Source organism: Ammodytes marinus (genome assembly GCF_949987685.1).
Source record: "Ammodytes marinus genome assembly, chromosome: 3".
Taxonomy (NCBI): domain Eukaryota; kingdom Metazoa; phylum Chordata; class Actinopteri; order Uranoscopiformes; family Ammodytidae; genus Ammodytes; species Ammodytes marinus.
The window spans coordinates 24,811,466-24,955,644 of NC_137232.1; the positions used below are offsets into that span (position 1 = coordinate 24,811,466).

The 144,179-nt window shown below is 41.6% G+C and overlaps 7 protein-coding genes across 10 annotated transcripts in view; 2 read left to right on the forward strand and 5 right to left on the reverse strand.

The window, feature by feature from the left end:
- Nucleotides 1-1,930: 1,930 nt before the first annotated feature.
- LOC307248771 (lissencephaly-1 homolog) lies at nucleotides 1,931-41,223 on the reverse strand. The gene is made up of 11 exons (XM_080025270.1): nucleotides 41,092-41,223; nucleotides 28,613-28,930; nucleotides 19,135-19,219; nucleotides 15,018-15,092; nucleotides 13,078-13,284; nucleotides 9,214-9,382; nucleotides 7,144-7,246; nucleotides 6,779-7,007; nucleotides 3,998-4,099; nucleotides 3,725-3,881; nucleotides 1,931-2,120 (listed from the first exon to the last, which is right to left on the reverse strand). The coding sequence occupies exons 2-11, from the start codon at nucleotides 28,642-28,644 to the stop codon at nucleotides 2,047-2,049; spliced, it is 1,233 nt and encodes a 410-aa protein (XP_079881396.1). The 5' UTR covers nucleotides 28,645-28,930; nucleotides 41,092-41,223; the 3' UTR covers nucleotides 1,931-2,046.
- A 1,778-nt stretch (nucleotides 41,224-43,001) lies between these two features.
- cluha (clustered mitochondria (cluA/CLU1) homolog a) lies at nucleotides 43,002-75,934 on the reverse strand. Its single transcript, XM_080025266.1, has 27 exons — nucleotides 75,317-75,934; nucleotides 69,759-69,952; nucleotides 69,491-69,662; nucleotides 68,839-68,982; nucleotides 68,612-68,739; nucleotides 68,306-68,460; nucleotides 67,704-67,829; nucleotides 67,307-67,454; nucleotides 67,128-67,220; nucleotides 66,274-66,708; nucleotides 65,507-65,766; nucleotides 50,431-50,837; nucleotides 49,465-49,566; nucleotides 48,583-48,683; nucleotides 48,279-48,431; nucleotides 48,128-48,190; nucleotides 47,787-48,031; nucleotides 47,609-47,693; nucleotides 47,370-47,523; nucleotides 47,125-47,264; nucleotides 46,954-47,034; nucleotides 46,746-46,871; nucleotides 46,430-46,551; nucleotides 46,241-46,334; nucleotides 46,012-46,146; nucleotides 45,847-45,920; nucleotides 43,002-44,903 (listed from the first exon to the last, which is right to left on the reverse strand). The coding sequence occupies exons 1-27, from the start codon at nucleotides 75,441-75,443 to the stop codon at nucleotides 44,777-44,779; spliced, it is 4,191 nt and encodes a 1,396-aa protein (XP_079881392.1). The 5' UTR covers nucleotides 75,444-75,934; the 3' UTR covers nucleotides 43,002-44,776.
- Nucleotides 75,935-80,161: 4,227 nt separating this feature from the next.
- On the reverse strand, nucleotides 80,162-88,010 carry ccdc92ba (coiled-coil domain containing 92Ba; the record flags this gene model as incomplete). The annotated part of the gene is made up of 3 exons (XM_080053986.1): nucleotides 80,162-80,877; nucleotides 83,133-83,180; nucleotides 87,878-88,010. 3 exons carry the CDS (start codon nucleotides 88,008-88,010, stop codon nucleotides 80,162-80,164), a joined length of 897 nt encoding a protein of 298 aa, XP_079910112.1.
- A 2,491-nt stretch (nucleotides 88,011-90,501) lies between these two features.
- Nucleotides 90,502-120,806, reverse strand: tlcd2 (TLC domain containing 2). The gene is made up of 4 exons (XM_080025307.1): nucleotides 120,283-120,806; nucleotides 119,808-119,890; nucleotides 116,929-117,011; nucleotides 90,502-93,653 (listed from the first exon to the last, which is right to left on the reverse strand). Exons 1-4 carry the CDS (start codon nucleotides 120,459-120,461, stop codon nucleotides 93,246-93,248), a joined length of 753 nt encoding a protein of 250 aa, XP_079881433.1. The 5' UTR covers nucleotides 120,462-120,806; the 3' UTR covers nucleotides 90,502-93,245.
- Nucleotides 120,807-130,822: 10,016 nt separating this feature from the next.
- aifm4 (apoptosis inducing factor mitochondria associated 4) lies at nucleotides 130,823-137,175 on the forward strand. Of its 2 annotated transcripts, none has more exons than XM_080053494.1 (19): nucleotides 130,823-130,957; nucleotides 131,677-131,770; nucleotides 131,891-132,000; nucleotides 132,107-132,216; nucleotides 132,854-132,898; nucleotides 132,996-133,077; nucleotides 133,362-133,474; nucleotides 133,626-133,712; nucleotides 133,801-133,892; nucleotides 134,010-134,140; nucleotides 134,333-134,448; nucleotides 134,562-134,633; nucleotides 134,726-134,789; nucleotides 134,949-135,025; nucleotides 135,300-135,417; nucleotides 135,498-135,596; nucleotides 135,687-135,762; nucleotides 135,858-135,962; nucleotides 137,034-137,175. In XM_080053494.1, the coding sequence occupies exons 2-19, from the start codon at nucleotides 131,679-131,681 to the stop codon at nucleotides 137,089-137,091; spliced, it is 1,647 nt and encodes a 548-aa protein (XP_079909620.1). In that variant the 5' UTR covers nucleotides 130,823-130,957; nucleotides 131,677-131,678; the 3' UTR covers nucleotides 137,092-137,175. The 2 variants fall into 2 exon arrangements, with proteins under 2 accessions (XP_079909620.1, XP_079909621.1); XM_080053495.1 differs by having other exon boundaries at nucleotides 130,892-130,957; nucleotides 131,677-131,738.
- LOC307270574 (arsenite methyltransferase) lies at nucleotides 137,121-141,567 on the reverse strand. Its single transcript, XM_080053496.1, has 10 exons — nucleotides 141,435-141,567; nucleotides 140,881-141,014; nucleotides 140,366-140,516; nucleotides 140,149-140,285; nucleotides 139,987-140,056; nucleotides 139,800-139,881; nucleotides 139,549-139,680; nucleotides 139,328-139,470; nucleotides 139,024-139,146; nucleotides 137,121-138,689 (listed from the first exon to the last, which is right to left on the reverse strand). Exons 1-10 carry the CDS (start codon nucleotides 141,480-141,482, stop codon nucleotides 138,600-138,602), a joined length of 1,110 nt encoding a protein of 369 aa, XP_079909622.1. The 5' UTR covers nucleotides 141,483-141,567; the 3' UTR covers nucleotides 137,121-138,599.
- A 1,102-nt stretch (nucleotides 141,568-142,669) lies between these two features.
- Nucleotides 142,670-144,179, forward strand: part of prpf8 (pre-mRNA processing factor 8) — a 20,442-nt gene continuing 18,932 nt past the window's right edge. Inside the window, exons 1-3 of one of the 3 annotated variants that reach the window (XM_080024925.1) lie at nucleotides 142,670-142,844; nucleotides 143,465-143,585; nucleotides 143,692-143,860. In XM_080024925.1, coding sequence (XP_079881051.1) covers nucleotides 143,477-143,585; nucleotides 143,692-143,860 — 278 coding nt within the window. In that variant the 5' untranslated portion in view covers nucleotides 142,670-142,844; nucleotides 143,465-143,476. The remainder of the gene's footprint in view (nucleotides 142,845-143,464; nucleotides 143,586-143,691; nucleotides 143,861-144,179) is intronic. The other 2 variants (XM_080024926.1, XM_080024927.1) reach the window with 2 other exon arrangements.

Here is a 144,179-nt window from a genome sequence, read left to right on the forward strand (position 1 = left end):
TCCAGTACACACAGGAACAGGAAAGATGTGGCAAAAGAAGTGAAGATTAGCAGACCGGTTAAGCATTGGAAATTCTTTATTAGCCAAGAACTGCATTGGAATGAAAAGGCTAACCAGAAATTATATGTTTATGCATTTATCAACAGCATTTAATTTTAATGTCCTCTTTGGTCATCATTAAAATGACCAAATATTTAGTGAAAACAGGGATGTGCAAGATTAATGAATCACCTTGTCAACTACAGTTAGAAGCAAGATGTTTCATTTATTTTTTTTGTCCTCCAAGGGGAGTGGAATGGTTGTTTCTACAGCATGGACTGGTTAACACTTATTTTCCAGTCTTTCCTGCTTTACAGTCACAGCTCCACAAAGCTGTATAATAGAGGAAAGCCACTCAACAAGACTTTTGCATACGTGTGAGGTCTGTCTGTAGAGATCCTCACCGCATCTGACCCAGGAGCTGCCACCACGTTTTTTTGTCTTATTCCAACAACCACAGCCATCCAAGCATCAGAACCTCTACAGACGAATCAGATCACTTAACATGTCTGCTGCTAGCATTTCCTCACTAATCCTAAATTCCCATCTGGTTCATTTTTCAGTGCGAGAATACAAAATTGCCAAATCTCTTAATAACAAGTTAAATTTACATTTTCATATTTTCACAGAAAACTGATTTTATTTATTTTTATTCAAAACCATTTTCATTAAGCAGAACAAATAGTTCCCCCCTCAGAAATCTTTGCACATCCCAGATATCAAACCCAGGGGGCTCACTTTAGACTACTCATGCCTTTTTGTTATTCACTTTTGCACGTTTAATTCACACAAGGCTCATCTCGTGTTTGTGGACTACAGAGGTGCCGTGGGACAACTGAGCATCTTCTGCCTTTTACATAATTCCTATGGTACACCAAACCCTGCCAAGAATGGTCAGGGGGCTAGAAGTGGACAGAGGCTTCAGTTCAACAAAAGTCTTGACATGCAAGGTCACAGGAGACCCACACAGCCAAAGTCTTTATCAAATGCTTAACAGGTGTCATCCGTCAGCTCTGCGACCCACAGCGCTCACCGACGGCGAAAGACAAAAAAATATTAAAATTAAAAACTTGCACTTTACCATTCTGGGCTTCATGTGAAAAAAACATCACTGTTATTCACAAAGCCACTTTTAAACATTTCCACCTTCAATTCTTCTCTGCAGATTAATTCAATTGGATAATTTCTCTAAAGCCTAGCAGTGGTTCATGTGTCACCATGACCAGAGTACAAAGCTGTTTTTAAGTCCCCGAAGTCCAAAGACAACAGTTTGAAACATTCGTATATACAGCCATTAAAATATTACCTAGATCCACATAAAGAGAAATGGTATGCACACTTGAGAAGTGATGTTATAAAGCTACAGATTATTTCAATGACAAAGCCCCACAGACAATCGTATCTTATCGCATCATATATGCCTTTTCCTGCCTTATCTCTCGAAAGTTTCACCAAGCTAGGCACCAACAGACTACAACAGTGAAGGAGAGAAATAACAGAAAAAAAGGTCCTAAATAAAAAAATAGACAAAAATAAATCTTACACAAAGACACTGTAATTTCTTAAATTATCGGTTTTTAGTGCCCTACATTTCACACCCAGTCAAAAACATCTGCCTTCGGTTGGTCGGTAAGGCTGCGTGACAGACGGCCAGCCCTGTGGTAAACCTATGGTACTTCTAGACGTTATGTAAATTTACAGTATACAATTTTGGATTACCATGCAAGAATACTTTTTTTGTGTAACATTTAATAGCTCGATCTACATCCAGGAATAATTTACATAGAAGGACGATAGTTATTGGACCAGAGAGAGCGACGGGTAAATAACCATGGTGGTAAGTGCAGCCGGAGGAGGAGATGACGATGACGATGTGCGGTTGAGGTTTAGGTTAGGTGAGGGAGTGGGGATAGGAGGGGAGGTGGGGTGGGGTGGCAGGGAGGGAGGTTGGGGTGAAGGGGAGCGCCTGGTAAATCGGGGTGGTGGTCCAATCCTCCAAGGTCCAAATCAGCGACACTCCCACACTTTTACTGTTTGATCTACACTCCCAGTGACCACGTAGGGAGCCGCCTTGTGGAAATCTGTGGAGGAAACAAGAAGATCATCAGAACAAAGCAAAGGAGAAGCCCTGCTTACCATGAGAGGTACTGAAGAATTACATTGTTTCCAAGTAATCTGAAAAATATCCTGGCTCTAGACGTCTGACTCACTGCTCATTTCTCAAAAAAAATTATGTAATTGACAGCGCTAATTGGAAATAGTTGATCAATCAGAGCTTTGTAGGTGAGAAAAAGAGTAAGAATGTGGACATCATCTCTATGTGCCGGAAAAATAGTGTAGTTTAATGAAAATTACAGAAAATAGAAACAAGTGTGGATTAAATCGCTGCAACTATTAAAAGTTGGTTGGCCAACACACTGCCAATGTAATTGCAGCATTCTTGGCCCCTGAACATGACGTGAAAATAATGACAAAATAATCCCCCACCCGAAAAAAGATGGCAGGCCACAGATTACTGATAATGAAGATGAAATGGAAATAGAGTCTAATTATCTATTTGAGAAGCAGAATGCAAACACATTGGTGGGAAAGCACTAAGTATTTTGTGTCAAAAGGACACATTTTTTGAATGGAAATCCAGACCTGCCGCTGGCAAATTAAATTTGCTGCGCCTGTTGGACACTCTCCATTCAAGCTCATTAAATATGTCAAGAAATCCTGAGCTACCAATCAAATCGTTATTTCTGATATGGGCAGGCCAGAGCCCTATGTATGGTGCTCTGGAGCGGACGTAACCAGATGACGACAGTGCTGTGCATGCGCCGTCAAAGCCGTGATAGTGAACGACCAACAGAGATGGATGCGGATATGTTGTTTGAGTTTGAGACGGCTTCGGCCTCGACACTTGACGATTTGGAAGACAGCACTCAAATCTTTCATTAGCAAGAAAGAGGAATGTTCTGTTTTGCCGACCGACCACGGCAAAAGTTTAATTTAACAGTTAACCCACTGTTCGCTAAACGAATGGGGCTTAAACGTAACCTTGTTCATTGCTCTGATTGGTTGTAGTGCTATCCAATTGCGTGCAGTGGTATTTGAAATGCACGCATAGGTGCCACCCCTTGAGTTGGGAAGGTCTATTGTTCTAGATATGGGTCTGGATTTCCAGACTACAATATTTTTAGAAAAGAAGGAAAATATATTTTTTCCCTCTGCCATTGATGACAAACAAAGGTGCTATGTCTTTTCCACACCGCGCAATAATTCATCACATCAATAGCTCACAGCGATATTCTCTTTGGTTGAAGCAGGATTTGAGAGGACTGGGTTTCAAACAGCTTGCCAAGGAAAAGTTGGCTGAAGAGCTCCTCAAGAGAGTTGTTCCCGAGCCTTGATCTGCTGAAAAGCTGCAGATACAAGGAGGGGGGAGGCGGGAAAATCCTCAAGCGCTCGTTTACCTCTTAAACCCCCAGCTGCCAGCAGCCCTCAGGATGCTCGGCACACTGCCGGTGGAGAAACCAGGCTTCTTTACAATTATTCAACCTTTAGCTAAAGCAGATTTTTGTGAAACCAGCTCCAAAGTCCAGTGAGACGGGAATAAAGAGGTTCCTGCAGCACCTCGGGAGACCAACTGGTCAAACAACAAGAAGAATTAGGGCAGGGGGGGATGAGGAGGGCTGCTTACCCAGAGAGGTAACAAAGTGTTCGTGGGCAAACAGGGTTTTCATGCAGCGCTTGTTCTTGTAGTCCCAGATCCTTAAAGTCTTGTCATCCGCACAGCTCACAATAAACTTGCCCCCAGGGTGGAAGAGGATGCCACGCACCCAGTTGTCATGGCCAACCTGTTTGACAAACAGACACCAGTTGCAAACCAATTAATCTTACTCATGAAGCCAAATGTGTTCATCCAAATATACATTTAATTACTTTAAGTGTTTCAGCCTATGTTGGTCCTTACCAATGTCATAAGGCACATCCCAATGCTTACATCCCACATCTTGATGGTTTTGTCTCTGGAGCCAGACAGCAGGAAGGGCCCTGGTTTACCACTCTTCTTGCTCTGCTTAGGCACAACAAAGGAACATTTAACAGAATTAAAAACTAATACAACGTTTGCAATTAATCATTTGTTTTGAAACTTAGGCCTCAAAATAGCCACCCTAAAGCATTGAAGTTGAATTAAATAAAAAAATAAAATTACAGAAACAAACCAAAAACATTCAATCAATTTTTTTAAGGAACTATTCAGTGGCCTTGCATTAACTCTGGACTCACAAGAAAATTACATTAAAATAAAGCATATACAGTAGGAAATCCACTCTTCATTATTCCCTATGAGGAGAAAGAGATAATCTGAGATTAATTCATAAACAGCTACATTTACCACAATAACATGATGGTAATGATGTTACCAAAGTTTAAAAAGCTGTGTCAGGCAGGCACGCTGCAATAACGGTCATTACCGGCACCAATAATTTTACCTACATCAGTGGAGACTGTGTTCAAAAAGGCTAGCAGGTGTATCAAAGCAATTTTTTTAGAGAAACAGTGAAGCGGCATGTCACTGCTCTGGGGCCTGTTTCAGGTAGCTGGTTTTGAGGCAACCCAGAGTTTGTTCGCTCTGAGTTAGTGGAAACTCTGGGTTTTCCGTTTCAGGTAGCAGGTTCAGCGCAACCGAGAGTCAGTTACTGCGGCAACATACGCCATGGGTCTAACCTGCTCGGGAGGTGGTTAGACCTACCCTGAGTTTGTTTTCACTTTACTCTGCAGCTCCGACTGAAGAAAGAGTGTCACTATCACACGCGTCCCTGTACAGTTTGAAGCAAAATCACTCCATAGAAATCTCCATCGGGATGTTTTTATAATTTCCTGATGATTTTACGTTTGACCGATCATTTATCTGATCAGTAGCCTTGTTCTCAGCCCTCGGTCCGTTCATATAGGCGGCCACCTTACACATCGTGACATGCTCTACATTCAGATTAATAAACCTATTTGTATTGTATGTTTTTTAACGTCTGTGCCACTGAACAGATTTATGTCAGGTGGATTCATGTAACGCTGCGGCTGCACGCGATCGTTACTTGTGCGATCCTAAAGTCACAGACCAGCCTCGTTAAATAGCCTAATATGAATATAACAATGATATAATCATTTAAACTGTGATCACTTGAGGAAAATGGATCTGGTAATAAATCAATCAGGCTCTTCAATGGAAACTGTCACCTAATGTGTCTGATGTTAATGTCTTTCACTCCCCATTTAAAAGAAGCGACAGTCTGTTCTGTTTACTGCACAGTAGGCTATTAGGCTATAGCTTGCCAACATATTATACAGTGAATATAAAACACTGTCAGAAATGCTGTGCCGCGCCAGCTTTATTACTTTACAGCTGATATGAGTAACTTTTTAAAATAGACAATGGCTTCTCATACGGAAGCGAAATGATTATCTTGACAAAAAATGTTTGCTCTGTTTTTTTTTCTGAATTGCCGAGGAGATTAGATCAGAGTTATGAGACAATATCCCGTTAATTCTTCTCCATAGGCTACCATAAGCTCATTCGTTAATATTTCTAACTCAGTGGGAGGAGCGGAGATTTCTTTTTTTCTTTTTTGAGAAGTGGAGAAGTGGGAGGATCAAGCATTTGTTTCTTCTGTTTCCATGGTGAATCATGTTATCAGCGATCCATTGACGATGGCTTTTACGCACATGCTCCACCCAGAGTGAACACGCTCAGAGTTGATAAACCCAACGCTGATCCACTGTTCTGAAACCGAAAACCCAGAGTTACTCATCAATCCTGCGCTCTGAGTTTACCAACTCAGAGCGCAGGATTAAACTCAGAGTATGTAAAACCAGGTACCTGAAACAGGCCCCTGGTCTGTTAAGATGTTTTGGTGTTAAAGATCCAAGCAAAACAAATAATTCAACGAAACTGTTGTCTTTAAGGAAAACGTCACATTCAGGATTCTGCTTGAAGAGTCCTAAAAAAAAGAGTTTGATTTATTCATTTGTATGATAATAATTTTGCGAATTAAAATAATTCATATTTCAATTCATGTATTCATATTTTACTTTTTATATTTAAATTTGTTTTAATGATTTTTACGTTTTTTTTTTTTTTTACTATTTTGAGAGCTCCCAGTTAAGAAACATAACAAGATTCAGCTTCTGTGAAAGTGGAACACGTTTTTATCCCCACTCACCGGTTAGACTGGGACAAGCGCTGCGAGGGCAAATATTGTTTTAATCTGACAAGGCTAAGATTGGACACACTAGAGATCACAAGGCACAAGGAGGGAGTCTGGGCTGACTGTAGGCTAAACTGATATTTCTTCTGTGTATGCACAGACACGCAGTTCATTTCAGGCTTGTCTGTTCACGTGGCTGTGAGCCTGAGCTGTGACGTACGAGACCCATTGACATTGGCAACCCAAGTATAGAACGACAAGAGTCATCTGATAGTGTCAGAAATAAATCATCAAGTCAAATGAATATTAAATTAGGTAGGCCAGTCTTTGATTGTCTTATTCGGGCCAGAAAATGTTTCTACTTTTTCAGTTAACCTACCACTCTTATCGCTGCTCGACTTTCATGAATAATCACAATGGGCACCACCTGAGCACCAGAATTTCTCACATTGAACTTTGTGGTCTAAATCTCCAGTATGTCGATCCATCCTTGCTTATAGTTCAGCCTATATTATTGAGTGTAAAGTTGGTGGTCGGTCCTTTACCTCAGAGCCTGTGGCTTCGAGCATGGTGGGGTGGGCGCTCTCTGGAGCCCAGGAGATGCATTCCACCACATGCTCATGCTCTCGCAGCTCAGCCTTGCACTCTTTGGAGGCCACGACCCACACACGCACCGTTTGGTCGTTGGAGCAGCTGGCAATCAGTGTGCCGTCCTGGTTGGGCCTAACCATACGGACCCATTCCCTGTGGCCTGTGAAGGTCTTTACACAGTAGCTAATGCACAGAAAAACAGTCAAGGAATTATCATCATTGTCAGTGTGGATGTGATCAAACGGTTTATCATGCAAAAAATTTAAATAAATCTTGACATTGTTTTATTGTTTTATTGTCGTTTATGCAGGTTGCGTACCCAGTTGCCACCTCCCACATTTTCATTGTTTTGTCCCTTGAAGCAGAAATGATGTGGTCTCCATTAGGCATAATGGCTACAGATGAAACATTATGGTCATGTCCTGAAAAAGACAAACAAGATCACAGCAAGAGTCAAAAATCAATATAAAGCCATCTGATCAAAATAACACAACATTAGAAGCTAGTGTAAAATGTGATATAGCCATTTCAGATAACAATACATGCTCCCTTAATCTTTCTATCTTTATACAGAGGAATCATATGGATCAAAATTCAGCAAGTTATTTCTTTAACACACATCTTCAACCACCAAGGATGCCCAAAAACTATAGGTTTGGACGTAATTAGCCAATTAAATGACAAGCGAGGCAGTGAATTTGCTGGGGCTTACTTACTCCACGGAGAATAAGAGATGCCTAATTACAAAGATACTGGGCCATATTTAAGCTGCCAAACAGATGTAGACAACTGTTTAGTATACTCTAAATGGCCAGCTTAACAGTGGGTGGTACACATACACATTCCATCTGGCTATAAAAATGGACTGCAGCCACACAGAAAAGTGCTATATGTTGCTAAAGAAGGTAATTAAACTGCTGTCCAAATTGAAACTTTTTTTTTTTGGTCAATAGGAGAAAAGGTTGAGAAGCTGAATTGAAAGTGGCAAAGGTAACGAAAGATGGCGACAAAATGGTGGAGAAAAGAACTAGAAAAAGTTGTTTATCGTCGCATGTGTAATACGGAACAGTTAGTTGCGAGCGGAGCGAATAATGTGGACTACTGTAGGGCTAGACTACTGATGCAAATCTGACAACCCATTAATTGTGTTTAGGAATGATATTATTCATTTATAATTAGCTGCTACGCCTTAAGTCAGCCCAGCCAGGTCAGGATAGTTAAAGTTTCACTTTCATCTCCTTGTCAAACCTGTCTGCTGAGTCAAACAGCTGCTCCACTCAGCTGATCGGCTCCAGCCTCACGGAACTGACAGTGGAGTCAGTCTAAAATCTGTGATTAACCTCATTTTGCACTTTATTTTGTTTCAAAATATTTTAAGTTTTTATTTAAAATAGCCTTTGTGGACACAGGCAATGTTTTTAATTCACTGTGGATTTTTAAAATATAACAACAAAGGTAATAGAAAGCAAACATATAGGCCTATTTGTCTTCGCCTTTTCTTTTGTTGTTGATCCGAAAAGATCTGATCCTTGACTCAAAAACCGTGACACGATCCAAACCGTGAGTTTTGTGATCCATTGTGCCCCTAGTTTGAACACAGCTTGTCTTTTGGAGGAAGTGTGCCAGGAGCTCACTGCCTCATTTTACAACAAAATAGAGTATGAAATTGGTTGGTCACTTGCACAAAATGAAGGATTTAACACTCAAGGATGAATCTGAAATTTTCATTCATTACTGCTTCACAGTCAGACATTAATGGGCACTTGCAGCAGACTTATGAAGAGGGGAACACATAGACAAATGCTGAGGCATCATGTTGTTTGTGCCGATGCTCGCGGGCCTCATCACAATTCAAAGAAGAGGGAAAAATTATTCCTTAAAATCAGGAGCACCTGAGGGAACAAACTGCCATCATTTACTTGGCAATTAAGGTGTAAAAGAAGAGGCTGTATGCCTAACAACTGCTTCTGTGAAGACATGACCAACAGCGTAGAAGATTCTTAGATAAGTATAAAAGGATGTACATTATATGCTCATTACAAAAATTCAAATGACACTTTATATGAAGATCTAAATCCAAGGGATCCTGTAGAGCTAGAGGGTGGATACACTGAAAGACAAGATGGCTAAAGTCCATTTGTCAGTACTAGTTGTGGATATAAGTGTAGGTTGCTGTGAATTGGAGCAAACTGAGGCGCATCAGCAGCATCGAATGTGATAACGAACAGCATCTGCACCACCTGAGCCCTGCATGCAGTCACAAACTACATTTATGATGCAATGACATGGAAACCAAAACAAAGCATGTTCACATGTAACAATACAGGATGTAGCAGATGTGATGCAATGCTTATCTTTCAGTTTAAAGTGACCGTCAGATTCTTTTTACCATGCATGGTCCTGATGCACTCAAAGCCTTGGAAATCCCACAGCTTGATAGTCATGTCTGCAGAGCAAGATGCTAGCAGTTTGCCGGTCTGGTCAAAAGAGATGTCCTGCACCGAATCTGTGTGGCCCTTCAGTGTGCGTTCAAAGTCTCCTGTCTCGTAGTCCCACACCTGCAGAAGAGAACATACTCATAAATTCGTTTTTTTAGAAACATACATTAAAGAAAACATACATATCACTCTGAGAAAGACACATATGATGTTCATCTCAAGACCCCAGCAAAGAGCCCAAATGGCTGAGAAGAGGAAACCAATCAGTCCAGAGATAACACATTACAGTCCTATCAATATGATGATCTGATAGTAGAATAATAAAAAACCACCATACTGCAATGATATTTTTCATAAGAGCTCACATAAGAATGAGTTTGCAGACACAACTCACACTTTGTAGATTTAATTACAGAATCTGTGATGCATTGCCGTTGCTAATGGCATGTGTCACGATACCGATTATAGTTAAATTAAAGCGTGATGAAAAGTGACAGTTTATTGTGTATAAGTATGTTACTGCCAGTTGGAGTGCAGACAGAATATGGAGTGAGCAAGGGTAAGCCTGATTTTCTAGCCTGAGAAAGCTGTTACGTCCCTGGCTTTCAAGCAGACAGACGGTTTGTCACGGAGGGATAAACCCTCCTTGCTCGACTCTTTGGGTGGGGGATTTGGGACAGACGGTGACAGGAGACCCTCCTCCCCCTCCCCCTAGTCCTTCTGCCTCCGCCCACCCAAAGGGAGATACAGACAGTACAGATGGCTGTAAGGTACAAGGTGCAGAGGGGGGTTTATCCTACCCTGTTAATGTGTTTGACTTTAACCTGTAACTCAATGTGTGTCACCAGTGATTCCTACTTGGGCATTAGCAAAGGAACTGCAAAGAAAAAAACTTGTTTGTCCTGTTCCATAACGATAAATAGTTCATTCTTTCAGGGAAAATGCCTTGGATCTTCATCATTCAAAAACAAACAATAATAAAAAGACTTCCTTTGACATTTATTAAAAGGAGAAGTAAGTGATATAGTCGTTTTAGCTAACTTCCTGCCAGGGACTGCAGTTAGCAGTACGCCCAGGACCTGCTGATTTACATGCTGTAAAAGGTTTGAGCTGAACTCAAGCTAATATCTTGGCATGCAAAGGGTTAGGGTTAGAGGAGAAGAGAGAGGACGAGTACAAAAAGAAAGAGTGAAAAAGGGAAATAGTTTGAATATAGAAAACAAAACCATGTGACATTAAACACTCTACATGACTGATAATAGAAATATGACAAACTAACCTTAATTAGGCTAACATGAACACAATGTGAGGCTGAATTACTGAAATTAAATGGCTGTTTAGTCTGATTGTGCTAGACAGCCTTTCTTGCATCTAGTGGAAATGGGAGGAGGCTCAAAGTCACTGACAGCGTAAAGAGCAAAACAAGATCTCCTCAGTTAAAAATTTAACAGAGCTGTGTAGAAGGAGGGAAGTAGGACACGGGGGGGGGGGGGGGGGGGAAGGCAACATAGAGAAGAGGCAGCCAGGAAAAGAGGTGCAAAAAGTAGGGCTGATCTTTAGATTTGGGGCCCAAGGGCTGCTTCCTCCTGAGGGACGGATGACTCTAATGGTGGCTAGTCTCATGCTGGGGCAGCTGATGCTTTAAGTGGAAGATAAACGAGGCAAGATGCTGGAAGGCGGGGTTGCAATGGGAGGGGTGGGGTTGGGTTGAAGAAAGGGAAGAAGATGCCAAAACGGAGAGAGGAATTCCTGCTGTGTGGGTGTAGCTGGGGAGATGTACATGTGTCTCTCATTGTCTCATGAATAAAATATGCAGAACAAACAGATCAAATGAGTATTGGCATTGTGCAGTGAGGCAAGGGAGAGCTGTTGCTGCAAAAAATGCTTAAGAGTAGATGGAGGTATAGTAGATGGAAAGGAGGAGAAAGGGAGCAGCATTCAACAGAGTGAGCTAAAGCCGTGTGTGGTAGAGCTGCCACCAAGCTGGCAATAAATTAAAAAAGACCACACCGGCGATTTAGAAGCTAAATCCTATTATTGTTAAGTGGGGAGGATGTGTGAAAACAAACAAAGAAAATGGACGCTGCAGTCTATGAAGCCAGTTGATGTTTTCTTATCACCTTGAATTCACCCTTTGTGTATTCATTTGCCAATGTCCCGAGATGAACAGAGGAAGCTCGAAAGTCAGACAACAGAGAATTCTTAATGACGTCTTTTGAGTTTAAAACCATACTGTTCATGGAATACCAGAGCAAAAATGCTTCATTCCAAACATCGTCAATGAAAACATTATCGTACTCAAATATTACCCATACAGAGCCACAGCTATGTTAGCTATGTAAGCAGTGTAGCAGTAAGGTGTCACACACTAAATAATAGTTTGTGGAATTTATTCTTGTGCTAACAGTCAGTTCAGGTTTGCCTTTTCGCAGCCAATATTAACAGTAAAGATACACTGTATAACACCATGTCTTGTTTGACCACTGTTCATGCACAGTTCAATAAATAGTCAGGTATAAATGATTAAGTTTTAAGCAAACATGTGGGCTGACAAGACTGTATTTATAGTTCAGTTGCTACTATAGATATAGCAACTGGATATTCAGCACAGCTGAGTTTTGTTTACATACTTTGAAAGAAACAGCAGAGCTAAAACTAAATATTTCTATATTCTGCTGAGATGAATGAATGAGAGGGCGGTGGTGGTCTGTTCCAAGGGAAATATTCACTTGTCAGTTTTAGCAGGTAGACGCAGACAAACTGAAATATAAGCATTGCAATCACTGTTTTGAAAACTCATCGAAGCATCAACCAACAGGTACTCAGACCAATCTATGAGATGTTTGAGAGACTTACCATCAATAGATCTATATTCTAACGTACATAAAGTACATACATGGTTATGTTGAAAACATCAATAGATGCACATAACAGAGCAGGGTTATCTGATCTTGTTCACAAACCTGCAGGTCTATAGAGACTTTTGCAATGATTCCCCGTTTTGTACACATTCAGCCTAGCCTGGCACCGCCCGCCTACATACTTCCGCTCAATTTTCATTTCCCTTCAGTAGTCAGTCTGGGCCTGCAGTATATTCTTAGGTTTTCTCCGGCCAGATTTTTGACGGTCCAATCAGCGAACAGAGGGAGTGGCTGAGAAGCCGGCGCATGACATACGTCGGGTGTCTGTTGAAGTTTAAAACTATTGGATCTGCCCAGTGCCACTCTGGATCAGCCAACCAATCGCATAATGTTTGGTCGTTACGTACGTCATGAGCCGGCTTCTGGCGGTGTGTTCCAGTTGTACTGGGAACTCGGAAATTTCCGACTTCACTACATATTGTAGTCTATGGATCTACCGGTACCTGGCAACGGTAACTTGCTAGAGCCTAATGTTTAGTTAATTGGATGAGAACGGTTGTAGGCATCCATACTTTCGCGAGCAGATGCACTGGAGCACAGACAGGTCGGAACTCGGAACTACCAAGTCGGAAATCGCCGAGTTCCGAGTATAAAGGAACGCAGCATTCAACTGAAACTGGAGCGCGACTTCGACGTCATCGTTCTCAGCCACTCGCTCTGTTCGCTGATTGGACGGCCGTCAATTTTCCTCAGCTAGATCCCACTAATACACCCGAGCCCCAGACTGACTACTGAAGGGAAAATGAAATTGAAATGTTTGAAAAACCTTTGAAAGACAGTTGAAAACACCTTTTTAAAATGATTAAAAAAAGATAAGTTCCTCAACCATTTAAGGACAAGCTTTGCACCAAATCCATCGTCAGAGCATCATTCCCACCATCCTGCAGCACTGACCTTTATTGTTGCATCCTCAGAAGCCGACACCATGACGCTGAAGACTGGGTGGAAAATGACGCGGGTGACTGGACTGCGGTGGCCACTCAGTGCGTACCTTTCTGGTGGGCGCGGGATCCACTCTTTGGGGTCACGCTTCTGACTTACGGGCCCACCAAGTGTGATCTCCTCCTTGGCTTCATTCAGTTTGGATTCAAGTTCCATCACCTGCACAGAGAGTTCAGGTGAAAGTTAAAAGTGTAAAAGGCATAAAGTCAAGTATATACAGTATCTCACAAAAGTGAGTACACCCCTCACATTTCTTCAAATATTTCATTATATCTTTTCATGGGACAACACTGAAGAAATTACACTTTGATACAATGTATAGTAGTCAGTGTACAGCTTGTATAACAGTGTAAATTTACTTTCACCTTAAAAAAAACTCGACACAGCCATTAATGTCTAAAATGCTGGCAACAAAAGTGAGTACACCCCAAAGTGAAAATGTCCAAATTGGGCCCAAAGTTTTAATATTTGGTGTGGCCACCAGTATTTTTCAGCACTGCCTTTACCCTCTTGGGCATGGAGTTCACAAGAGCTTTACAGGTTTCCACTGGAATCCTCTTCCACTCATTCATGACAAACAATGTTTGGAGGTGTGTTAGGGGTCCTCATGTTGGAATACTGCCCCGCGGCCCAGTTTACAAATGGAGGAGATCATGCTCCGCTTCAGTATGGCACAGTATATGTTGGCATTCAGTGAACTGTAGCTCCCCAGTGCTGGCAGCACTCATTAAGCCCCAGACCATGACACTTCCACCACCATGCTTGACTATAGGCAAGACACACTATGTACTCCTCACCTGGTTGTCGCCCCATACACTTGACACCATCTGAACCAAATAGGTTTATCTTGGTCTCATCAGACCACAGGACATGGTTGCAGTATTCCATGTCCGTAGTCTGCTTGTCTTCAGCAAACGGTTTGTGGGCTTTCTTTTGCATAATTTTTAGAAGAGGCTTCCATCTCGGACGACAGCCATGCAGACCAATTTGATGCAGTGTGCGGCGTATGGTCTGAGCACTGACAGGCTGACCCCCCCACCCCTTCAAGCCCTGCAGCAATGCTGGCAGTATTTATAGGTCTATTTTCCAAAGCCAACCTCTGGGTATGACGCTGAGCACATGTACTCAACCTTTGTAACCTGGGCCGCATGGCAGTATAGCAACATGAAAACGACCCAAAAACACACCTCCAAACAACCACTGCGTTGCCAAAGAAGCTGAGGGTAAAGGTGATGGACTGGCCAAGCATGTCTCCAGACTTAAACCCTATTGAGCATCTTTGGGGCATTCTCAAACGGAAGGTGGAGGAGCACAAGATCTCTAATATCCACCAGCTCCGTGAAGTTGTCATGAATGAGTGGAAGAGGATTCCAGTGGAAACCTGTGAAGGTCTGGTGAACTCCATGCCCAAGAGGGTTATGGCAATGCTGGAAAATAATGGTGGCCACATAAAATATTGACACTTTGGGCCCAATTTGGCCATTTTCACTTTGGGGTGTACTCACTTTTGTTGCCAGCAGTTTAGACATTAATGTGTCGAGTTATTTTGAGGGGACAGTAAATTTACACTGTTATACAAGCTGTCCACTGACTACTTTACATTGTATCAAAGTGTCATTTCTTCAGTGTTGTCCCATGAAAAGATATGACATTTTTGAAGAAATGTGAGGGGTGTACTCACTTTTGTGAGATACTGTACAAATATGCACATGTATAATTAAACCAGGAGGGAAAATGCTGATTAATAAAACTTATCTTTTAACTTTGTGGAGGTATTTTGTATTAGCAGTTTGATTTAGGTTTTCTATCCCTTCCTATGTACTTTCAGTGTTAACAGTTTATTCAGCAGTTATGTCACAAACCATTCACAAGACCAGAAAAAAAACACAAACCTTCTTTTGTAATCTGATGACTGAGGTCCATTTCTTTTCCAAAAGGCCAGCGTACTTCTTATCCAATTCTTCATTCTTTGGAGAAAGAGGGGGGCAGAAAAAAAATATCAAGCAAAATAGCAAAAGAAGCTAATCAAAGTCGTGGGCTCAGCATAATCGGTGAGTCTTGGGGGAGTGTGGGGGACCAGCTGGGGCAGCATGCTGGCCTTTGGTTATAGCAAGAATGAACAGAATTATTTACACCCCCCCATACTGTCCGACACTGACTGCCAGACACCACCACCAACATACCACACACACACACCTTCTCACACCAGCTAATCTCCTGCAGACAAGAAAGGCTTAGGCGTCTTACAGCCACACACCCAGTACTAGAGGCAGCGCTGGAAGTTAACTTGTGGCAGTCCTGGCAGACAGAAGGCCGATCCCACCTGCAAGCTAATACCACGAGCTGGCCACTACCGTTTACATAACAGACATGGCACAAACAGTCTCTTTCTAGCTGCCAAATAAGGAGCAAAACAATGCAGTGGCATTTTTTTCTCTATCACTACACAAAAACACACTAATGGAAATATCAGAAAGGGATGATGAATGCCATCAACACATCCAACCAATATTCTGAAATCTACTGATAGTGAATTTAATGTCAAATAAGCAAATTTGAAAAGCTGAAAGTCTCTTTTTTGGGGATTTTAAAATACAACAAGATATTAAAATGAGCTACTATTCATGAATGTTTCAACTCTGGGTTGTTATTGTTCAAAAATACTATAATGACTTGATAATAACATTATAAAATTGATGACACTGTGTGTATATAACAATGCCTTGAGGCAGTTACTAACGGGCATCAAAAACACACACTGACAGAAACTAGTGAGTGTCAGGGGCACTTTACACTGTGAAAACGTGACAGTTTTCCAGTTTTTGGTTTAAAAAAAAACCCCATTCAGACACAATTTATCTGACATCTTCACCCGTACACAAGTTTTCAGAGGAAACGGGCCGAAATCGCTGTAGCAGCAGTGCCAAGCCAATAGTCAGCGGTGACACAGCCTAGTAGATAGCTCTTCCGGTACAATTTGATGCATAAAACCTTACTGTAACCGAAAATTAATGCCACTAACGTTCATAAAGCGGTTGGTGTAAGCTTGGGGTTACAAATATTGTAAAAGACAAGCTTTCTGTCCTCTTATTTCACCGCATTGAACTCGTAAAAACAGAAGACTTGCTGATAGTGAAGGGGCTTCGTGAGCACCTGTTAGGCGTACTTCAAAATAAAAGTCAACTCACGTGTGTCCAGTGAAATGCTATTAATGTTTAGCCAGTGAAATGCTTTTACTTTGAAGCCGTAGCCTTAATGCTCCTTTTGTTGAACAGTAGCCGCTAGCTTAACCGCTGCACGCTGATAGTGTTTTTAATGTAGAGAGAGAGCCGTGTCCCTGGCATATAGAAGTGACACACGTTTATCTAGCTAGAAAAACAGGCAGAGCACAAATCTTTCCCCAGCCAAAGTGGCGGGTGGTCTCAATAACTTACTGCGGTAATCGCTTGGACTAAATTGGCGAGTGTTAGCCTATATTTTAGCGCTGCACGACACTCTCCGCTGATCACAGTGATGGTGCCGTGGAGACACCGTTCATGTTGTCTTCTAACTTTATAACTTGCTTGTGGGTATTTTGACAGCAAATGTTACAGACTACGCATGTGTGAGGGTGGAGCGGTGACGTCAGCGTTATCAGGGGAAATGTTTTCGGTGTTTACAGGAAACCAAAACCGTTAAGTTTTCCAAAAAATCCTCCCTGGGAGGTGATCTCAAAAACCTGCGGTTTCATGCCTGCGTTTGCTGTTTTCCTGTAAATGATATAGTGCAACCGCGGGAATTTTTCCGCGTTTGAACTGTTTCGTGTTGTCGTGTAAAGTGCCCCTCAGTGAAGGGGAAAATGAGTGCTGTGCTCCAATTTCACAGCTTGCTCCTCGGCCGGAAACAAAAGCAGAAATCCTAGAGGTGTTGCAGGCACCACCAACACTTGAGGTGATTAGACAGACATGAGTTGTATGAAAACACAAAGAAATGAACGGAGGCACTGCAGAGAAACAGAGGAGAAAGAAAACGGGAGAGCAGGGAACCCAGTATGGACAAGTCTGCCATCATCTAATCTGCCATCTGCCTGGAGACTGCCCATTACACTAACACACACACACACAAATACACACACGCATACACAAGAAGTGCCAGACTTCACTGCAGCTTGCAAGCATTATAACAGTGGGAAGTATCTATGCATCTTTGTTTGTGCATGCAGGTATATATTATTGTTTAAGGCAAAGGAAATAAAAACTGAACATGAACCATTTTAATTATCCTTACTATGAAAACATAGCAGTGCACCTCACATAGCTTTAGACTTAAACTGCTACTCAAGGGGCCACAAAGGGTTATGTAAACAACATTAAATTAACTCTAAAATCTAACCACATTTAAGAGACATGATCCACTAAAACATAGGTAATGAATATCCAACAATGTGGCCTCGGGGGAAGGGTGCTAAAGTCAAGGAGTGTGTGGTAGAGCGCTAATACCAAACTGGGTGCACCTATCCCTGCGTGCCATTCATCTATTATTCAGCCTGCTTCCACAGAGAAAATGTCTGGAGGAAGAGCGAATAAAGACACAGGGAGAGGAGAAGGGGGCGGGGTTTCACATGAGCACAAGGTGAAAGAGAGATGACTCCCATCTTAAAAGGGAGATTGAGGGTTTTCACATCCATACTGGGTGAACAGTGTCCAGGGTTCCTACCTACACATTTTCCATTTCAAAATTCCATACTTTTCCAGAGTCAAATGTCCAGGATTCTCGGTAGATTTTTCAGTCTATATTTGACATCCGAATACAAATAGTTTGATGCTTATTATATAGCCCTTAGAGAACCTACATCAAAATGTTCTACAATTTCTGACACTGTGTAAGAATTTTTTTCCGTATTTTCCCCCAATTTAAGTCTTTAAAAAAAAGAAAAAAAAATCGAAATCGAAAGAGCTAAATGCAAAGGGAGAAAAAATTACTGCACAGCATTAATGGCAAATATTACATGTGACTTTCATGTTTGTCCCCTAAGAGTGGGAAGGTATGAATGGAATCCTTAAACTTTCCATCTGAATTGGACGTAAGCACTTTAAAATGAAAGTTAATGTTTCATTGAAAATACAAATCAGCAGAAGACCAAAACAAAACAATTTTTTTTTATTACTTGTTTGTTAGTTATACAATTTTAATTTGTTTGGTTTCTTTAATGGATTGGGCACTTGTAAAATGGTTGCACTGGAAAATGGGGAAGGGAAAGGTACAAAGGACAAACAAGAACGTTGCCCGGAGGCAGTGCGAAGTGGGTCTGAGGCAAAAAAACAAACACTTAATGGCTTCTTTATTTGGTACAACTGTTCAGTCTTTTGCAACTCAATACAAGTTGAGAGTTAAATGAATAGAAACTCTGAATATAATGCAGTCTAGAACTACCCTGGAAATACAGACTCGCCGCTAGCAAATTTAAAATTGCTCCTCAGCTTACTTTAGGCTTGACCCATTGTAGCTCATTCTATGTCGGAAAATGCAGACTGACCAATCAAATCTTATATGGTCGGGCGTAACCGGATGACAGCAGTGCTGCGCCTGCACCGGCGAATTTGTGATTGCCATTAGCAAGAAAGATGATGTTCTTAGAACATCAACCCCATTAAATATCAATACTATACAACATAAATAAAAATAACATTATAGGCATCGGCAAAAGTAGACTTTATGGCAGACCAGTTGTATTGGAAAGTGTCATCTGAATTTATTTTAACCCAACATATTCTCATTTCATAAGAGAGCAAAAACATTTAACATCATATTCAAAATAAAAAAAAAAGCTTTTTTTTTTAGATTAGTTAGAAGCAGCATGTAGCAAAGACCCCCTAATCAGTCAGAGACCATCATAATTGGGTGCAGGTGCTCACGGTCACACTCAAGAACATGCAAAATGACAAATAAAGTGGAAATCAAGATATATTATTTGTATAAATTGGTCTGACTAGCTGTGCGGATGTATGTGCCCACCGTTAATTTACTCACATTATCTAATTCCGCCTCCTTCTTGAACGTGGAATAAGCCTCTTCATATCCATTGGAACGTAGATAATCGGCTATCGCTCGATTTCTGAAAGAAAGAGGACCCATAATTAACTCTCCTGATTATCAGACACGATAGCTGTTAGTGCCACAGGAAAGCAACGTGCGTAATAGAGTTGTATTCAACAATGTAATAAAAAAAAGGACAAAAAAAAATCAGCATGTTCAGGAAATGTGTCAGACAAAGAAGTACATTTGACTTCTTTACAAACACTTTACATTTGACTTCTTTAGAATGTGTTAATACACATTTAGCTAGATCATAAAAATGCTTGGCAAACACAAATGGAGTCCAACACATACCTACAACAATACAAACAGACTCCTTCTCTCACACACACACACACACACACACACACACACACACACACACACACACACACACACACACACACACACACACACACACACACACACACACACACACACACACACACACACACACACACACACACACACACACACACACACACACACACACACACACACACACACACACACACACACACACACACACACCTGTCTGGCTTCTATAATGAGCTCTTGTTGCTCTGGGCAAATAATAGGATGGGATGAATCCCCCATGGTGTATATATGGGGAAAATGAGTCAGTGTACATCCCTCCATCACCTTCATCTACACAGAGAACCGACAGGCAAATCATGGTGGAGCAGGATAAGTATACTTGAACACACCAGACCTTTCAGAAAGCCGACATAAAGATGGTGGTAATGGTAGTAGCGGTGTGTAACTGCCCCACTATTTAAAATATGTGAAGAGAGATGTCCAGATAGGACAGACAATAGACGAGACAGGCAGAGCTAGGAGAAAAGTCTTCACACTTCCCGTTTTTGTCTCCTGGGCTGCCATAAGGGAAACGCACACAAAGCTAACATACACATTCACATTCACACATACAGGTCTGGTTTACGACCGCAGTCTCAGCAGCAGCTTAATTTACCAAGAGATAATAAAGTTCAACTCAGTTAATCTCTCAACAGTTAAAGTTGGGGTGGAGGATTTGGTCAAAGTGTACAGCTCATGTTAACTTAAACCAATCAGAAATCACATACCCCAGTTTTAAAGGCATTTAATACTTCATCTACATTTCTAATTAAATTCTCATGAATGTGCAGAAAAGTAAATCAAGCGAAATACTTTTTTAATCCAAAATGTTTCACTTAGTGTTATACAGGTCATGCAACCTTGTGATTATATTTAAAGTGGAATAGACAATACTTCGATTTGAGTTATAATATCATAATCACTTTTATCATACTTCAACTTTGCTTAATTGCCTTGTCAATCATATTTGGTGGTCCAATTCAACGATTACAAACAAAATGTAAACAAAAACACAATGAGTTACTAAATGAGATGCATGTACTGTATGTCCCCGTAACACCATGTTATCTCTTTAAAAATATCACAGACGGGGGCGCCCGTGGCGCAGTGGGTAGGACGTTTTTAAAAACAGTTCTACAAAGTATTTTTGCCCAACAGTCCCTGAGCTTTATCAACATGCAATCATAAATAACTGAAATACCCTTTCACAAAAAGTAAATCTGTCTGTTATAATGATAAAACAAGTCAGTGACGCTGGTCATTTCTTAGATTTGTTTTTCTTTTTACTTATAGTTTTTTTTTTATTATTACATGCCAGATTGGCTTTAAGAGATTTGAAAAAGACAGGAAAATAACACAAAGAAAAAAAAACAAAAGGGACCTGAATCCATGAATTTCTGATAACAATGCTTTGGTCTCCTGGTAATACAATATTCCTTGAGTTTCATTCTGCCCATGTTTGTATACAGCTGAGCAAACCCCACCACTTATGCCAGGAGAAGCCAGACCAGCTGTCAGGCAGCCACGGCTTTGAGGTGCCAATATGAAAGGGGTGGGGGCACAATCTGTCATACCAGCCTGTGCCACCGAGCCCTCTCGGTCTGTGTTGAGCACCGAAACCCTGTCTCCCTCTGCCCACCTGAATCCCCAAGACAACAGCAGCAGGACTTATTACAGCTCAAGGTTAGCAGGAGGTTATCTATTCCTCTGACAACCTGCTTGCCGCAATTCTAGAAAACTACAGGGGAGGGCATGTGTGCTAGCACGTCTGAGAAAATGTCTAGGCAGATGAGGGAGGCTGAGGCACAGAGGAAGCTTTGATGTGGTGTGGGTGAGTGTCACTATAGTGTGTATGAGCAGGTGTGCTTCCACAGAACCCACCAACAAGATGTCACACCAGTGATATACAGTTCTAATGAGGACGTAGTATCAGGAATACCAACTGGCTGCCAATACCAACAATCTACCAAACTCTGAATTGCCACCATTAAAAATATTGCCTGAAAATTATTAGTCAAAACTTTCTATGCAGACCATGAAAAGAGCAGGACATAAAAAGGTATTTCAGACATTTGACAAGTTACATGTAGCTCTACAGAGAAGACAAGCTAATGTGAATCATGTAACTGTATTTTAGTCTTTCGGTCTTCGGTCAGTCCTTTCAATAATATAACATGTAGCCTTGTGGAGGTCAGCCTACAACAGTAAGTGTCATATATTGCAGTATGCTGGAGAACAGCCTGTAACCATAAAGGCAAGCATGAGACGAAACAAGAAAGCAAAGCAGAGAAAAACCCTGTGGTAGAGCAGCTTATTTATGTAGCTCAAGGGGATGAGGTGGTAATCGTGAATCATATTCAATATATCTTGGGTGCAAGAACAATAGAGCACATAATATATCATTTGCACAAAACAAACACGGCCCTACAGCAAAGCAAGGGAACAAAATGGGGGCTAATATTTGCATACACTACACCTACTGCTTCTGTTTAAATGGATATCATTTCAAATACAGGCATTCAAATGTGTACACAGTAGTGGACAATATTGTAAAACTCGATGACTGTGGAATTTAAAAACAACATAAAACACCACCCCAAACTCCACTTCAACCTTAATGTGGCACAAAAAAAAACACACACACACACACCAACATGCAGTTCTGAACATGTCCAGTCCCCAAAGACTGTGAGGAAAGGAAGCAAACGGGGGAAAAGATCTGTACTAATGTCGACAGAGCAAACTGGCTGGTTTCCATGGTTACTAGCAGCCCACAGCTCGATGACGTGATGGAGAGATAGTAAAAAATAAGGCAGGGCAAGAAAATGGACAGAGAAAAGAGGGGGATAAGAAAATCCTGAAAAGCCCCTTTTGTTACAATGAGATATAAACTATTTCTCTCTCCACACACAGATGCAATGTCTTTTTAAAAGTGCAAGTTATCTTGTGTTGTTGAGTGAATGTGGGTCCCATGGGTCACATCGACATTTCTGGTACAGACCTGCTCTCATGTACTATAAGCCCTTGATGGAATGAATGGGAAACAATCAGGAAGCGGACGAGATCCATGACCTCATCCTTCTGAGAAGACGGGTGAGTCAGCCAACCAGCATGTCTGCCAGTGACATCACTTCTACCCAATTTCTGCTCCATGACTGCTCACTTTCACACATCGTTTAAGAGATGAGCCAAACTGACTCACGGAGCATCCACCCTTTCTTATATTTTACTAAGTGTAAGTGATAAAAATGTGACCAGTTTTAACCTAAACAGAAAACACAACATAACGGACACTTTCTATTGATGCAGAATTTTTTTTGTAGTATCAATGCGTTTGTCTATAGTGACAATAAAGGTGCTTTCAGACAGCGAGCGAAATGCCAATGTAGTAGAAACATTTTAACTCTCTTGTCCTCACTCTCTTTGTTGATGCCACTGACCTCAGCAGCATCAGGCCATTGCCCTGTGCCATATCTGTCTATGGCCACAAACCTAACACGTTTCTAGACCATACAATCTACTATTAACCTGTTCAATCTTTTAAAACTGCTGATAAATGTTTAATAGGAAGAAGTTGAAGTCTATGCTCTTGAAAGGTCCTCAGTTAAATCTAAAATTCACCCTCCTATGGATTATTTAACGGCTATACATTTTAGTCAAGGTTTTAGTTCTCTGTGAGCACAAAACCTGTAGACATGCACTGTTGAAATTCCACTTAAAAAAAAACACCTCATGATAAGGCTGAATGGTTTAAGATGGCCCTGACTGTGCTTCACAGAGTTGACAGAGGCTTTACCAGTGGTTGTTCTACGAGATCATAACTGTGCAAACAGCAGAGGACGACAGCCCATTGCTGTGTGGTGATGTAAGCACTGCCTCTGCTAAATACACATATTCAAGCAGCAAGTCCAGAAGTAAGCACAGCTAATGCATGGCAGCATTGCTGAAGAAAAATTAATCCTTAGAGCCTTTGTCCACCAGACGTGCTTTTTTCAAGTCAGTGCGCTCCTTTCGCTGCCCTCTGTGTGCACACCAACGGCTGGTCGTTCGGGAAAAAAGAGCCGTTGACAAGCTCTTTTCTACAAAAGTTCAACAGTTTTTAACTTAAACTCTGTCAAAAAACGTGAGGCGTGGGAAGCGTTTAAACACCAGTGGTAGCACTTTTATTTAGGCGCGTCCTTTCATAGAGAATGCAGACGGGTGCTTGCAGCACAAAAAGCACATTTTGTGGACAAGACCCCTTACCAGTTAATTTCTACTTTCTTTAATCCCCATCCTCTATTCATCTGCAAAGCATGAAGCTTTACCCAGATCTTTTTTTCAGATTGTATTTACCTTAAGTTCATGTATGAACAGGGGAAACACTCCTATGTCCTCCTCTCAATTCTCCCTTTTAAAACCAAACAATCAGGGAATATTTTGTAAAGGTATGAACCAAAGTACTGTAATTTACCAAAGGGATTAGCTTGGAGTTGATGGAAAGTCTAAAAACCAGTAACTTTGTGTTTTATCACCTTCAGATACATTTTTCAAGGATAAGGCTGGATATATGTAGGGAATACAACCCCAGCTATAGAACCTAACATTTTAAGGGGGCGGGACGCAGTGGGGGTGGGTGTAATTTATTTTATTCACAACAGTTAATCTTTGCAACCGGTTTTTATTTATTTAGTATTTATTTATTAACAGATGTTTGTTTTAGAACTATGTTACAACAATCTGTCTCTTCAAAGTTATTTTTTGGGGTTTTTTACAACATTTTACAATTGATTTTTATTTTTGCCTGCCCCCCGCAATGATGGGGGAAACACTGCGTTCACGCCAGTGGTTTGAACAGATTTTGTTTTGCCAGTATGTTCCTCTTACTCCTACTCAAGCTGTGACTGAGTGTCTTGTATACTGCAGTGCTTCATTGAACCTTATTAAGTCACCTTCATGTCTTCTGAAAGGAAAAAGCCTTAGCATATCTGTTATGTCACCACTTTCACAGCTAGAGGAGGAAGGAAAAAGGGAAAAAAAAGGGGGGGGGGGAATCACATGAACCATCTTGTAGCCTAAGACATGGAGAAGGCTGAGAGGATTTTCTTTGTAAAGCCAGGAGAGAGTTCAAAAGCAGAAGGCCATCTGCACATGAGTGCCTCCAGGTCTTTAAGGGGAGCAGATAGTTTGTGTTCTGTATCTATTTTTACAATATGCCGGTGGGGATGAGTCCCCTGACCGTTCAGAGAAACACAAATGTGATTTTCATTGGCTACACTAATAAGAATAGTGCTGTTGTTGTGAAGATGCTTTGCAATACAGCATCTGACTGTGGTGCTGACAGTTTAAAAGGACAAATATTTATATATTTTTAAAATACGCTTTTCCACGACGGTGTAATAAAACTTCATGACTCACTCCACTGGTGGGAGGTAGTGTTCTCAAAAGAAAAAAACAAGGAAGGAGGCTACTTTCTCTTGTTTTCTGTTGAACCATTTTCATTCTTTATGGTTTCCCGTTAAAAAGAGCATGCAAAGTTGGGCCAGATTTTCTGAATTTCAGCTCTAAAAAAACATGTATGCTTGAATGGGAACATACATCTATTTGTTTGCTGCTTGATAATAAACAATGCTGTGCCAAAGAAAGAATCCCAATGAAAAATGGGCGTGAATAGCAGACAGTCAAGCAGTCACTGTTCCCATTATCGCCTGTGCTATTGCCTGATTTAAAATGGGCAGCTGGGTGTCCAAGCAGGCTTTAAAAGATAAGATTGCAGGTTAGGAATAAGATCTGAGGGGTACTTTGTAAACGACAAACTCAATAAGAGCCCCAACTGAGCAGAGCGAGAAGAATGCAACAGATGCTTGAATGTGACATGAAGTAGTCTGATGGTCCCACACCCGTTTCCTGTAAGCTATGGGGGCCAGACACTTGTGCAACAGAGGAGAAAATAGGGGTGAAGGGGGGTGTACCTGGCAGTTTCCTCTGAATAGCAAATAGCATAAAAGACTAGCATTCCAATAGATCTCTCCATACCAACAGACTCCTCCCACAGTGCTGACGTTAAAACACAGAAACGTAGTCAGGAATGCTAAGAGCCTTGTCATGTGAACACTGAAGCATTTCTTAAAGACAGTGCACAGCAGGCACGAAAACAAGTTAAAAGCAAAAATGTCCCATCATATCGTTTTTGAAATACTTATTTTTAAAATGTTCTTAAGTGGAGGGGTAAATTCATATGGACAACAGCTTAGCAAAATTGTCTCATCTCCTTCTCATGACCTTGTATCTCACATGGAGCTGCCTTAACTTTTTATCCCCCGCCTTAGGGGTTAATTACTGAGCCCACAGACTCAGCAGGGCCAAATTACAGTTCCAGTTATCGCAGTCTTTCTCACTTACTGGATATATACACGACACTGCACATGTGCAGATATTTCTTTGTCTGCATCTACTCGTGTACTTGTGCCAGGCAATTTGTAGGCATATTTAAAGACATCTTCCCCACCATGTAAACATCTGGTCAATGATTGAATTCCTGCGTGATTTTTCTCTACTTGTGACATCTATTGCAGGGTGTCCGTCCTGTCAACTCTCCCTGAGATTTCTCAATCTTTTTAATCCCAATAAAGGGTTTTTTACTGGGAGTTTTTTCTCAGCCGAGCTAAGGGTGTAAGGGCAGGGTGTCATACTGTATGGAATGGAATGTAAAGCCCACTGAGGCAAATGTCTATTTGTGATATTGGGCTATACAAATAAAACTGATTTGATTTGGGTGCATGGTTTCCTTGTGGAATCATTTCCGAATACTGACAGTGTGCACAGAGCAAGTGTATGAAGCTTTTTCCCCCCCTATTGCAATTATTTTAGGGTGGTACTCTAGCTTCTGATAAGGTCACATAGGTCCAAAAGTGAATACCAAACATTTTCAGGGGGAAGGAACTGAAGGCGGAGAACAATACATTTGTGCTGCAAGATCTCAGGGAGCCCAGGAACATTTAAACAACCATGTCATTGATTCTTCATTTAAATTTATTCTAAATGACTGCAGATATATAATCATGTCTGGTTTAAGATGAAAAAAACAATAGCTACATTGTTCTTAGTCTGATGTAAAATGGAAATAGCTTTAGATGTTGGAGGTTGGTAAGACAAAATAGCCTAGAATCGTGTTTGACATTTTTCACAGTATAAAATACTTTGTCAGTAGATTAATTGATAAAAGAAATCCTTAGTTGCAGCTCCGAAACAAATATTGCTCTTTTCTCAAAACATTCTTAAGAGTCTCTTTGAGAAGAGCACCTAACCGTGTTCAGGGTTCGACATAACGTATAGCCCGATGGCCCGGGGCCAGTAAAATCATATGCAGGGCAAGTTGATTGGCCAGTCACTGTCCCGCCCGGGCCAGTGACTGGCCAATCACAGTTCAGTATCTTTTAGTAGACTATCATGGTTCATTGAAATGCGCGTTGAGAGTCGTAATGAAAGCAGTGTTTATTTAAGACTCAATATAATAAACCTAATATAAAATATATTTTTTAATGAAAGGCCAGTGGACAACCGATGCGTGGGCGTTTTGACAGGCGGAGCAAGAAGCGGGTGCACTCTCGCTCCGTTGGCAGAGCTGCCTACCGTCTGCGAGTCGACAAATCAATCGACTTGCTCTGTCCCCTTTCTTTCTTCCCACAGCAGAGGTTGAGGTGCAGAAAGTGATAACTGCGCTTTTCCTTTATCTGCCACCGTAATGTTACAGTATTTGCATACAAGCCCCAATGGTAATACAAATGAGAGGCTTTATTTAAACGCTGTGAATGCGTCTCCGGTGATTGTGTCGGTTGTAGACAGAAACGAACGGAGGGACTCCGCTCACTGTAGCCTACAGTTCCTAGTCGCGCAGTTTGGCACTGTGTTTTCAGGCTCGAGACATTCAATCAAATCGCGGAAGTCTTTCCCATTGAAATCGCTAACGGGGAGAATATCCCCGGTTATTATTTTAGCCACAAACCACAGTTCATCTGCGCGGCGGCTCACTCGCTGGCGAGATCAGACGGTGAAACGCTGCTGTGATCGGACGAAGGCATTGTGTGTTTCTAAGGTGATTTAACGTCATAGTCAGACGAGCGTTTAACTTGTGCTGCATATTTTGCACTGCATTGTTTTTTATCAATAGTTTGAAAAAATGGTCCCACACCGGACTCTTATGTGAAGCTGACACTTCATGGAGAAGTGACACTCCTGCAGCGCGCTCACGACCAGACGTGAACTCACATACACGGTGAAATATCCCATTAAAAAAACGGCATAACCCCCTGATTTTCGTATTTCTATTCTATTTTTAAAGTCAACTTGAGCGCAAGTGGAAAACCGGTCATTCGGTCGACACATTCACATCCCTAATGCATAGGCTATAGAGAAAGTAAAAAACAGCCTACCACACCACAAAGAATGATCAGACCTTCATCTCTTATTTTTTTTTTATGTTTGAACATGACTTCTGCAGGTGAACTATTCATTTAACTGCCCAAATTCAAGAATAAAAACAATCAGAAATCATAAAATCAAACTACTGGACTTTAAAATACTGGCCGACTCTTTCAACATACTTTCAGTTGTAGGCTTCTAATTCAATATGTTTGCCTGGTTTTATATTATGTGTATGAGCAATATCAACATTTCATATAATTAACTAAAATAAAAATAACCAAATCTAAAGGGAATATCTATACTGTTACAGTATAGATATTCCCTTTAGATCTGGTTATCTTTCTTTATTTTTCTAATACAGGTATTATAATTATTGACACTAAATTATGAAGAAAAAAAAAGTGTGTGCAGGGCCAGTGAAAATATACAAGGGGCCAGTAAAACTCAGATCCACTGGCCCGGCGGGCCAGTAGGAAAAAAAGGTTATGTTGAACCCTGGTGTTTATTTCTTCAAAACTGTACAGCAACATCAGAAGAGTGGGGTTGCACAAATCAATCAGGTCTTATCATATAATGTAGTGTAACAGATCTTTAATACTGCAACCACTGACTAAAAATCCATACATTTCAAAATCATATCTCAGCCACGTGTTATATATTGTTGCCAACTTACAGTTCATCTCGTTGCCGTTGTGACAGCACCATGGTGACAGGGCAGTGTGGGCGGGGTCAGGAGGGATCAGTTGGTAGAATGTGATTCTTGTGCAGCTGCTGCGCTCTCCTCAGTCAGGAGATGAGCTGTGCTGATCCAAGCAACACGGGCAAGAGCGAGCCGTGTACTCCAATGGTGGGCAAGTTGGTTTTAGTCCAGACAAGAACACTCAAGACTGAGAGAAGGGGAACGCAGGAATCTGCCCCCCAACTGCCTGACTCCGGGGACAAGAGAAGTGGAGAGCCTGCAGACCGGTCACCAGCCAAGTCTACACTGCATCTGGAGAGGAGAGAAGAGGGAGAACGGGACCATTAGTTATGCATGACAGATAACATGAAGAGGGGGGAGAGGAGAACTGCATCAATGTCTGCACGCATCAGTTTATAGACAGATACAAATGGCTGAAGAAACCGGTCAACAATGATAAAAACAAAACCCAAATGTCAGTAAGAGTGTGATTCATCGTGATTGAAAGCATTCACTGCATAAAACCCATCCACCAGGCATTTCGTTGAAGACCTCCTGTCCATATTACCACTCTTCATTTGCATTTCAGCCCAGCTCATATACTCACCTTCATAATCTGTCCGTCATGTCACCAGTCTGGTCTGCTCCTGCAGCAAATTCCTTTCTCCCCGAGTATACAAGAGCTGACCCACATTCTGCGAGCAATGTGCTTCTCCTCCCAGGTTGCCAACAGAAAAGAAAGATGGGACACAGCCGAGCAGGGGTGAGTAACTGCTGTGCTATTGTCAAATTACCCCGGACCCCATTCTCTCATTATGATACCCCCTTCAAGAGCTGGATGACCCGACTGATGGCAGGAGGAAATCACTCATCACTGAAAACCTTTTATTAGTGTTATGAAAATGCATTTATTGTCAGGATTGCAGTATAGATGAGAACAAAAAACAAAGCAAAAGCCCAGTCGGGAACCAGTTCTTTGGTTTACCACTGCCAGGCTCCAGTTTTGTGCTGAGCTGGAACTGTGAACCGCTTAGGTCAGGGGCAGGGGGTTGGATTATCCTGATCAACCAGACCAACTAAAACTCCATACCCGCCATATTTAGAAAACACAACTTCTACCAGACATAAACAAAACATAATTACCGAAGTGATCAAATCGACCACAAAATACGCTGGATAGCTCATGTTTGTTTTACAAAGGAAAGAGAAAGGCAACACGTTGACGGCTCTGTAGGCTGAGAAAAGACGAACTGGTTCTTAATAGGTTCCAAAGTTGAACTAGCTGTGGACCAGTTCTAGCGCTGGCACAGAACGAGAACCTGGTTCCTGTTGGTGGAAAAGGGGTTAGAGTCAACTGGGACCAGTATGACTAAATCTCTGCCAGACCAGTACAAAGAGGGTGAGAACAAAGGCAATTCACCTATCTCCTGGAAATGTACTACAAACTGACTAAACTATAAACAGGCAGACGTCCAGACACATGTTTAGAAAATGACGTGGGTAAGGCATGAGATTCATGGGAAAGTAGTATTGATGGTCTGGGAGGTAAACATGAAGATTGGAAACAACCCAGTAAGCTACAATGTTCCTCATTTCAGCTGATGTTGCACGAGTGACATTACGACAAGGTAAAATTCCTCCCTTCCACTCCTGTTTTTTTTTTGCAGAAGACGAGTGCAGCAGCTATAACGTATATTCAAAACATGAAGCCTGCAGATTTAAGATTGGCCTACCAGGCACAATGAGTCCACTCTACTGCATGTATTAGAAAAAAAAACACAAAAAGACAGCTGATGTTTGCTTATTTGCTTGCATATTTTGAAAATGAAAAAACTGTTGAACAGAAAGCTACCTTATATAGCCAACAGCCAACCTCTGGACCCTGATGTCACCACCTGACAGCGGTCTATGTCTGTTAACCCAAGACTGCGTGTGGATTATGGCACACAAGGGGTTTCTGGCCGCTGTCCACCAACTGGGCGGTTCAGGGTCACAGCAGTACAAAAAACACAATAAGGTGATGGCACTGCAGCTAAAAACGGCTTTACTGAAGCTCCACACATAAAACATCTATTATAAAAAGGCACGTGTCTTCCACATCAACCTCTTCAATTGCTATCATGTGTGAAATGAGGCCATCGACTTTATCTATGTAGATATCATTACATTTCATTTAGCTGACGCATTAACCAAAGCGACTTCCAATAAATGCATTCAACCATGAGGGTACAAACTAGGGTTGCTGGACGGGTCCCGGGATTTCAGGATTCCCGCGAAATGAGTCAGTCCGGGAGTACCGGGAATTGGCCGCGGGACCCGTCCTCCCGTTTTTTAATTTTTTTATTCTTTTAATTCATTAATAGTGGCCTTTACTAATAAAATATACTCTCGCCATCATGGCCTTTTCAGAAGGGAGGCTTTTGACGTGTCTGGTAATACATTTACAATGACATGCGAGTGGAGAGAGACGCACTACCGTTCTACAGACGTGGCGACAAGCGGCCGAACTAAACTGTTGTTACGTCTGTAACGCAGCTATTGACATGCGAGTAGAGAGAGAGTCCGCAGTTCTACAGACGGAGCGACAAGCGGCCGCACTACAGCTAAACTGTCACGTCTGTGCTCCCCTCACTCTCACACACACACACACACACACACACACACACACACACTGCGCGCGCAGCCTGGCACAGCTGAACAGTGTTTTACTTTTCTCTCCTCAATGAGATGGTGATATTCACCATTCTTCTGTATTCAAGTCAAGATTGTATGATGAACATAAAGCAGCCTGTTTCTTTTGCTGCTTTCTCTTGTAGCGACAAATCTAATGAGATGAAACAGCTGGAGCATCGCTGTTCGCCCCGTTCCTTCCACCAAACACTAAAGTGAAACCTAGACCTAATCCACAAAGTAGACATTTAAACCAAACCAAACTGAATAACTAATCCACTTATTAACTAAACAAATGTTAACAATATAGAGTAGATATTTAACAGCAGGGTTGTAAACAAAAGTTGTTTCCATGGTTACCGCACGGCGTTTCCTCGCGGAGCCTCCTATCTCCGCCGATCCGTGTCGAGTGCACAGACAGAACGCCTCCTCCTGTCTGAAAACGCCTTTAGATGACTTAACTTGTTATGCCCTTAGTTCATTCTAGAGCTAGCATCCAGTCTGCCCTGCGCATATGAGGCTATAACGTGCCCAATAAACCACTCGGCCGAGTACGTGGGTACAAAATAAAGTATTAAAAAGGCCCTTCCGGTTTAACGGGAATTCCCGGGAGGAGGCTCTTTTTTCCCAGGATTTGAAAAGGGTCAATTCCGGGAATTTTCAGCAACCCTAGTACAAACCTAGAACAGCAACAATTATGTAAGTAGTACATTAGCTTAATAAGCTAAGCTACAAAGTGCTACATATAAGAGCAACATGTAAGTGCAGTCAGATATAGATATAATTTAGATATTAGCCCCTTTTACACAGCCAGTGAAAGCCGGGAATATGCCGGCCTTTCGGCCCTCCGCCCTGCTGTATAAATGCGACAGTTGCGGAACGAGGGAAGAAAGGTGCGAGAGATTGTTCCGGGAATTTTACTACCTCGGGGGGTAGTAAGATTCCCGACACAATCAGTTCCGCCTCTCTGTTTAAATGCTCCAGCTTGCTGTTGCGGAACAGGGGGGCGTTTGACGTTCCATAGTCTATGTTCTAAACATGCGACCATGTTAGCAGTTGAAGGACGTGCAGTGTTTCCCCCCAGGAAATGTCTTAGTCAAGGTGGTCACTGTCAAGCCGCACAGGAGGCGCGGCGCAAAGCGCCGCGGCGAAAATTTTGGGGGTATTTTGCTCAAAGATGCCAATGCGCCCTAAAGAAATGGTTCTGTTTATTTGAATGACACTGACCTTACAGTTGTGCAATTTTGTTTGCTATGTGCACATTTTGTGCAAACATGCAGACTAGGGGTGTGAACGGTTACAAAAAATTGTAAACGGTTACACGACCCCTTTTTTTTCGTGTACACGGTTAACCGTGACGTCATTGTCCTCGTGCCCCCGCCGTCTTGTAGGCGCGCGCGCGCACACACACACACACACACGCGTTCGTTCGCCTGTAAACACACAATTGACATGAACTACGCTCGTTTACACACCTCTTATAATAGGTCCATGGTACACACACACACACACACGTTCGCCGTCATAATCGCGCTTCATTCATTTCCTGATTAATATAGCTTATCGCTTTCTACATGTCCACGTTAAATGCATGTTGAACAGGTGTTATAAAGTTCGGGCTACTTACGAGCGTAGTTCACGTCAACCGGGTAACTTTAATCTTTAGGTTATCTTTCATCACTCTTCCATGGCTGTGAGTCGAGTCCCAGCACGGCGACTCCCCGTGTGTGTGTGTGTGTGTGTGTGTGTGTGCGCCGATTCACACACTCACTCACACACACTCGCCGAGGGACAGACAGATTCTCGGCAGACTAGCTTTTATCCTCCCCAATTAGTTTATTAGTGATGTAAAATCAATAAACGCGTGTCTCCAGAACATATTTAAAAACTTTAAAATTTGAAAAAAAAAAAAAAAAACGGTTTTCGTTTATTGATTTTTCCTAAACGGTTATGATTTACTAAACGGTTACACGTGTACACGTGTACACGTGCACACCCCTAATGCAGACGGTACAAAATACAATTAAAGAAAAGTTCTACTGTTTTGGTGCAATACCATGCAGACACACTAAATACAAATAATGGACCATACACTTAACATGTGTATCAAAGTGCTTTTTAAAGTTCCTTTTTGGATGGGGGGCTGTTGTGAGATTATTGTGGACAATAGGCATACTGTGATGCGATTAATTCATATATGGTTATTATTAGCCTACTTGCTTGATTTCTTTTTAAATACAGAGGTTATTGGTTGTTTTGGAACATGTATTTCCACATTTAAAACATAAAAATAAAGCAGCATTTAAAATTCAGAAAAATAAATCTTGTATGGCTACACAAGCATGCTGTTTGAAAAATAATTCAATTATTGAAATAATACAAAGTGTTTTCCCCTTAAAATGACTAAAGGCATTTCAAAGACAGTTACAGTGTGCACTTCTGTAAACTTACTGAAAGGTGCCTGGGCCATCACTCTCATGCATGTATCAGACTTTTCTCTGCGCTGTATGAGCCGATAAGTTGTGTTGCCACGGTGATGTGGAGTTTTAAACTAGTCTAGCTTTGCAGAGCACTTCTTTCTGTTCAGCTAAATATCCCCATAGAACCGCACTGCGTTTATTATCGCCACAGGTTAAATGTCGGTTTGCTGCTGCTCGTTTCCCGCGTACATGCCGTAGTCGCGCGCAGCGCGGGACGGTCGCGCGCGCAGAGCCCCCGACACAGAGCAGCTGATAGTCTGAGCAGAGAGAAACGCTTGGAGACATATGTGCACATTTATTTACCGCAAATCACGGCCTTTCGCGCATTTCTGACCATGAAAAATCACACATCGCGCTTGCTAGTACATTAATTGTGCAGCACTAAAAATAAAAAAAATAAAGATTTAATTTTTTTTTTTTTTTTTGGTCGGTCAGTAGTCAAGGCGGGGGGCCGGTTTTGCTAAGGCGGCCGCCTTAACTATAAAGCGCTGGGGGAAACACTGACGTGTGTTTAACATTAACCACGGCGGCCTGATGTCCCGTAAAAATCACCAAATAAAAGGAACGGTGTATAATCTAGCTGATCATAAGGTCCGTTGCTCAATCCAAACCCCCGCGCTTCATTTTGCAGAGTGTATGAGTCTATTTCTGCCCAGGAGAAGTTGTACAATGGGAAAGCTAGGCTAGGCTAAGTAAGGGATAAAGTATAGCGAACGGGTCACTTGCTAGAAATAAAGACCGACAAGCTGAAGTATCTTGTTCAGCTTGAAGGTCGACCTAGTAACGGGGAATAGTCTGCTCGCCCCACTAGACTGTCTGCTTCAGCTGACTGAAGGCTCCGGCTCAGCTGTTAGCCACAGAGCTACTGTTTTGCTAACACATTCCGCCGCCGCTATTATTATCCGAAGTCTGAGCGTATATCCACACTTTATTTCTGTCTACAGTAACGTGACTTCACACACTGTGTGTATGTGTATGTTTATGTCTGATTGGCAGATCTCTGCCCTCACAAAGAGACTCGCTCACAACCAACCTGTCACACACACACACACACACACACACACACACACACACACACACACACACACACACACACACACACACACACACACACACACACACACACACACACACACACACACACACACACACACACACACACACACACACACACACACACACACACACACACACACACACGTGAAGCGGTCGGATTGATTTAGTCAGTTTGGTTAACTGTCCCAGTGATGTTGGACTCAGCGCGTAGCGAGATCAACTGGCACATCGTGGGGACAGTAAAATACGGCCCTCTTACTGCAAGCTCCAGCACTTCTGCTCTCAATTCACCGGCCACTGTTGTTGTAAAGCAGCTGACCGGCGTGGCGCTAAATGTTTACGTCACACCTGGCGCTGTTTACAAGCACCTCTTTCATTCCGGAGCGCTGTGTAAAAGGGGCTACTGATGCGCCAGCAGGCCGGCGTTGCTTGGTTCTGTGTAAATAACACAGAAGCAAGCAAAGCCGGCATTTTGGAGTGATGTTGTTCCGTCAATATGCCGAAATCTCTGTGTAAAAGGGGCTATTGATACTTCCCCCTTTGCTGCTGGCAGCTGTCATCTCTGTGTGTATCCATTATTGTTTGGGCTCCCCACTCTGCAAATCTCATTTGTAGCTTCTATTGAGCAAAATGTTTGCACAATCACATAATCAGGCTAATTGGCGCGACACAAAATATGGTCGTGTCTTGTTGGAATGTGCTACAGTGGGGGTGCACCACTGACGGTTAATAATGGTTATTCATCACCCTCCCATTGATTAATTTGTCTTTATGTATCAGCAGGAACTACACAATATAAGAGTCCCTTAAATTAATGGTGCAGACTGTTTTGAGAGTCCTTATGCAAACCTGTTATCTACTGTTATAATGCATTTTTAATAAATAATGTAAAAACACATTCTCTACTTGACTGCATAAGAACGTGCATGGACCATTTAACATAAGAGTAAAGTCAAACCCAAGCAACCAAATCAAACCAAATAACTAAACAAGAAAACCATGTTAAAAAAAAGTGTCAGCAAATCTTCCAAAGAGGATGTTACAGAAAAAAGATGGTAACTACTTAAGCAGTTTTAGTTAAACTCTCCAAAACTAAATAAAGTATCAAAAAACAAAGAATTATCCAAAAAATAAGACATTTGTTGAAAATGTAACAAAACATATCAGAGAGCAGTACCATATTACACGATGGGTTACTCCACCTGCTACGTATGACAGACGAGGTATGTGTTCTTAATAAGTCCATGTCTGAACAAAGGAACACGCCCTGATGGTATGCAGTGCAAGACGAGGAAAATAAAAACAGCACAGTCTAAAGTTAAGTCCATAACTTCTGGTGTTCAAAATTGTGACCCAGCAGCTCAACCCCAAACCATCACAACAATGCTGAAAATGTTGACAGTTGTCACCTCCCTGTAACCTCTGATCCAAAGTGTTCTGCTGCTGTCATAATGTCATCATCCTCTTTTAAAAGAAAGCATCACAAACAGCTGGAATTTGGAGCCCCTTCATTTTCTGTTGATGACTTCACCTACATGTCAACTGTGTCCTGGTAAAACTACATTTTCATGTGTTTAAAAAAATAGACTGCATCTTCTTCTTGACATTAAAACGGATGTAAAACTATTCCACTGAAGTTAGTACTTTTCAGGGCTTTAAGCTGTGAGAACATTTAGTCAGATTCAAAGAACTTGTTTAATAATCATCACAGGGGAGCTCTCAGGCCCTAAACTCGGCCAGTAGCATAACATTTTCAATTTCTTTGGTAGTTGTATTATTTGGCAGCACTGACAACACATCATAAACTCGGTAACTGAAACAAAAACTAAGCTGTTTTATGAGCTGGACACTGCACAGCTGACTCATTCAGCTATTAAAGTAGATGAGTGAAAATCACTTATTGCACTGAAATTTGAATTGAAATTTTTCTCCAATTGTAATTTAACTTTGCAGTTGTGACACCAACACTAATCCATTTTGAGTAAGATGTTGTTGTGGCATAATGTTCCTCTATCAGGAGAGAGTCAACTACACAAATAATACCAGATGGATAAACATGGTTAATTTATTATGCCACGCAATGAAGTAGGCTATTAGTCTGTGACAAAGTCTGTTTTTCATCAAATGTCCAGATTCTAAAAAAAACTTAATTTATCGGAATTCTAATTATTCTGTAAGTAATCACCACTTTCTGGTTGTTTTGGGTAAAGCATTGAGAAACCATCTAAGGAGCTTGATCACTAACTCAAGAGGAAACTGAGGTTGCATTCCGAATAGCATACTTTCTACTATATAGTATGTAGAAAAAAGATTTAGGATGTCCCGATTCTTGTGGCCAGATTTAGGATGGTTAGAAGTACCCGGATGTCCTACTTCATGCGGCCAAGATTGTTAGTGTTGAAAACTCTATTCTATTCTGACCCACAATGCATTGCGCACGAGAAGTGACGAAGCCTCCATATGAAAACAAACGGGGATGCAACGGATATAAAAGCAAGAGGCAAGATCAAGGCGCAATGTTACGATGAAATAAGAGAGTAAAGTATGTCCCAATAGTATGCCTACTGCATCCTAACTAGATTCTTTTTATCGTCGGATGTAGTATGTAGAATAGAAAAAAGAAAGAGTATGCGATTCGGAACGCAACCTGAGTGAACATCTGGCTCATCTTCCAATGTTCAGCCGTCACGGCCCAGAAGGTACCTGTGTCCGTGTGTTGGTCAAAATCAGCTAACCTTTTTTAAATTACACAGGCAGTGAAATCCTCCTTCAGTGGCTAATAAAAGGAGGGTCCATTAACACAACCCCAGATGTAAAATTCATTATGCATAACACCAAAATTCAGTGTGTGACCAACACTAAGTTTTTCCTGCATACATTTAAAACACTACAGTAACCAGATGGGAAAAACTACCCAACTCCCAGACTGAAGTGTGTGTTGCCTGTCAAAGTTTATGACAATCATTCAAACAGTTACGGCCTCCACACACATCCTACCTCTACTGCGCGTCTACCTCGCGTCTGTGTCTGACTTTTTGTCAATGACCATGTAATCAACCTAGAGCGAGCACACATCCAACCTCAGACGCACTGCTGATGCACGTCTGAGGCACGTCTGCAGTGACGCTCCCCTTTACCTCAGGAGGCTCGCCTATTTTTTTCTGAGAGCCGCGCGTCTCTCTCGGGTCTCTCTGCTTTAACTGATAGAGAAATACTCTGCTGAGAGTTGAGCAGACTTGACTTCATACCGGCAGCTTTCGCTGTAGTTTCACCATTTCCTGGTGTGTCCCTTTCAAAATAAGACTTCCAACAAGCGAAAATTTAAAAAAAAGAAAAAAGAAAGAAAAAGGCAATGGGGCGCACGGATTACTGTCCAGACTCAATATTAGACTCAATATAAATCATATGCATCATAAATGACACGAAAGAACTTCATTTTTAATGGGAATTATCAATGAAAACTCTATGTAGAAAGATAGGGCTTTTAGAAGCAGCGCTGCAGCAGCAGCTGCTGCTGAGACGTTCCATGTGTGTCCGAGAAAAGTCCGAGAGACGCAGCAGTAAGGTAAGGCGACGCGCTCCAGAGGTAGACGCAGGATGTGTGTGGAGGCCGTTACAAGCAAAGTTCCACTTGCCAACCATAGGATACTCGATCATCTCAGACAGAGCAATCTAAATCTCCCCAAGGAATTCAGTTCATGTCAACAAGTCACTGTTGTACAAAACTATTATCGCTCTAATTTTAGAGTGGAGGTGTGTGCTGAATCTGTCAGTGGCTGTTGCCAAATTTGCCAATACGGAACCTGTTCGAATTAAACCTTTCAGTTCTCTCAGATACTTTTGCAACCCCCATAACTGGTTGCTTAAATTACATTCCGCCTCTACAGCTTATTAGAGTTCAAAAAGTTATTTTCCAAACAGTGCGTCAAAAGGTGATTTGTACATTTACAGGCATAAATGACCTGCGGCCAGCTAAAACTGACAGCCCTCTAGCTGGTGGGCAGCCTTGTCTGGAAGGTCAACTTCTGTTTCATTTCAGTTTAGAGAAGGAGTGTAACATGGCATCTATCCGCCCTCCAGACACCATCAAAAAGAAAAACTGATTTTCACTGACACTGCTGTCTGTTGACACCAAATAAAGAGGAAAACCCCTCAGCCAAACTGTACATTTTGCTCTTTTAGGGCAATACTTCCATCTTTACTTTTGCAAAGCTACCCCAGCAACATTAGAGAAGGACTACAGTACATACATGATCTGTGATTGTAGAATCAAGGAAATTCTTTGATTTCCTGTTTTTCAACTGGCTACAAGCAAAGCAGCACTTGCAATGACCGAAGCTCATACAATTTGCGTAGCTGAGTTTCTATTGCTTATGGCACTGAATAGAGACGTGCTGCTGGGCTGCACTCATTCAAATCAACTTTTGATGAAACCCCAGACTGACCGAGAACGCTGCAAAGCAAAACCAGCAGACCACAACCACTGTAACTTTACTATTTAAGAATAAAAGCATGTCTGTATTTTACAAGAAAGGGAGCTGCTGTTCTGATATTAGCTCCTTTAAATACAAGTAGCCCAACACAGGAAATGAGTCTAGCAAGACACTATTTCAGTCTGGTTCGTTTCAATCTTGGACTGTGCATTGCAGTTTTAACTTTGAGACATTTCAACAGAATGGTCAGTCAGTAAATGGTGTGAGAAAGGGGTTTAGTTGACCAAATATGCTTAATAATTGGGTTGACAAATACATGAACTAACATTGGAACAACCCAGGCATTCTCATTGGTGGTTGTAAAAAAATAAAGTCTGCTGCATCAGTGCTGCCCAAGAAGAATTAATTGAGTAACAATAGTCTCAAAATATTGTAATATTATGGCTGTCAAATTACTAACAAGCAAAAATAAGGACCCCATTCTTCTACAAAAGGGTTGCATTTGAGTCGGATCAAGTCAACTACAATTTCCCTGAGCAGAAAGCACAAAGCCAATGTTTATTTTTGAATGAGTCTTCAAAAATAAACAATTAATCAATATTCAATTGCAAGGCAGGCGTGGCTGGGAAAAGTAAGCCGATGATCCTGGCTTCATATCCAATATCACACAAATGTACTAGGAAGAATATCTTGGCGGATGCAGTGCATAACCTTGTGAGCAACCGCCGCAAATCATTTGCACTCGTCCACAAATTCCCCGCATGCAATGCCTCGATTAATCATCCACACAACGGGAGAGAAGACATGCAAACGGGTGGTAAAAATTCGGTAGCGTCACATACATACATAGAAGCAAGCTCATCGCCTCCGATGTGCTCCACCCTGATTTTGTAACCGTGTGCCAACAAACCGCATGAAGCAGATCGAGCCGTGGAGCAGTTGAGAGCTACAGCTGAGCAGCAGCCATCAGCATGCAGCAGCATAGACCGGGATGACAGCAGAGGAAAAACACTAGCATGCCAAGTTAGGAAACTGCAACACGGCTGCATGTTGTTCAATTTGCAATGATATCTGCTGCACAATTAATATGCGACACAAAACACAGGAACAGCAATCCACGTACGCCCTCTCCCAATGCTTACTACCATGATAGGACGCAGCAGGGACGTGAAGATGCAGAGATTAAGTACAAAATATCAACGACTAGATGATAGCAAGAAACGGGTGATCAGGGGCAGATAACGTTAGATGCCAGCTGTATCATCGCATGACCCAAACTTGATTTTGTTATCGAGGTTTTCTTTTTACAGCAGCCACAACACTTGCACCAACCCTACTCCTAGGCTAATTGCTGGTTATTACCAACTTGACATGGATGCCAAATGTGACTGTTATTGTTTTTAGCCTTGTCACACCACACACACACGCCTATGGCCCCCGTCGATGTTTGTTCGACCTGACGGCAGCGCCAGCCGGTATCTGAACGCTATATGTGCCAGTCGTTAGCTGAAGTTACCGTTAGCAGAGTTAGCTTCCCGGCGATGCAGTCACAAACTTAGACCAATGAGAGACTACAGGCTCATAATACACACTCAAGCTAAAATGGCTACAGTCAACATATACAGCGAGCTTGAATTGTTGTAGTGTGTTTATCCGGACACAGGGATGAACTCCGCTGTGAAGGTACCTGCTGCTCCGGTCTAAGCGGCCTGTCCGCCATTTTGAGACATAAAAAGGAGGTGTAGAAATTACAGCCACATCGTCATTTTCTCCACCTAACGCCACATTTCTTCGACCCTCGCCGGCTTTGCGGCTGAAAAGTAGCTGAACTCACCCTTTTGTTTAAGGCAGTGAGTGTCCTCAGCCGTTTCCAACGGTAACACGACCCGACAGGGCGTGAAATTTCCGCTCCAGTGTGATCTTGTGATGTGGAGGTGAACTGTGCCCGTCTTGTCGCTCCGCCGCGCGCTGCTTGTTTTTTTTCGGAGGCTACCGCATTCGCCTTCAGACGGGCGCGCGCACGGATGTCGCGTTCACGGTCTGAAGGGAGCGCGCACGTCTTTGATGACAGAAAAAAACATATATCTTGGTTCTATCACTCCTTTCAGCTTTCAAGAAACCCAAGGACTATTAGTTTAATAACGACTACAAAGGCTTTTCTTTTCACATTCTAAACTTTAGACATTACTTTCAATATACCAATTGAAATGCTTAATTATTATTTATATTATAAATTATATGACTTTCCTTTAGGCCCATTCTTTCTACTGATTAAAGGTTTGGATTTTACACTGAGAATATAGCTTACACAGGCTGAAAGCAATTTGCAGTAGTGTAAGTAGCTTGTAATGTTTTTTTTGAGTATCTCCATTTATAGTTTTACTTGTAGATTAAACTATCCATTAGTTTATAGGCTATGTATATATCTAAAAAATAGCTCCATCTCAGCCTTAAAACACCAGTCTGTATTTATTCATATAATACAACACTCTGACAAGACCAACTCTTTACTCCTCATGAGTACTTTGAGGTTTAAAACTGCAAGTAATATTTTTCTGTTCTTCTACTCGAGTATTTCTGACCAGTGCTAGCCTATTACTTATTTTACCTAAGTCAGCAATTCTGGAGAATGCTTGTTGTCAAAACTGCTCACTCCACCACAGGCTAAGAGTTATCAAAACCCCAAACAAAACATTTACTAGTTTCATTTTATTCATTTGAATATAAAAAGCATACTCAGACCAAAATATAATTAGATTGTTATTTTGTAAAGCATTACACACAAATAACCACACATCATCAGGGGAAGCGGATTCAGACACTTGCCCTAAGGGGCATTTGTGTAGAAGACATTTCATAAGCTGAAAAACACAAAACCCTCAGAAGATCATCATTTTGGGCATCAAACGCACAATGAATGCAATATCAGTAGTGGGAAACAAAGTGCATCATATTCTGTTGTAGATATTACACTCTTTTCCCCCACATACCTCCAAAAGCTATTTTGCACAGGCTCCATAGCTGAACATTAAATAAATATTTAATATCTATTGGGTGTAATTATATGTAATTTCAGTTAATTTATACCTCTTGCTTTTTCTTTTCAGGCATTTAGATTGTAATAGTAACTGCAAATTACATTAGTGAAATAATACACTTTGCTCTTAGTCTAGTCTAATATTGTTACACCGTGTCTCATCATTTTCATCCACCTCTGATGCCGACAATAACTTGAAATAACATCAAGTATTATTACAGTTAGAGATCTCAAAACAGAAATGTTATCACTGCATTGTAGTGGGTTTATCCTTTATCGTAAACCATTAAAACACCGAAAGACATAAGACATAATGCTGCTGAGCTTTTAACAGGTTCAAAACATGTTTAACAGGTAGCAGTCTTATCATTTTGGACTTTTTTTCTGCTATAAGAAATGCTTCAAATTAAATTTCCCTCATTCAATGTATGTCCTTCAGAATGAGACGGATGTTGGTGTGCCACCCTATGGACACTGTTGGTATTACTGTTGAGCAAGAGAGTAAGGGAATTAAATAGGAAAAAAAATTGTACATGAAACAAAAAAATGAAGGTGTATGTTTCGCCTTCATAAATTGTAATGTTATCACCTGTGTGTGTGTGTGTGTATATATGGCTCCCTTATTTTCAAATTATTCAGCCAGTACAGTCAATAATCCATTTACCAAGTAAAAACTTCATTTTTGAAAAACAATCAGTTCCAGCACCATCTCTCTATTGCTTTAATCACATACATCTAGACACGGCAACAATTGAGTAACAAATTGCCATGGGAGGGATACATTGCATGTATACAAGCGCAAACAAACCTTTATCAGTCTTGTTTTTTGGTAGATCACCTTGAGGCAGCCCTTCTTTTTCCGTCCACTAAGGGTTGTGCTGTGAACATGATCAAACATCCAAAGCACACAAGAAAGTGCACTAAACACTGCTCAATGAACAGACACTACTGGCTGGTTCTCTCTCTCTCTCGGTTACATATGAAAAACGACCCAAAGAAATGGAAAAAAGAAAAAACACCCAGCAACAATAAATCAGTCACTATTGCCGATGTTGAACATCTGTCGAATGGTTTGGAAGAGGTCCATTTCAGTACCACTTCCCACATAAGAGAGATATAAAGCATCGGTGGCCATGATTGTTTTCAGAAAAGAGGCATCAGCCGTCCAACAGGTTGACCATAAGTAGAAAAATAAAACATTTGGAAAACCAATTTTTGCCTAGCCTCTATTCAAACTATGCAGCAGCAAAAGCAGCAACAGCCCTGGCCAAAAGATTTTCTGCTGAAATACACAAAGACACACACACACACACACACTGTCACACATACAAACATACATGCACATATTCTTTCAATGTGTAAAAATAGAAGATTGAACACAGCTAGTATATTGATAGATAAATCTACTGCTTAAGGTGGACGTTTCAAATATGCAATTTTCCATTAACATCAATCAAGTACCTGTCTAAATCTGATAGAGATTTATACATCTTTTTCCACTTCTATACATTTTTCTATAAAACAGACATGGCTTAAATTAATTGATGATCAACAGGCCTAAAATACTGCCTTCATTCTCCTGTGCATGTTTACAAAATCCATTTTAGTAACTAAAAAAAAAGAACATTATCAGCAAATAAAAATAAACGGGTTCACTAATGTGTCGCTGTCTGGTTTGCTTGCTTGGAGAAACAAGAACCATAGGACACAGCGGGCACCCACCTGGGATGTCAGAAGTACAAATGATAGTGTGATTACATTTATTAACCATCAGGGGTGACAGTGGCGAGCTGCAAAGTGGCTCAAAGAAGCCGCCAGAAGGGAAACTTTACATTCTGAAGCCCCGCTTGGAAAAATCTCAATTTTGTTGTGACTGTATTCTGGTCTTAGTGCACAGTAGAAAGTACCCCTGAGTTCTAGGACAGGGTCGGTGCATCATCATTCACAGCACCGTTGGGTGGGGGTTGCAGGCTACAGCTTTTAGAGGCTCTTTAGGGAATGGCAGGGCAAAGATATGGTCCTAGGCTAACAGTTCTGTGGGAAGATTGAGCTGAGAAGAAGCATTATCTGGGGGAATACGGTACAGTGGATAAGGCTCTGGTATACAATGTCATGGTCATCCTTGGTCTCCAAACCCCCGGCTGAAAACTCTTTTCACGTGATATCATACCAACACTTTGGGCCGGGGGTAGTGATGGTAGTGTTGTTTTTTTCAGATTGCACGTTATATGGATTTTATGTTGTTTGTACTTTCTCCTCCCTACCCTTTTCCCACAATGTGGGAAAACTCAATTCTTTCGTCCCACTGTTCATACAGTCTATTCTCTGGACTGCCCCCGGCCCACCCCTACCCCCGTTTATTTCAAATGCTGAACGAGACTGCTCGGTTCTCAGGTCCACAGGCTCAAGTGACATGGCTGCTGCGTCACAGCCCCTCCCACCTACCCCCGCAGAAGGTATCTGTGTTGAGGGCTTTCAGACATTAATCAATGGGAATTTTGTCCTCCAGTTCCAGTGGGATGTCCTCAGTGGGCTCCTCAATTTTCCCCAGCTCCTGCAGCTGCTGTCGCCTCTGCACCTCTGCCTTCAGGTTCTCCAGATCCTTTTGGCTGAAAGGGAAAAACCAAAATAACAAAATTCAAGACTTCCAGTAGATATAATTTCTGGTAGAGCTCTACCACACGAAGGTCTTTGGTCATTTTCACTCATGTCTTAATAAGAAGCTTATTTGACGTGCAAATAAAATGTGTAGATTGTGCCCCCCTTCTGCTTCCAATCCTTCCATGCTCTGTCTACACCTAATATACCTTAAATAACATTACATATCATTTAGCACACACTTTTATAAAAAGCGACTTACAACCGATATTGATAACGTGTTCAAAAATGTAGGGCGCTTTCACATCTGCCTTGTTTTGTTCGATCTCGGGTTCATTTTCACTAGGGATGCGTGTGACTACGGTAGTCGTTTAAACGTCCGCTGTCTCACTAGTCGGCAACAGAAATACTAGTCAGTTAGTAATTAAATGCCCAGCACGTGGACTTGAACATTGTGTGAGAATTTGAGTATGTGTAAGTGTAGGTTGAAAGAGGGAGAGCGAGAGCGAGAGCGCAAAGCAAGGGTTATCTTGACCACAGCGGAAAGGGCACAGCAACTGTATTTCATCACTTAGGCCTGGGACACGCATCCTCTGGAGCGCGTCTGCGTTTGTTACTGCTGCGTCTCTCTTGCCGTTTTCGGCCACACATGAAACGTCTCAACTGGTGCAGCGCTGCTTCTAAAAGGCCTGTTTTTTCTTGAAAGGGACCAGGAAATGGTGGAACTACAGCGAAAGCTGCTAGTATGAAGTCAATTTGACTGTCAACGGAGTATTTCTCTATCAGTTAAAGCAGAGAGACGCCAGTCTATGAAGCAGCAGCAGTTTACATTTCTGCAGTTTAACATTTTGGTGATATTATATTTTACAGTTCAATTGGAAAATGTCCCTGCAGGTGTTCAGGGCTTTATGTATCGCATATACACATAATATAAAAGCTAATTTCTCACTTTACCTGAGTGGTATAAAGATGATGCCGTTGATAATATTGAGCTGTTCCAGGACACTAGCCATGCTGGGAGCAGTGAACTGTAAAACACAAGGAAATGAAAACATAGCATCAATGCGAGGTGTTTGAGACGAACCGATGGAAGCTCAACAACATGCTTGACTCAGTCACCTTGAGGGGCATGATGCTGGCGCTGGAGCCGTTCTTGTAGATCTCATTCATGGTTCTCTGCAGAGCCACGGCCTGCTGGGTGAGATACTTCAGGTACTCTGAGCTCTCCTTGGTTTTCTCATGCGCCTCTCCCATCTGAGAGGAGAAAAGATATTACATATTAAGACAATCACATCATCACAATCAGTGTGTCAGCTCCTGGCAAAGCGGATTCTATCAGGACCCTCACCTGGTTCTTGTAAATGGTGTAGCCCTCCTTTTCGTGCTGTAGTGCAGAACGGAACTCTGCCTTGCTCTCATAAACCCTTGCGACCAAATGATGGCTTAAAATGAAGAAAACACGAGGCACATAAAGTAAATCATCACGCAGACAGTATAATTCCTACTATATGCATACATATGATAAATCTCTCCCCACCTGAGGGCCACTTTGAGGGACCGAGGTCCATGGTACTTTGTGTTGGTAGTCAAGGCGTTCTCCAGGAATCTCAGTGATAAATCGTACTCCATCACTCCATGAAGCACCAGCCCGATGTTACTCTGTGGAGAGAGAGCCACGAACAAGCACAGCAGCCATTGAGCAACAAATTTCAACAAGCACAGCAGCCATTGAGCAACAAATTTCAACAAGCACAGCAGCCATTGCAAAACAAATTTCTTCTTTTTGCAGTAGGTTGGATTATTTACCAAGGACTTAAATCAATTATGGATGATCAAGTAAAGACCACACTCACATCTAGCAGTGCCATCTCCGGGTGATCCTCCCCACTAACCGCCAACATGAGGTAACGGGCACGGTAAAGCAGCTTCAGGGCGGTCGACAGCTGCCCGTTTGCAAAGCAGTAAAGGGCCAAGTGCATCTGATGAAATAAAAATATAGATTTATAGGGATATTAAACATCTCAAGTGTGAAGATTAAATACATTTGGTGCAATAACTCACATATTCTTGAATGGTGTTGGGGTGCTCGATGCCGAGGACTCTCTCACTCATCAGAACAGCCTTCTGCTGGTTGCTGAGAGCCTGCAGGGAAAACACACAAATGTTACTCAGTGACGTGAGATCGAGGGGACATTTGTCTGTCAAAGTCAGAGTTGCCATATATCTGCCCACCTCTGGATGGTCTCCCATGATGTAATTAAGGCGCGCCAGCAGGCGCAGGCAGGCACAGATCTCTACATGCATGGCTCCGTACACGTTGTTGAAAAGGTTGAGAGCCTCATTGATAAGCTCACAGCCCTCCTTCAGAAAACCTGGAAATGAATTTGGGAAGGTAGTTGAACTGGTTTGCTTGCTTCAACAAAACAAGAGCTCTCAAAGTTACTTATGATTCAATCTTTTGAGCAAATATGTCTCACCTTGTTGTACTTTGGCCTGTCCGCTCTGGAAGAAGTGGAAGGCATCTGAGGCTTTGGGGTTTACGTGCTTCACAACAGGGAAAATATTCAGGATGTCCTCCTCTGTGAAGGCCGGCTTATGACGGCTGTCAAAGTTATACTCCTTTATCAGAATCTAGAGGGCAGAGAAAAGTAGAGGAAACGTTATACAGGCGAGTTGGTAAAGAGGCGTAGGGGGCTATAGGCTAAATGAGTGTTACCTGGATGCCAGTTTTGATGGAAATTTCTCTGAGCAGAGTGATTTTCTGGAGGCCGTATTTCTCCACCACCTGGTCCACACTTTCACTGCGCAAGAAAACATGTTATTTGTCACAGACAGACACATAAAATGGAGATGCTGAAGCGTAAAAGAGCATTTTCAACAGATGGGGCGCTCACCACTGGATGGTATAGTGATAGTAACTCTGGGCCTCAGAGGCAATGTTCTTCCACAGCTCGCTGGGCGTAAGGCTCGCCCACGCCGTGTTGTCGCCACCGCCAGGCACCCTGTTGCGGCGCTTGCGGTTTTTGCGTCGCGACACCAACTCATCAGGAGGCAGGTGGGCAACAGCGTCGGGGAAGGAGCTCAGGAAGCAGTTCAGGAAATGGCTTACAGCGGCAGACAGGGCAGACAACTCCACGCCCTACATGACGAGGAAATAGAAAATATGGTGATCTAAATAACTGTAGCATTGTCTTTTTCAAAAGTTTCTAGAAGATTCATATTGAATGTTACCAACCTGGAGGTAAGTCTTGAAGATGTGTTTTGCACATCTAGTGATCAGCTCACTGATTCCTATTCTCTGAAGGAATGGGAAAAGGAAATATGAGAATGACCATACAGAAGGACAGAAAGTGTGCGACAGCTGTGGTTCAGGGGATCACACTCACATAGAAATGCTCCAGCTGGATTTTGGCAGGGGTCTTGTCCACGAACTCCAGGACGTTGCCCAAATAGCGTACATTAATGCCTCTCTGGCGCAAGGCCTCGGTCAGTGTGGCTCCATCCATGGGCAGAGCGCTGTGGTCCAAACAGTCTTTAACCTGCTCATCAAACACACATAGACACAAACAGTCTTTAACCTGCTCATCAAACACACAGACACAAACATTGGCTTAAAACTCAGATATACAATCCAGAAAAGTCTGCAACTATAAGAAGCCTGGATCGGTGCAAATGTTTTGTGTCACTGACCAGTGATGGGATCTGACAGGACACCAGGAAGGCAGCGGCATCTTTGAGAAGCTGCTTCTGCTTCTTGATGTCATCTGCGCTGTCGTCTGGGAAACGCACCCCTGGTTCAACAAAACACACACACACACACACACACACACACACACACACACACACACACACACACACACACACACACACACACACACACACACACACACACACACACACACACACACACACACACACACACACACACACACACACACACACACACACACACACACACACACACACACACACACTTACTGGCATGTCGGTGCTCATAATGCCCTAAATAATGAGTACAGGCAAGAAGGAAACTAGACAGTGACAGATCTGACAGTTACATATCTTGGCTGCTGTTCATCTAAAAAGGATTAGTTTTATTATTTTCTAAGCTTTACGCTGCAGTTTGATAACGTATTGCAGACACACGGTAGACAAGGGATAGTTGCTGCCAGCATTTACTCAAGTACTGGTCAGTATTGCTTTGTCGTTTCTCGTGATATCGGCTTACATCAGTTTTGATCATGTCAAAAAGCTATGAGCTGAGCATGGAATCTCCCGTTTGTGTCTGTGAATGTCTAGTCGTAATACAATCTTTATTTGACTTTATCTAAAGTTACCGTAAAATCCTCTCTATGTATCATCAATTATGAGCCTGAATAATCCAACAAAAACAGGAGTGTTCAAGTATTTCCCTATCACTGGGGGTATGACGTCAGTGTAAAGAACTCCTGATTCACAACTGCCTCCTTTTTATGGCTACATACGCATTTTAATATCAGTAAAATAATGTGTTATTACAAGGAACACAATGCTGCTGTAACATAAATTAAATCGTCATTGCCGTAGCTTTACCTGGGGAGAAGATGTCGGGGTTGAAGCGAATGTCAAAGGACGTGTTACTGATGGAGCCGACAGCCTTGCAGGCATTGAGTACAACCTCACGGCTTTTAGGATCTGTTTGTGTTTGGGATCACAAGAAAAAAGATGCAGAAATGTTATAAAAAGAAAAGTAGACACTTCACACCAACATTTAAAACATGTAATTATGATGCATAACATTAAGCAGGAGTTGGTTTGTTTTTTTAAATCCAAAAACTGAGTTGCTCTTAGGCAGTTGGTGCTGTGGCTCAAAAATGAAAAGAGGTCAGTGCTTCCCTTTTTACTTATCTTATTTATATTTAACTGTTGGATCAATAGAGACTGAGCACTCTGGTGTGTTAACAGCAAAGTATATTAGAGTTAATGAGCCAATAGAGCTGATCCCACATTTGCGTAACACCATTAGTTTTGCAATTCTATTTATTTTGTGAGATGATAAACTAATGAATGGATGAGCTAGCTGTAGACATGGCCTTAGTCAACCTCCCGCCAACATTTTAAATTAAAGGGTGAAGAATTGGTTCAATCTGTTTCACAAGCAAGTTAATGTAATTCAGGATCAATTGAGCAGCACACAAAATCATTTAAAATGAGATTTCTGCATTCCAGATACAAATTTGGATTAATGAACATGGCAAGTGATTAGTGAGTTTGTACATTTGAACCCCACAGCAAAAACAAAAAAGGGATGGGTTGATTTGGATGCCAAAACTTGTCCCCACTGCAGGCTGTGGGACTGAGCAGGGACAGCTAGCCTGGTGGAAAGAAGCCACTACAACACAGTGCATGATATTTAATGCTCTAACGCCATTGACACACACTTGCCCTTTCTATAATATGCTGGTTAAATACTCCTTTTCTATGCAATCATCCACCAGAGTAGCCCTCCCTGCATCATCATGGCCTTGTGTTTTTGGGGATTCTTTTTATGGGACATACCAATACAAGATCCATCTTCGGCAACTAAGGTCTCCGCCAGCTCTTTGGCCTGAGCTAATCCTGGAATACTTTCCTCAAGCTCCTTACCATCCAGCGGGCCCTTGCATTCTCCGTTCTGAGTGGCTACGAGGTCTAGAGGCCCGTTTGTGGCGGGCTTCGAGGAGGAGTTTTCTACCCCGTCAGTCACTGCCTCTGAAGCAACAGTGGAGTTGTTTTCTGTCTGGCTTGTGGTGTGCGTTGAGACATCTGTAACACTGGGAGAATCTGAAGCAGCGCTCTCTGTCTGGGTCGTCTCTGCGTTGCTTTCTGATGTTGCCTCTGTGATGGCTGGCGCAGCAGTCTTAGTGTCCTTGTTTGCTTTCTGCTGCATGAGCTGCAATGCTGCCATCTTCATGAAGAGAAGATATCTGTGGGAGAGAATCAACAGTACTTGTTGAAACCAGGGGACTCCAAGTTAAATTAAAGACTTTTTAATGCCACTTAAAAGGAAATTGAATGCCAACGTCAGGCCATTCTGGCAAAGTAGGAGGATATTATGGAAATTCTGACGCATTTAAAAAAAAAATACTTTTAAAGCTACCCTTACCTTTGTTGCATTTTTACACTTTTTTTGGATTAGGTTAAAATGGTATGCAAGACAGACCCACCAGGAGTAAAAAACAAACAATTATTTCAATCTCATAATATTTTGTGAAAACTTCAAACAATGATATTATTCGGACCGAACGATTTGATTGGCCGACAGACCTGTCTGTTTGCCGTCTGCTTCTGTATTGCGCATTCTCAACTAGAGGGTTTGTTTTGATTCCACGGCAGACAGTAGCGAGTAGCGACCATTGTAGAAAAGGCCCCAACGTTCATAAGTTACAGTGTTGTTATTTCTTACAGTGTGTTAAGATGTGTTTTGTTCAGTGTGGATAGCTGTCAGTTAGGGCCATGACGTCAGTCGGACAGAGAGCCTGTTTAGTAAGTTTCCTTTCTCTTCTCCCTCGGTCAGATGTGTGAGCATGCAAGTTGCTGCAGTAAGCGATCATTCCACATGGAAACGTGTTTATCTGAGTTTAAATGTGAATCACCCGTGTGTGAGTATGTACATGCAGTCCCGATCGCTGTTATAATATACCGTACTTTTCGGCCTACAAGCCGCGACTTTTTCCCCGTTTTTCGACCCTGTTATTACACAGCACAGTATATATTCTGTAGCTACTGGGGATGGGCGTTAGTAATCGAGTACTCGAGTACTCCTCGTTTCAAATGATCTCGATTGGTGGATGAGGAAAATAGTTTTTTGTTTTTTTTAGTGTTTGTAGCCTTTAGGCCGGCCGGCGGGCCGCCCCTATTTTAAAATGTTATATACGTGTACAAAACGGATATAAAGTTTAACAAAATTAAATATTTTGATCCAAGTTAAATAAACTAAGCGTTGTGTCAAACAGAAACCGCAAATAACTGCCACCTCCGTGCAGCGCAGCCAGTGTGTGGTCTCCACAGCACCGCGGAGCTGAATGCGGTGCTGGAAAACTTGGAAAATTACGTAAAGAAGCCAGGCTGACTTCGGGCACATTCGAGCAAACGACATTTAAGAAGCCTTTATTATGGAATATAGGATTGAGATTCAAAAGCCGACGGTGTAACGTTCCGTTAACGAGGAATTAGTCGCGGTAATTAGTCACGGACAGGAGTGATCATTACGCGGTTGGATATACAAGCCTACTACTTCTACTGCTTTGGTGAGTTATTTAGCCTATCTATGTGTTTAAATTGTAGGACAATAATTTTATTGTATTTGCTGCCCTTCTTATTTTAAATGTCTATTTTGAATGTTAGCCAACTACAGCCCATGCTTTTTTTCTCTCTCTTTTTTCTCTCTCCACCGCAGACCTACTCGATCGGTTTAAATTGTGGCCCGCTTATTTAATTACTTTCAGTTAGGAAAATGTGTTTTAAACTTGTGGAAAATAAATCCTTAATATCATATGGCAACTGTGACTGTTTGACATAAGCATTGAGCGCTTTATTGCGGTCAACCGTTGTTCTGTAGACAGATGCGTTGCGTCCTAAAAATAGAAAAAAGTTTAACGAGGAATCGATTGATCCTCGAGGAATGCAAGCGATCACACGAGTAGCGAAAAAACTCGTGCCCATCCCTAATAGCTACTATTGCACAAAATGGTAACACTTAAGTACGTTATGCAAATATGCAACTTGTTTGTTGAAATGTGGGAGCTTCCTCAAGCAGCCATCTCTTTCCCGACAATCCCCTCTGTGCACGAACTCTTACATATGGTAATTAGGGCCCGAGCACAGACATGTGCGAAAGCCCTATTGTAATCGGTGTGATTATTAGGGCCCGAGCACAGACATGTGCGAAAGCCCTATTGTAATCGGTACGATTTTTATTCTTTTTAGGGCCCGAGCACAGACATGTGCGAAAGCCCTATTGTAATCGGTACGATTTTTATTCTTTTTATTATTATTATTCTTTTTCCGACTCTTTTTTGGCACTTTTCACCCCCTTCCCGTCATGCATTAGTTGAAAAAGTTTGCGGACCCATCAGACCTGCAAAAAATTTTAATGTATCAGTGGTTCAGGATTTGATCTCTAAAATTGCGCCCCCTATGGCCAAAAACAGTTTTTCAGCAAATGCATGCTCAAAAATTGGGCTAGATGCCTGAAATTACAGGACAACATGTAATGGCCCAAGGCGCACATAAATGCAATTTATATGTCATTAGCCAAAATCAACAGGAAGTCGGCCATGTTGGATTTAGTGCCTAAAACCGCCACTTTACATCTTTTCGCATTTCGACGAACTAGTCCTAGAGTTTTGACGCCAGCGACGTCAAACCACTTCTCAAAAACAAAAGACCCTTGCCCGATAAGGAATTGCGAAAAGATCAGGAAGTTAGCCCGGAACCAGGGATCTTTTTGGGGTCAAAGTGTCGCGTAAATACGCACCTCATGAAACTTCAATTCATCATAGCTCAGGCTGTGTTATACCTAGCTGCACCAAATTAATAACCCAAATGTATCTTTGCAGGCCCCACAAAAAAGCCTCTTGAAGCCCCGCCCCAAAATCAACAGGAAGTCTTTAAATGTGAAATATGTGAATAGGGGCGGGGCTTAATAACACGTTGGCCATAACTCCTTAACCATAGGTCCTATCATCATCAAACTTGCTGGGTATGCGCAGAAGTCATGTGGTAGCATGTCCCTCTAAGCTTATCGCGATGAACCCATAGGGGGCGCCACAGGGGCGGGGCTTAATAACACGTTGGCCATAACTCCTTAACCATAGGTCCAATCATCATCAAACTTGCTGGGTATGTGCAGAAGTCATGTGGTAGCATGTATCTCGAAGCTTATCGCGATTAACCCATAGGGGGCGCCACAGGGGCGGGGCTATCCACAAATTGGCCATAACTCCTTAACCGTAGGTCCTATCATCATCAAACTTGCTGGGTATGTGCAGAAGTCATGTGGTAGCATGTCCCTCGAAGCTTATCGTGACGAACCCATAGGGGGCGCCGCCTATCCACAAATTGGCCATAACTCCTTAACCGTAGGTCCTATCATCATCAAACTTGCTGGGTATGTGCAGAAGTCATGTGGTAGCATGTCCCTCGAAGCTTATCGCGACCAACCCATAGGGGGCGCCGCCTATCCACAAATTGGCCATAACTCCTTAACCGTAGGTCCTATCATCATCAAACTTGCTGGGTATGTGCAGAAGTCATGTGGTAGCATGTATCTCGAAGCTTATCGCGATTAACCCATAGGGGGCGCCACAGGGGCGGGGCTATCCACAAATTGGCCATAACTCCTTAACCGTAGGTCCTATCATCATCAAACTTGCTGGGTATGTGCAGAAGTCATGTGGTAGCATGTCCCTCGAAGCTTATCGTGACGAACCCATAGGGGGCGCCGCCTATCCACAAATTGGCCATAACTCCTTAACCGTAGGTCCTATCATCATCAAACTTGCTGGGTATGTGCAGAAGTCATGTGGTAGCATGTCCCTCGAAGCTTATCGCGACCAACCCATAGGGGGCGCTGCCTATCCACAAATTGGCCATAACTCCTTAACCGTAGGTCCTATCATCATCAAACTTGCTGGGTATGTGCAGAAGGCGAGCGCGTCGCCGACAATTCCGCGCTTCCGGCTTGCAGCATGTGTGGGCGAGGGCCCGGTCATCACTGCTTGCAGTTTTAATTATTATTATTATTCTTTTTCCGACTCTTTTTTGGCACTTTTCACCCCCTTCCCGTCATGCATTAGTTGAAAAAGTTTGCGGACCCATCAGACCTGCAAAAAATTTTAATGTATCAGTGGTTCAGGATTTGATCTCTAAAATTGCGCCCCCTATGGCCAAAAACAGTTTTTCAGCAAATGCATGCTCAAAAATTGGGCTAGAAGCCTGAAATTACAGGACAACATGTAATGGCCCAAGGCGCACATAAATGCAATTTATATGTCATTAGCCAAAATCAACAGGAAGTCGGCCATGTTGGATTTAGTGCCTAAAACCGCCACTTTACATCTTTTCGCATTTCGACGAACTAGTCCTAGAGTTTTGACGCCAGGGACGTCAAACCACTTCTCAAATACAAAAGACCCTTGCCCGATGTTAAATTGCGAAAAGATTTCAAATTTCTCCCAGTACCAGGGATCTATTGGGGGTCAAAGTGTCGCGTAAATACGCACCTCATGAAACTTCAATTCATCATAGCTCAGGCTGTGTTATACCTAGCTGCACCAAATTACAACCCCAAATGTATCTTTGCAGGCCCCACAAAAAAGCCTCTTGAAGCCCCGCCCCAAAATCAACAGGAAGTCTTTAAATGTGAAATATGTGAATAGGGGCGGGGCTTAATAACACGTTGGCCATAACTCCTTAACCATAGGTCCTATCATCATCAAACTTGCTGGGTATGCGCAGAAGTCATGTGGTAGCATGTCCTTCTAAGCTTATCGCGATGAACCCATAGGGGGCGCCACAGGGGCGGGGCTTAATAACACGTTGGCCATAACTCCTTAACCATAGGTCCAATCATCATCAAACTTGCTGGGTATGTGCAGAAGTCATGTGGTAGCATGTATCTCAAAGCTTATCGCGATTAACCCATAGGGGGCGCCACAGGGGCGGGGCTATCCACAAATTGGCCATAACTCCTTAACCGTAGGTCCTATCATCATCAAACTTGCTGGGTATGTGCAGAAATCATGTGGTAGCATGTCCCTCGAAGCTTATCGCGACGAACCCATAGGGGGCGCCGCCTATCCACAAATTGGCCATAACTCCTTAACCGTAGGTCCTATCATCATCAAACTTGCTGGGTATGTGCAGAAGTCATGTGGTAGCATGTCCCTCGAAGCTTATCGCGACCAACCCATAGGGGGCGCCGCCTATCCACAAATTGGCCATAGCTCCTTAACCGTAGGTCCTATCATCATCAAACTTGCTGGGTATGTGCAGAAGTCATGTGGTAGCATGTCCCTCTAAGCTTATCGCGATGAACCCATAAGGGGCGCCACAGGGGCGGGGCTTAATAACACGTTGGCCATAACTCCTTAACCATAGGTCCAATCATCATCAAACTTGCTGGGTATGTGCAGATGTCATGTGGTAGCATGTATCTCGAAGCTTATCGCGATTAACCCATAGGGGGCGCCACAGGGGCGGGGCTATCCACAAATTGGCCATAACTCCTTAACCGTAGGTCCTATCATCATCAAACTTGCTGGGTATGTGCAGAAGTCATGTGGTAGCATGTCCCTCGAAGCTTATCGCGACGAACCCATAGGGGGCGCCGCCTATCCACAAATTGGCCATAACTCCTTAACCGTAGGTCCTATCATCATCAAACTTGCTGGGTATGTGCAGAAGTCATGTGGTAGCATGTCCCTCGAAGCTTATCGCGACCAACCCATAGGGGGCGCCGCCTATCCACAAATTGGCCATAACTCCTTAACCGTAGGTCCTATCATCATCAAACTTGCTGGGTATGTGCAGAAGTCATGTGGTAGCATGTATGTCGAAGCTTATCGCGATTAACCCATAGGGGGCGCCACAGGGGCGGGGCTATCCACAAATTGGCCATAACTCCTTAACCGTAGGTCCTATCATCATCAAACTTGCTGGGTATGTGCAGAAGTCATGTGGTAGCATGTCCCTCGAAGCTTATCGTGACGAACCCATAGGGGGCGCCGCCTATCCACAAATTGGCCATAACTCCTTAACCGTAGGTCCTATCATCATCAAACTTGCTGGGTATGTGCAGAAGTCATGTGGTAGCATGTCCCTCGAAGCTTATCGCGACCAACCCATAGGGGGCGCTGCCTATCCACAAATTGGCCATAACTCCTTAACCGTAGGTCCTATCATCATCAAACTTGCTGGGTATGTGCAGAAGGCGAGCGCGTCGCCGACAATTCCGCGCTTCCGGCGTGCAGCATGTGTGGGCGAGGGCCCGGTCATCACTGCTTGCAGTTTTAATTATTATTATTATTATTCTTTGGAATCTAAAATCGGACTTTTCCCCTACTTGCCCTGGTACAATAGTTGTAAAACTCTGCGGGCAGGTCAGACCTGCAAAAAATTGCAATGTATCAGTGGTTCAGGATTTGTGCATAAAAATTGCGCCCCCTATGGCCAAAAACAGTTTTTCAGCAAATGCATGCTCAAAAATTGGGCTAGATGCCTGAAATTACAGGACAACATGTAATGGCCCAAGGCGCACATAAATGCAATTTATATGTCATTAGCCAAAATCAACAGGAAGTCGGCCATGTTGGATTTAGTGCCTAAAACCGCCACTTTACATCTTTTCGCATTTCGACGAACTAGTCCTAGAGTTTTTATGCCAGCGACGTCAAACCACTTCTCAAATACAAAAGACCCTTGCCCGATAAGGAATTGCGAAAAGATCAGGAAGTTAGCCCGGAACCAGGGATCTTTTTGGGGTCAAAGTGTCGCGTAAATACGCACCTCATGAAACTTCAATTCATCATAGCTCAGGCTGTGTTATACCTAGCTGCACCAAATTAATAACCCAAATGTATCTTTGCAGGCCCCACAAAAAAGCCTCTTGAAGCCCCGCCCCAAAATCAACAGGAAGTCTTTAAATGTGAAATATGTGAATAGGGGCGGGGCTTAATAACACGTTGGCCATAACTCCTTAACCATAGGTCCTATCATCATCAAACTTGCTGGGTATATGCAGAAGTCATGTGGTAGCATGTCCCTCTAAGCTTATCGCGATGAACCCATAGGGGGCGCCACAGGGGCGGGGCTTAATAACACGTTGGCCATAACTCCTTAACCATAGGTCCAATCATCATCAAACTTGCTGGGTATGTGCAGAAGTCATGTGGTAGCATGTATCTCGAAGCTTATCGCGATTAACCCATAGGGGGCGCCACAGGGGCGGGGCTATCCACAAATTGGCCATAACTCCTTAACCGTAGGTCCTATCATCATCAAACTTGCTGGGTATGTGCAGAAGTCATGTGGTAGCATGTCCCTCGAAGCTTATCGTGACGAACCCATAGGGGGCGCCGCCTATCCACAAATTGGCCATAACTCCTTAACCGTAGGTCCTATCATCATCAAACTTGCTGGGTATGTGCAGAAGTCATGTGGTAGCATGTCCCTCGAAGCTTATCGCGACCAACCCATAGGGGGCGCCGCCTATCCACAAATTGGCCATAACTCCTTAACCGTAGGTCCTATCATCATCAAACTTGCTGGGTATGTGCAGAAGTCATGTGGTAGCATGTCCCTCGAAGCTTATCGCGACCAACCCATAGGGGGCGCCGCCTATCCACAAATTGGCCATAACTCCTTAACCGTAGGTCCTATCATCATCAAACTTGCTGGGTATGTGCAGAAGTCATGTGGTAGCATGTATCTCGAAGCTTATCGCGATGAACCCATAGGGGGCGCCACAGGGGCGGGGCTTAATAACACGTTGGCCATAACTCCTTAACCATAGGTCCAATCATCATCAAACTTGCTGGGTATGTGCAGATGTCATGTGGTAGCATGTATCTCGAAGCTTATCGCGATTAACCCATAGGGGGCGCCACAGGGGTGGGGCTATCCACAAATTGGCCATAACTCCTTAACCGTAGGTCCTATCATCATCAAACTTGCTGGGTATGTGCAGAAGGCGAGCGCGTCGCCGACAATTCCGCGCTTCCGGCTTGCAGCATGTGTGGGCGAGGGCCCGGTCATCACTGCTTGCAGTTTTAATTATTATTATTCTTTGGAATCTAAAATGGGACTTTTGACCCCTTTCCCGTCATGCATTAGTTGAAAATATGTGGCGTACCCATCAGACCTGCAAAAAATTGCAATGTATCAGTGGTTCAGGATTTGATCTCAAAAATAGCGCCCCCTATGGCCAAAAACTGTTTTTCAGGAAATGCATGCTCAAAAATTGGGCTAGAAGCCTGAAATTACAGGACAACATGTAATGGCCCAAGGCGCACCTAAATGCAATTGTATGTCAATAGCCAAAATCAACCGGAAGTCGGCCATGTTGGATGTAGTGCCTAAAACCGCCATAACCATCTTTTCGCATTTCGACGAAAGGCTCCTAGAGTTTTGATGCCAGGGACGTCAAACCACTTCTCAAATACAAAAGACCCTTGCCCGATAAGGAATTGCGAAAAGGTCAGGAAGTTGTCCGAGAACCAGGGATCTATTGGGGGTCAAAGTGTCGCGTAAATACGCACCTCATGAAACTTCAATTCATCATAGCTCAGGCTGTGTTATACCTAGCTGCACCAAATTACAACCCCAAATGTATCTTTGCAGGCCCCACAAAAAAGCCTCTTGAAGCCCCGCCCCAAAATCAACAGGAAGTCTTTAAATGTGAAATATGTGAATAGGGGCGGGGCTTAATAACACGTTGGCCATAACTCCTTAACCATAGGTCCTAACATCATCAAACTTGCTGGGTATGCGCAGAAGTCATGTGGTAGCATGTCCCTCTAAGCTTATCGCGATGAACCCATAGGGGGCGCCACAGGGGCGGGGCTTAATAACACGTTGGCCATAACTCCTTAACCATAGGTCCAATCATCATCAAACTTGCTGGGTATGTGCAGAAGTCATGTGGTAGCATGTATCTCGAAGCTTATCGCGATTAACCCATAGGGGGCGCCACAGGGGCGGGGCTATCCACAAATTGGCCATAACTCCTTAACCGTAGGTCCTATCATCATCAAACTTGCTGGGTATGTGCAGAAGTCATGTGGTAGCATGTCCCTCGAAGCTTATCGCGACGAACCCATAGGGGGCGCCGCCTATCCACAAATTGGCCATAACTCCTTAACCGTAGGTCCTATCATCATCAAACTTGCTGGGTATGTGCAGAAGTCATGTGGTAGCATGTCCCTCGAAGCTTATCGCGACCAACCCATAGGGGGCGCCGCCTATCCACAAATTGGCCATAACTCCTTAACCGTAGGTCCTATCATCATCAAACTTGCTGGGTATGTGCAGAAGTCATGTGGTAGCATGTATCTCGAAGCTTATCGCGATGAACCCATAGGGGGCGCCACAGGGGCGGGGCTTAATAACACGTTGGCCATAACTCCTTAACCATAGGTCCAATCATCATCAAACTTGCTGGGTATGTGCAGAAGTCATGTGGTAGCATGTATCTCGAAGCTTATCGCGATTAACCCATAGGGGGCGCCACAGGGGCGGGGCTTAATAACACGTTGGCCATAACTCCTTAACCATAGGTCCAATCATCATCAAACTTGCTGGGTATGTGCAGAAGTCATGTGGTAGCATGTATCTCGAAGCTTATCGCGATTAACCCATAGGGGGCGCCACAGGGGCGGGGCTATCCACAAATTGGCCATAACTCCTTAACCGTAGGTCCTATCATCATCAAACTTGCTGGGTGTGTGCAGAAGTCATGTGGTAGCATGTCCCTCGAAGCTTATCGTGACGAACCCATAGGGGGCGCCGCCTATCCACAAATTGGCCATAACTCCTTAACCGTAGGTCCTATCATCATCAAACTTGCTGGGTATGTGCAGAAGTCATGTGGTAGCATGTCCCTCGAAGCTTATCGCGACCAACCCATAGGGGGCGCCGCCTATCCACAAATTGGCCATAACTCCTTAACCGTAGGTCCTATCATCATCAAACTTGCTGGGTATGTGCAGAAGTCATGTGGTAGCATGTATCTCGAAGCTTATCGCGATTAACCCATAGGGGGCGCCACAGGGGCGGGGCTATCCACAAATTGGCCATAACTCCTTAACCGTAGGTCCTATCATCATCAAACTTGCTGGGTATGTGCAGAAGTCATGTGGTAGCATGTCCCTCGAAGCTTATCGTGACGAACCCATAGGGGGCGCCGCCTATCCACAAATTGGCCATAACTCCTTAACCGTAGGTCCTATCATCATCAGACTTGCTGGGTATGTGCAGAAGTCATGTGGTAGCATGTCCCTCGAAGCTTATCGCGACCAACCCATAGGGGGCGCTGCCTATCCACAAATTGGCCATAACTCCTTAACCGTAGGTCCTATCATCATCAAACTTGCTGGGTATGTGCAGAAGGCGAGCGCGTCGCCGACAATTCCGCGCTTCCGGCTTGCAGCATGTGTGGGCGAGGGCCCGGTCATCACTGCTTGCAGTTTTAATTAGGGCCCGAGCACAGACATGTGCGAAAGCCCTATTGTAATCGGTACGATTTTTATTCTTATTATTATTATTCTTTTTCCGACTCTTTCTTGGCACTTTTCACCCCCTTCCCGTCATGCATAAGTTGAAAAACTTTGCGTACCCATCAGACCTGCAAAAAATTTTAATGTATCAGTGGTTCAGGATTTGATCTCTAAAATTGCGCCCCCTATGGCCAAAAACAGTTTTTCAGCAAATGCATGCTCAAAAATTGGGCTAGATGCCTGAAATTACAGGACAACATGTAATGGCCCAAGGCGCACATAAATGCAATTTATATGTCATTAGCCAAAATCAACAGGAAGTCGGCCATGTTGGATTTAGTGCCTAAAACCGCCACTTTACATCTTTTCGCATTTCGACGAACTAGTCCTAGAGTTTTTATGCCAGCGACGTCAATCCACTTCTCAAATACAAAAGACCCTTGCCCGATAAGGAATTGCGAAAAGATCAGGAAGTTAGCCCGGAACCAGGGATCTTTTTGGGGTCAAAGTGTCGCGTAAATACGCACCTCATGAAACTTCAATTCATCATAGCTCAGGCTGTGTTATACCTAGCTGCACCAAATTAATAACCCAAATGTATCTTTGCAGGCCCCACAAAAAAGCCTCTTGAAGCCCCGCCCCAAAATCAACAGGAAGTCTTTAAATGTGAAATATGTGAATAGGGGCGGGGCTTAATAACACGTTGGCCATAACTCCTTAACCATAGGTCCTATCATCATCAAACTTGCTGGGTATGCGCAGAAGTCATGTGGTAGCATGTCCTTCTAAGCTTATCGCGATGAACCCATAGGGGGCGCCACAGGGGCGGGGCTTAATAACACGTTGGCCATAACTCCTTAACCATAGGTCCAATCATCATCAAACTTGCTGGGTATGTGCAGAAGTCATGTGGTAGCATTTATCTCGAAGCTTATCGCGATTAACCCATAGGGGGCGCCACAGGGGCGGGGCTATCCACAAATTGGCCATAACTCCTTAACCGTAGGTCCTATCATCATCAAACTTGCTGGGTATGTGCAGAAGTCATGTGGTAGCATGTCCCTTGAAGCTTATCGCGACAAACCCATAGGGGGCGCCGCCTATCCACAAATTGGCCATAACTCCTTAACCGTAGGTCCTATCATCATCAAACTTGCTGGGTATGTGCAGAAGTCATGTGGTAGCATGTCCCTCGAAGCTTATCGCGACCAACCCATAGGGGGCGCCGCCTATCCACAAATTGGCCATAACTCCTTAACCGTAGGTCCTATCATCATCAAACTTGCTGGGTATGTGCAGAAGTCATGTGGTAGCATGTCCCTCTAAGCTTATCGCGATGAACCCATAGGGGGCGCCACAGGGGCGGGGCTTAATAACACGTTGGCCATAACTCCTTAACCATAGGTCCAATCATCATCAAACTTGCTGGGTATGTGCAGATGTCATGTGGTAGCATGTATCTCGAAGCTTATCGCGATTAACCCATAGGGGGCGCCACAGGGGCGGGGCTATCCACAAATTGGCCATAACTCCTTAACCGTAGGTCCTATCATCATCAAACTTGCTGGGTATGTGCAGAAGTCATGTGATAGCATGTCCCTCGAAGCTTATCGCGACAAACCCATAGGGGGCGCCGCCTATCCACAAATTGGCCATAACTCCTTAACCGTAGGTCCTATCATCATCAAACTTGCTGGGTATGTGCAGAAGTCATGTGGTAGCATGTCCCTCGAAGCTTATCGCGACCAACCCATAGGGGGCGCCGCCTATCCACAAATTGGCCATAACTCCTTAACCGTAGGTCCTATCATCATCAAACTTGCTGGGTATGTGCAGAAGTCATGTGGTAGCATGTATCTCGAAGCTTATCGCGATGAACCCATAGGGGGCGCCACAGGGGCGGGGTTTAATAACACGTTGGCCATAACTCCTTAACCATAGGTCCAATCATCATCAAACTTGCTGGGTATGTGCAGATGTCATGTGGTAGCATGTATCTCGAAGCTTATCGCGATTAACCCATAGGGGGCGCCACAGGGGCGGGGCTATCCACAAATTGGCCATAACTCCTTAACCGTAGGTCCTATCATCATCAAACTTGCTGGGTATGTGCAGAAGTCATGTGATAGCATGTCCCTCGAAGCTTATCGCGACGAACCCATAGGGGGCGCCGCCTATCCACAAATTGGCCATAACTCCTTAACCGTAGGTCCTATCATCATCAAACTTGCTGGGTATGTGCAGAAGTCATGTGGTAGCATGTCCCTCGAAGCTTATCGCGACCAACCCATAGGGGGCGCCGCCTATCCACAAATTGGCCATAACTCCTTAACCGTAGGTCCTATCATCATCAAACTTGCTGGGTATGTGCAGAAGTCATGTGGTAGCATGTATCTCGAAGCTTATCGCGATTAACCCATAGGGGGCGCCACAGGGGCGGGGCTATCCACAAATTGGCCATAACTCCTTAACCGTAGGTCCTATCATCATCAAACTTGCTGGGTATGTGCAGAAGTCATGTGGTAGCATGTCCCTCGAAGCTTATCGTGACGAACCCATAGGGGGCGCCGCCTATCCACAAATTGGCCATAACTCCTTAACCGTAGGTCCTATCATCATCAAACTTGCTGGGTATGTGCAGAAGTCATGTGGTAGCATGTCCCTCGAAGCTTATCGCGACCAACCCATAGGGGGCGCCGTCTATCCACAAATTGGCCATAACTCCTTAACCGAAGGTCCTATCATCATCAAACTTGCTGGGTATGTGCAGAAGTCATGTGGTAGCATGTATCTCGAAGCTTATCGCGATTAACCCATAGGGGGCGCCACAGGGGCGGGGCTATCCACAAATTGGCCATAACTCCTTAACCGTAGGTCCTATCATCATCAAACTTGCTGGGTATGTGCAGAAGTCATGTGGTAGCATGTCCCTCGAAGCTTATCGCGACCAACCCATAGGGGGCGCCGCCTATCCACAAATTGGCCATAACTCCTTAACCGTAGGTCCTATCATCATCAAGCTTGCTGGGTATGTGCAGAAGTCATGTGGTAGCATGTATCTCGAAGCTTATCGCGATTAACCCATAGGGGGCGCCACAGGGGCGGGGCTATCCACAAATTGGCCATAACTCCTTAACCGTAGGTCCTATCATCATCAAACTTGCTGGGTATGTGCAGAAGTCATGTGGTAGCATGTCCCTCGAAGCTTATCGTGACGAACCCATAGGGGGCGCCGCCTATCCACAAATTGGCCATAACTCCTTAACCGTAGGTCCTATCATCATCAAACTTGCTGGGTATGTGCAGAAGTCATGTGGTAGCATGTCCCTCGAAGCTTATCGCGACCAACCCATAGGGGGCGCTGCCTATCCACAAATTGGCCATAACTCCTTAACCGTAGGTCCTATCATCATCAAACTTGCTGGGTATGTGCAGAAGGCGAGCGCGTCGCCGACAATTCCGCGCTTCCGGCTTGCAGCATGTGTGGGCGAGGGCCCGGTCATCACTGCTTGCAGTTTTAATTAAACATTATAACACCTGCGGCTTATTGTCCAGTGCGGCATATAGTATGGAAAGTACGGTAGTTTGCATGTTATTAACGGCTGCGATTTGCGGGTAGCAACAGCTGTTCTAACGATCTCCTCACGAGCGGAGTTTAAGCCTTTGTTCTTTTCCCGCGATCTATATGCAGCTGTGCCTGTGAAAGAAGGAAAATAAAGAGCGGATAAAACCCTACTCCTCCTCTCCTAGTCTCATGCTTACAATCTGATGCCTTTGGCCATAAGTGGTGTTCTGGCCGACACCTCTGAAGTGAAACCAGTGATACAATCAGATCAGCGCCGCACCGGTACAACCACCAGTTTCCTCCGCTACAATATAACTCACGTGCGCGCGCGGAGGCAGTAGATTGTAAGTCTGCTTGTGTAAATAAAGTTTCTTCAACAAAAAAAATAAAACACCGGGGATGGGAATGAGGGGGTGGGGCATTGGAGGGAGGCAGGATGGTATGATAGTGCTGTAATTCTCAATTGCAGGAGAGTCCCTTTAATAAAAAGAATATTTATTATAATTTTAACTCTTTAATATACTGTAAAAATAGCTTTGTGAAGTACCGGTATGTGCATACAAATAATAATTAATAACAAAATCAGAAAGTGCTTATTTGTCAGATAAAGACCCCTCTCCAAGTTTTTAAAATGGGCAATCAAAATGTAAGACCTTGTCAAAGGAAGTTCAAAACTGTTAAGGCCTTATTTGGAGTATATTAAATGAAATGTTAAAAATAATAAAAAAAAATTGCTTTTAAGACCCGCGGGTAACCTGTGAAACTCTCCTGCTGATTGAAAAGTGATGACCTAGAACACCTAGAAGAAGCCTACCTGTGCTCCACAAAGGCCTCGATGAGCTCTTGGCGTAGACAGGCCAGGCGGTGGCGGTGCTGGCGGGGGAAGCCCTGGCGCTGGCTCTCTGGAGGCAGCTCCTCTCCGTCCACAGGCAGGAAGTTGAGGTCAGGAGGGAAGGTGCGAAGAAGGTCCAGAATGTAGTGACGGCCATCGTTTCCGATGATGCCCTTACACTCGACGGAGGAGCAGAGCATCACAGAATCGTCTTTCTCATTCAGCACGCTGTGTCTCTGGACCTACATTTTACAAGCAGAAAATACAGTCACTTGTAGGATCGAAAAACACATCATCTCTGTAGGGGAGCATCTCAAGGGTCGACAAAGGAAAGATGACAAATTATTTGTCGTTGGTGCGTTATTCCCACTTAAGCCACAAGCATATTTATTCTTACACATTCTTTCAAAAGCAATCACGAATGATTCATGATTCATTTGTCAGATACTACTTTTAGTTGTAGATTAATACACATTTGGTGCTCTTGTGAGTATGAAATACTCAGCAGGTAGGTAAATGCAGGAGTGATTAATTAACATGGGCACTGTAGCATATTCTGTCATCACCAGTGGGATGTGTTTGGGATATTAATGAAGGTCACATTAGGGGTAATATATAGGCTTTGGCTACACAGGAAATATATTTCCAGTTCGATCAATTCATAGTTGCTTTAGGTATTTATGATACACAAATAGCATGTTCTTTTTAATCTAGTGATTATTTAATTGCTTGCGTCGTGCGTTACTGACCTTGAGTGGCCTGCTGGTCTTCTCCAGCAGCTCCAGGTATTTGTCGTGAGACACCACCGTCTTTCCAAAGTCGATGGAGCCGTAGATGACGCTCTGCTCCTGCTCGCGCTCAAGGATACCAGGGATGATGGACTGGGCTGTGACACGGTAGCCCCTGTAGTCCACCACTACTGTCCCCAGAGTGTACAGACCCTCCACGTCTACCGCACCGTACGCCCGCACTCCGTTCAAGTCGTTGGTGGGCGCGGCGTGGGCGGCGGCGTCTCCGCCCAGCTCACGATAGTGGTCCCGCACGTCGAAGCCCAGGCTGAAGAAGATGTTGTTCCAGATGAACATCTGCATGCGCGTCTCCTCGCCGGGGTTGATGGCCATCACGTTGCCGTCGATAACCGCCATGGCGCCTCGAGTGGCAGCTGCTGCAAAGTCACTGTGCACCTGAAGGAGGCGTAAGCGATTTAGAAAATTAAGTAGCCGTTACATTTAACACAGCTACAGGATGCAAATTGTATTTTTTAAAGTTACTTGCTTTTATTTTCTTTCAACCAGTTTGTGTCCGCTGTGTCAGATTTGTTTAATGTTTAACTATATCATTTTGTATCTTTGCCTCTTGTCTCTGTTTTCTTATAGCCTTATGTTGAAGGCTTTGTGATGTTTTGTCTTTAGAAAAACTACTGATTACAAATAAAGAAAGCTACAGAATTACACAGGACTTTGGCATCCCATTTAGCATTAGCAGAGTGAGTCAGCACTTTGATTGTGTAAAACACAGATTTTGGGCTTGAAAGCTGTTGAACATTACCTGCATTACCTGAAATACATTCACACAGTTGGACACCAAGACCAGAAGGCAGTACCTTGAATATTGCTCTTTCCCTCAGCAGACGTTCAGGCAGGTTCTTCCGGGGCAGCTCTCGGGTCGTCTGCAGCTCCTCGTTCCAATCTCTGGTCTGAAGACGCATCACAAAGAAAATGTTAGTTACTAGAAAAAAAACTTTTGATTATTTGTCTGCCTGCTGTGCTCAGCTGTGCCTACCTGTCCAGGTATGTGCTCCTCATAACCCAGGCGGGAGGTGTAGGCATCCTCAGCTCGAACACAGTCCATGGCGTGGTCTACCTGCGGCGCCGTCCAGCTGTACACCTGGAAGGGCGTGGCTATCCTCTCAAACGGGTGCCTCTGGACTCTGCAGCAAAAAGACAAAAGTGAGTTTGGTTCCTCATTGTGCTTTATGTATTTGACTTCTGGACTGTTAAGCCTATGTGTTCTCGCCTAGCTAAAAACAATAAATGAATTAACTGAAACCCAATTGCAGAAAATTGTAGTATGGAGACAGCAGGTTGTGGGTCAGTGAGGAGACACTAAAGCTGAGCATTGACGGTGTTGCTCTAAACTTCTCAAACACAACCACTGAAACTATGTTAACAGCCTTTACCTTTTCTTTTGCATGGCAGTGAAGTTCTTCTTGAAGGCAGGGCTAATCTGGCTCAGCAGCTCCACCAAAGAGTGGCTCAAGAAACTGGGATTGGCGGGCTTGGGGTTGAAGGTGTAGGTAGTTGATCTGAAATACAAATTATTCTGGCATTTTTGTAACAAATATGTATTCAAGTCTGGATAGAATACATTTCCCTTAGGGAGGTAGCAGCAGATTTTTAGAAACAAGATTAAAAGTACATAACATTTGTTGCCAGAACAAGTTCTCAAAGTGGCTCTAAAACACCACAGCATCCATCTCAATTCTGCTTTCCAGTGTAATCCACTTAGCCCTCATTAATTGGCAGGTTAAATCCTTGCTGGCATGCATAACTAATCCAAAATTAGGATCCTGAAACTGTTAATACACCACCTAGCACACTTTTTGTCTGTTTAAGTGTAACTGTACTGTTAGGCATGTCGGTTCACTGCAAGTCATGCTGCGTCATAGTGACCGCACAGTACTTTGTGTATAAACTATGTACGAAGAGATTAATGGTGGAGAGCACGCAGCAGAGAACACATGGAGCCGTGACCAGGTACGAGCTGGAGATGTCGACTCACTGATTGAGGTAGAAGCCGCGTGTAGAGGCAGTGACACTGACATGGCGCTCCTCCACAGTCACCATGTACAGGTACATGAGGTCGCCGTGCATCTTCCTGTTTCCAGGTGGAGGATTCCAGCCACTCATCGTCAAGACCTTCAGGCACTGCAGAGGCTGTACAAACCGTAAGCCAAGGGAAAATAATTTTAAAATGCACTCCTATTCCACTAAAAGACTTTCAATTCCTTTGCATTTATCATTTTCTATTTTTCAGAAGATGAATTATTGCCACATATAGGGACAGAGACAGTGCTGTTCCTCTCACCTTCAAGTCCTTGTTCTGTGGCTGGAGGGGCACCAGGGGGCGCTCTTTGCTGCCAGGCAGGATGTGCTCTGGGGGGGTGCAGTCAATCTGCTCCAGCTCTGTGCCCTTTTTCTTCCGCGTACCACAATCTGTAGCCAACATTGAAAGGAAAAGAAATAACAGGCAAGGTGAGAGGCTGCGGTCCACCACCACTGAACGAGGCTGTGCACAAGGCAGGATATTCATACCTCCGAGGTCTCCGTCAGTGAAGATGCTGAGGAAGGAGAGCGAGTTGCAGTCCACACCATTGTAGGCGTCTGAGGGGTCCAGACTTTTCAGCAGGTCTCGGATGTGACGCACGTGGATGCGGGCCTCTCGAACTGTGTACGACTCTGAAGGAAAGTTTATAGAAAGAAATTGCAGAAAGTGAGAAGTTTGTGAAAAGTTTAGCAATATGAACTAATCTATGCGAGCAGCTACATGCCAGTGGATGTATAAGGTTTGTCAGGTTGCGCCTGCTAATGCTGTTCGACTTAATGAATAAACAGCTTCATTAAAATGAAAAGGGTTTATTTTATAACATTTGCATACCAACAGGGAGGAAGTGAAATGCAACACTATATGCTATGACGTCTTTGATGAAGTCGTTACAGCATGCAGCTTACCTGTACAACCTTTAACAGATGTTTCATTGTAAACAGCTAGGTACAATAGTAATCGATCCAGCCTTCTTCTTTGACATCATTAGTGTTTCTTAAAAACAGGTCAAACGGTTCTCTCCATACCTGGCTTAAACCTCATAAGTAATGTGATAACAACTTGACAACATAATGGTTGTATTTGACCTCTTTGCAGCAAAAGAGTGAGACAAAAGCCGAGGGCTAATAGAAAGCCTCTGACCTTCCACTACTTTGAGCAGCGATCCCTCCTGCAGGCCCTCAATGGACTTGAGCTCAGCGAAGTTGTCCAGCACATTTCCGTCCAGCTGCAGGGAGAAACAGGTGCGGTGGCAGGTGTCCTCGCGGTCCATCAACACCTGATGGATTTCCTGCACCATTTCCTGGGGAGAAACCTGACGTCGCAGAGGGAGGGAGGGAGGGAGGTGAAATGATGTCGTACTAGTAATGAATTCAGCTTCAGAAACATTGACAGTCCAACCTCTTCTTACCTGCAGGTCAAATGGCTCTGTTCCAGGTGCCTGGATCTTGACGGTGAAGCCTGTGTCCTGGATCACTATCACTTCCTGTTCATTGGAGTCCTCTCCTTCGTCAACCTCACCATTCCCATCGTGCTTCGATTCTTTGTCTTCTATGTGCCCGTGAGTGCCGTCACCGTTCACCATGGCTGTATCTGCACTGTGCCCTGTATAATAATAAATTAATGAACAAATGTTTTAAAACGGGACGTCAGTGGAGAATTCAACAACACAGACCAAAGAAAGCAGCCAAACAACTTGTATGACTGGAACCGCTTATCAGCTGCCAAGTCTCAAAAATTGTACGAGCAGGGAACACCACCTTCGGATGGTTCGCCATGCACAGCAAAAACACCCCACGAAAACACAGAGACGCTGCCAGGCAGCCAGGTCACAAACAAAACCCACACGAAACTGAACAGTTACATCATGTAATATTAATGAATGGCTGAACAGACTGCTGACGAGGCTCAGCTCCAGTATACAAGTGAAGTGCCGTGGTGCTACGACATCAACTCAAATACAAATGAATCCAACACAAACTACAGAATATAGATTATGGGATTGAGCATTCATGATTGGCTTCATCAATCATCAACTACACAAGCTGTCAAAAGAAGAATGGCCGCTCTAAAAAGTTTAACTACAACACAGAGATCATTAATGATTTAATCAAAACGCATTTGACAATAAGTAACCAGGCATTCTGTTTCAGCTGATGTAGACACAAAGTCTCCAACACCAACCTGCTCAAACCAACGCTGTTGCAACACTGAAGGGAGTTTAGCCAGGGAGCATGAGGGGGGGATTTCAACATTCACAAAGGGAATTGTTGGTCACTTGCATGGCTTGATTGCAGCATATGCAAGTTAGCGATCAACATTCAGAAGCTTTTTACTTTTTATACGGACATTCAATCATTGGCTCACAATTTGTCACTGATTATCTTTATAGAATAAGAATGATGTGAGAAAAAAAAATCGGAGCTCCTGAATGAATGAAGACAAATGTTCTCAATAGACAAACTATTTATGCATTTGATTTCAATAAATAACAGTAAAGGGGAGAAGAAAATGTATATAGCAGGTGAATAAATTCCCAAAAAAGGGGCAGGGCCAAAGATGTCTGACACCTGTTTTCTCTCACTGTGACAACTGCTGCCAGCCAGCGTGTCCTTGCACACTGTCAAGGGTAAACAGCGTCAGGGTTACTAAAGCGAAGGGGGCCAAAGGGAGGGGCGAGGCCTCATCATAACTGGACCACACACCCCAGACTGGGAATAAAATGCACTGAAATAGTGGAGGAGGAGCGGGGGAAGGAGGCAACAGAAAGAGAGAGAGAGAGAGAGGGGGGGGGGGGGTTGACCGTGGGACGTTTTGAACAACAAACGCGGCGGCTACAGAGCACGCTGATTATGTTACACACTAAAATAGAAATTAGTGGCTTGGCGCTTCTGTTTCTGCTTTCATTATCAATACAGAGACCTTCCATGTTTCTTATCAGATATGAACTCGTTTTGACTGGGGGTATGAAGGCAACGGTAACGGAATACAGCGGAACACAAGTTGTAAACACACCTTCAACATATCATTTATTTTTAAGTTGATATGAAACTGTTAGGAAAGGTTCATATACAGCTAGAGCTGTCACAGAGCAGCATTGCCATTCATTTGGAGTTGAGTAATAAGTGACTTCCTAAAGAAAATCCAATATTCACTTTGTTTAGGTCTCCAGTCTCTCCACCACCTCTTTAGCTGCTAAATGCTACACTATGTTCACCAGTTAACACCAACTGACTGTCGGCTATTCCATATTCCATTCAAGTTAGTTGCCTTACAAAGACTGAAAGTTGTCCAAAACTGTTCATTTGTGTTCCAGATAGCTTAGCAATGAGCTGAAAATCATTATAAAAGCTTCATTAAAAAAGGCAAGCAGAGCTGCATATTTACATTGTCAATATAAAAATATAGATTGTACACGCTTTAATAGGCAAACACACAATTGCTTCAAGAACTTGTGTTTCAGTTATAAGAGATTTACTGTTTTTAATGAGGTACCATTTAAGCTGGTAGCATTCACAGCATGAGAGCGGCAAGAGTACAAAGGGCCGGGAGCACTGCGATTGATGAGGCAATCCAGCAGCCTGTGTGTTGCAAAACCGTCTCCAAACAAAGTACTGGAAGAAAGTTCGGTTCAAAAGGAGGGAAAGCCAAGGTGCAGCTACAGGACACATATCATGTCTAAACATTTTTTGGAAGGTAAGAAGGAATAAAGATGAAAAAATTGTTTTGCTTGACGCCTTCCTGTTGGTGGCAAGCCAAGATATGGTGTTGGTTATTGTGATTGTTACACAGCAGTTTAATGTGATCTGATGGTCCAGATGGTTGTAATCCAGTAAAGATAGATGAGACTTAATGAAAGCAAATATGAAGAGACAGACGACCAAAACCTTGATTTGTTTTTACTTTCTTTTGTATAATAATGAACGATGTAGGGTATGGCAATGAGCAATAGACCTTCCCAACTCAAGGGGCGGCACCAACACATGCATTTTTTATATACACACACTATGTATATAGTATATCTATCTATCTATCTATCTATCTATCTATCTATCTATCTATATATATATATTGTTCAATTGTGTATAAAATTCAGAATTTTGTAAAAGAAAGTATTTTTGTATCATCCATCCTCCTTTGCCATGGTGTTACAAACTAATAGCGGTACCTTCAAAAGGCATACTAAGCAATTGTAATCTAGAACACATCAGCTAATATCTACTCAATGTGCACACAGAAAAACAGTTGGGTGTTTACACACAGCAGCAGCTCGGTTAACGGCGATCTATTAAGCCTAGCTCAGAGCCAGTAGTTGTTTATGTTTACATTAACCGCGGCCAGAATGTTGTGGATTGACGTTTTGGGGAACAACATGGCCCGGCCGCTCTCTTGGAGTGTCAACTATTGCCGAAGTTAGTATAAACAAACGTTTGCTGGAGATCACTTAGTATGCCTTTAATAGAAATACTTTGTTTTCCTTTAAGGCCTTAAGGGAAACAAGGACACCAATCAGATAAAGAGATGCAGAAACCAGAGTAGACAGTGTAATAGCAACAAATCCAGCAGACGGATCTTCTATCTTGACTTGGCTGCTGCCATGGCGACATTAACCAGCAGCACAACCCTGAGAACAACAACAACGACACCAATTCCACCACCACCAAGGTCTCTGTCGGTCTACGTTGGCTGGCAACCTCCTGCTGACCCCGAGTCATTCCGCTGTGGGACTTCACAGCATCAAAGAGTTGAATACAAGCTCTGTTAGACTTTATAAATGACTCACTGAACACTCGCCAGCAGGGAATGATAATAACAACATTCTTAAAGTGGAAAATAAAATGTCCTGAGAGTTTCTGAGGACGGTTTTAATTGAGTTTTAATGAATCCTTCAGTTAATCAAGACAAAATGTAATAACGTCAATGTGTATTAATGAATTTGATGCAGCTTCTCAAATATGAAGACTTTGGAAAAACATGTCTTTGAGTTTTCGTTGCGACATTTACTGTGACACATTATTATTTTTGGCTTTTTAGTTGTGCGTTTTGAGAATGTCTTGAAATAAAATGACATTCCAATTTAATAACTCAACATTTGGAGATCTTCTTACTTTCTTCCTTGAGCAAATAAGTCATGTTTTATTCAAAAGTGTCCCTAACCCAAAATAACATGTCTTGCTTCTCTAGTATTTTGTTTTTTCATTCCGAGTATAATCAAAAAGTCGACAAACAAAAAAAGATTCTTAAATCCAACTTGCCTTAAGCTACTGAGATAAATTAATGTACAATTGTTTCTCTTCAGGCGTCTCATATTGTAAAAATTAATTATGCTACTGTAGCACGAAGATGATTTGTTATATTAAAGTGGGTCAGGAGCTAAAAAGGTTGAAAAAAAACTGCTGCTTTGAATGTGTCTGACTGTGGAGGTGATTGGTGCCATGGTGTCAGTGGTTACTGGGATTTTACCAGGTCGCCATAAAACAGTCCCCCCTCACCTTCATATGACTGCTCTCCCATGTGCTACTAGTTTGTCCTGTTACAAACAGACCAGGCCTACTAGTGACGGCCTTCAAACCAGCCACCAATCCTGTCACTGTTACCATTCCCAAAATGAAAAATGGAGCAGACCGCACAGCAAAGACATAAACGTCTCAATTCATCTCACAAAGCCAGAAGTAATTCACATGCAACCAGCACAGAAGCTTGTGAACAAAGCAGCACAAGCTCACACCTATGACAGGTAAAAGCAGACAAGACACTGTCTGTCCTATGTGTTTTTTTCTTTTGGAATGACACGAGAGACAACTCAAGGTCCCACATGTGACAGACATACAGGCTGCAGCACTGGAAGTTGTGTAACATCATACTTTCTAAGGCTGACACACCGATGCTGCTCCTGTGCGCCACCTCCGCTACTTTTATCTTTCATTGTACTCACCAGCTTACGCGTGTGCTCATGTATTATTAGCGTAACCTTCCTCTCTCACTGTGCATGCACAATCGTTACTTTTTTATCCCCTCTCACTCTACGACAGCTGGCTTCCGCTTCCCGGTCGAGCAGGGACACTCGATGTAATCTTCCGCGGCGGGGGGGAAGACGAGGAGGGAGGGGGCTGCTTAAAGGGTATCCACCGACCGCAGGGCACTTCCCCCAATTAAATAGCACTTTTAAAACCTATAAAAACAAAGTTAACGCATCCCCCACATAGCTCCTCTGAGACATTACCCTTAGATAAAAATCACACCGGCAGTGCGACCCTCCCTCTGTGTTCCCTTGAAATGCGCTGCTCCACTGAAGGTGACCTTCAGTTCACGCTGCTACGGAGCATGTGCGTCAGCGCGAACTAGAAACAACACGAGCTGCTGCACGAGATAAGTCAACTTTAAGCATGTACCGGGGGAAGGGATTGGTAGTTTTACCTGAGGTGACAACTTATTTTCCTTCCCTTGTGCCTGTGCCATTAAATGAGCAACCAGCTGCACATTCAAGGAGGAGGCTAATGTTAGCATTCCGGCTAAACTGTTTAGGTTAGCCTGCTGCTCTGCTGTCAGTGTCAATGCTGAGCTACATGCTAACAGCTATGACACCACACCGATCGGCTCCTGTTTTCTTGTTAGCAATTATGAGTGAATACGTAACCATTAAACCGAGCAGCCGACGAGCTGAGATGCTGTAAGGTGAACCCTGCAAACTCTAAGATTCGGGGACAGGAGGAGGAGGGGGCCGGACCCAGACCAAACAGACCACCTTGGGTCTGAGGACCTATACAGTCACGTTAAGCATTGAGTTGCATGGCAGCAGTTACAGTGTTAACACAACTTAAACCTCAATAAACCACACTGATGCAAGGGGATGCTGCCTGCACAAAGTTGTACTGTCACCGTTTGCACTATAAATGTCATCATTATAAGTGCCATGCAACGTGTTATAACAGCAGACATGACTCAGGTCAGTCCGCTGCACAGACTCACCACATCCGCACGAGTCCTTCAAAAGCGTCCTGCTGCTCTCCTCGCCTCCATCCACGGATACATCCGCAAGATCGACCGGATTACAGCTGGGCACTGACGCCGGGATGTCATCTGTCTTGCTCACCATGTTTGGCAGTCAGTGTGGCAACAGAAATCCCAGCAGCTTTGTTGCTTCTTAAATGTTGTGTGGAGTCTGCAAAAAGAAACAGAAAACAACTTCTGGTTCTCTGGCTAACGCAGGCTAGCAGCTGGCTACATGCGAAGGGTACAAGCTTACAAAAACAAGTCTACCGAGGAAGGACAGCGCTGTACATGGTGCTGATCACACGTGGTTTCTCTCCTCTCCTCCTCTTGACCTCTTTGCCTTTGCGTTGCACTTCCCCACCCACCAAACGTTGCGCTACGGAAAGCCAAATGCGACAAACTCCTCTGATGATAGTATTTAGTTTTTTAGATGTTCTTCTGGAGGGTACAACGGAGGAGTGGAAATACAATGTATCATAATACAGCTATTGTTACACAAAAACAAAAATGCTGATTTATTTGACCCCATCACGTCTTCAACTAAGCAGGGCCCCTCTTCAAGACAAGACCTGAAGGTAATAAATCATGAATAACTTAAAGTCTCATTTGTCTTTTAATTCTCCTTAAACTACAGCAAAGCTTGAGTTTCTTGGGACCAGTTCGTAATCCAGACTTGTGGATGTGAAATGGTTTTATTTTGATTAACAGCTGTTAGCGCTTTTAACACATATGAGGGGCAATCAGAGCCATGCAGCACCAAGACGTTTTAATCAAAACCTCACAAAAGTAAAAACCCAGGTGTTTGGTCGGATAGAAAGGGATACAAATAAACTCTGTTACTGTCAAACTGCATTAGGAGATGGCCTACATCAGTCAATTGAAGAAGTATTCGGTCTGTCAAAGATACAAAATGTCAATAAAAGTATTGATGTAGCCTAATAATAGTTCCTATACTTGCTTTTCAAAAACCAAAATCTATTTCATCCTGGTGCCGGCCACAACAAAGTAACTGTGGGTTCTGTCTTCCGAAGGATCAACATCGCCCCTTTAAATGTATTTTTGTAGGCTATTTAGAAAAGTACGAAGGAGAACACTCCTCTCTAAAATCAGATTCTTTATTCATCCCAGAGGGAAAATTGTATAATTACAGCAGAAAGAACAATAATAATGCAATTTAAAAAAAAGTTAGTTAAAAATATGCAATCCACATCCACTGACTTAAAGATTTCAAACACACAATGGAGTCATCGCACAGCGTTATTATTACCCACTTACCGGAAAAAAAGTATTTGGGTAATTATAAGCTCCTTCTATGACAAAATATTAAATTAGGCCTGAATGTTTTCCCAGAAAGTACTTTTCAGATAACAGGGAGATAAACGGTGGGCTACAAATATAAATGGCCTGAATAACATTTTATCATTCACACTTAAGTACAGATTAATATAAAACGATACGGACATATCTCAATGAAAACACATGCATGACTCACACTTTTTGTTCTATAATAAACTATTGTTGAAGATGTCCTGGTACAGTCTCCAACAACATTAACTAAGGGGTCCTCATCTATCAAAGGTAATTAAAAAATAACAATGACAAAAATTAGGAAATCCTTTAATCACCTGCAAATTTATTGTATAGTTTTTTCTTAAATGCAAAGATTTTCCTCAAGCAACAATAACAAACAGGCAGCATATACTAGACAATGCTTCATTTTATTCCAATTACATACAGTAGATCACTATAGGAAGCTAACACAGTATATGCGGTAATCAGTTAATAGCTTGAGGAGCAACCACAACCCAGAGCATTTCATGTCAGGTAACACAGCATTATTGCTAGAGACCACATATCAGACAGAAATTATGGGGCCACATAATGTCCAGTGAAATGCTTCTCTATGATGGCAAATAAACTTGTTTGACCTGGAAACAATGCTGCTGCTGGAATTTGTCATCGTAATTCTTATTATGAGGTTTTACATTCTAACATAGGCGAGTGGAATAAGATGGAAGACTTTCTCTGAGTAAATTATTAAATAACTTTTGATATTTTTTCTGTGATATTTACTGTGGTATGCTCCGCAAAGCAGGACATCAGGCATTGAAGTTTTGCTGTCTTTAGCTGAAATATTTATGAAAAGACATCTTCGTTAAGGCATCTCACCAATTCGTCTTCATGTTACCATTAGTGGAGGGCCTCTTTGGCTATTTAGTGTTTACCCCTCAAAGCAGGCAAACAAGTTTCCGCAGCTTCATACAGAAATGCATACATAAACAAATACTTTGATTTACCCGCGTAGTTACAGAACACCAAGGAATAGATCTTTTAAAAAGTGATAAGAGGCTTCAATGATATTTGTAGGACGTTAACTTGACTGTGAAAGGTGATATGCAGGGTGTAAACTACCTGCTGCTTCTTTTGGATTCTTTAATGTGGAGTGATGGGGTTTAACAGTCTAAATTCAGGATTCCTGTAGGGGATAAAGCAATTTTTTTTGAAAGCTTAGTTGTAAAATCCTACTTTCTCATGAAACTTTAGGAAAGATAGTGCACTCAATCATGCTAAATTAATGGATCACCTGCTGAGAATATCCTCATCACATTTGCATTTTTGCTTAAAAAAATAAAAAAGAAGAGGGGCTTGCTAGTTCGTTGTCATTCATGTGGAACAATGATGAGCCCATTTGCAATAACACTGCTTCACATACAGCATGTAATTGAGTCCTCATTTAATAAGCTTCCAATGAACCGTAACATTACAAATAATCATGGAAAGAATAATTGGACTAATCAGAAATATATTAAGCAAAACATACAGCGCTCAACTATTACAAAATACAAAGTTAACCAATCATAAAATCTATTTTGAACACCTCAGGTGCCCTTAAACCAGCTGATGTAACGTACTAATTATATATAAATATATTGATATATTGCTTTATTTAAGATATACTGCTGGAACATAATGCAGAAGGCGAGAAAAGCCTCACAGCCAATTGTCACGGTTGAATTCAGTCTTACAGGAAGGCTTGTTGTGAAACGACTGTTGTTACTAATGCTCAGTTATGTCATGGCTTAAGTAATAAAACCGACCGTGTAACAAATTTGATTCACAAAATAAATTAGGCGCAAACATTTGTATGCAAATCCCAAAGAGTCTTAGAAAACTGTATTTTTAAAGAAAAGGGACAAAATACTTAAGTAAAGAAATGCCTTCAGTCTCCTCAGCTTTCCTTAAACCAACAGCTGTTATAAGGCAGTAATTACAGTTGGGTAAATAAATAGACAGCAGAATCCTAATTGGCACGGTACTGATAGGGATAATCAATAACATACAAATCTTAAAATATAGTTGGTTAAAGTGTTTTTTTTTCAAGGTGCTATTTCCTCCTTGTTACACTAGGTGCCACCATTTGCTTGTGTTATAATAATAGAGGATGCACACACACACACACACACACACTGCTTTCTGCTGAGTCTGCTTTCTTTTCATTTACAGTACACAGTCACTGGTGTGGTGTGCATTTTGACAGATACTTTGGGAATTTGTGTAAAAAATTAGATAAGGAACAAATTGCAAATAGATCACACTTCAACACATTGAACTCACTTTTGTCTGTTTTGTCTGAAGGTGAAAAAAACAACAACAACCACGCAGCAGCTTCATCACACACACACAAAGTGGGTGAATTGCGAGTCGTGTGTGTGTGTTTAGTACATAAAGCCATGCCTGAGAGAAACACACACTCCAACGATTCACAACTCATTAAGTGTCCTGTTAACACAAAACTCAATGTGCATCTTTTAGGTAAAGATACAGGCTAATTATTGTGTTACTTTGTGAAATACTATGATCTGTCTTCCACTAAAAATACATACATCAGATGTGTCTTTGACACTAAAATGTGTTATGTAAGGAAAAAGGATACGTCGCTACTCACTACGTCTCTTTCACTAAAACATTTAAATAAAGTTTTGTGTACAGTATTGTGATATGTATTTGTATTGTTGATGTTCTGTTGCATGTGCAACCTATTTTTAACCCATGTTTACCCTCACTAAAGCATAATTATTGTTGCTACATTTACCTGCAGTTAATTAACAACCTACACAGTGACTTGAAACAGTTTCAACTGCTGTCAAATGGAGTTGTCAAATAGTTTTTCCCAAAGTAAATCAGTTGATGATATAAGGTGTAAAACAGATGTGAGAGTGTAATGAAGAGGTTAAAGATTCAAGTTCAGACAAAAATACAATTATACATGTTATTGTTAGTAATCTTTTGGGTTTTCTGAAGTACACACTAAACCTTCCAATCAATATTTTTCTCACCCACAAAGACTCGCAGAACACTTCAGATATCTTCAGCTGTCATTCATTACGTCAAACAAACGTGGTCATGTGGTTGATTTATGGTTGGCCTTGAAAAGTCACAGTTGGTTGGGCCACACATCTAAAAATGGCTGCTACCATGGTCTCCAGTCACCAACACCATGAATCTAAAAGGGCTTTTCTTTAAAATAAGGCCCCACAGTTTATTGAGCATGTGACATTAGTGTAAACAGAGAAATTATCTGACTTCATATAAGTCTCAAACTGACACTTTACTGAGTTTTGTTTTGCAAGTTATTTAAGGTTATACCAAAGTATATCATACAAAAGTGTCTACTATAAGTGGAACATAATTCAAGAGCTAAAACCAGTCTCAATATCAGTTCAGTCAAGGTGCAGAACAACAGCTAACAGCCTTAACAGTCTGATCAGGATCATCATGAAGTGGTTGAACTGCAGTTAAAAGCACAGGTCACAGTCGCCGCTAATCTGCCTTCGCCTCAGCAACAGGGGGAGCTATGGTTGAAGACAGCAGTTTGGCAGTTTCATCCCGGGGCTTCACCGACCCTTCCCCTCCTCCCTCCTCATCCTCCCTCTCCAGACCCAGTGAGGGCTGTCTTTGTGCCACGGTGTGCCTGGAGCGAGCCCTGTGCCTTCGAGGTTGGAGGAAAAGCGCCGGATCGGGCATCGCTGTGGGCTCTGCGGGGCCCGTCACTTTCTCAATGGGCACACACTCACGGGCGCGCTCCACCCTCGCAGACGCCCGAGCACCCCTACGCTTGGGTTTTACCACAGGAGAGGAAGGGGAGGCACCCGACGGCATCCGTGGGGAAACGGAGTTCTGCTCTGCACAATACTGGGCCCCCTGACCATTGGCCCTGGCGAGGAGTCCCTGCCTCTGCTGCATCCGCTGGTGGTGCAGTTTCTGCCTGGCAGCATGCAGCTGGAAGGAGAGGTATGCCGCTGCCTCTGTTTGTTTCTGCAGCTCTGTGTTGAGGATGGTGGAAGAGTGGCTGCGGCGCTTGAGTTCCTCCAGGAAATGGCGCTCCTTTTCCTTCAAATTGGCTCTGAGGGCCCCCACCAAAGCCCCTTTGTGACTAAGCTCATGATGAATCTCTCCTAAGGTGCACTCCTCGTCGGCAAGATGGTTTTCCAAGTCCCGACAGCGGGCCTCAAGGAACTCCTCTTCCCCCTGCAACTCTGACACAGACATGGACAAGAAATGCAAGTGTTAATCTGAATGTTGTTTTCAAAATTCACAACAGTGTGTACAACAACTTTAGCACAAACACAGACCGATCACAGCAGTTAATACTCGCTGTGCATCGCCATTAAGACATTATCTTGCAAAGTTGAACCTTTGTTGGGAGACACCAGCTCAGCACATATTCCCAAAAAGGCACGACAACACAGAGATTATCCAGATCATATTTTGAGTTTTTAGAAAGTCTGATGAGGATAATGGTCTAGGAAGTATAGCTGAAGATGTACATATGGAAAGGGTGATTCCCATCCCAAATTGACAGTCTGTACTGGAGCTGTGAAACATATTAATATGTATTGTTTTTCTCTTCTAGCTTAATCATATTTTATGATCTGGTTTTGAGAGATTCATAAGGCAGAAATGTATCTCTTTCTTGAGAATGCTTGCTCAGAGAGTTGCAGTTCACATGTCGTTTTTCTCAACCAATAAAGCAAAATGCAAGCAGTGAAGATAAAAACATGACTGCTTCATGATATGCTTGTGACCCTTTCTGTTCACATTGCGTAAGAGATTGATGCAACTGCATGCTGATTATTCTTCTAATTTACATAAAAATATGAAAGAGCAGAATGTAGCAACTCACATTAGAAACCTGTGGTGCAGGTAGGTACACAAAGCTGGCCCTCACAAGTTGATACATCTCACATCGAAATGCTGTACTGGCTGAATTCTATAATAACTAATGATTATATATTGTTTTACTACTAAAGGAGACTGCACATTTTTTTTTTGCTTCTATAGACAATCTTTAGACTCTTTCATTCCAGTAATATTTCCCAAAAGACAGGGACATATGGATGAAAAAGTCAGTGCAGCAACCTCAGGGCTGACTGAGCTGGAGTTTGCCAGAGGAAAAGCAGATTATATCCACTGAGGCCGGGCACTGAGAAATAGGTCAGGTTTGCTGGGTTGAGTCCCAAATGGCAGAAGGAGGTTTGGTGAGTCCTTGTGAAACTATAAAGCCTTGAACTCTCTTTGGGCTTCAGTGGAATCTGGTGCTTCGTACACTGATAAAAGCTCTGCATTTGAGGGTTAAAGCCACTCCATCTTCCTGCTAAACAAGATTTTTATTTTTCACATTTTTATTTCTCTCTGTGTGACTTCCCTTTGATCGTGCAAAGTCCTGCTTCATCTGCAATTTCCTTTTCTATTATCACCTTCCTTCTATTTCCCCAATCCTCTCTCTACCTCCCTCTCCCTTCCAGGATGGATCCTCAAAAGACCGATCGGTCTCAGGTTTTCTATTGACCATCACCACACCCAGGTTGAGGTCATATGCTAACTTTGTCTACAGCACCTGATGTGATCATCATATCCTTCCACACCCATCTACCCTGCTCCATGTCCGCAGCTGACTGCATTCTGCCGACCTTATCTTCTCTCCTTAATTGCTCTCCTCGCCACCTTTCATTCTCTCTATCCTTCCACCTCTTTTTTTCCTGGCCCTACGTCTCTCTCGTTCTCATCAAAGTCTGTAAGTGGACACCCCCTGTGGGACATCCAGGCAGAAACAAGAGCAGGAAAAGAAAAGGAGGATAGATCAATTTGTCAGGGTGGGAGGAGAACCGAGGGGCCGTGCTGTACAGATGGAGTGGGGGATAACCTGTCCTGGAAAAAGGAGACAGGGTTCTAATGGCTGAGCAATGCAGTCAGGCACAACTCCCCCTTTACACTGGCACACACATTCACACAGCCTTTTGATTTTGTCCATCTATAATTCGCTGTGACAAAATGGTGCCTGTCTCTGCATCCCTGCATCTGGACACCACAGACAACCCTGCAAATGTCAGCTATGAGCCAAATATGTTGAGGCATGAAGTATCTTCACAAAATAAATGTGCACACGGTGTGACAAAAGAAAAAGCTAATAGACAGAAGCACTGCATGGTCTGGCCTGTGTACTGTTTCTCTGTGTCTTCCCTCGTCCTTGTGGGTAAGGAAACAAGGAGAAAGAGGGGTCTGGAGTGGGGTGGTCTGGCAGGAATCTCTCCCACTGGGGGGGATGCCAGGGTGGGATGTATGCAGGCATAGAGCTGTGGTAGATTGAGTGGTTGAGGTTAACACATAAGCTCTGGGAAGAGGTAAACATTGTTGTATCTCTCTGTTTCCAATGCAGAGACAAGACAACACAAACGCAGCCAGGCACAGATGGAGAGCTGAAGAAAAAATTATGTCGTTTTTTTTAACATACCAATCTGGTTTCTGCCGGGAGGCTTCACCTTCAGCTCGCTTGTCAACTCTGAAAACCACAAAACACAACAAAACAGAGTGAAGCGAGCAGTTAGAAAGACAAAAATAGAAAGAAACACATGAAATAACTTTGTTAGAGCCTAAATATAAATGCTCAATGGTGTTGAAACTGATAGCTGTATGCTGACATTCATTTTTTCTGTTTGCTGTAGACGGTTAACATAACAGATGCTCGATGCAGTTTCTTGTACATTTTTCACTGGGCTCTTACATAATTTATGAAGCTAAATCTGAAACTTTACATCAAAGACTGCAAGTCAGAAACTTGGCCAGTGATTTCCTGTTACATTACTTTGTCACAACCTGGAGAAAAAAACTCTCTTCCATGTAAAATGAAAAAGTGGAATCTGTTTCAGGAGGAATTGCAAAATATATTATAATGGTGATGATAAACGTGATGCATATTTTTGTATGGAGAACTGGTCAATACAGATGCTCTTATAACAGTTGTATAGAAAGGTTGCCTCACATTCTTAAAGGCTTTTATGTCTTGCATTAGTGGTCGGTCTTTCTTATCAATTTAAAAGCATAGACGGACAACAGGAACTGGACTCTCAGCAGCTCTCTTGTCGGTCTAAATGCTAGATTAGACAATAGTAATTATTATGATAATAATAATAATAATAAAAATTATATTTTTTAGCAGTGTGGGAAGTAGTGTATATGACATGATATGATATCTGGCACATCAACATCATATATAATGTCGGTGCAGTAAAGCAACTAACGGTTTATGTTTTTGAGAAGATTATGCGTCAGACTGTTGCGGTACTCAGTTATAAGCAGTGCTTGATTGTCCCTTGATACAAATATTTCAGCTGACAGGGTCCTGTCCGGCCTGTCAGTCATTCATTTGGGGAGGCCTTACTGCAGCTAAATCTCCAGTCAGCTTTCAGCACACACTCACACAAGGTAATGTGTTTGAGTGTGTTTGTGTGTTGCTGCTGTCATTTTTAGATGAATGTGGCATAGATTTGACCTATTTCAATTTCCCAACACCAGAAATAATTTTAAGAAAGGTGAAGGTCATCATTTTAAATCAGTAGCTGTTAATGCCACTTATTTATTTGAAGTTTTCTACTTACGCAGTTTTATTAAAAAAAAGTAAAAATAAATATATTTGGCATCTAGAGAAGCAGAAATGTTATCCCTCGCCTCTCTTTTCCTCTCGCTCTCCCTGTCACACCCTTTCTCCTTCCCTCTGCAGTCAGCACAACACGCCCACCCATGCAGCCGGCATAGAGAAGGAAAGACAGAGGGGAATGAGAGGACAGAGAGAAAACCAAGAAAAGGCAGAAATGATGGAAGGAAGGAAGGAAGGAAGGAAGGAAGGAAGGAAGGAAGGAAGGAAGGAAGGAAGGAAGGAAGGAAGGAAGGAAGGAAGGAAGGAAGGAAGGAAGGAAGGAAGGAAGGAGGGAGGGAAGGAAGGAAGGAAGGAAGACTCACTGATTGCTAGTTAAGTATATAGCTGACTGAGAGCGCTCCTTTTTCTAGTTATCCCCATTGTTCTCATTCACAACTGCCTGGAGCATTTATGAACTTAATTTAACTGCAGGAAGTCGGCTCTAGGAACTATTTTCTTGAAACAATACCGTAAAACAATGAAAACTAGGAGCTCAGCATATTGTAGCATCCATAGCCTGTTAAGCTTTGTAGGTCAGGCTTATCTCCTACAGATTCACTGAGCGTTCAAGGTTTTTGTTTCCCGGCACGACCTTGGTGTTGCAAAGACATCTTGAAGGACAGCCACAATACACACGTCATTTCTAATGACACATGATAAACACATTTTATCAGAGAATACAGAAGACAAAAACTGATTTGGCTTCTTGCTCGAGGAGATGAGGAGAAGCGTAAGCGCCTTTATGCTGATGAGGACACACTGAGTACACAACAATATAAGAGAGGTCAGCAAAACAAAGGCAGAGCTAATAGAAACGGCGGCAACGTCAGCTCAACCTTGCAGTACCCTTCCAGGCTGCACATTAGTAAGCTGGCAGCAAACGCCTATCACACCTGCAAACTGCATTAGCCTATCAGCACTCGAGCCTCACAGCCATCCTCCAGACTCCTCATCACCACCTCCCATATCTGTGTACCTCTTTGAAAACAGTCCAAAAATCTAGGGAGTCGTAAACTTGTCCAAAAGATTTGCTGCATACATCTTTTGCTGATGTTCTTGTTCTTTCAGCAAGACATTATGGACAGTGGCTCCAGATACTTATACATCACTCTGACTTTAATCAATGAAATACACAATAGAGTTTAACCATGTTATCAAGTAGCACATGAGGGTGACTTCCCAATAGCACAAGCCTATTGCCTGAACCTCAATGGAACAAGACATCCCCCTCCCCTCCTTGAACTTGGAAATGAGTGAAAGGAATGTGTGCACAACATCACTATACCATCGACTAAATACTACCAAAATTATTAGTACCAACAAGATTTCTATGAAAAAGGAGATTTGCCTCTCTGGCAATAAATCTGCACGTAGCAGTCATCTTTGGAGAATTTGTCTTAAATACCGGAATTCCATGTTGTTGCACAGTGGCCTTATGATTTTACACCGCTTGCAAAACCATTCAACAGATTTTCACTGTGTGTGAATGAGAGCATCATAAGAAGCTTGAAAGATGTTCAGCAGAAATACATGTGTGTATTTTGTGAGTGTGGAGGAATAATGCCACAGAAGCCTCTGAGGAATGTGGAAATTAAAAGCTGTGTCGTATGAACAAACAAACCAGAAATCAGACTAACCAAGATTTATATTTGTGTTGATGAGTTCTGGGGAAGGACTATGTTTGTCTGTGGGCACTGAGAAACTGCACCGAAATTCATGTTTGCTTGGAGATCACAGCGCAATTGAACATAAACTCAACAATGGCAACATTTGGGCTGCCTTTTGAGTTCAGTGGGAGACCCAGTGGACTGGAGACCAAGGGAGAGGACAAGTAAACAGTTAGAAATACACACACTGTCTCTCTTTGTTGGTGTATTAGTGTCTTTCTCTCTGTCTAACGCCACCCACGCACACGCACACGCACACACACGCACACGCACACACACACACACACACACACACACACACACACACACACACACACACACACACACACACACACACACACACACACACAGCTTTATTAACCAGATGTGATCATGCAGCAGAGCTACAAAGTGATGGAGGGGGGTTGTTTTCTAACACAACTGGTCACATTGGCTCCTGGCCATCTTTTGAAACCATATCGCTCTCTTTCTGACACACGCACATACACACACACACACACACACACACACACACACACACACACACATACTCACTCATTCACACGCAAGCGCTCACGCATGCGCACATGCAAACACACGGTCACAAACAAAAAACCCTCCCCCCTCTGCTCTCCCTTACCGTATGTGTTTACTACAATCCTGTTCATATGGATTAAAGCTATGGGATCTATGGCTTAACCATGATGGGATCTCTTTCTGCTTCTTTTTTTTGTGTATTGTGTGTATGTGTGTGTTACAATTTTAAGAAGAAAATGTGTGTGCACAGAATGTTTTGTAAGCCTATCCTACATGGATGTGTGTTTGTATACTTTTATTTCTATATTAAAATCTGGTAATAGTTTAACATTGTAAATTAATATTATGACCAGGTTATGGTTAGTGTACGGTTTAGGCATAATAATAAATCTGATAATGGATTAAGGAAAGCCTCCAGGGAATTAATGAAATGAAATCCCCCCCAAGTATACTAATACAACATGCAAGTGTGTGTGTGTTCATATGCACGTGCTTGCTTGATTAAATGGATAGCATATCCATTATGCCCAAAACAGGAAATGATGCAATCTACAGGAACTGTAGCATGACATCACCATGTAGTCATTGTCTGGCATTGATTGATGGTGCAGACGCACACATTAGATGAACAATGAGGGCTGTGTGCACATGGGGGCTTGTTGGATTTAGTTTCTCTATCTGAAATAAAGATGACAATAGCTGCACTGCAGACTGTAACGAAAAACACAGTGTCTCAAGAGAAGCAAGAGAATGCACCTTCCAAATTAAATATTATTATTTTTATTAGCTTCTAATAATTTAAGACTCTACCCGGATATAATTATATTTCCGGTGCAGCTTGATGGATTATTTTAAATTATTAAGTCTAATCAAAAAGGCCATGAAGCTGTCCTCTTCCATTCAATGCATCATCAAGCCTGTAATTAAACATCTTAGTAAATCATCTCTCTGAGGGTTGGGGGTCAATGAGAGGGGTCCCAGCTTATTCATAGAGAACTATATCAGCAGAAAAAGAAGAACGCACTAGGATAAGAAAGCCTACCCTACACACTACAGCTGAAAAGATTACTCGATTATGGAAACGGAATTCAAACAAAGGCGCCAAACATGATCTGGTTCTGGCTTCTCAAATCTGTTGATTTTCTTTATCATTTATGGCGATACATTTAATACAAAGTACCTTCCTCAATGAATATATTTGGGGTCACATCACACACACACACACACACACACACACACACACACACACACACACACACACACACACACACACACACACACACACACACACACACACACACACACACACACACACACACACACACACACACACACACACACACACACACAGTAACAACAGCAGCATTGTGTGTTCCTCACCTGAGCAGCGTTTCTGCAGGGAAAGGATCTCCAGGTGAAGGCCGTGGAGTAAAGTCAGGTGCTCCTGCCTGAGGAACACCACGCTCCTCTCCACACTGTCCAGCTGCTGGGACAGGCTGGTCTCATCACCCATGGCCTTAAGGCTGAAGACACAGAGGAAAGAGACCAAGGATGGGGCTGAGACGATGACATTTTGTTTACTCCACCTGCATCCATCTTTTACCCAACTTCACATTACACAGTTAAAGCTTAAACAGTGGCTGTTAAATGTCACCATCTCTTGCTGTGAACATTGCTTATGTCAGCCACAGAGACAGGGAGAGAGAGAGAAAGAGAGAGAGAGAGAGAGAGAGAGAGAGAGAGAGAGAGAGAGAGAGAGAGAGAGAGAGAGAGATAGAGCGATAAGTGCAGGTTCTGTATTGGTCATGTGGCAGCTATAAATACAGTATTGATTATCAGAGAAGTCATCAGAAATTGGAGAAACCATGCGCCTTGATTCAGGATGCAAGTAGCCTAGATAGACTCAACTGAGATTTTTCTATTGTTAATAAATAGGTGCAATTGTATCTGCTTACCTTCAGATAGCTATAAAGTGCCCAAATCTATTAAATATGATTAAAAAACGTCCTCTTGTCCGGGCATGCTGTCCTCCATTGCTGGTCCAAATCCTGTCGGTTGGCTGCGGCATCAAGCCAAACACATTCGATTTGAAGCGTTAACGCACTTTTCAGCTGCATGTGACGCCGTTTGATCAGAAGGGGGAGAAGAGGCTGGGCAGCTGCGTAAAAATGCAAAACCCCCACGATGCATGGCGCCGCGCCGGTCAGGCAAACCCGCTCCTTGTCGCCTCGAGCATCTCTAGGAAGAGGATGTTCTCCGATCGGTCGATATGATGAGAGCGCACGGGGAAAGTGCGCAGTCCATTTTTCGACTGAGACAGAGACATCAAGCTACCGCGGACGGCTGAGCTGGGGAGTGATGAAAACAAGCAATCGTGAGCAGAGCACGCGAGAACAGAGTACCACAGAGTCAGCATCATCACAGCTGATTGGGAGGGACCCACCACCCCATATCAGCTGTAGGCCTACATAGTCTATAACAGCTGTACGTTGATTCTGAAGATGATCAATTGCGTGGAATATGAGAAAAATACCCGTTTAAAAATAATAAATAAATATTTTTTCACTATACACGGTTCTTTCTACATGGTTGCTTGACATCTTGAATGCATAGACATACTGAAATATTGTTATGGTGTGGTGTTACTTATTCTACTTTAGGGAAGGATCTGAATAGGCTACTTATTCCACCACTGGAAACCCCATTTAGAGAGGTAAAGTGAGGATTAAATTACAAATTAAAAAAATCTTGGTATGCTACAGTAGGCCTAGGTAAAGAAGTAAAAAGTATCTAAACTAGTGTAAAAAATAATTAACCTATCCTTGTCATCATACACTTTTACAAGATATAAAATAAATAGCTACCAATGAAATAAAAATAAACATAAAACAACGTTAAAGTAAATTCCACAATAAAAACTTTTTAATGGGACAAATCAATCGTTTTAAAAGCATTAACAAAGTAGAATTTGGATAGAATCCAAATTTCTGGTAGAAGTTAAACATATTTCAATATCAAAACTAAAGTACAAGTTTTTATAGGTCATCCGACCTATAAACATCCTTCTCAGTAAGGTTCATCACAGGAGATGCTTATGACACACACCATTGTCTTTTATATGAAAAGGTTGGGTGGTCCTCCCTTAAAGAGAGACGTGACGCACATTGGCATGTTTTTATTTACAAAGCCTTGACCGGGAAGCTTCCTCGTTATTTAACAGAAATGCTGCAAATCTCAGATGGGCTTTATCAGACCCGCTCCACTGACATGCTTATGCTTTATGTCCCACAAGCCCGGTCTGAGCTGGGAAAGACAGCTTTTAGCTTCAGTGCCCCTGACTCCTGGAACAACTTACAGCAACAAATTAAACTAAATAACTTCATATCCTTTAACCAATTTAAACAAACTATCTTAAATCTGCCAAACTCTACCTGTAACTGTTTTAATTAGGCAATATTGTACTTTCACCCATTTAATTTTAATTGCTGCCACTTAATCTTCACCACTGTGTAAATGTTTCAATTGTTTTTCTCTTCACCTGTTGTTGTGTATTTGATGTAGCCTATTTGCGTTGAATATTGTTTATGTATTGTTGTTTTTCCTTTGAATTTGTTTGAACTCGACGTCATTGAAAATGAGGGTCACCCCTCAATTGGTCTCTCGAGGATAAATAAAAGTTAAATAAAATAAATTTCAAGTGTTGCACTTTGTGTCTTTCCTGCTGAAAACATAGATAATTGTAGAAGATCACCAACTACATTTATTCCTGACAGCAGCTATCAATGAGTAGCTTACTTTTACTGTTGATATTCAAACACATTTAGTTTGTGTTTAATTCAGTCAAATTTTGATGGTGTTGCTAATTTTGCTTAAATGTGAGTATTTCTCCTGTGGAGTTAAGTGTAATTGCATCCAGACCTTGATCTAATAATAATTGACTATGAGACTGCTTATTTCTTACATATAAAACTGTGTTAGGGGAAGGAAAAACACAACAGTTATTCCATTGATCTTTATTTTCACAAATAATATTATACAAACATAAACTGGAATTTTAATTAAAAAACATGAAAAAATAAAACTGTCAAAGACAAAAATCTGTAAAAAGTGACTGCTTGATGCTCTGTGTAAGCATATGACTTCTCCTCCCAACATGTTGGTCTCAGTGGAGTCAGTATGGGTTTATTAGCCTCGACAGGATGACAAGCGTCAACGTTTTTGTTTTAAATCATTAACAATGGACATATTTTACCCATCACCAGAAAAAACAGGAAACAAAAGGAAATAAAACCGCTTGTATTTATTGGTAGTATTTTATGATTCTCTAATAAGAAAGCTAAAACTAGAGGACCAATGCAGTCAATGACCACATTGATTGCGTTTGATGAGGAATACGAGGCAATGTGTTAATTTTCCCTGCAATTACATCTGGAAATGGCTTTCCTTTTGTTCACATCCCACACATACAAAACCATAACATCATCCTGTGGCCTATGGACAAGCACAGTTTGAAATCAAATCCATCTATATAGCAAAAACAAAAAGGGAGCTGGAATTGAATTTAAGAGCAGTACAATAGCTTGTTTGTGGCCGAAATGTCCCTCAGTGTCATCACGATATTGATATAAAGAGGCATATCGACTTGGCTGCTATGTTTTCTCGCAATTCCTAAAAGCACACAGCAACATAATACAGAAAAGCGCACATTATATATCCAATAACAGTAGTACAGCCTTATACATCACATTCACAAATAGCTTGTTCGAAAGAACTTCATTACCACCAGTTCTTTTCACTACAACCACAAAGTTAAGCTGCCCTAAAGATTTTGAAAAAGCAAAAAAAAGTTACTCTTGTAAGGCAATGCGGAATCAGCCACAACAACAATAATCAAAAATGTACCGTCTACCTTCCTAACAGCTGTTTCAGCAGTGCAGTGTTGTCTTAAGATTTAATGTGGACGAAGAGTTAAATATGCAGACTGTGTTTGTTTCACTTATTCCGCTGCATTTAAGTGCTAACAGCAGATTTCTAAGTTTACAATGTATGTCTGATGTTTCCTTCCAACTGCAACCAACAGTATCTTTGTGTCTCTACACTGAATATATTACTGTGTTTGTAATAATGGACAGCCTGGTTTTAGGGCTTGAACATGAACAGTTTCAAGCCGGGTTGACTGTGAGTGTCATGACTTCAATATAATCATCTATTTTTCACAACAGGGAAATTCATTGAATAGCTTGTTCATTTGATCTCAATCCACAACTTCATCTGATTACAAATAATTTACAAATAAACACAATTTAAACCCTCAAACAACAAATATTCACCAAAAAAGCAACAACATAAAAAGGTAGAAGGTATCAAATACTTCCATGCCATAATAGGACTCTAATGCTATGATGCGAATATGAGGGAAGAGTAAGTGGCCGTGTGTATAACAGTTTGCTGTGTTCACAGATCTTAGACCTGTCTGTTCCAAAAATAACCTCAGGAGATTCTCTGTCTGCATATATCCTTGCTCATCCACAACTTTAAAATTAAGGCATAAGTACCCAGATCTACAAAGATTTTAGTAAATAAAGACATGTGTGGTGTTCAGTGAGGTCATGTGGAGTGTGCTGTCCTCCATAGGCCAAATTAGGAATAACAAGCCAGTTTGAAATCTCCTACTGCAGACTATATACCACCATGGACCAATTAAGGAAACATACAATCCATGAAATTAATAATGTCCATCTGTGATGCAGGACTATCTACTGATGTTTTTTCTTTTGTTTTAAAGACATTAAGTATACTCACAAATATAGCATCTAACTCTCAGACAAAATGTCACAGTCTGCTGCTGGAAACTTTTTTAATGATCAGAGTTCTACAGTAAAATTAGAATAAATGTAAAGCCTGCTATGTATGACTGATCGGTTTGTTCATGCTTTATAGATCTTTTTTTCCATAGATGTTTCAATTTGATGTAGCATAAAATAGCTGGATATCCTTCCTCTACAAACAAAAGATAAACCTGCCATATGCTGAAAGCAAAGCTTGCATGAGAAAAAGGCAAAGTAGTGTTACAAGCTCTCTGAGGTAGCAGGCATTCTTAAATTGAGGAGATTTGGTTGAAAAAAAAAAATATATATATATATATATATATATATATATTTACTTACGCTTTGCTATCGTTAAACTCACCTGCAAATAAACACAATTTTAAATAACCGCATCAGTGAAATATGTTTATAATATATATGAATACAAGGTTTTTCTTAAGTTGTTACAAAATATACTTTGTATTTGTTTCCCATGTTTGGTGAGAAAGCATGTCTGAGTGTTGGCGAGTTAGTTTTACAAACTTAGCTTCTTCATTTACCGCAAGTTACATTTTAGAAAAGGTTTAGTTGAAACACCATGTGGGACCATAAGGGGGTTTGGTGTCATTTCATATCATGTTGATAGGCTGAAACCTCCATTTACCATGAATGAGAACTTCACTAATGGAATATGGAGAAATCACTTAATGATGATTGGACAACAGATACATACAGAAGCCTAAAAGACCAAATGTAGCTTTTAGAAAAGTGGCTCTTTGGATCTGTGTCTGAAGTGAAGCCATTTGACTGCACCATAGGCATGTTCCTGTACAGTTTGAGATAGAAAGATATCTCCAATATGAGTTTATTAGACAAAAGCAAAATTATACAAAAGATTAGCCAAAGGGTGCTATCATACATTAACAATTGTGTTTATGTATCTAATCTTCCTTGTGTCCCTTCCTACCCTCCTCTTCTTTCTCTTTCTTGGCCTCCCGGTTGCTGCTCTTCAAAAAGTCACTCCTGAGCAGCCGACAAAACAGGACAATATTCATGGTGGTCATGATGGCCAAACCCACGCTGCCCAGTGTGTAGGCCAGAAGGGGCACCTTGTCCCTGTTTAACACCAGCCAGCGGGTCATCCAGGCCAGTGTGTTGATGCGGAACACCACGTATGTACCCAGGTTGATAATGCTGTTGACCCGATACAGTGTCCCTGTGGCAAGGCTGGCCATCCGCAGGATTTGCCTGAGGTGCAGGAACACAGAGTTTATCTCCACCAACAAGGCCACCACGGCAAAGCCAACGTAGAGGCGAGACAGCACAGACAGGCCGAAACAGGTGATCACCTATAGTGGGAGACAGTGTTGAGGAAGAACGTTAAAATGGATGTGGCAGTGTACAATTTATACCTTTTCAAAACTTAGTTAACAAATATTGAAAATGTATCTAATTCCCCAAATAAGTGGTTAACATTAACTGCAGTAAAATGCAGTTATGAACCTATCCAGTGTTGGAGACCATGGTAGTTGCTCATGACAAATGGAATAAGCGATAAACTGGCATATCAGTGCATCTCTAACACCTTCAAATAAAGGAGATTGCTTTAATTTAGTCAAAGCAGTGTTCAAACAAGGGAAATGATCAACCATTTTAGAACTCCATTTCAGTGGAGCAATTTGAGGCAGATGCGGGGATCAAACTGCCACCCTGCAATCAGACGACCGCTCTACCTGCTCTACAGTATTTCACTCACTTCCATGACTCATTTGTGTTTATAAAAACCTGTGTGGTAACTAACAGGGAATCTCCACATGATGGCAGCAAAATCACAAAACCAGACAGAAAATGGTAGCCACAGGTAACTAAATATGTCCGGTTAGCTGTCACTACACTGAAGAGAAAGAATTTCAGTACATTACAGTATCTGCTTTGTTGGGACAGAAATGAAAGCTGATGGTTAACATACTTACAGCAGCTGTGTTGCAGATGTAAACAGGATGACAGAAACTTGTTGACACAAAAAAACAGGTTGTTCAGCCAAACTCCCCACAGGAGCTGGCACCCACTCACAACACCACATTCACCAGCTTCATTTACATTCAGAACACACTCAAAGTGTAGCAGGAGGATAAACTGTGTTCTAATGTACTTAAATTGTAGACTTTTTAGAACCTAGTCTGCCATGTTTATAAATCAAGAGTGGATGGTAGCAGTGAAGGGGAGATGGGGGAAAAGCAGTACAAGAAAATAACTGTCATAACAAAGTCAAGTCTTAATTAAGTTAGTACAGGTCATGGGATACACTGTGGCCTGAGAATTACCTTAACCATCAGTCATGGGTCAGTTGGGGAAACATCTTGTTTGTGCTCATGTGTGTTTGGTATGAGGTCATATGATGTCCTCTCTAAAGTAGCAAACAGCCATGTGACATGCTGCACTAGGTTGAGCAACCGGGCATTTGAGATCAGCAGTACAGCATCCCTAACTGGCCTTTACATTTTCATTTCGTTTTCAAGTCACAAAAATGTCCGCAGATAATGCTCCAAGAACCACAAATCGCTATACTTAATTTAATGGGAAACTGATCAGTAGTTGTTGAGATCTTAATCTGGACCCAAGTGTTGCTCAGGCAAATGGAGCCGTATTGTTATCTTGGGGAAACAGCATTTGTTCACTTTAAATTCTGTAGTTTAAAAGGTGGAGGCAGCGAAGAATGCTTGTTGTGCAAATCACTTCTTCTCAAAATCAATGAAATCCCCACACGATAATACAAAGCCTACCTTCTGTAAACTGACATGTTGCTAGCTATGGTGGGCCCCTTTGTTAACATACTCTTTGTTTACACACCAGTTTACAGAGCCAAGGCCATGTATTAACACTGGATTTTTTTTTCAGCACGCACACAGTACGGACAGGAAGCAGATTGTGAGGAGTCATTTTAACAACAAGCATTCTCCTGATTCGCTAACTCCACCTTTAACAATGAAAATGGTGATTTAAGTATTGGCTCTGACTCACACACACATACACCCAAAAATCTTTTCACCCGTCACAGGTTATAATGGTAGCGATGACGAACAATGTCGGTGAGCAATTACAACGGCGACTGTGAAAGCACTGTATTTAGAAACACCAACAAAGTCAGTACTTTGCCATTGGAAAACAATTATATCACAAGTATCCAGCCACACACTTGCAGATATGCTAGATCACATGGAAGTGCTGGTCTTCTTTCTCCTATGACATTCCACAGTGGCAGAACATGTGGCCTAGATACTGAGTCCAAAAAGTCCTAAATACATAAGTTGTGACATAATCACCTGTTATCAAAGTTCCAGAGGAAACAACAAACAAACAAATCATTTGACTGGTGACCAGTATCTGGCAGAACTACGTGTTTGTGATCATCATAGTTAATATTTAAATGCACTGGATTTCTACAAAACTATCACTTGCATGTTTGTTCTCCACCTTAAATGTCCTTGATCCGAATAAAATAAATAAAGCTGACTATTGGTTTGATTTTGCTAAAACCATAGCACAGATGTAGGATCAGCAGGCAACGTATTATTAGTATTTGCCTTTCATACTGTCATTTATATTGTTAGTAGCCTAATATTACTCCTTCGTCTACCTCTAAAATAAAAATAAATGTGATAATAAGGAGTCATTTTGGTTGAACTGAAATCATGTGAAATCCAGAACCCATTATTTGGGATAAAAACAAACAATGTCATGCTAAAGAACAGTATACTCTGTTGTGAATTTCAAATGCTCCATGTCTTGACAGATATCAAGACAAGGATCTAAGGTACATTACTTTGCAATTTGGCAATGGGATGCATCACATATCAGGCTACATTAACAAACTCACTGATACAAGCAAGCATGATCGACATCATCACTCCATCCTTATAATCAAGCAGTAATCCAATGTTGTTCTTTTTAAGTTGTTTTGAATAGGCATAAGAGCAGACACACTTAGGAGGACTTATACATGCATTCACTGTTTTCCGTTTACAACCACAAAAACTAGAATAAAAATAAGGCGCGTTCTGTGTCTCATAAAAAAACACCCATCTGTGTTAGTTTGAAACCAAAGACATTAACAACCTGTCTGTATTAAACTGAACACTCCAAAAGTAAACAAGGTCGTACACTGAGTAACCTGCAAGTGCCCACATTAACGCTCACATAACAGCCTACACACCAAGGCCAGGCTGCAGCTTTACGGAATCAACCAGTGGTCTTTACATGACTTATCTCAAGTCTAATCTCATCTGGGAAGATAAAACAAGTTTGAACATGGGAGTCGGAAGGTCACTACAATCCCTTATACAACCATATGGCAAGATGATGTATTTAAAATTCTTTGTGGAAAAGAAAGTGAACTTGTACCAAAACATCATTACATTGACACACTATATGGAATTACTTATTGAGGTTTCTATATTAGAAATGGGCTATTCTTTTTTTTCCTGCATGTTTATTTAGTTTTATGGCTGTGTATGGTGTTTGGAGAGATACTGATAGCACAGGGCCAAAACAACGCTATATAACACACAATAAAGATGGAGCCATATGTCACAATAGCCTTCATCCTAGTAATACTTTACCTTTTCAAAGATACCAATAATACAAAGGTCAACTCATAAACCATAAACAATTATATGAACAAAATGGAGTTACACAATGTTTACATCCTTCTAGTCTAGAGGTGACAGACCATGTATCATCTTGTTACACTATGTCTCAACCAAGTGACAATGACACCATGTGGCTCAGCAGCCAACCACAAACCAGCAGATAGACAAAACTCATCCCCGATGCTCTTTAATTTAGCATTTAATTTGCCTCGATACACTCTGTTGAAGCTTGTCTTTCACATAAAGCAGTAGGGTAATACAGGTGCAGTGGTGATAGAACTTTAAATACATTCAATCTGACATCAGTACATTTCAATTCCAAATTAGATAATACATTAGTTGTATTTATTAACACAGGGAAATTAGACTCCGTTTCCACCTGGGATTATGTGGGATCATGTGGTTTTAGTGATCCAAAAGTGGACAGCTCTCAGTCTGTGTGTTCACACCTGGCAGTACCATAGATAGTGGGCAGTACAAATGTCAGTGATGCTTGAGAACCGGGACAAAAGGCTGTCTTCCATATGTAACTGCTGTTATATTTAAAAATAAAAAATATTTAAAATTGTAGATGTTATTAGGGATTAAGAATAGAATGTCTGGAGCACAATTATCCCCTTAAATTTTATTGTATCATTATTATGTCAAATATATGACACTTGTTATCTTCTCACAATGTCCAAAACAGTGTGTCCACAGAGAGGGTTTCAATCTTTCATATGCAATAAAACCTATTAAAAATGTACTTTAATGATTAAAAAGTGCTTTTTCCATCAAAAGCAACACTAAATAATCTCTCATAACAATGAAAACTGTTTTTCTTCAACACATTCATGTTTTATATGGTTTCAAAGTGGTGGGACACTTTTTGTCACCACCGTCAGACAATCCATTCAAATGTAAGAAAATCAGCCAAAATAAGGGGCAGCTGTCACCATGAAGGACTTCTTGTCACATTCTACCTCTGCAGAGTACATTAGAGTCAGACAGGCTCTGACAAGTGTTGTAGTTTTAGAATATTGTACATTTCAAATCTTTCAAGTCCTGCGTCACAACCATGATACGTCAACACCGACTTACAATTTCTGAAGAAGTTATTTGAAATTTTTCGATAATTTTATTTTCCTGAAGTAGTTCATACTAGCACCCATCATCAACAGAAAAACCAAATGGCTACTAGAAAAACTCAATTTGTTCTGTTAAAGAAACGTTAAAGAGATCCTATTATACTACTTTTCTGGTCTTCATTTCTTGTTAAAAACTGCTATAGAGCAACCTGACACGAATCACATCACAAAAAACTATGTAGATTTTTGGGACACTCTTCCTCTTACTCTAGCGAGCACAGCAGTCTCTCTCTACACACTGCTTTGAGCTTCTCCGCCCCTCCCCCCCCCTGCTGCAAACCCCACTCCGTTGTGATTGGTTACCTTCCTTCCAGCAGCGGGAAATTTTCAGGAAGGTGGGGGCATGCAGCCGGAGCTTGCCTGAGCGGCAGCATTACCATACATGGAAACATGACAGAAACGACCCGAGCGTGACAGAAACTATCCGGAAATTTGAACGAGTTCGGCTCGACCGATTGCAATAGTGTATAGTGCTCTGCATAGCCACCCCAGACGGTCAGCAGGGAATACGTCAAAATGCATGTACGTAATTATTTGATACTCTAGTATGGTTAAACATTACTATAAATCATTATAACAACGTTTATAGGTCATAAAAGTCGAAAAGTATCATAGGTCCTCTTTAAATATGTCAACACCGTCAGATGTCCAAAAAAATTATATTCATAAACATTTTGAAAATATTTTTTGTGGCCTCTGTCAGTCTTGGTGAATATTTGTGATCACTTATACATCTCATGGGTCTAGCATAAATTGAGGGAAAATTAATTTGTGTTTTTGGTGTCTGACGGTGTTGAAACAAAATAAGGAATGGAAAGCTAAAAAGCCCATATTAAAAAGGAATGACAAGCTAAAAAGCCCATGTTAAAAAGGAATGGCAAGGTAAAAAGACCATTTTGATAAAAAGGACAAAAGCTGGGAGGTTGTGTCAAAGCTTAGCTCAGTAGCTTAGTGTATGTTGGATACATCATGGACATATAAAGAAATGGACACCGGATTGAAACACGGCGCCCATTCATTCCTATGAAAGCTGCTCATTGGCGCAGAGAAGCAACAAGGAAGCATAATCCGGAAATTCCATGCGGCCCGGAAGCATGACGTAGCGGCATTATGGACCTATCAAGAAAGAGGGCGGCAAGCGTAGCGGACTGGAGGCGGGTGTAGAATCATTCTCGTTCTGTAGCATCTAGCCTGGCGAAAACAAACTGAAAGCCGTTAAAAGCCGTTGGGCTAATAAAACGCTTGAGGTGGCGTTTTGAAATGAGAAAACTTCCATTTTAATAGTATATGGTCTAAAAATAAGTATGAGCCTATGATTGATATTCAGAATTTTTTTTGCAGAGACACAATCTTGTTCGCCGCTTGAACTGTGTGGACAGGGAAATCTGCCTACGGACCGCATGAAAATAAGCTCCTCCCCCAACCATGCAATACCAATGGCTTGGCCACATGTCCATGCTGGCTGCTCGGAGAAGGCACAGTCCTGGGGGCCTGGGATACATACATGTAATTTCATTTGCCTAAACATAGGGTTTGTATTTTTTTAACATTGCACCCTGTTTTGTCCTACTTCTCAAGAATCACTAATGTGTCTTATGTGTCTAGTTGTGATCTGAATGCATTTACCCGCTCTGTATGTAAATCAACACGTAGGGGAGAACGGGGTAATTTGTCACACAGGTAGGTTGTCACAATCGTTATATCTCGGAACCAGAAGGCGCCGTCTGTTAAATTTTGGTATGTAAATATCCACAACTGGGATCAGAGGTCACCTACATAGTCTTCCTTGGAGTTAGACTGCTGCATTTGAGGTGAGAGGACTGAGGACATGTGTTTTTCATGTCAAATTTAAAATATTTAGCTCCTCAGTATTTTTCTTCTAGGCTTTTACACAATGGGTTTATAACAAAACACTTGTTACCCTAAAAAAGTGTGAAGGGTAAGCTATAGTTTAGATTGTTTTTAGCAAGCTAATTAGTTGTCAGATGGTTGTTGGCCTTGATGCTAGCAATAAATTCCAGTTGGGGTTGGTCGTCACAATTTTTGGGGGGTTGGTTGTCACATGTTATCCAAAGGGTGCAGCCAGGAAAGGAACCCAATAACAAAATGTCAAACTGTATCCTCACTGACACCCCAGAGAAGGAGAGAATTGAGCAGGAAAGGCAGCTAGCATGCAAAAGAGAAAAAGGGCAACAAAATCAAAACAACCCAGAGTATCCCAAACTAGACCAGTTGCCAAGGCTATACTGCACCCCAGTGCACTCCACCCCAGCTGGGGAAGAAGAAAGAACAGAAGAGAAAGAGACAGGAGGAGGAATCTTCATCAGATGAAGAGGATAGTTTGTGTTTGGTTTGTATGGAAACGTTATCTCCAGCACCCATTCAGGGGAGGTAAGGGAGAAGTGTTGTATGTGCAACCAGTGGGCACACAATCTCTGCTTAGTTAGAGTGAGCAAACCCTACATTTGCCATCACTGTAACTCAGATAGTGAATGTGTGTATCCTAGTTGAGTAGGCTATTATTGTTAGACCTATTTGTTTTGTTATTTATGTTGTTACATACAGTAGGTTGGTCTTAATATGGATTTCCTTTTTGTTAATTCCTTGCTCATTTTGTGTTAAGATGCATAAAGTTATGTAGGCCTATTTTTCAACTTGACAATGAAATTGCCTTCTTTTTAAGATTTTTCCCATAAAGATAACATTGTGACAAACAACCCCATAGTGTGTGACAACCGACCCCTTGATGGGGTTGGTTGTCACAATGTGTTAGAGGGTCTTTGATGGTAAATTTCAAAGACCCTCTAACTTATTACAATAAGTTAGAAAAAGTGAGCGGTTCACATTTCAAGCCAACACCTTAAGCTTCAATTTAATGTAGGAATGACTATTGAAAGATGTTTAGGTGATGAGCAATTCTCACTAGAGTAAAAGGTGTGCCTACTTACCCCGGTCTCCCCTACATCATTTCCGTTTGCATTAATGTTTTTAACCAGTGGGGTTCAAACAAGTACACATACAGGGCTGTACAGTGCGACAGTTTTAATTGCATTTGCTATTAAAATGTAGGAGTAATACGTGCAAAGATAAATACAAGGCTACTCGCACTTGTGCGACAGGTTGACGAGATACTGTCTCATTGAGACACAGAGGAGCGATGCACAACACTGCTTAGAGGGATCTACAATAAATGCTGATAAATGTAATCTTAAGTAAGTCTTGGTGAGTAAGTTATTGCGCCACTTTGGCTGGTGAAAGATCTGTGCTCGGGCGTCTACTCTAATGTCTGCCTCTGATAAACTCTTGTCACCACCACCGGCACACGGCTTTCTAAATTAACGCAGTTAAGTTACTGCTTATGCAAACAGAACATTTCCTGTGCACCTTTGCATTAAAAGCCCATTACTAGCCAAACGCGAGTTGACCTTTACTTTGAAGCAGATAAGAACCGGAAGTTAGCGCTTCAAAGTGCAGGCCTGCAAGACACCAGTCAAAAGCAGCGACTTCCGTGTTATCAGATGTACGCGTTGAAATTAAAACAGAGGATAGAAAGCTTGTCATTATTTGCAATACTTCTAACTGCGCTCACACTAAAACCTTCGGTTGCATGGTTGCGTCTTCATGATGCGTCTTCAACGTATTACTGCTCTTACTGGGGTGGCAGTTGAGTAGGCGGTCCCTAATGTGGACAAAAGTCACATAGCTGTTGACACTACTATTTGAATGCGGACACATTGGACGTAAACCCATGCGTAAACCACCTCCGATTGTGGTTTTTGTGATCCGATCTCAATGCGTCTTCAATGTGTCCTGAGAGTGTTTCCACCTGTAGTTAGAGCTGTCCACTTGATCACTAAAACCAGATGTTAGTGCTAGGTGGAAATGGGGTATTAGTTAGACAGTCAATTTTGAAATGTGGGAGTAGTTTTGAAGTAGGAAGTTTAATGTATAGCTCCTAAATGTGACCATGTGATATGCTGAAAGCACAAGCACAGCATACTTTTTAGACAGATTGTTTTGACCACTTCTTTTAACAAGACCAATGTAAGGAATGTCAATTATAATCAATGTTCAGAAAATAGAAATATAAACATGTTGCCTATTGGGAAAAGGTTATATGTTGGGGAAAACCTGTTATACAACTTAAATCTCCAAAACAGAAAGGATTTTCAATTAAAAATAGTCTTGTACAGACTGGAATTAATAAGGCCAATAACTTTCATCATATCAGACCATTAGCGGACTACGGTTGGTGGTGCTTAAATGGGAGGGAAGATGACCAAAGGAGGGGTTTTGGTATATACAGTATACTGAAAGCAAAAACCTGTATTACTGGTGTGAATGCAACCACTCCCCCGTTGCGCAACCCCCAAAGCAATTAGCGCCACACAGGTGTGTTCATATCTTTGCCCAAGTTTCCCAACTGTTTGTATTACTTTTGCTACTTCTTCATAATCTGAATCTAATTTAACTCCTAGTTCATTGAATTACACTCACCGGCCAATTTATTAGGTACACCTGTTCAATGGCTTATAAAAACAAAAAGCTAATCAGCCAATCACATGGCAGCAATTTAATGCATTTAGATGTGGTTAAGACAATGTACTGAAGTCAAATCGAGCATCAGAATGGGGAAGAAAGGGGGTTTAGGTGACTTTGAACGTGGCATGGTTGATGGTGCACGGCAGGATGGATCCATACTTTCATGTTGTTTACGCCAAATTCTGAACCTGCCATCTGAATGTCGCAACTGAAATCGAGACTCATCAGACCAGGCATGATTTTCTAATCTTCTTTAGTCCAATAATGGTGATCCTGTGAGAATTGCAGCCTCATTTTCCTGTTTTTAGCTGACAGGAGTGGCACCCGGTAGGGTCTTCTGTAGCTGTAGCCTATCTGCTTCAAGTTTGGTCGTGTTTTGCGTTCAGAGATGGTATTCTGCATACCCTGGTTGTAACGAGTGGTTATTTGAGTTACCGTTGCCTTTCTATCATCTAACTAGTATGCCCATCCTCCACTGACCTCTGACTTCAACACGGCATTTTACGTCCACACAAATGCCGCTCACTGGATATTTTTTCTTTTTCGGACCATTCTCTGTAAACCCTAAAGATGGTTTAGAGTGAAAATCCCAGTAGATCAGCAGTTTCTGAAATACTCATACCAGCCCTCCAGGCACCCTCAACATTGCCATGTTCAAAGTCACTTAAAACCTCTTTCTTCCCCATTCTGTTGCTCGGTTTCAACCTCAATAAGTTGTCACGTCCAGGTCTACATGCCTAAATGCATTGAGTTGCTGACATGTGATTGGCTGATTAGTTATATGTGTTAACAAGAAAATGAACCGCTGTACCTAATAAAGTGGCCGGTGAGTGTATATTCACACTTCATGAAGCATTGAAAATGTTCAACTTATATATACACAGTTAGAACCTACATTTAAACTCCTAAAATATTCCACATCTTTCACCCATACTAGGCATTATTCAAATATTTAATCCCATCTATATTAATTACACCCTTTCCCATTTTTCTAAGTCTTCATACTCCTTGAGCTGTTTGGTCACAAGCCAGGAATCCAGTTTAGGCTCAGCCTTTCAGCATCTAGCATTAGCACCACAATTTCTTAGTAAAAGGCTTCCCTAGTTAAATCTCACCCAGTGTTAGGGCCACACATTTAAAATGCTAGCTAAGAGCAGAAAAACAAGCGGTGTGGGTGTTTGTTGCTTGCATTTTTGCCCTGTGGGCTCAATTAGACATTCTCTGCACCCTGGTGAGGGACCTTCTCATCCCTCTTTCAGGGGGGGAGGGGTGGGACTGGTTGGAAAGATGGTACGCAAGCACCAACCAAGGCTAGGAACATCTGATATAAAAAACTACTTCATAACGAACCCTAACTGTTAACATCAAAAGGAAACAGCAACACTGACCATAGGTCAACCAAAAAGTTGGATAAAGTTCACACGATTACAAAGTTTGTGTAGAGGTGGCTAGTATTGATTTGTGCTTCTTAATTGAGCCTCTATATGGCAATCATCATTCAGAAGAAGGCAAGAATCCCAGGGCTTGACAAAGTGAATAAAAGATAAAAGTTGAGCCTATCACATGATCACAAAGAATGTAATCAGCTGAGGCGAAATGGCTGCTTACCATGTCATGTAAAAGTAAACAGAAAAAGATGCAGATCTTTTCGGTTTATCAAATTGTTTTATGTGGTATTGCGTCCTTGGCCATACCGTTACGTATTATTTTGTGCAAACACTGAGTATTCTGGTCTGTGATCATCATGAGATGTGAAGCGTAAACAACATAGTAAAGCTATGTTGTTTTTTAAAGCTGTAACGTGTCCCTTGGCTGCAGATGGGCAAGCATGCACAAGGCTTAAAGACATTTGCATGGCTGTTTCTTTAATAATTGGACATACAACCGAATATCACAGGAGCATTATTCTAGTTTAAGTTTAGCCACTGGCCATTTGTACATGTAGGCTAAAATGCTACAGCCATGAACCACAAAATGTGATGAGTGGTTGCCCAGCTAATTATTTCATATACTGTATAAGTCTGGAGGTGGAGGTGGTCTGAATGTGTGAGTATCATAAAAGTTTGAAGTGTAACGTCCTTCTCTCTCTGCCAGCAGGATTTTCAGGAGTTTGCTGTCAAAGTTGTTTGTCATTACCCTGATGTGGCCTGTAAAGCCTCTAGCAGACCAACCAGCCCAGTTTCCATTGTCTCTCAGAGGCTAAAGATGATCAAGTTTCCATATGTTGGACATTTCTGCTGATCCGAACACATGCATTTCTCACACAACCATACACTTCTTACAAAACTGAGTCAGCACTCAGCAGCACACATAAAATCCCATTGTTTATCCTTGCTTATTTGAAATAAAACTTGGCATGTCTCCCCTCCCTGTCACACATACACTTTACACGACAACACGAAACGGTGCATACGCGAAAATATTCTCGCACCATATCATTTACATGAAAACAGCAAACGCAGGCATGAAACCGCAGGTTTTTGAGATCACCTCCAAGGGAGGATTTTTTGGAAAACAACGGTTTTGGTTTCTTGTAAACACCGAAACCATTTCCCCTGGTAACGCTGACGCAGAGCCGGCCCGAGGCATAAGCGAACTAAGCGGCCGCTTAGGGCCCCCGACTGCCTGAGGGGCCCCCTAAAAAAAAAAAAAATATATATATTTTTTTTTTTTTACTTTTTTTAGTTGTGTGTTTGATATTAACATCACACTATGCAAATGTGAGTTATCATACAAAAAAAGGAATAAAATGTTTTGGTCTAGATAATTAATAGCCTAAAAATGTAATCAGTTCATCTGGGAGGAAATCCGAAATTATCTGATCATGTCACGTTCACATCCATGCACAGTGTGTATTGAGTTTATTTAAAAACAATTGGAAATGGGGCTGCCCTCAGTTGCCCATGCACTGTGTATAGTCTATAGCCTATGTCAGCCTTGTCTGTGTAAAAAAAGATACAGTAGCTGGACAACAGAGTTCTTCTGCTTCGTTCCTCACACTGCATTTAAATGCATTCACTATATTACAGAGAAATATGTCCCATAAAAGAAAAAGAGCTCCAAGCCCAACCCATAATATTTTATTTTATATTAATATTTTTATGGAAAATCCATGTGTCCTTCTTCAATAGCTTCTAATTCATCTGACCCAGTGTCTCCAAATTATTTGTTCACACAAAATTTCTCAGATTTAGCCTCTTAATTTTCCTCTCAAAGTGCACCAGATTCATGCATTTCACTTTAAAAAAGGTTAAAAAAATCTCCCGGGGGGCATACCCCCGGACCCCTCTAGGAGGGTCTGAATCTCGGCTGTCTAATATTTTCGCACAGCCGCACAGTGGAGGCACTAGCGGAAAACACTGGGTGTGTAAATGATATTTAACAAAGATCTATAGTTTCAGCAGCGCTAACATTGGAGAGGGCCCCCCTAATCATATTTCGCTCTGCGCTGACGTCACGTAGGCTATGCATAGTCTATAACATTTGCTGTCAAAATACCCACACGCGAGTTATAAAGTTAGAAGACAACATAACATGCACGGTGTCTCCGCGGTACCATCACTGTGATCAGCGGAGAGTGTCGTGCAGGGCTCAAATATAACACTCGCCAATTTAGTCTAAGCGATTAGTAAGTTATTGAGACCACCGGCCACTTTGTCTGGGGAAAGATTTGTGCTCTGCCAGTTTTTCTAGCCAAATAAACGTGTGTAGCTTCTATATGCCAGGGACACGGCTCTCTCTACATTAAAAAACACTATCCATAGTTCAGCGCGCAGCGGTTAAGTTACTGTTCAACAAAAGGAGCATTAAGGCTACGGCTTCACAGTAAAAGCATTTCACTGGCTAAACATTGATAGCATTTCACTGGACAAACGTGAGTCGACTTTTATTTTGAAGTACGCCTAACAGGAAAATAGCAGCTCACAAAGCCCCTTCACTATCAGCATGTCTTCTGGGTCATTCTACGAAAAGGTGCCATTACCCTTTCTGAAAATCAGATTTTCAAAGTATTATTTTTATTGTGTTTAAGGACTAATTTGGTTTAAGTAGACCCTTACCTGTAAGAAAAATATGTGGTGCCATCTCAGGCTATTTTTATTTATTTTTTATTTCCCTAAAATAATCAACATGGACATGTGCTTTGTCAATCGCGTTACCAACACCAACTTGTATTAAATAAGTATTTGAAGTGACACTATATTTAGGGACAAACATGCTATTCTTAATATAAATAACATTTGTAATTATGTATTGTATAAATTATTCTGGTTTGGACACACAATAAACATGGGGTCATGGCGGGGAAAGGGTTAATAGTAACAGGTTTGACAGTAACAGGTTTGACAAAATATCCTTTTGGCAGCCATTACTAGCCATGTGGTTGACACCACATGGTGTGCATTCTAAAGATGCTAAAATGTGTGTTTATATGTACATTTTAATCAGACAAACAGTGCTGCCGGATATTTAAATTCCAGCTGACATACAATGTGATGGTAGTTATGTGTGAATATATTGAGTATTTGCTGCTCGTAATATCCACGGCCATGAAGGGATATGAAATGGCCAAGTGAAATTGATAGAGAAGTAACTAATGGTAAGCTCAACAGAGAGATGTAAACCATCTGGTCATTGGCAGAACACAAGTGGAGTGATGAGCAAACGGGAGGGCCTTACAAAAGCTCAAAGTCTAAGAGAGAAAATGGAGGGAAGGATATGAAGACACTTATCTAGAGGACTGAGGGACAGAGGTCAAAACTTGTATCATGCGACATGAGTTAACTCCTAATCAGCTGACAGCCGCACAGTGGGCTGCTTCAGGTCACAAACATTGAGTCAGAAATTCACCGGACGTGCCCAAAACACAATTATCTTGGACAAATATAATCAATAAGCATTGCATGTGTATTCATTATTAAGTGTATTTTTGTTTTATGAAGAGATTGAGATTATTTTCCCTGATCTTCATATGGGACATCATGATGAAGCTCTATGACCGCTTATAGGCTTTTCTTTTGATGAATCATGTTCAGTTGAGGTATTCAGGCACTGTGTGAAGTGACTAGTGGGACACAGTGTACTAGTGACTAGTGGGACACAGTGTAACCAACTGATTAATTTATTGACGAGGAAAAACACCACACAATAAACATTGCTGTGCTCACATTTTCGCCAATACACAAGACTCTCTTCACTCTTGCCGAGATGACTACACATGGCGGAAATGATTATTTCAACCAATCAAATGACGGCTCCGCCGTTTCGGCCCGCTGTCAGGCGGCTAGTACCCCTACGGAGGAGTACTGAGATCGGGAGCGGCTCAGAGCGGTTAAGTGCGCTTAAACCGTACCCTACCCAACTTTTGGCAAATGAAAAGCCAAACTACGCGGACCGAACCGCTCCGCTCCGACCCGCTCTACTCGGTGGAAACGAGGCATTAGATCTTCTATCCTTGGACCCTCATTTACGATAAGGCTAAACTCCCCTGAAAAACCTTTTAACAGGGAAACAGTGGACGAAACCTCAGGAAAACCAAAAGGACAAAAAAAAACTACTTTGTATGTACAGAATAGGATGAAAAGAATACTGAAATGGTTACCACCGCTTATTATAAATAATTTTTAATGTGAGGTTTTTCATACAATCCACTCCGATACGTTTGCACACCAGCCCATGCTGCCTTTGGAATCATATAGGCCTAGGCTACACGTAGTCTGGTATTCCCACAGCAGCTCAACCTCAGCCAAGTTTGTTCTATATCTTTTTGTATGCTTTGGTTGTAGGCCATTAGGTGTGGCACAGAACAAATGCACAGTTTCTAAGTTTGCCCCACCTTGCTTTTGCAATGACAAGCAGCTTTCCGATTGACTGTTTTCTAAACCAATGATGGATGGATGCCTTTACAAACAGCATTCCTCGTCGTTATGCCAACGGCAGATACTCTGCTTTTCTGCATGGCAAGTGTGTATGAGTGTGTAAAAACTGCCATCAAACATTAGACTGAAGACAGTTTTAGGCTTATTCACACTAGATTGATTTGTTCGGGATGGATACCTGTATCTGTATGCTTTATTTCTATTTCAAACCGATAACTTTAATTCCTCAATATTTAGCCTTGTTAAAGCCACTACGAGTAAGATGGCACGTTGGCGTCCCCTTTGGACAAAAGCGGTAGTATTTTTACGACGCCCGCTGTCGCAAAGCTGTTTACTAGCGCGTGACAGGCGTGCGAGTGTGAACTGAGAAGGGCGCAATATAGTGCATGTCCGTGTGTTGAAAGTGTGTGGACTCTTTTCGGCTCCACTAATGCCAGTCACTGCCACACACACCTGATTGCAATGAGTTGATGCAGCAGTGTCACCTAACTACTCTCTCTCACGGAGCTGAAAGACGTGTCCTCACAGAAAGCGAATGAACGAGAGACGGCAGTTAGTATGGATCACGATGAGGTAATGTGTTTGTGTTGTTGATGTAAATAATGACTATTTCAGATAATGGTTATCTGATGATGGTGAAGCAAAGCAAACTTTGTGTTAGTACCAACCGCTCATTCATTTAGGAGTAAACACTGTAGTCTAGTTTCGCTCTCGTGAAATTGTATACACGTTGCTTGGCAACGCCCTCGTCCCGCCCGTAGCCTATATCACTCTCCCTTTTAGCTTTTCTTCATTGCATTTTAATTTTGTTCTTTGATGGTTCAGCCCCGTTATCAGTCATTATGACGACAAATAACTGTCTCAAACAAGGCTCCCGCTCCCCGTCCCTCACCTGGAGGGATAGGCTTCTCAAATCACGTTGCTGCGCCACACTGAAATCTGCGACCAATATGGATATGTGACCATAGAGCCTGCATGAGCGAAACGAAAATCGGACTGGGTGTGCGACCAGACCAAAAGCAGTAATAAAAACTATTTAAAAACGTCTTTCTTTGCACTGATGGTCTCGTTTGCTGTTAAAGGTAATTTATGATTATCAGAGGAAACATGAGGCTGTTTAAAAGATATTTAAATGTTACTCGTAGCAGCTTTAAGCACTGTGATGTGGTTAACACATACTGTATACTGCAAGTGTATTTTTCCACACATGTTCTTAACTGTTCATCTAGTTCAAAACATCAGTTTTTAATGATCCACGATTCACAAGCTGTATATCCTATTTCATAACTTTAATTCCCAACAGGCATGCATTATTTCTAAGAAGTAGAGCGCAGCTTGAATATACATACATTATCCAAGCTTTCGCTCTCTCAAATGAAAATGGTAATGGACATATTCACACGTTATACATGATTAATGATTCTTGATCTCAATTTATACTTTGCTGCTATTTTACATCATGTCCGCAATATCTACCTGACTTGTGAAGACAGATCATACGTGCACATCTTAAAAGGTTCACAGAAATGTTCAAGCTCCTAATAGTCCACATTGATTGGTGATTCACAAAACATGTATATGGTCAATAAAGAAAGAAGAGGCTGCATCAATCAATTATATAATTTTGTTTAGATGATTGATTTGGATGAGTGTGAACTGTTGAAAAAGAATGGACAATGAAATTCGTCATACCATGAGGGGGAAAGAGCACAAAAAAAACGATATAATACTACTCAAGTGCTGAGGCTCTCATTGGTTTGGAGCCAAGTGAGGGGGTGGTACAAGCTGCAGAGAGTAGGTGGACGAGGGGGGATGGGAGAGATGTTTAGAGTCATAGAAGGAGGGGGGGGGGTGTTGGGAACAAGGCAGTGTGTGTGATATAAGAAGAGGGGCTGCAGCCCAAAAATGTTTTGAGGGGGTGCACACATTTGCAGAAGCTTTCTCAGGAAGCTGGAGGTTTGTTGTGTGTGTATGCGCACGAGTCTCTCTTGGGAGCCTGAGGTTCATGTGGAGACCAGATGTCTGTCCTCCTATCTGGATATACACAGAATGGGGGGACCTTCCTGAGGTTCCCTCTAAAAAGAAGTGACTGCTTTGACACAGACTGAAAAATGTGTGTGTCTCTCTCTCTGACATCGCATTGGCTGTCACCAGCCTACCCTCTGTATATGGGGTGATGTTGTTGTCTCTGCATCGTGCGAGGCCTTCACATTCAGCTAAGTGTATATGTTGCTAGAATTATGGCAAAACTAAATTTAATCAGGTCATGGTTGGAAAACACAGTGTTGACAATAATATATAGTATATAAAAAAGAAAAACTCTTGTTCCATTTGGTTTGTCACACCAAATTGTGGCTCAAAAAGGAGTGGCAGAGCTCACAGGTTGTGGATGGCTAGAAATAGATCTATGGGCTAGTTAGCAAAAACAGATTCTGCAGCTATAAAATATGAAGAGGCTGTATGTTTGTGTGGGGGGTCTTTTATTTAACATTCACACCTCACTTAAAACAAAACATTCTTGTTAATGTTCTTGTCAATGCAAAAATTTACCAAGATTAAACTTAGACCACCAGCAGCTATGGGAATGAGTAGCTAAAGTAAAGAAAGGGGAATTTATCCATTAGACTTACAGGATAATCAGGTTCTGCAGAGTTGGAGAAGTAGATCCACGGCAAGCGTGGCATTCCAGTGACATGTGTTGTCACACCAGTAACAACATAGCAACAAACCATATACAGTATGTTCCTGCTACTAAAAGTGACATTCCCTGTTGGCTATGTTAAACCGCCTCACGCTCCTCCTTCAAATATCCTTTTTCGTGTCTGTAAACTGAGACAAGTTCATGAAAAAAAATATGGCTGAGGTTGAATTTTACACATGGCAAATTTCCGGGTTACACACACACACACACACACACACACACACACACACACACACACACACACACACACACACACACACACACACACACACACACACACACACACACACACACACACACACACACACACACACACACACACACACACACACACACACACACACACACACACACACACACACACACACACACACACACACACACACACACACACACACACACACACACACACACTACAGTAAATCTGACAATTAAGTAGACTAATCTGAATCTTACTTAAAGGTGAAGTAAGCGATTTATTTATGTTAATATAAGTGTTAAATTGCTCTTTATTCATACAGTGATCACTTACATAATGTGCGCGTTTCATAAAGCCGATCTCTCAGTCAGCTGCTCTGCATGTAATCGGCAAATAAACTTTTCGACGGATCCCGAAATTAATATCCAATCACAAGAGAGAACGCTAGAAACCGACACCCGTCTCACTCATGGTCTCACTGCCGGTGCACGCCAGAGCGACAGATGGGTGAGTGTTTATGCACCTACAGGGTTCAACATAACTTTTTTTTCCTACTGGGCCAGTGGATCCGAGTTTTACTGGCCCCTTGTATATTTTCACTGGCCCTGCACACACTTTTTTGTTCTTCATAATTTAGTGTCAATAATTATAATACCTGTATTAGAAAAATAAAGAAAGATAACCAGATCTAAAGGGAATATCTATACTGTAACAGTATAGATATTCCCTTTAGATTTGGTTATTTTTCTTTTAGTTAATTATATGAAATGTTGATATTGCTCATACACATAATATAAAACCAGGCAAACATATTGAATTAGAAGCCTACAACTGAAAGTATGTTGAAAGAGTCGACCAGTATTTTAAGGTCCAGTAGTTTGATGGTTGTTTTTATTCTTGAATTTGGGCAGTTTAATGAATAGTTCACCTGCAGAAGTCATGTTCAAACATAAAAAAAAAAATAAGAGATGAAGGTCTGATCATTCTTTGTGGTGTGGTAGGCTGTTTTTATTACTTTCTCTATATGCATTAGGGATGTGAATGTGTCGACCGAATGACCGGTTTTCCACTTGCGCTCAAGTTGACTTTAAAAATAGAATAGAAATCCGAAAATCAGTGGGTTATGCCGTTTTTTTGATGGGATATTTCACCGTGTATGTGAGTTCACGTCTGGTCGTGAGCGCGCTGCAGGAGTGTCACTTCTCCATGAAGTGTCAGCTTCACATAAGAGTCCGGTGTGGGACAATTTTTTCAAACTATTGATAAAAAACAATGCAATGCAAAATATGCAGCATAAGTTAAACGCTCGTCTAAGACGATGACGTTAAATCACCTTAGAAACACACAATGCCTTCGTCCGATCACAGCAGCGTGTCACCGTGTGATCTCGCCAGCGAGTGAGCCGCCGCGCAGATGAACTGTGGTTTGTGGCTAAAATAATAACCGGGGATATGCTCCCCGTTAGCGATTTCAATGGGAAAGACTTCCGCGATCTGATTGAATGTCTCGAGCCTGAAAACACAGTGCCAAACTGCGCGACTATAGGAACTGTACAGTGAGCCGAGTCCCTCCGTTCGTTTCTGTCTACAACCGACACAATCACCGGAGACGCATTCACAGCGTTTAAATAACGCCTCTCATTTGTATTACCATTGGGGCTTGGATGCAAATACTGTAACATTACGGCGGCAGATAAAGGAAAAGCGCAGTTATCATTTTCTGCACCTCAACCTCTGCTGTGGGAAGAAAGAAAGGGGGCAAAGCAAGTCGATTAATTTGTCGACTCGCAGGCGGACGGTAGGCAGCTCTGCCAACGGAGCGAGAGTGCACCCGCTTGTTGCTCCGCCTGTCAAAACGCCCACGCATCGGTTGACCACTGGCCTTTCATTAAAAAATATATTTTATATTAGGTTTATTATATTGAGTCTTAGCCTAGTAGATTTCATTCCGACTCTCAACGCGCATTTCAATGAACCATGATGTAGTCTACAAAAAGATACTGAACTGTGATTGGCCAGTCACTGGCCCGGGCGGGACAGTGACTGGCCAATCAATTTGCCCTGCATATGATTTTACTGGCCCCGGGCCATCGGGCTATACGTTATGTCGAACCCTGACCTACAATGGCGGAGCAGGTAAAAATCCTTCCCAATGTCTGTTTTTGTTTGAAGACCGCAGTGCATTAATGTGGTGACGTAGGGATGAGTGAGGGGACTGCCAACTGCAGTAGGAAGTTAGCTAAAAGAACAATTCCGCTTACAGCACCTTTAAAATCGGTAAAAAAAAAAAATTATTGGGGGGATGGTTACATCAAGGTGAAGCAAGCTTGAGTAAATATGTGTGGCGTAATAAAGGACAAATTTACAAATCAAATCCAGATATCTAAAACTGATACAGAAAAATTCAACCAGGGTGGCCTTTTATTGTGGACAGTCTAAGGCACACCTGTGCACTAATCATGATGTCAGATCAGCATCTTGATGTGGCACACCTGTGAGGTGGGATGGATTATCTCAGCAAAGCAGAAGTGCTCACTATCACACATTTAGACAGATTTGTGAACAATGTTTGAGAGAAATGGTAATATTGTGTATCTGGAATGCATTTTAGATCTTTAAGTCCATCTCATGAAAAATGGGAGCAAAAACAAAAGTGTTGCGTTTATATTTTTGTTGAGTGTAGATACAAGAGAGTTTTAACAGCCTTGGGCAGGTGACATAAAGCGTATTATGTCACCTGCCCAATGATGTTAAAACTCTTTTAGCCATTTCAAATGTATTTATCATATTTATTTAAAGTTTGCTTCTTCCCTCAGAGCCATCGTGTAGTTTGGAACTGTCAGGGTAATGACATTTTAAGGCTGGATTATCAAAATGTAAACTGAGTTGCTAATTTGTTACTGCCATTAACGTTGACCTTTTATTTATTTATTTTGTACTTTACAATACACTAGAATATTATGTATCTACATTTAGAAAGGTGTGCGACAGGTCTAATCACAACTGCTAAATATAAATATAATTTAAAATATTTTGAATAAATACTACAATTACACGTCTTCCATACGACAAACCACCTACCACCCTCATAATTCACAAACTAATTTGGTTATGTGGTTTAATGGCTCAAATATGTCAGCATGCCTGAATCAACGTATAATAATAAATCAGTTTGTCAACTGTTGACTGGGTTTTTTCTTAGATTTTTCCTCTATATGTTCTGTCCAGATTTTCCAGTCATATTAACCAGCTTGTTTCTTTGTTTGTTTGATTAATGTCAAGTTGTTGTTTCCATCTGACTCAAAAGGGGTTTGTTTGTTCAACCATATCCCTATCTATACAATTTTTTATTTGCATATGTAATTGACATTTCATGTGTCCAGGCAAAGGTAGATTGTAAGTAAGAATTTTGAGAAAAGGAAAAGATTAATCTGTCAGCTGCCAATATGAGGAGGAGATTAATAACTCCTGCTCCTCACTGTACAACCAGCTGGTCCTGGTTCAATGCTACACCCACTGGGAGAACTACTTGGACTTAAAAAGATGAGAAACCACTTATATTTGCAAATCAAGTCCAGACTAGGTTTTCTTATTTTTCAACATTTCATGAAGCTCTAGCACAAAAAAAAACCTGTTTAAAACATGTGCAAGAATAGAGAAGAAAAGCCAACAAAATACAAAAGAATGGGACCAGATTGCATGTGACTTGACTGTGGATGTTCATTCAGTAAGAAACATTATGATGGAGAAATCAGGTTGCAAACATCCTATAAAAGAATTAATAAATGTCTTGATGATCATACAATAGGGAAACAGAAAAGAGATAGCTTGCTGGGAAACACAGAAAGCCAAGTATCCATCCCTCCCACAGTGACAATCTAAAGCTAGCTGGTCTGGCCAAACAATCCATTCACAAGGATTCCACGACTTTCAGAAAAAGGAGATCTGGCCAGCTTCTCTCAAACATTGTTCAGTCTTTGCAACAAACAAACAAACAAACAAACAAACAAACAAACAAACAAACAAACAAACAGGTGATGTTTCCCACAATTAATAAAGAATGACTCATAATATTTCCACCACAAGAACACCTGTTTACAACCTCTCACTTAGCAAAAATTGACAAAGTGAGCCTTAACCTTGTTTAAAAACAAAGGTCCATCACTACACAAACCTAGTTTTATTTCTATGCAACTGCAAAAAATTGTGGGTAGTGAGGACATTACCATTTGACTTGAGAAAAAGACCTCTATTCACAGCAAATCTATAATTTGGTGTTCCATTGAAGATAATGTTTAATTGGCGAGCTAATGAACTATAAACTGGAAAGCATGCTAAGACAAGCCACAAAATTAGTAACAATGTAAGAGTAAAAGCATAGCCAGGTATTCTGAGAAAACAGAAGAAATATCTAATCCATCAATTAAAAAACATATGAGACAACAAAAATGTGTCTGCAATCTCTGCATTAACCCACCCATCAATAGAGGCTGATGTAAAGTATATGTAGACTCTTATCCTATCAGAGACATTTCCAATAAAAAGTTCAATAAAAAAACCTTTCTGAGGTGAGTAATACACTATACTATAATGAAATGACGTGTGCTTGACAACAAAAAAAAATACTCAATATCAGCAAGGTCTTGGATGTATGTCATGCAGCCATGGGCATAGAGAAAACATTCACAACAGGATGTAGTTCCATATTGCCACATCAGGTCACATCATTATCTATTTTCCAGTGTTTAAAACCAGGAAAGGGGAGGGTTAACTGTTCTGACCTGTTCTTCCCTCTAGAAAATATCCCGTCAGGCCAGTCTGCTGAGGGTCACCATGTCATGAAGATGACTGGTATCAATGGGAATCTACTAGAAACAGTTGTGTGGTTAAAAATATAGCAAGAGACTAAGGGGCACTTTACACGACAACACGAAACGGTGCAAACGCGGAAAAAAAAGCTATCTACTAGGCTAAGTGTCACCGCTGACTATTGGCTTGCATGCTTACAACAGCGATTTCGTCCCGTTTCCTCTGAAAACATGTGTACGAGTGAAGATGTCAGATAAATTGTGTCTGAACAGGGTTTTTTTTAAAACCAAAAACGGGAAAACTGTCACGTTTTCACCGCGTAAAGTGCCCCTAAATGTGCCGGGTGAAGACACTACATACCAAAGCTGGTTAGGCCTGAAATACGTTTGAATGCTTGGCGGGGAGGGGTGCAACACATTGGAACGATTGTCTCTTTTCTCCTCCCTCCCTTCCTCCTCCCTCCAGATGAGTATTTTGACTTTTACCATGTTTGTGCTTCTGACAGGTGTCATTGGGTTTTGGTGCAAGATTTGTCAGTGCAGTACCTACTACATATTGCATTCACTGGGGAGGTTAAGTAAAGGTAGATACTTTCTTATGCAGGAACAATGGTTAGATATCTAAATATCAATAACAGTCAAGGTGAAATATCTTTGGCCAAAATAAAAAATTGTGGACCAGAATGTATTTTTAACTGTGACTGTAATGTTTGAAAGACATACCACCAAGTGATGAAAGAGAAGCTCCCAGGACTGACTAAGCTTCTGGTTGAAAACCATGTCGAGGAAGTCATGGATGAAGTAACCTGTGGGGATATACAGCATTTAGAAAATGTTAATACCATTACTGCCACCTTTCAGCAATTTATTGAATCAACCAAAACAAGGCAGATTCTTTTGACAAGAGAAGCTTTGAACATATCAAGCATGCCTGTTGGGGGGACCCTGCTTCAGTGACGACAGAGATGGAAAACAAGATCTGTCTTGGAGAGGGGCTATTCATATCCACCCCTCCCCACCCCTTCCCCGCTACCAGCCGTATCCATGGAGACAGCTATTCAGAATGCTGGAAAAAATAATGAAGTGTTAAGGACGGGGACGAAGGGGTGTGCGGGAGCTCAGGGCTTTAGTGAGACTAGAATTTACCTCATTATGTTTGAAATTTGCCAACAGGACCCATATGTCGATTTGGTGACATCTTTGGGTTTATCAAAAAATATAATTAAAAGATAGCCATCAAGAACTCGATTGGTTTGTTTGCATTGTCTGATCTCAACAGTTTATAATGTTTCGTAAGTGTTTTGACAATGGACAGGGTAAAATCATGGCCAATGTACTCTTTTCAACAATAGCTTTTGTTTAAACAAAAGTTTGAGTTTAGGTCAAATGTTAACATTAACAGCACATTGGAGCAAGCAACCCCTTAAATCAATGACCTTAAATCACTTTTCTTGCCCTTTTGTTTTTGTAATGGTTAATTCCGCCTGACAAATCTTCCTTGAGTGTTTCTCTTTATGCAACACAGGCATGATCACAATGTGAAGCCTGTGCTCTGTATAGGTAATGTATTGTCTTACCAAAAAAAGCCTGAACAATTAAAAAAAAATAGGTTTCTGAAGCAATCATCCATAGTAATAAATGTTTTTGTTTTGCATTCAAGATTCTCTATAGTCAGTATAACTGGCATGTTTACATGAATGGGAAATTCCTTTCTTAAACCAGTTCTCAAACAACCAGAATTTCAGGCTGATACAAACCATGACACAGTTAAGTAGTATGTATGAGGAACCTGATTAAGAAACCTGGCTTACTCTGAAACTGGCAAAGTTTCTGTGTCATGTAAACATATTACACTGAGGCACATACTATCACTATTCTTTTGATGAAAAACACCACATGTAGAGATAGATGTATTCTATTAAATTGTTATTCATATCAACATGAAGAATGAATTGCAGAAAGGAGGTACATGGAAATAGTAGCACTCCAATAAAAACATAAACCTTAGTTGATTCCTCTGAAAGACATTGTTCTGGGTAATGGACAAGGTCTTCATTCAGCAAGTGGAGAATTATTTATGGTATGTCACCGCGAGGTTTGCAGCGTGGTATCACAGCGAGCCAGGCTGAATGCACAAATCTGGTGTACAAAACTCCTCACTAAACCTTATGAAGCCTCAGAATCACACCACATTTCGGATGGGAGGGTTTGGTAGAAGCACTCCACTTGTTTTTGCGGGGATGACTCCTCTTTCTGTAAGCACTGGCATCTGATATGGATGTCCGCATAAATTAACCAACTTTTTGCATGGTTGCTGTCTTCGTGATGTCACAAGACTGTACGGGGTTACGCCTGGTGCCTGGAACTGATAATAATGCCCTCCATTGATCTTTACACACTGACACTGCTCAAAGCTTTGCCAGCTTGCAGGGCTGGGCTTCCTAAAAGAATGACAAACATCCTGGGAATCCTTAGGGAACCCTTATTGCCAGCTCCAATAAATGTATAGTTTTAAGAGAGCTCACGTGCTACTTGTTGCTCTAGAACACTTTCAGGATTAATGAGAAAAAGCAAAAACAGGGTGAGTTGCTATTTTAAGAATGTGGGTAGCATGAACATTTGGGTTTGACAAATCTTACTGACATTAAGCAAAATCTGCAAGAAGTCTGTAAGTGTCAAATGTGGTTTAGAGTATACGCTAAATTTCACAGTAGCCTACATTAGGGGCTTTAACATTCGGTTCTCGAACCAAATTTTAAACAGGCGGGATTTTTCAGACCAAAATAAATCGGTTCCAAACCTGAAAAGTTGGTTCTAAGCTGAAACAAAATGTAGTTGTTTTTTCTTGCGAACCGTGACTTCATCGACGGGCGTATATAACATGTGAAAACACGAAGAAGAAGAAGGAAGGAGACGAAGGCAGCAGAAAAGAGAAACTTGCAGTGGTCTTCAGAGGAAAGTAAACGCATGATGGCAATTTGGGCATCAACCAACTTCCTGAAGAAGTTATAGAGCAGCATCAGAAAGCGCAAGAACATGAAAAATGGCAGTGGAACTTGTGTGCCGCTTAAAGTTTAAACTGGTATGAACGCGGGTTGGTTGATCATCCAGAAAGCACCAAGGTTCTGTGACTCTGAGACTAATTAATTGAGCATACAGAGTGGATCTGATGTGCAAAGGCTCAGTTTACCATGTCTGTCCAAGTCTTATAGACATTAATTGCATATTTTCTTCACACTAGGCAAAGACTGTACAACTCACTCATTATACAGCTACAAAGGAAACGTATTGACATTCAATTATTTATATGTTCTCTTTGATCCCACTGATTGAACAAATTCATACTTTTCAAAATTAAGATCTGAATTAGTCGATTGAAATCAATGTTTGAATTAACATACAAACTATTTGACCTCAAATTACTCCGACACCATGTGGAATGGATAGTGCCACTTCCTCACTTTCCATCAAGATTGCAGCACCTTTGGTTGCACTCCCTCTCTAGCCCTTCCATCAACCAACACCACCACCAGCCCATTCAGCCAAGGACACAATTTTTTATGAAGCACTGAACACTGTAGAAGTGCAGACAGACTACTCACCAATCGACAATGACACCAAAGCATGGGAAAACACAGAGTGAGTTTTTATCAAATCCTCAGCCATCTCTGGTTGAAAGAAGAAGCTGAAAATATACACAAGTTCAGACAAAGCATATCAAAGGAAAACAAAATATTGTGGAACTTTATAGTAAAACTATATCTTGCAATTAATTCAGTGGGACTAATTTTAATTTAGATAATTAGTGCCATTAGCCTACCACACCTTTTTATATATAGGCTATGTTTTTTATATAGGCCTGGGGTATATTCCCCGTGAGGTTATGAATACTCGAATAAGATCTGAAGTGGTTTGACTTTCAGTCAAAGAAAATCATATAAAATAAAGTCAAAATATAGCCTATTTATAGCAATTTTGAATGCAACCGCGCCAAATTCAGCATCCATTTACCATGCTTGCAAGCTGGAGATATCTTTACGCACTGAATAAAAGTGTTATTTTTTCGGTTCAACTTACCAGAGTAGTGCCCATATCGCAGTGATAAAACTGTGCACCATGGATGTTGAGATATTTCGCCATTTCCATGCATTTCTACAGGCAGATTCAGGGATGGGGAGTTTGCTGACCCCGGCGTTGACAAGTCTGAAGAATCCGACGGAGCTTCCTGTGGTTAAAATAACTGAGCTCAACTCCATAGTTGAAATATTTGTTCAAGAGCTAAAACTAATTCCACAATTGTCCCCAATGTAAGCGGGATAACGCAGCGAAGAATACGGCTGTGCCCCAGGCAGACGTACGGCGGTGAGCAATTTGTTGGCGACGACTGACACAATCACATTAACACGGTGTATTCCCAATCGTTTCTGTTCACTCGTCATTCAGAAAAGCCCTCTTTCATGCTTATTGTTCGGAGGAAGAAGGCGTGAACGGTCTGTTAAATAAACGGAGTGACTTGTTTGCGATAAAGAAACGCTCTGTGGCTACAGGTGCGACCGGTAACGGAGAATAGTGAATATATGCGAGAAGCTTCTTTTACAGTTATGAAATTGTCCTTGTTGTAAAACCTCATTCCTCGCTTGTGTAACTTTCTGACATCAACAACCAAACGGCTGCTCCCCGCCCTACTATAAAGGGGCGAGGCTATAGAGCACGTTTCATGTGTTGTGTTACGTCCAAGGGCTGTCGGAAAATTCAGATTGAAGGCACGTAATCAACCCTCCAAATACCACACATCATACAATCTTTATAATAGCCTACTATATATGCATACAATGCATGGACTTATAAAGAGATACAATGCAATGTAAAAATAACGAACCTTACAATTTTCTATTAACAACAAGAAATTATCGGCCTACAGGATTTGTGCTGAATGCTGATAGGCTTATCACCAAACCAAATTTGGTGAACTATTGACGATGAAAATAGTTGTTCTGATGATTTAATAGCCTACTACTACTATTGGTACTTTTAAAGCATACAGTGACTTTCAAGTCTGCACACAATAAGAGATATTCTATCTGTGTGGCAACTGCTGCTATATCTTGTGAGATGTATTTATTTTTTGATCAGGCAGTTCGTAAAATAAATGTTGTTTTTCACGAAGTAGCCTAAGGCATTGAAAAAAGTATAGTTTTCAGTTATGGTAGGCCTAAATAATCTCCAGTATACAAACTTTTTTTATAAATATATACCCAGCCTAAAGGTTATGCATTACTTACCAACGCATTGCTATATGCTTAGTAAGAAGCCTAGTGGTGGTAGGCCTATGTCCTGAAAGACCCAGAGTATTATTTACTAAATTAAAAGCAAATCATTGACATGAACATGTTAGTTTGCCAGTGTTTTTTTTTGACAGATTGAATAAGTGTTTTCCAGCCATCAAGTGTAAAAGCCTCAAATACCTGTTAATCAAGCATACTTACACACTATCAAAACAATTAGCCTACCTTTCTATCAGCCAGTAACCCTTTCAATTAACCTATCCCATGTTCATAACCACTTTCAATGTTCACTAGAAGAAACAGACAAACAGACAAATTGTGGTTCAATAACGGACTGGAGAGATTGACTTTGTTTTGGAGCCAGCAACCAATGGCTTAATGTAGGCTACTTACAAAGATGGGGAGTTCTAGTTGTATTGTCGGTGCTTGTTAGCTAGAATAGCGTAGCCTACTATAAAATGTAGGCTAACTGTCTGATCAAGGAAGCTGCTTTTTACAAAGAGCCCTTTAAGGCAACATTGCATCCTCATTCGTTGATAAACCACAATTTATTAATGGGGATAGTAGTTTATTTCACATCTAAATATAAGAGTGTAAGCACGGAGTTGTAGTATCTTCTTAATCAAGCGCTTAATGTATTATATGGTTTGGTATTCTAATTCACCCTTAAAAAAAAGATGGGGGGAAACCGCGCTGCCCTTTTCAAGCCATAGGCCGTGTCTGAACTGCCATACTAGAGTCCTACATCCTACATACTCACCATCTATATACTGCATACTCTCTACTCAAAGATCGATTGTGTATGCGAGCTGCGTCTAAAACGTTCTCAGTTGAAGTATACTCAAGCAATGAAGAATTTCTTCTTCTTCTTATAAGATTCAGGCAGTTTAGACACTGTTAAGCTTATAACCGCCCTCTACAGGTTAGATATTGAACTAGATTTTTACAGTCCTGTGTTCATCATCTGTGTTTTAGACCTCTTGTTTTATAATAATGATGTTTTGAGGCGGAGGATCCCTCCGACGCTCTCTATCCGGCTCATCAGCACTCAGCTGTCTGTGAGTTGAGCTGGACGAGCCGCGGTGTGTGGTACAGCGATCTGTTCTGATCTCTCTCCACTATCAGACTCACAACACTCATTTCACTTAGTGACTCTAATGTTGTTAGGTATTTATCTTCATCTCTTATCTATTGTAAGAGTGTATGAATGACTGCACGTACAGTTGTCAGATCGCGGAACCCCAAACAATGTTGTTGCCTAGCAACTTGCTCGAAAATATTTCATTTTCCTGGGCGGGTAGAATTGACCCAGTGCATTGTGGGGCGGTTGAGTAGGAAAAGTATACGATCGATTCTGTTAGAAAAATAAATCTGATTTTAATGATAAATATGCCCCCCCCTCTTTAACTGAAATTTACCAATATATAGTCATTTAAATAAGTGTATATTCTTCACATTTTAAGCTCTCTCTCCAGTCTGGGTGCTTGAGACCAATAGTAAGACACTAAGCCATAAAACTGAAGCTGATTCTTCAACTGATAAGCAACATTCCTAAGGTAGAACAAAGACTTGGTAACTTTCTCCAGGCTGGGGGAGGACGACATCCATGGTCTGGTTTCGGTCAGAGAACAGAGGACGGACTCTGAAATCTGCCTGACAACAAGATTCAACCAATCAGTAGACACTGTTATGATGTTAGAGAGATAATAAAACCCCATGTTGGTGAGAGAGGGACTCACTTCTACTTTGTCTTTTTCCTGCTTTACTGTCCTGTCAACATGCCTTGTCAATCTACTCAAATAAATACTGAGGCCTAGATACCGGATTTTTACACATTTCTCCATAGTCTTTTTTCCTTCATACATAGGTTTTACACGCACCTTTCAAATGGTGACTCCCGACGTGAGGCCTTGAAGGGGTTAATTTTATTTATAACAAAACGAAGTGGGCCTTTAGAAGGTTTTGAACGGTCAGTAGTCTGTCTTGACGCAGAACCGGTCACTCAATCTCCGGGGAAAAATAATAAGGTAAGCAGAGACGCCTGTTGTATAAACCTAAGTTTCTGAATTGGCTATTTTAAATTTTATTGAGTGATTGTTTGTTCTGTTTTCAAGACCTCGAATTCTGTAGATTTTTGTTTATGTTTTGTAAGTATAGACTCTTTATTTTTGTCTGGGTACATTGACAAGGCATCTAACTGACTAACTCTTTTCTCCTACTCTATTTGTGTTTTCTTCCTTTCCCGTGTGAAATGTTGGCTTATTAAATTTTCCCTAAATGCAGAGGTCCATTATAGTACGTTTTTGATAAATGATTAAATTGTATATCATTTTTAAGTACGATAAACTGCCTTACTGTTATCACACCATAAGGTGATAACGATAGATGATTGGAAACTTGATTTAACTATGGGTCTCTACTCCGCATTGTTGGCGTGACTGAAACTCATAGCATATATTTCGATTGCCGAAGGCTGTTATTAGCAGCCTGAGCGAAGCTATAAGAATCTCTGGTGCGGCCTATCAGACCTTCTCCCCCTTGACAAAACCTATATTTTTTTTTCATAGGTAAGTGAGTACATTAGGCAAGATCCTAGCTTTCGTTTATTGAGTCCGTTAGACTTATAGGAGGCAAGATCCTAGCTTTCGTTTATTGAGTCCGGTAGACTTATAGGAGGCAAGATCCTAGCTTTCATATTGAGTCCGGTAGACTTATACGGGATGAGACCTTAAATGTGGTAGCCTTATTTGTCAATGAAGAAGGGAGAGCTGAGAGAGCGTGTTTTGCATGGTGGGATTGGCTTTGTGTTTTAAAGATCTAGTAAATTTAAATTTGTGTTCAAGTTGCACGTCACGATGGTGGCAGATACGTTAAGTAAATTGCACGTGGCCTTTGTGTTTAAAAAAGTAATTGTCTTGGGTACAAACGTTGGCAGATTAGTTTTTAGTTCGTTTTAGGGAATATTTTTTTTGGATGTGATCTCTGTATTTGAGTGTAGCTTTCCATTTTTAAAAGTGCTGCTATTTCAGTGATTTTACATATGGAAAACGTCTTGACACACTCGTCTTTCTCTATGCCACATTTCACTAACTGTACGTCTCTATATCCACTAACTGTATGTCTCTATAACTGCATGTAAATACCTTGAATAACTAACTACACATACACACACACACACACACACACACACACGGAGCCTGCGAGTTGTTCTTATTGACATAGCCTACACGTAAGAGGGACTGTTTTCATGGTGGATTTCTATAGTCAGATTAAAAAGGTTAAATGTACATATAATCGTACGTAGTATTGCAATTGTCTCTCATTTAAATATAATACTGATGTAGTTGAGTTCACTCTTACACACTCTGAGGTTTCTCTTTCAGAAAATTGAATCTGCCCTAACTTTATGCAAGATTAAAGGTGTACTCAGCTATGTTTTGGTGTGGAAACCAAGTCTAATTTACGGTTCCCTTTTGTTTTTTCATAAAGTTAAATACACCCTTTGTGGTGTTTCAGGCAATAGCGCCCTAATAGTTGATAATCACAATTGACAAAATTAAAGGTGTACTGGATTTTTTGTTTTTGTTTTGTTTTTGTTTATTTTTTGTTTTCCTTTAGGCCTTTCTAATATCTCAAATTAAAGGTACCCCACAGACGCATTGGTGTCTTGATATAGGCTAACTTTTGATGTTTAAAAACTAAAGGTGTGTTCAGGAATTTTGTTTATTTTCTTTTAGAAAAAATAAAAAGAGGGATAGTAGACACACTCACTCTATTCCCTTATGGAGCACTTGCAAAGTAATTAAAGTTACTGTGTATTGTAGGTTTTATTAATTTTTTTCTTTTCTCCCTCTCTAGTTTCAGCTGTGGTTCTTAGAGCTAGTTACACTGCAAAGGCAGGATAACTTACTTTTAGGCTGCTATAGTACTTAAGGATTAACATTCATAGGGGGAACACTTTTATTTTTATTGACCTGCCACAAAGATACACAGTCCTCAAGAATGGAGAAGGACAAGCAGGAGGATGACCTGACCTCATCCCTTCCCCCGAACATTCCTAGCTGTGCTCAAACTACCCTGAACAGGATGGGAAAATCGACTGGGAGCCTAACCACCGATACAGCCCCCGCAAGCACCAAGGATGACCCGAATGGCCCCCTCCATGTGGACACGACTGAAGCCTATGTGTACAACCAGATATTGGAATACTATATGTCTGTGCTGCCTCCATGGCTCAGACTCATAAACACTACAGACACTGACATTCACATGTCCCCTATGCCTACACTCCCCTGTGAAATGCGAACCAGAAGCATGGCTAGATCTACATCAACACCTGGAGTCCCCACTAAACACCAAATGCCTTTACGTGTAGCAGCCAATGGAGCACACGTCTACCAGCCCTTTGCCCATAGAGACATAGAGCTGTTCATTGAAAAGCTTCCCGAACTCTCAAAAGGAGCAACACCGTGGATCAGACAATTTGAGAACCTATCAATGGGAGACAGTCTCTGTGCGGGTGATCTGAAAGCCGTACTAGGTCGAATGGAGGGCTCAAACATGACAAGCCGCCTACTTTTCAAAGCAGGAGTACTTCCCCACACACCTGACAACACTCCCCTGAATACGTTTAGGGTTCGTCTGTGGATAGCACTACGTGAGCAGTTCCCTACAAAAAGAACTGTCACTGAGGTGGATGAAATTAAGATCAACAAGGACGAGGCGATCCTACCGTACCTATTGAGGGCTGCTGAGGAGTGGGAAACACACACAGGGGAAAGACACGATGCCAGTAATGCCATGCAAGCTCTGTGGAGGATGCAGTGTATCAAAGGCCTCCCTAAGCCCGTTCAGGAAGCATTGGCAGCAGAAAAGCCATTCGCTCAAAAGAGCTACCCAAGATGGAGGAGTACCGTTTCCCACTTCTACAAAAGATATCAGACAAAGGAAGACAAGGAGGAAGAGGAACTGAAGACCCTGTCTAAACGCCTGCTGAAACTACAGGTGGAGGAGTATGATAAAGCCAAGCCCAAAGCTAAGCAAATGGTCGCAGCTTCACCACCCCCTCCCACCTCAGCAGTGCCCCCTCCCCCTGCTGAAGATTTGGAGGCCCAGATTCAAACTGAGCAAACTACTTCCCCCTCCCATCAGAACCCCCAGCAGAATCAACGGAATAATAATAGCAGGGGGCGTAACAACAATAGAAGAGGAAATGGAAATCAAACCCGCCCTTGTGCTGCCTGTCAACAAGATGGACATTGGTTCAGGGACTGCCCACTCGTCAAGGAGTTTAAGCAGCAACGTCAGAGGCAAAACCCACAACAAGAAGGAGGCTTTAACGGTCCCAACCAAGAAGGAAGAGGACAATACGGAGGATCTGGTCCACAGTGGAATATGCCTGCAAACAATGCCCCTGGCCAAGTGTCCCAATTCCCTGCCAAGATGCCTAATCAGTACTGAGGAGACCCAGTGACTGATGTGGGCCGATTCTGCCCACAAAATGCAGAACCACCGCTCAATCCCCTTTGAAATTTACTTTGAATTTAATTTAGTTTGAATTCAGTTTTATTTAGACAATGATTTTTATTTGAACCTTACTTAGTTATTGCCCTTGTGCCATTACAAATGAGATAACAAGTAGATGCTGTAGGTTAACTTAGTAGACCCTTAAAAGCACATTAGGATACTTTTGACTTTAATAACGGACTGTTTTTGTTTTACCCTTTACAGAAGGATGAGCATCTTTCCTTAGGTTTTGGGTTTTTGAATAAATCCACAGGTTGTTTAACTTTCATTCTTTTTTGGTATCATTAAGGTTTTACGTTTGTCCATATTGAGGGACTTTAGTCTGTTCCTATTGAGGGACTTCAATAGGTTAAGTAAGCTAACCAATGACAACATCTCCAGGAGCGACACATACATACAAATACACATACAGACTCTCACACTTCACACACATGAATTGCTAAAGCCAAGGACATGAGAAGAGGGAGGTCACGTGCCTTCTTCTGAAGTCTGGCAAATTAACTGATATATGTTAAATGTGCTAATTGTTTGTCTGTACTAATTGTTTGTCTCAAGCTTTGTGTTGATCTAGGTACAGCCTGCTGTCCCGGATCAACTCCTAGCAAGACTCCAGACCCCCAGAGGATAGTAAGTGCAGGGTCAAAGTTCACATTCTCAGAGAAGGTGGGCTTAGACCCAAGTGGTGGAACAAGTACGCAGTAAATTGTACGTACTTATAAGTAATAAAGTAATAAAGTAATAAATTAAGTCTGGAGCATTAAGACACCACTCATATTGTGCACTTTCTCTCCACTGAGTCTCTCCTTTGAAGAGAATAGATAGTTAAATAAATTGCAACCAAGTATTGGCTCTAAAAACGGATAAGTTAAAACTAATTGTCTACAAAGACAAAAGCCAAAACCAATTTTATTTGTTAAGAAATGTTATAACTGCACAAGTGTTCTGCCCTGTTTTAATAATGCCCCAATCTTAGAGTAAATGTATCAGGGCCATTCGAGACTGATCACCTATATGGGTTTTTGAAATTGACGAATAAATCACCCTTAGTATGTGAATTTAGAAATGTAAACCCTTTGTATTTGACTCTAAACCCCTGAAGTGAAAGCTTCTATGTGTTTTTGTGTTAATCATTTGAAATTCGATGTTTTGTTTCCCTTTTTAATTCCAGAATGAGATTACTTACTGTCAACACCTACCATGGAGTTGTATGATTTTAGTGAACAAATTGAAACTAGATGAAATGATAAATTACTAATGCCTAGTGTGGATATTTTCATCTGTTTTCATTTTAAGTAGTGTGCCATTTCAATTAACTAATGCCACTAGTCAAGAAGGATTAGAATGTGTAATTGAAATGTTCTGTGTTGTTTTTACTCTTCTAAATGTAAAACTGAGTTTAATGTTTCACTCATGGATTTTCTTTTCATTGTTGTCTATGTTAATTGAGGGTCTGGTTTTTAGTGTTTACCCAATGGAATGTAGATGATTTACAAGCAGACTGAGCGTCTAGTGCTTGGTCCCAAACTATATTTTTCCTAGTTAAGAAATACATTGGAAATGTATTTATTGAGGGTCTGTTAGAAAAATAAATCTGATTTTAATGATAAATATGCCCCCCCCTCTTTAACTGAAATTTACCAATATATAGTCATTTAAATAAGTGTATATTCTTCACATTTTAAGCTCTCTCTCCAGTCTGGGTGCTTGAGACCAATAGTAAGACACTAAGCCATAAAACTGAAGCTGATTCTTCAACTGATAAGCAACATTCCTAAGGTAGAACAAAGACTTGGTAACTTTCTCCAGGATGGGGGAGGACGACATCCATGGTCTGGTTTCGGTCAGAGAACAGAGGACGGACTCTGAAATCTGCCTGACAACAAGCTTCAACCAATCAGTAGACACTGTCATGATGTTAGAGAGATAATAAAACCCCATGTTGGTGAGAGAGGGACTCACTTCTACTTTGTCTTTTTCCTGCTTTACTGTCCTGTCAACATGCCTTGTCAATCTACTCAAATAAATACTGAGGCCTAGATACCGGATTTTTACACATTTCTCCATAGTCTTTTTTCCTTCATACATAGGTTTTACACGCACCTTTCAATTCATACCCAAAATCTTCCCGGAAGTTAGTACTCATCCGGGAATTTCTCACATACCCAAACTCGCATACCCAACCGTCACATACTCAAATTGAAGTCAAAATGAGTATGAGTAGGACGTTAGTATGGCAGTTCTTTATATGTCCATGGTTCAGACACGGCCATAGCCTGACTAGACTTGAATGAGATGAGGCTAGTATTTGGTGATATAGCGCCACCTTTCGGTAAAAGTTCACGCTGTTTTGTAGCGTGAATTAAAACCATATAGCCTAGTAGACTGTATAAAATAATTGTAAACCTACTTTTGACAGGACCATGGACTGTCTCTTTGCCCCTTCGTTTCCATCAGCATTGTCCAGCAACTGGTAGCCTATTGTAAGTTGGTAGAAGTAGCCTAAATAGGCCTAGTTGAACCCCTTGTCACTCGCCAGAATTAAAGACACGACTAGAAACTTTAAGGGGCATTGTTATTGGCTTGATACCTATGTGTTTCAGACTACAATAAAAGGGTGGGAGTTTGATTCATACATTTTTAAAGAGAGCCCTATCGAAACAGGTGCTCATCTCTGAATCTTGCCGTGATAACCTACTGATGAAAATGCGTAGGCTTACAAGTTGTGTAAAAAGGTTGTTTTGACGTTATAACGATATACTTAAAAGTGACCTTAACATGTTTTATCCCACAGTGTAAAGTAAAACATCATACTTAATATGGTAGTTCATGAAAATGCGTAGACGTAACGTTAAAGGGTTTAGCTACTAAAGGTAAGTGTCGTCTGGCTAACTTAGCAGTTCACCATTTCGTTGCTAGGCTATGTCTCCTAAACAGGCTAGCTCTTATACAAATGATAACCTGTAACAGTGAATCTACAGTCATTACTTAACGCTTTTATGCTTCTCGAGTGGCAGTGTGTAACCATGGACGTAGGCCTATTTAGCAAGAGTACCTATTTGCAGACCCATGGGGGAAACCATTGAAAACGGAAGCCACGCCCCAAACTCATTTCATTGGTCAGAATTGTAACCTACTCTGAATTTGTTGTCTTCTTTTTGTTTTACTGCCGGAGTTCACCTAGCGGTGAATAATAATACACAGTTTCCACCGGTTATGTGCTAGTACACAGTAAAATACGTCAGTTTGTTAAGGTGGCCAGGACGGTGGTAAAATGTAGATGTTGAGGTAGAAGATGAATGAAGCAACGAAGCTTTGTGTACATCTTCTAAAATCCGTCTCTTTAATTCACAATTATCACACTAGGTCAATCACATACAAATATAAACTCTTATAAATAAAAGAGTTGATATTTGTATGTGATTGACCTACTTCTGATAATTGTGAATTAAAGAGACGGATTTCGGAAGATGTACCCAAAGCTTCGTTGCTTCATTCATCTTCTACCTCAACATCTACATTTTACCACCGTCCTGGCCACCTGGGACCCTTAACAAACTGACGTATTTTACTGTGTACTAGCACCATAACGGGTGGAAACTGTGTATTATTATTCACCGCTAGGTGAACTCCGGCAGTAAAACAAAAAGAAGACAACAAATTCAGAGTAGGTTACAATTCTGACCAATGAAATGAGTTCGGGGCGTGGCTTCCGTTTTCAATGGTTTCCCCCATGGGTCTGCAAATAGGTGCCTCTCCTATTTAGAGGCAGTCAATAATTGTGACCGCCCCCGTGGATCTCATCGCTTCGATCCCTCGTCGGCTCAGCCCATGGGTAGGAGCTTGCGACTGTTCATGACTGTCACGCGGGCAGTTTTCTTTCGCTAGTGCAGACGGTCGTTCCGCACCCTTTCTGTGCTGTTGAGATGTGGAGTAAAGCAGAGGTGAGCACAGCTACATTCTTACTAGCTGTAGTATGGTCTGACTGTACTACGAGACTACAGCTACACAGACTGAGCTAATAAATGCAGCTAAATGTAACAAAGCTATATGCGTGTGTTAAAGCTTAGCCTCGGTGGTTGAATACCCGGGTTTTCGATGCTCAAAAGCTTTTTCCCCTTTCATACCACTTCATTCATTAGCGTCATAGCAATGTACAGTAGGCTGTATCAGGCTACTGTAGGCTGGCCTATCTACACTGCATGGTGTCTGTTCCTTCCACTTTATAGCTAGGTGTGCAGACTGATAGAAAACAGTGATGTATGCAGGCTTTTTATTTGCACATGTTGGAGTTTGTGTTACATTGTAGGCTAGGTGAGAGGTGCTGAACCGTCTCTGCCAAGTTCACAAAACAGAACAGGCTTTCAAGAATGTTGCAATATTTGTTTGCATGAAGATAATATGTAACCATTAGCTACTCTACAGCAACAACATGCATATGCATAAAGAGCAAAAAACTGATCTATATTAACAGGCCACAGAGTAATACTAGAAAGATCAATGACATCATGTAAATGTTAATAAAAAATACACTAAATGAAAGCCCTTAGTGCTTGTATCCAGTGTGTCCTTCGCAGATCCAGATGATGGTTAACGCAAAACCAGTTTTAATTCGAGTCAGTCTGCCTTTCTATTGTCACATAGTTTTGCTCATGTCTTGCAGGAATGAATCAGTCCCAAGACCTAGGTGAAGAGCTGCAGGAGGAGGAGGAGATGACTGGGATGGTATGCCACGAGGGTGACATGAAAGATGGACAGTTAGGCACATTTCTGCTTTTTCCTGGAAAATAGCTGATTTTTGGCATGATTTCTATAGAAAAAATAAAGCTTTCACACGTAACAAATTCTTTTCATCTGACTTTTTGTTTTTAATAAAGGATGAAGGAAGTAACTGTGGGGGACCAGACGGTGTTGCTTGTCTGTACACAGGGTCAGTTCAGTGCTGTGGGAAGCAAATGCTCTCATTACAATGCTCCTCTTGTCAAAGGTAACACCTTGCTCAAACTTCAGTTTCTCAACCTCTATATACCAATATCTAAAATGAACAACTTTATGAAATGTTTTTCATTGAATGTGAGTTGTCTTCATTGCAGGTGCTCTGGTTGGTGACAGAGTGAGATGTCCCTTTCACGGTGCTTGCTTTAATGTCAAAACCGGAGATATTGAAGATTTTCCTGGTCTGGACAGTCTGCCTAGTTATAAGGTAAGACTTCTTATTTTTTAAAGTTTTTTTTGTTGCATTTTCTTTTACTGATAGTGCTGAGAGACAGAGATGAAATGGGGTATGAAGGGTAATGACATGCAGAGAACGACCATGGGTTGGATTTGAATCTGGTCTGCTTCGAGGAGGACTGAGTCTCGGGAGGGGCCCTCTAACCACTACAATGCGAGCGCCCCCCTTAAGATAAGAGTTGTGTGTAGAGACCAACAGTCGTGAGCAATTTTGCACAGTTTTTCTTTTAAAGGAATTAATCCAGTAGAGATCATTTCTCCAGTGTAATTGATACAAAAAAAGTCCAAAAGATAGATTTAGGATGAAAAGCCACACAACAAAAATGCAGTCATCAGGTACTGTAGTAGAGAAGACACAGAGCAGTAGCAAATCTATCCTTCTGCAGTTGAAAGCTGCAGGAAAAAAATGTATGAGATGTCTCAATGTCAGGTACCACACATGTTTACTTATTGATATTTGCAAGAAAAGTGGAAAGTTAGACTCATTCCAAGTTCACAAAATGTATAGCTGTTATACAATTTTTCACTGTAATTCCTATCTCTCTTTCTTAAAAAAAAATTAAACTCCTGTTTTGTATCTAAACTTATGTTGTGGTTTAATTCTACAGGTAAAAGTTGAGGATGGAAAGGTGTACGTTACCATAGCAAAAAATGTAAGTGATGCACAAGTAAAACACATGAAAACGATCAAAATGTTTTTCTTTCAGTTTGTGTTAAAATGCACAAATCATGCATGTTTGTTTTCCTCAGTCTATGAAGTTGACGACACGGGTGAAGGAGATGTGCAGCAGGTTACCAGACATCAAACACACCATAGTTCTGGTAGGAGGAGGTAGGGAGATCTAGATGTAATAAATACAGGAGGTTTCACTTGAAAGTTAAAGCCTTAGAGCCATTTTACTTCGACTGCCGTGCACCTTTAGTATCTATTATTTATTATAACATTTAAAAAAAGGGAAATATGAATTTTAAGATGCCTCACAAATCCCTGATAATAGTACTGAAGAATGAGGCTACGTCTGGAGATGGTGCTCAAGTAAATTTGGTGGACTAGTGCTGCCTGGTTTCTCTAAGGTCCATCTTTGAAAACACTGAACATGAGTTTTGTGTTTTCAGGTCCTGCCTCCCTGGTTTGTGCCGAAACTCTGCGGCAGAACTGCTACCAAGGTCAAATCATCATGATAACCAAAGACAGCATGCCTCCATTTGACAAGCCCAAACTGAGTAAGGTAAGAAGTCAAATCAGTGTGACGAGGCGACATGTAGGCCTATCGTGTATTAGAATCTAACTGCTGGCCACCCTGCCTGTTTTAGTGCGTGGTAGTAATGACGCATTTACTTAAGATGTAGGTTTCTTTTGAAAGGCATCACCTTTTTCAGGCTATGAATGTGGACGGCAGCAGCATTCTCCTCCGGTCAAGTGACTTCTATCAACAGTATGGGATTGAGGTGTGGACACAGAAGGAGGTGAGAAAAACTAAGTCTATCTGTGATGTATCCCCCCGCCCCAAAAAAATGTATCCTTTCATGTTCAGAAATGTGTTTTGCGTATCAGGTGGTGTCGGTGAACCCAGCTGATAAGGCAGTGAAGCTGAGTGATGGCACATTGCAGCATTACGACCAGCTTCTTATCTCAACTGGCTGCAGGTGAGAGTCAACTTCCTGTTCTTCAAGTCTTTCGGAAAGAAACGTGGTTCTCATCAGAATTACAGAACTCGCAATGACACTGGAAACAATAATTTCTTGTCTTTGTTTTGTCCACAGAGCACGACTGCTCAGCTGTCCTGGTTGGGACCTGAAGGGAGTGAAGCTACTGCAGAGTTATGAAGACGCTAAAGAGATTCATAGCTCTTGTCTGGGACAGAAAGCTGTTGTAATCGGAGCGTCCTTCATTGGTAATCATCATACATTATGTAGTTTCTCATACTATTAGCCATAGGTTTTTGTTTGAGTATCAGGTTGACATTCCATTTGAAGGTTGTTTCAATAGTAAATACGCAATGTGAAAACTTGACAGTGCAAGATAAACCTACATGGTCTCACATACGGCACGCTAATATCGCATTACTGAAGTTTTTCATTAACAGGTATGGAGGTGGCCTCCTACTTATCAGACAAAGCTGCCAGCGTGGCCATGGTTAGCACCTCCACATACCCATATGAGCGATCTCTTGGGGCAGAAATCGGCAAAATGAGTATGCAAGTAAGGAACAATGATGACACTAGTCCGTCACTGTCATGAAAACATGCAAAAATTTAAATTGTACTACATTATTGATTGAAACAAGCTTAAAAAAAAAGTTTCCCCTTTTTAAGATGTTGGAGGAGCAAAACGTTAAGTTCTACATGAATGATGGAGTCACTGGGATCAAAGGGGAGAACGGCAAGGTAAATCTATCTATCTGTCCATCTATATGTCTCTCTGTCTGTCTGTCTATCTAGCTATCTCTCCAGATCCCTAAATTAGTCTTCTTTTTCAGGTGAAGGGGGTGGTCCTGAAGAGTGGTACATTCCTGGAAGCTGACGTGGTTATTGCCGGAATTGGTACATTTTATGTGTTGTTTTAATCTGCAGCCATTTAAATATGTCTTAATATCACTTCAGAATTGTTAGAATTACAAACACTTCTCTGTGTTAGTAAGCATAATCACTAAAGTCTACTTAAACTGGCCCTTTTCTAACAAAAAGATCTGTGTTTTTCAGGCGTTATCCCCAATTCAGACTTCTTGGCAGGAAGCAGGTTGGAAGTGGATTCAAAGAAAGCTGTGATTGTTGACAAGGTAACACACAGTCAATATAGGGCTTTATCTAAAAGTAACTACTGTGATAATGACATTTAATGACGAATAACCATGGTTTTCCGATTGCACATTGACATAGACTGATGGATACAATTGCTTGCTTTTAGAGATTTCTGGCCAAACATGAATATTGTATATTATCTTAATTGTGTCCAGATGACTGAATGAAACAGCTGTGTATGAACTTTGTGAATAAATGGCTTAAGCCTCATGGTGACGCTCTTGACCTAAGCTCTTTTATCTTTCCTAACAGTTCATGAGGACCAATATACCAGATATTTTTAGTGCTGGAGATGTAACCTCTTTCCCTCTGACCCTTCGTGGGGACCAAAGGGTAAACATTGGTCACTGGCAAATGTCACAAGCTCAAGGTAAGGATTTGAACAACACAGCTTTATGTTGTGTTGACATCTTTTTAAAGTGTCTGCGTCACTTCTTTTTTTAATCCAAGGAAGAGTAGCTGCCCTAAACATGCTGAACAAACCAACCAAAATTGAGTCTGTCCCTTTCTTCTGGACCGTGTTGCTTGGGAAGAGTGTCAGATACACAGGTAGAGAAATAACTGAGTAAATTGCTGCCCTTTCATCCGAATATGTATACCCAGGAGTCTCATTTCCCTTTTTTCATTTCCCGATTCTAGGCTATGGGGAAGGATACACAGAAATCATATTTAAAGGCAAAGTGGAAGAAAGGAAATTCCTGGCATTTTACATAAAGTGAGCATCAGTGGAATCACTCATGATATACTGTAGCTGAGTCTGAATTTATACTGCTTGTGCTGAACTTCTTTAATTTCTCCGTTTGTTAACAGAGATGAGGTTGTGGTAGCTGCAGCCAGCCTGATGTTCGACCCCGCTGTGGCTCGTATTGCAGAGCTGATGGCAAATGGCCAGATTTTAACAAAGGCACAGGCTCAGTGAGTGTTATCCTGCTTTCACAGAAACTGGACTAGGTGTTTATATCCTGCATTTGTGATATTCTTTGCGTTGTCTCATAAGGAAGTAAATGAGATAAAGAAGCCAAATCCAAAAGACTGACTATCACTGCAGCAATATCGCATGGTATAGGCGTTATCATTCATTTGGGGTTGAGTTTGAACTTGAACTTAAGTCCAATATAAGTGGGGGATTTTTGCGATCCACCAACTCTTGAGGGAAATTTACTGTATGCCTCTAGCTGCTAAATGCTGCACTTTTTCAACTTGCTAGTTAACTGATAATTTTGTCAGTCAACTTGTAGAGCATTCTACTCAGGAGAGCTGCTTGCTGTGGCCCCACAATGATGCATGTGAATGGCAAGAGTGAACCAAAACTGTGTAACCCAAACAATTAGCTGAACAAAGTTAAAAAGCTCTGCAAAGTTGAGGGGGACAGCACAGTCCACGAAAATTAGCTGATTGTCGTCCACTAAGATCAACAACTTTTCCTTTGATCCACTAAAATAAAAAATATTGATTTTCAGCACATACTGTATGAGACAAAACAAATCTTTGGTTACTCTCAAGGTTACACTATGCAGTTGCTTTATTCTTTCTGTAAAACTTTAAAAACTTTATCAAACATTTGAGGCTTAGTAAAAACAAACCTGGACTTAATTTTACTCTTGCATACAAACCGTGGGTCAACTTTACTTTCGGAATGAGTCAGTAATGAACCTTTCAAATTAAAAAGCACTTTAGCATTTTGATCCAGTTGAAGTATGAAAGAAATGTATTGTACAACTTTGACTAGTACTGTGTTACTACTATTGTAACTAAATCAGTTGGTAAAGATATGACATAGACTTGTTGGAGGTTGAATATACAACTGCACCAAGAATACACAATGATCAAAAAGCTGAACCACAATTTAATAGTATAACGCATTAATTAATTATTGGATTATATTATGTTCTATGTAAACATGACAACCCAATTACAAGGTAAGACTCATATCCCAAACATAACTGTATAATAAATGTGTGTTGTCTCACTTTCATATCTTTTCAGGGCTGATGACCTGAGCTGGCTGCAGATGGGACCAGATGGGACAAACACCTCACAGTGACACAGGATCTCGCCTTCTCCATCTTCTTCCTCTCACCATCAGATATTGCCAAATTGGATTGCTCCATTTACTGCCACAGGGCATCTGAAAGCTGATCAGGCCTTTGCTCTTACCCAGAGCACTGATACCATAGCAGCAAGCAAGTCTGCACTTTGAGAACTAAGTGAATAATCTGATCTCCGTGTAATAGGGCAGCAGTTTTACCTATTTTTATTGCAAGTTGTGTCTACAGCTGGACTAAAAGTGGCTTGTGAAAGTGGTCACAGTCTGTGATTAATATTAGCTAGCTACTTCACATCATAAATGCATCCAAATGTTTTGGTATTGCCGAATTTAGTCATACTATTTTTCATTCTACTGTATTTTATCCACTTAAAACATTTTGAAAACACACGCTTTTCCACTTTTCTTAGTGACAATATATTTATGAGTAACTAATATGAAATCTGAAACAGAAATGTCTAAAATAAAATATTGCACTAAACAAATATGTTGATGAACGTGTTGATAATTTTATTTATTTTATTTTTTGAAAACAGTCCCATGTTCAATTGAAATGATTGAATCAGCATTGATAGCAGAGATGTAGCTTATTGTTTAATCTTGGTCATAAAACAGATTTACAAACTCATATTCATGTATATCATGTTGTATGATTTCAGTGTCTGATTTTTTTAAAGTGACAGCCGGTACGAAAGCGTGTTGTAGAGTTGTTACTTTTACTTACTTTAAAATGAAGTCTTGATGCAATGTGGTACATAACTAATGCTCAGGTATTTAATTAATCTTTTAAGCAGTTTTCAGCACCCCTGATTTTCCATAACAATTTATCTGTCGACTGAATGATTCTCCCAACTTTATAATAATGCTGCTGACTAATCCTAGTCTCAGTACTGTACGTTACCAGTCATCCATGTGGAAACATTGGTATAATTGTCTCCTTTAATGTGTATGTTGTACGTCTTTTAAATGGACCTTGAGTCTCTTGAATAAAGCTGATTGATATCATAATTTCTGTTGTCGGCGTACAGGTGCAGTTTGGGGATGTGCTCTCTTTAATTTTTCTGCAGTTTCTGTTACACTGTCTACAAATAGATAATTGCTCTTCTTTAGATATCTTTTGTTACTTCATTTGGCTTTGACCGTCTGGAAGGGGATTTTGAAATGGTTATATAATAACACTAATCACCTTCATAGAGAGACTTTTGCTGTTCATTGCCGTTTTGAATATTGACTATCTATTATAGGCTACTATTTCTGTTAAACTGTTCATTTTGTGTGACAACAAGGCCTCAGAAGGATATGATTATAGTATCTGGACACTTCCTTATTTATAATCATATTGCTCTCTAGTCAAGTGTGTAAACAGCCCAGCAATATCACACATTTGTTTCCAATGTTCAAATTACAATCTTTCACATAAAATGATTAGTCTCAAATCTACTTCTACGGACACAATCTAAAAGCATGTTACAATTCTATTTCTATAGTTATATAGTACTCAGCATTCAGTTACATCCTGATTTGCTGGTTTTGGAGCATTGTTTCACTGAGGATCCCAGTTTGTCAGCCAGACGAAATGGGTTGAGGTGGCAGTACTGAGGAAAAATATAAAGAAAATTCAGGAAACTTAAAACAAATATTCAATGAAGTTACAAGAACGCTTACACTGTGAGTTCCTACAAAGAGTTGTTCTTTATTCTTTTTAACTTGTAAAAACTATTTGCACAGAATGTAAAATATATCTTATTAAAAGATTAAGTATTTTACAGATTTAATTCGTTAAATAGGAAACCTGTGCCTAGTTTGACTGTCGAATGCAAATAAATGGATTCACTTTCCTCTGCAGTCAGTGAGTCAGCTGAATGCAGTCAGTAATAAACCTTTCACAATGAAACATTTTAGCTCTGGTTAAGGAAAAACTTCAGCTACCTGAGGTGTTGACTCTGAGCTCAGCTCTGGTTTATCTGACATCTGGATTTTGAAGTCAGTTGAGAAACGGGAACTCTGGAGGATTGCTGCAATCTCTCCCTTCACCTCCACTGCCACATCTTTCTGCATAGCACAACAGATTATTTAAGGTGAATACAGGATATTTCTCTTTTATTAAGAAAAGTAAGGCAACCAGAGTCTTACTTTTCCCCTGATTGAAACAATAAGCAACATTTTATTAAATGCCCTTCAGTAAATATTGATAAAACAATTCAGTAAAGGCCTGATTTAACTTTTATTATACCTTGAAACAGTGGGAGGAATCAAAGTCCAGCTGCTCTGGGAAATCTGCCACAGTTCCTTTATAGGTCACTGTTGCCTCGGACACAACTGGACTTTTGGGCAGCTTAAAGAGCCGGTAGGTGCCCGAAGCATAGCTGATGTCACCTGCAAAATGAGGAGTCTGCTCAACTGCAGAAAGTAAAAGAACCATTGCATGTCATACAAAAAATCAAGTTTACCTACCTGCTTTTGCTTTAAGCTCACTGTTGAAGATCACAATGTGGCTGGCTGAGATGAGGTGCGGAGTGCTGAAACCGACACTGTGTGCCAGTGAAATCAGATCCTGCCAAAACAAAGAGCCGCCCATTCCTTCACCTATAGGAATCCAAACGAAACAATAGAGATAACAGACAATGTCATTGATGCATTGAGTTTGTGCTGTATACTAGCATTTCACATTGAACCTTTTTGGTGTTCATTTGATGTTGTTTTACCCCAAAGGACTGAATCTTGCTTCATGTGATCAGGGACCACTTTGCTGGCGTACATGTCACTGAAGTAGAGCTCGCCTCCCTCCTGTGTAAAATGAGAGCGTGATGATAACATGTATGTACAGCATGTTCCTAAACATATTTCCTTTCACATATATGTATGTCAATGGTAGAAATTCTTAAGACTAACCTTTAGGACATTGTAAGCTTGCTGTAGCACAGCTCTTTTATCATGACACAAGCAGATGACACAGTTGGATCTGAATACATTAGAAGGAAAAGCTGTTATTATATACTAAGTAAACAGTAGATTGACAGATCATGTACAGTATAAGAATAGATATCCACCTACAGCACAACATCCATTGAGTCACTTTGTATGCCGGCGTCATTGAGCTTCTCCATGTAACCCTGGACAAAAACGACATTGGGCTCCTGGTAGCCAAACGTCTTTTGATGATACTCAATGTACTGACGAGACGCTGTGATCTACAGAAATTCAAGTTCAATCAGTAGAAAGTACAGTTATAAAGTGTTGAATGATGTGAGCACAAGCAGGCGGTAATCACCAGCTCCTCCGTCATATCAATCCCTGTCACATGTCCACTCGGCCCAACAAGTTTACTGAAGGCGTAAGAGTCTCTGCCAGAGCCGCTGCCCAGGTCCAGGACTCTGCAGCCCTCCAGCTTCGCCGGAAACGGAAGGCCACAGCCAAAGAATCTGGAGAAAAAGGATTGACAATGCCTTCTATATCACTGTGTGATGTTTATGAGATAGCCCTGTGCTATAAAGGATGACAACAGACTAAGAAAGACCTCTAGTGCCTTCATGTCGTTTTTAATTAGATCAATTTAAGCAAATTAGTAATACACATAATGAGGCTCACAGCAATATGTGCAGGATTTCCAATGTGTTAACAGAGAGCTTCAATAAGTTATTTGTTAGTCTTCTTCATGTATGTGATGGCTGAAGTGTATTAGTTTGATTTGTATGTTTCCTGTCTGTGTTTGGTGCTGTTGTCGTGACTGAATAAATATGTAGCTGCAGCACTGCTCCAAAAACAGCCTGTATACTGTAGGCCTACCTTTTGGTGACCTCAGGATGAACCATGCTCAGTGCATCGGTGACACTTCTCGGCACTGGGCAGCAAGACAAGCTGCAGGAGGCAGCACTTGTTTGCAAATCACAGGAGGACTCCAGTCGACTGCCATAGTACTTCTGCACACATGACATATTAGTATACATGTATAAATGCTCAGAAGCTGTCTTTGTACATGATTTAATATTGAACTGCATGGATTAACAGGCTGACACAAGTCACATTGAAACTAGTATCACAAAAATCAGCATCGTAATGATTCGATTGGAAAGAGATTACACAGTCAACAAAAGACATAGGGACCATGAAGTCTGATCAAATGAGAAACTGTCTACTTTTTATTGAGTTCTGTCATCTGCTTGCACGTTTCTTGCAAATTTGTTTTGATTGAAGAAAAATCAGGATTGTCAACGTCAAGAAAAAAAGTAGGCCTAGTTATTTGGTATATGAATCGAACACGATCGAGCAACTATTATGCAATGCCATAAGTGCAGGAAGGAAATAAAAACTTAACATTGTCTGATCCTGAACTGAAATACCTTCACATTTTCCCGCACATCGTCACAAGTATCCATCACGTCCGACATATTATCTAAAAGTGTCTCAAAACTGTATGACTAGAGAGACATGTTGTATGAATGCAGCAATACTGAAGTCAGACTTTACCTCTCGGTACAGCGCACTCCACTTTTCCGGTCAGTTTATTTCAGAATAAAAGCGCCATTATAAACAATAAACAAAAAATCTAAATATGTGGGCCTACAATAGCCTACATTTTATTTAGAAAAGAAAAAGAAAATACTTCAGGACAGGAGCAAAATCTAACAATTTGTTCAGTGTTGACTTTATACGAAATGATAACTTGCAAAGTCCACCTTTTATTATAATTATTTTAGGATAAGACAGCACATTACAGGATCAACAAGTGGCATTCATTTTGGACAAACTTGTATTAGGGAAAACCAATTTTTATGATGTGGTAGAAAAATATAAATGTCCTAACACAATTTCTTTAAAGCCATTAAAAAAACAAAAAATAAATAACACAAGTAATCACACAAAATGTTGGCTGAGGATTTTATGGAATAAGAAACTTAGTTATCTGGTTAACGTGCTTACATTGGATGTTGACTGGGTGGGCTATTAGAATAGAGATTAATTGTAATAATAAAAGTTCATCATTCTGTACATTTAAACATAGCCTACATTCAATGTACAGTATTTGAGTGTTACAAAATGTGGGTGATAGATTGGCATGTGGCATGTCTTTCATACAGTACAATGCTTCTAACTGCATCTATGTTATGCCCCCCCCCCCCCTCAAGCTGTGTCCTAAAGACTAAACTTTAGACTTTAGGACACAGCTTGTATCCCTTGCATAGGCCTACTTTAGACTCTAAAAACGTTAGACTCTAAAGTATGCAAGGGATCATTTTAATATAATAACAATCATATAAATTGAGTAAGGCAATTGAATGGTATATCCACTTGCCTAAAGACTGAATAATACATAATATATGATGGTATGTGTTTATTTGTTAGTTGTTGAAACTAAATAAGTATATAATAAATAGAGTTTGAAAACCTGTAGTCAACACTCCGATCCTGCCAGGGGCAGCAGTGCGGCGGAAACGGAATCATCCGGGTATTTACGAAATTGCGCTCGTTCTACGTTTGCGGTAAGTCTTGACGTAGAGCAGTCGCAGTTCAGTGGTAAGAAATTCTAGTTCCGGCGTAACTGTGGTCTGTGATTCCCACTGACCTGCGCTCATCGTGACCGCCGTCGTTTGTCGTGCGTGTTGCAGTTTTTATGAAGACAAACCAACACAACAGAGTCTCGGAAAAAGGGACACTATTGCAGTGAAAAAGACATGTTTTGGTAGCTGACTGGGTGTGAAAGAAGGTCGTTTTCAACTCTAACAAATTACCCCCGGAGAGAAGGTAGCGAGGTGCGTTGTTTTATTTTTCTCGCTGAACATTTTGTCGTTAGCTGCGAGGCTAAAGTTAGCTTCGTCCACGCTGGGCCAAATGAACAATTATAGCCGCAATGCCGACACAATGTTTTGTAAACTCGGCGCGTAACTCTTCGCTTGGAACAATTGATTGACATTTCTTTGTACTGTAAAGTTTACTGAACACAGTGAACGGGTCCAGTCTGTTTTAAAATGTTGCGTAATGTTATAGTTAGCGCCGCACTAGAAGCCATGTTGTTAAGCTAATTGTTAGCTAGTTAACCGCAAGTTCGCTATTCATTTTAACGTTGCGTTGCAAAGTAAATATACAATGGATATATTGTATATAGTAAAGAGTCGAGTGCATCCATGTTTTTAGTCGGCGATATTTATTGAATGTCTTGACTGCAACGTGATACTTTTTCGAATAACCAATTGTTGTTTGTAAGCAAGATAAATGGTGATGTAGCCAATATAGAGCTGCCCATTCGTTTTACCTCCATGTTTAATGATGATGTAATTGTTATATTTATGTTTTGACATGAGATCCCAAAAACTAAACGCAACGCATGTAGTAGGGTCAGTGTTAATCGTAATTGTTTGTTTGGTGTTTTTAGTAGTGAGGCGCAATGGCAGCTACCTTCCCCTACAGAGGGGCCCCTCCTGGGATGCCACCTGGTGTAGCCCCTCCTGCGCCCGTCCCGGACTACATGTCTGAGGAAAAACTGCAAGAGAAAGGTATGTTGGGTTTTTAATGCAGGTGCAGCCCATTCCTTGTGTGATTGAGATTTCAAAGTTATATCACAAATTAATGTAATAATTGGTTTGTTCTCCAACTCTGCAGCAAGAAAATGGCAACACTTGCAGGCAAAGCGCTACTCAGAAAAGAGAAAGTTTGGCTTTGTGGATGCTCAGAAGGAAGACATGCCACCTGAGCATGTCCGCAAGATCATCAGGGACCATGGAGACATGACCAATAGAAAGTTTCGCCATGACAAGAGGGTGTACCTTGGGTAAGAGTACACTAGGGCTGGCCCGAATGCGATTTTTCAGGCTTCGAGTATTCGTTGGTTTTTCCTAGCGAATATTCGGATATTCGTTCCAGAAAAACACACCATCACAAACCAACATTAATAATGCCAATGCACTCACTGAAACCGAGTGTGTGAACCGAGACAGCAAGCTGCGTAGTTTGTTGATGCTTTAATAACTTTCGAACGGTAGTAAAGTCGGAGTTCCTTACTTTTTCCCGTGGAGGCAACAGCTGATTTTCCGTTCCAAATCAGCTGTCCTCTGCGCCATGGTAACCCATGCAGGAGCTTATCAATTCAT

What these genes read in the sequence shown, in the direction of transcription:
- LOC307248771 (XM_080025270.1), bottom strand. Translation starts at nt 28,644, where the DNA reads ATGGTGCTGTCACAACGGCAACGAGATGAACT. An exon ending in ATGTGGGAGGTGGCAACTGG is followed by an intron (nt 7,008 to 7,143) that starts GTACGCAACCTG and finishes TCTGTGCATTAG; the next exon opens with CTACTGTGTAAAGACCTTCA. An exon ending in ACACTTTGTTACCTCTCTGG is followed by an intron (nt 2,121 to 3,724) that starts GTAAGCAGCCCT and finishes TTTCCTCCACAG; the next exon opens with ATTTCCACAAGGCGGCTCCC.
- cluha (XM_080025266.1), bottom strand. Translation starts at nt 75,443, where the DNA reads ATGGTGAGCAAGACAGATGACATCCCGGCGTCAGTGCCCAGCTGTAAT. An exon ending in CCAACACCATTCAAGAATAT is followed by an intron (nt 46,872 to 46,953) that starts GTGAGTTATTGC and finishes TTATTTCATCAG; the next exon opens with ATGCACTTGGCCCTTTACTG. An exon ending in ACACCATTTACAAGAACCAG is followed by an intron (nt 46,147 to 46,240) that starts GTGAGGGTCCTG and finishes TTCTCCTCTCAG; the next exon opens with ATGGGAGAGGCGCATGAGAA.
- tlcd2 (XM_080025307.1), bottom strand. Translation starts at nt 120,461, where the DNA reads ATGGAGTTGAGCTCAGTTATTTTAACCACAGGAAGCTCCGTCGGATTC. An exon ending in GCGATATGGGCACTACTCTG is followed by an intron (nt 119,891 to 120,282) that starts GTAAGTTGAACC and finishes GTATATTTTCAG; the next exon opens with CTTCTTCTTTCAACCAGAGA. An exon ending in TTCTCTTTCATCACTTGGTG is followed by an intron (nt 93,654 to 116,928) that starts GTATGTCTTTCA and finishes CTCCCACTATAG; the next exon opens with GTGATCACCTGTTTCGGCCT.
- aifm4 (XM_080053494.1), top strand. Translation starts at nt 131,679, where the DNA reads ATGAATCAGTCCCAAGACCTAGGTGAAGAGCTGCAGGAGGAGGAGGAG. An exon ending in ACGTTACCATAGCAAAAAAT is followed by an intron (nt 132,899 to 132,995) that starts GTAAGTGATGCA and finishes TGTTTTCCTCAG; the next exon opens with TCTATGAAGTTGACGACACG. An exon ending in TTAACAAAGGCACAGGCTCA is followed by an intron (nt 135,963 to 137,033) that starts GTGAGTGTTATC and finishes ATATCTTTTCAG; the next exon opens with GGCTGATGACCTGAGCTGGC.
- LOC307270574 (XM_080053496.1), bottom strand. Translation starts at nt 141,482, where the DNA reads ATGTCGGACGTGATGGATACTTGTGACGATGTGCGGGAAAATGTGAAG. An exon ending in GACTCAATGGATGTTGTGCT is followed by an intron (nt 140,057 to 140,148) that starts GTAGGTGGATAT and finishes TAATGTATTCAG; the next exon opens with ATCCAACTGTGTCATCTGCT. An exon ending in TGAGCTTAAAGCAAAAGCAG is followed by an intron (nt 139,471 to 139,548) that starts GTAGGTAAACTT and finishes CTCATTTTGCAG; the next exon opens with GTGACATCAGCTATGCTTCG.